General features: G+C 50.8%; 2 protein-coding genes across 5 annotated transcripts; both read left to right on the top strand.

Moving 5' to 3' along the window:
* Positions 1–9,323: 9,323 nt before the first annotated feature.
* Positions 9,324–115,554, top strand: Ccdc57 (coiled-coil domain containing 57). 4 transcript variants are annotated; one of them, XM_013506055.1, is made up of 21 exons: positions 9,326–9,513; positions 20,245–20,653; positions 23,746–23,854; positions 46,771–46,872; positions 48,367–48,524; positions 48,652–48,726; positions 51,759–51,959; positions 54,777–54,935; positions 56,658–56,820; positions 57,275–57,409; positions 62,269–62,479; positions 62,796–62,948; positions 65,080–65,183; positions 70,148–70,324; positions 74,728–74,941; positions 81,771–81,883; positions 87,201–87,332; positions 87,775–87,991; positions 90,483–90,634; positions 91,663–91,837; positions 115,159–115,554. In XM_013506055.1, exons 1-21 carry the CDS (start codon positions 9,495–9,497, stop codon positions 115,365–115,367), a joined length of 3,387 nt encoding a protein of 1,128 aa, XP_013361509.1. In that variant the 5' UTR covers positions 9,326–9,494; the 3' UTR covers positions 115,368–115,554. The 4 variants fall into 4 exon arrangements, with proteins under 4 accessions (XP_013361512.1, XP_013361509.1, XP_013361511.1 ...); XM_013506057.1 differs by lacking the exons at positions 90,483–90,634; positions 115,159–115,554 and having other exon boundaries at positions 9,327–9,513; positions 91,663–91,776; XM_013506056.1 differs by lacking the exons at positions 90,483–90,634; positions 91,663–91,837 and having other exon boundaries at positions 9,329–9,513.
* A 2,298-nt stretch (positions 115,555–117,852) lies between these two features.
* Fasn (fatty acid synthase) lies at positions 117,853–134,790 on the top strand. Its single transcript, XM_005407214.2, has 43 exons — positions 117,853–118,038; positions 119,202–119,337; positions 119,757–119,909; positions 121,129–121,302; positions 121,504–121,704; positions 121,907–122,029; positions 122,112–122,227; positions 122,305–122,439; positions 122,984–123,446; positions 123,555–123,742; positions 123,975–124,164; positions 124,716–124,810; positions 125,040–125,174; positions 125,255–125,458; positions 125,548–125,663; positions 125,850–126,022; positions 126,106–126,297; positions 126,367–126,447; positions 126,535–126,714; positions 126,816–126,995; positions 127,072–127,275; positions 127,495–127,787; positions 128,124–128,510; positions 128,591–128,755; positions 128,836–128,954; positions 129,045–129,199; positions 129,294–129,497; positions 129,605–129,755; positions 129,836–130,014; positions 130,094–130,213; positions 130,314–130,436; positions 130,525–130,748; positions 130,841–131,042; positions 131,158–131,309; positions 131,414–131,505; positions 131,670–131,821; positions 131,907–132,149; positions 132,438–132,626; positions 132,729–132,959; positions 133,038–133,258; positions 133,357–133,455; positions 133,555–133,806; positions 133,889–134,790. The coding sequence occupies exons 2-43, from the start codon at positions 119,211–119,213 to the stop codon at positions 134,024–134,026; spliced, it is 7,521 nt and encodes a 2,506-aa protein (XP_005407271.1). The 5' UTR covers positions 117,853–118,038; positions 119,202–119,210; the 3' UTR covers positions 134,027–134,790.
* Positions 134,791–141,196: the final 6,406 nt, after the last annotated feature.

Here is a 141,196-nt window from a genome sequence, read left to right on the forward strand (position 1 = left end):
GGAGGGGGCGCCCTGGCCGTCGCTCCCGACGGCGCGCACCGCGGCCGACCCTGCTCCGAGCCCAGGGACCCCTGTTCGGCCCCGCTCTGTCAGCGACCCCGCGCGAACCCTGTACGGACCCTGCCACCTCGCATCCTGACTGCCCGCCCCATCTCCCTGGCCGGTTCGCTCCATCCCCTACCCTGGACCGAGGCTTCGGTCTCCGGCCCTGCTCCAGCAAGAGGCGTCTTCGCCTTCGCTGGATGGAGCCCCCAACCCCCAACGCGCTCCGCGGAGTCCCACCGCCTGTCCCGCCTCTGGCCCGCGTGGGACATACATCCTATCTAACACCGCCCCCCCCCCCACCGCCCCACCTCCCTTCAATGCTGGTGCGGGTGCTGGTGTCCGCGGCATCTCGCGGTTAGGGAACGAGGTCTGTGAGCTCTGGGCGGCCTAGGCGATCCCAGACCAGGCCATTGGTCTCTCTCAACTTCCATTTCCCCAAGTGGCTCCGCGTCCCGCAAGCCTGATAAAGCCTCCCATCCCTGCCCTGCTGCCCCACTCCACCCTTCCCGGCCGGGACCTGGAGGTGGAGACACTGTCCAGGGGAGCGAGGAGCAGGGCAGAGGGCTGGGGTGCTCCCCAGCCAGAGGCTTTCCTGCTGGCCCTCTCACCGCTAGAATAACGGAGCACTGTGGGTGCTGAGGCACCAGGGAGAGCTGCCTTCTGCACCGTAGATGTCGCTTGTGCCCGACCACCCAGCCAGCTGTGCCGGCGCACTGCCCCTCACTGGTCTCTAAATGACACCCAGGAGGCTGAGATAGGGAACTGGGCTTTAGTGCCAAGATCCCAGCACAGCCATGACAGGAGCAGAGTGACTTTTCTAGAGGGCAGTGAGCTACCCACTCTTTTGGCCCAGAAGACTATGGGCAGTGAGGCATTGCCTTGGCCCCAGAGTCTGCCAGCTGCAGACCCAAACTTCTGGGATGCCCTGCCTAGGAAGACCTTCATCCCTCGGGGCCTCCATAAGAAGAGCTGGAGCTGGGTCTGATCACTGTACCCGCCAAATGCTGAAGAAACCAAGGGCAGAGAATGCGTGAGAACCAGAGAAAGAGGTGAGCAGGGCCTAGAAAAGCTGCAAAAAGTCCCCCTCAGCTCCAGGGCGGTATTTCCTGCCTCCAGTTATTGAGACTTGACTTGCCAGCCAACCAGGCTGCCTTCCACAACTGCAAGAGGTCTGGGAGCGGGCTGGGGACCAGACTGTGGATTCCTCCTGGACAGAGCTGTGTGGCTCTTGGCCCCTACTTCCCACCCCCACCCCTTTTGGACCAAACAACTGAGAGCCACCAACAGGGAGAGGGAGGTGGAACGAGGGTGGCCCATCTCCCTACCTCCTCCTGCCTCTGGAGGGTGGGAGAGGCACTACCCACAGCCAGGGCTCCTCAGGCTCACTTGGCCACCTTGTCCCCACTGCAGGGTTCCCCACACCCCAGTTTCTGGGAACCTTGCTCCTCCTGGGCATGGACTCTGAGCCTTAGGCATCTAGGAACCATCGATCACGGCCCTCTAGGGCACCTTCATCCTTGGGTGAAGGTGCCTGGAGGTTGGGGGTTCCAAGCCCTTCACTGAGCTCACCAGGCTTTTTGTCAGAAGGAGCAGTGCCAGCCAGCCTCAGTTCCCATTCCAGGGCGGGAGCCCATGCACACAACTCCTCGAGGCATAGGGGGTGGCCAGAGCCCACTAGGCAGTGTGAGAAGGGCCACAGCTTGTCTGCAGCTTAGATCTGGTGGTGCTGGGAGCACCCAGCCCAGGCCTGGCTCCAGTGCCCAGCACCCAGCCCAGGCTGCTGTTTTCTGGAAGGAAGGGAAGGGAGGCCTAAGACAGCATCCGCCCCTGCCCTCCCTCACAGTCTAACCTGGCCCATCCTCTTTCCAGTCCAGGCCAGCCGCAGCTACAGTTCCAGTTGGAATCTGGAATGTGCTCTGAGGAGCCCCGGGGCCTGAGGCCCCTTGGGGGACACAGCTTCACCTTTCCAAGAGCAATGTCCCCAGGAGCAGGTGGATGTGAAGCATCTGCCCAGCTCCTGTCAAACATCCCATCTGGGGACTGGGGATTTAGCTCAGCAGCACAGCACCTGCCTGGTAAGCACAAGGTCGTGAGTTCGATTCCCGGTACCGGGGAAAAAAAGCAAAAAACAAAAAACAGAAAATCCCATCTGGAGATAAGGTAGGAGCCAGGTTCTACCTCTGACTCCACAGATATGGAGAGGATTTCCTGACGGTCTTTCTGACAGCTCCCCTCAGGGTAGAACAGGACTCCACTCCTTTCAGGTGCCAGGGAATTTTGTGGGGTCTAAAGAACCATGCAGACCTCATATTCTGGGCCCTTGGGAATCTCCCATACTCCTCCAGATCCTAGCCCACTGGCCAGACTTGGCTGTACCACCCAGCACCAGCTGCCAGCCCACTGATGGGACTGGGGCCAGGACAGGCCAGGTCAGGCAAAGAAAGCCGAGTCCTGGGAACAGACATTCCAGCCGAGCCACGGCCCCCCTTTCTGGGGTCCCCAGCTGCCTGGCTCTTGACCCTGCTGCCTGAGAGCTCCCTGTCCAGAGGATCTGGTGACACGACTGTTGCAGCCTGTCACTCCACACCTGGGGCTACACACCCAACATGGGTGTAGGCATATACAAACACTGAGGCCCCTGCTGAGGCCAGGACCCTGGCAGGACTTCCCCGACCCAGCTAGATGAAGGTGCAGCTGTGACTGACATCACAAAAGGAAGAGGCTAGAACCCAGACCAAGGGTTTGCACTCAATGCTACTGCTTCCCTCTGTGCACTACCCCCCTAGGGTGTTTTCCTCCCAACCTCTCCAGGCCCCCAGAAAAACAAACATATTCACCTGGCAGCTGCTTGGCCTCCCACTGAGCCAGCAACCCAGGCTGTGCACAAAGGCGGAAACAGGTGGAAGAAGCCAGACCTCAGCCCAGCCCTGCCTGACACACCTGTGGGGCAGTCCAGTGCAGGTGCTATGCATGGGGGGCAGGGTATGGATGTGGGCTATAGAGCATTAGGACATGGGTATACACGAATTTGTGGGTTTGTGCATGGGTTTTAGGTATTTGTGCATAGGTCTTAGGTGTGCATCTTTATTGTGTGTGGTGTTGGGTGTGTGTACATGGGTGTTGGGTGTTAGGTATATTGAGTGTGTGTCCATGGGTACTTAGTGTTCATTGGTTGTGATTATATGGGTGTCTGGTGTATGTGTGTTGGGTATGTGTGCTTAGGTATTGGGTATGTATGCTTTTTATGTGTGTGAGGGTGTTGAGTTTATTTGTGTTTGTTGAGTGAGAGTGGATATTGGGTGTGTGTGCATGTATTTGTTGGTGCTGTGTGCATTTGGGTGTTTTGTGCTTGTTGGGGTTTTGAGTAAATGAGTCGAGTGTGTTGTGTGTTGGTGTATTGAATGTGCATGTGAGCATTGGGTGTGTGGTTGGGTATGTTTGTGTGTGCATGTTGGGTACATGGTGCATGTGGGTTGGGTGTGTTTATATTGGTGTACATGTCTGTTGTGTGGGTGTTGCGTGTGTTGGTTGAATAGGTATGCGTGTGTGTTGGGTGTGTTTGTGTGGGGGTTGGTTGGGTGTAGTGCATAGGTGTGCATGGTCTAATGGGAGTAGCTAATGTGAGGTGACCAAGTCACCTCCTCGGTGGCAGCAGTGACCTCTTTCCCTTTCACTCAGAGGAAGAACTGGGCAGGGACAGTGTAGCATGGGGAAGGGAGCCGTGGAGAGGACAGAGGTGCAAGGGGCCCTCTGGTCGTGTCTGCTGCTCTGTGATATGAGCACAGCACAGCTGGCCCAGTGGCTCTTGGGGTGCTGCACCTTGCCTGTGAAGTGGGCCCCTCCTGGCCACTCTTCCTGCACACCATTGAAAAACCCTGATATCTTTTCACTTTCTACCCCCATCCATCTTTGGGCCACCTGGTTGGGGCCCAGATGGTGACTCTGGTATTGGAGTTTGTCTTAGTAACTTTTCTCATTGCTGAGACAAAATACCTGACACCCAAAGTTAGAAGGTGAAAGCTTTACTTGGCGCACATTTTGTAGAGGTTTCAGTCCATAATCCACTGGCTCCAGGACAGGGAGCACATGGCAAAGGGGCAACTGTTCATGGCGGCAGAAGACAGAAAAAGCAACAAGAGAAAATGAGAGAAGCCTCTTTCTGTCCCTTACATTGTATCCAGTCTGCCCAGATTAGGACAGTGCCTATCCAATCAGTGGAATAATCCAGCAATCTCCAACCCTTCATCCCAGCATTGCACTACAAAATCAATCACACACTCTAGATTCAGCCACCTCTGAAAAAAATTTATGAGTGCATGAGGCTTTTGGGAGACTTCTAGACACAAACCATAACAGAGTTCAAGTTCATCTGTCCACCTACACCCCATCTGCCTGGCTTAATCCCTGGGTTCCATGGGAGCCGTGTTTTTTTTTTTTTTTTTTTTTTTTTTTTTGGTCTTTTTGACCAAAAAAAGGGTCTCCCTATGCAGTTTAGGCTGGCCTTGAGCTCACCTGTAGCCCAGGCTGGTCTTGAACTCTCAAAGATCCTCCTGCCTCAGTCTCCCAAGTGCTGGGATTACAGGCGTGCGCCACCACACCCTGCTCATGAGGCTGTATGCTGGGGCCTCACATGGCCTTCCCCTGCCATCTTCCTGAGGGCTAACAAGTGCTGTCCTCCAGCTGCTCTGACAGCTGTATGTAGGTACCAGCAAAATGAGGACTGCAAGGGCCCAACCTAGGCAACTAGGCTTTGAGGACAGGCAGCCTGTGCCCTGGGTCCCTGCTCCCCTGGGAGTGCTGGACACACTGTGTGACCTCCCTCCAGGAACTAAGTCTCCTTTGCCCTTTAAAAATGCCTGAGGAGCTCAGGAGAGCAGCAGGCTCACTCATGTCCTAGATTAGCTGTGGCTCTCCCTTGGGTAGGAAAGCACTGCAGGATGGGCAGGGAGGAGGCACTGGCCCAGATGGGTGTGGATCACACATCTATGGTCCAGGGGAGTAAGTGACCCCACCCAGGCAGGTCGAGAGGCTCCCAGACTGCTGTGGATCTGACTGTGTTATGCCCTCTTCCTGGGCATCACGGGGACACAGAAGGCTTGACCAGTCAGCCCCAGGCCCCAGGGGAGGCCAGCAGCATGTGCCATGGTTCTGGGGCCCTCTGTGCTGAGAATAACCAGTTAGGACTGGGGCGGCTTGGGACAAGTGCTGTGGATCCTGGACAGGTACGGAGCGAAGGCTGTCCCTTCTGCAAGGACCAGCAAATACATTAGTGTCAAAATGCCCTGCCACCACTATGCCAACCTACAGGGGAACCCTGGGCTTTGGAGCAGGAACTGGGCTGGCAGACTCTATGCTACCCAAGTAGGCAAAGAGAGGTTCCTGGGCTGAATGGTCCCCAGACTGAGGAACTATCTTAGTTACTGAGATAGTAAAGGAGAAGAGGTTTAGCTCACAGTTTGTAGAGGTTTCAGTCCATAATCAGCTGACTCCAAGGCAGGGTGGCATGGCAGGAGGGCATTGCAGGGGAGAAAAGCCCATACCTGTAATCCCAGCACTTGGGAGGCGGAAGCAGGAGGACTTCAGAGAGTTGGAGGCCATCCTGGGCTACAGAGTGAGTTCAAGGCCTGCCTGAACTATAGCGAGACCCTGTCTCAAAAAACAAACTGGACAACTCCCCAAATAAATACATAAAACAAGCGCTTATAGTGTCTGGAGTGGCTGAGCAGGAAAACCAGGGTCTCAGTGGGCTGTGTCACCTTGAGGGTGTGCCAGGCTGAGGGGACAGGAAGCCTTACTTCCTTCCACATTCGCCCCTGTTAGGGGCCACTTGGTATTGTTGTGATATAACCACTACATCCTTCAAGTGGGTGACCCAGGGTCAGCCTGCAGTGGCATCCCTGAAATGCCCCTGCAGCCAGGTACCCTGGGGTCCATTTAGTCATGCTTGGCCTCAGGGAGGCTACCCCCCATCTCAGGCAGCCTTCTGGGTTCCTGTCTTCTCTCAATACCCTGTGTAGGCTGGCATCTGGCCCCATGGCTTCCTGTGCCCAGAAGAGGCTTCCTGCTGCTCTGGTGTCCAGCCCAACCCAGTGCTTGGACCACATAGATCAGATGAGTAATGGACCTGCAGAAAGTGTCCCTGGCCCCAGCCCAGCTGGAGCTTGTCCCTCCCTTGGCCTCTGCTATAGCCCACTCTCTAGCCAGAGGCTGGGTGGAGCCTCCAGCACCTCCCCAGTGGTCAACCTTGGGTCTTATTGCTGCTCAGCTCTGGCCAGGCCTCATCCATGGCTTGGGACATCATTCAGGTGTCCCCTGCTTGGATGGGTGTCCCTGGGGGTCTGCCTGCCCCAGCCTGCCTGTGCATTCTCACCACACCCTGCTGGCCTGTGGTCCCAGAGCTGACACACATGTTCCTGACTCCCCTGCTGCTGTGGCCAAGGCTCCACATACCTCAGCCATCCATCTCTGGTTATCTGCACCCTGTTGTGTCCATGTTGCAGCCCATGTGATTTCAGCCTTGAACACGAGAACCAGGGAGGCAGGGGTCACAACCCTCCTGCCCTTGGCAAGGGCAGTTCTCCTAGAGTGGCCTGGGCCTTCCCCAGGCCAGATCAAGGGTGTGAGGATAGCGGCCAGGCTGTGGTATGTCGGATGGTAGAGTTAGCTGGGCTGTCTGCCAAGTCTCAGTCCGGTGGGGGAAGCAGCTTTGCCCAGTCTTCCTGCTGGCCGGGACCGCAGCCCCCTCTCTGTGACTCAGCACTGACAGTGCAGAGGAACCTGCAGAGGCCAGGGGTGTGCACTTCTGATGGCAGTGACAACAGCGGGCCCAGCCCCAGCTTAGCAAGAGGCCACATAGGCCCCTTAGTTCCCCCAACCTCAATTTCCTCATTTTTTACGCCGAGAGTAGTGGATCTTCTGGTCTCAAGAGGGCTTAGCTACCATGTGAGAAGACCTTCTCTAAACTACTCATTTCATTGTTTTAAAAATCTTTCAGTATATTTGCTACTCAGTTTCATTTATACTATTTTTGGTTTATGTCTTATACTCGGAGTAACTACTTTGAAGATAATGATACACACGGTAATAACTATTGTAATTCGCTAATTATATGACTACAAAATTTTGTTTTATTTTTTCATAAAAACATTTTTTAAAAACAGTGTGATAATGCCACCTGTCCCCCACAGCCCTGCTTCTTCTAGGCTGCCACCTGTGTAGTAGACAGGATAGCAGAGGAAGGTGGACACCAGGATAAGAGGCCTGGGAGGAGCCCACTTCCACCTCGCAGGGAGTGCTCTGTCTTGCTGTGTCCTTGCCCTGGTCTGCCTCTTGTCCTGACCTCCCTGGGAAGTGGCCGAGGCTGTAGCTGCTATTAGGCTCTCTGGCTTCTTCTGGAAAAGACCAGTCCCACCTGTCCTTCCTGGGTGCTGTCTTTTCTACCAGAGTCATATCCTGCATCCCCTTGCCCCTATCTAGCCTGACCCATCCTACTGGCCTGTTCGTAGGCCCACTCGGCTGCCCATCCAGCCTAGCACACGTCAGGGGCAGGTGAGGGACATCTCCTCTGAGCTCCACCTGACCTGCACCTCTATCCCCATCTGTAATGTACAAGTGACATCATCATCCCCTGGGGTACTCTGGCCTGACATCACAGGCCCTGCCTCCAGATCCGCCTTTGCCCAGGACCCAGCAGGGAATTGCCTGTCTATGCCTACCCCACCTTCTTTCCAGAGGGGCCTCAGGCCCCAGAGAGTGGGTGGCACCAGCCTTACAGAGCGTCTTTCATTTCTCAGCTCACCCTCTGCCCAAAGAAGTGTAGGGCAGGGATGTGGCATCTCGGGACAGCACTCTCCAGGCGGTGTTGGAGGGGATCTTGGGATGCAGGGGGTGCCAAATGGGAGGGGGGTTGGGGAAGTGTGGCCTTACTCTGGGCCAGGTTGTTCCCAGCTGAGGGCACTGTGATTAGAACTCTGGTTATGGGGTACCACAGCTTCTGGACCTGGACTGTGCTCTTGTCCCTGGAGCACCAGGGCACATGCCTAGCTGCAGAAATGACCATGGCCACTGTGATGCTGAGGTCTCCTGGCACCCAGCTCCAGGCATGTGGCTGTCACAACTAAATGTCTCTAGCTGGGGCTTAACACGGATACTTCTTTTTCTCAGATCTGAAGTGAGACATCCAAGATCAGGATCCCAGCGGGCTGACTTCTGGGCCTCCCTCCTCAGCTTGCAGGTGGTCCCTTCTTGTGTCCTCACATGGCTTTCTGCATGCCTGGTGTCCCTTTCTTAAGGACACTGGACCTATATAGGTGGGGCCTCACACTTACTACCTCATTTAACTGTAATTACCCCCTTCAAATCCTTATCTCCAAGTACAATTTGATTGGTAGCTAGGGCTTCCACACACGAATTTTGGGAGGACACAATTCAGTCCATAGTACAGGGGTTCTTATACATCCCCACTCTACAGATGAGGGAATTGAGGCATAGGGAGCCAGCATGCAGACATAGCAAGACCCAGTTCCCTTCTGGGTGGTCCAGCTGATGCTCCTCCTTTCAGCACCAAGTCCAGGCAGGGCCCCCTCAAGAGCCCCACCCTATTTTTGTGGCTGTCAGAGGGGCAAACTCCCCTTGCCACCCTCAGAGGTGTGACTGGTACAGGTGTGACTGGAACAGGAGCTGAGGCAGGGGCGTGTACATCTTTGTGGGTGCGTCTGGCCCAGGAGCTGCCCTCTGCGCGGCTCAACCCCTGCAGGGTTTGGCACTGCTGGTGGGTTGGCGAAGCCCGGGCGCCCAGTCCCCAAATACTACCCAGGGTGCCAGCCGCCCCCAGTCCGGAGCCCAGCCCTCGGGTTGTCCCGCGACACAGTGTCGGGGGTGCGGGGGCGCCCTGGGACCGTCTGGGGATCACGTGGCGGCCCCTTCTCCCCTGTCCCTTTTCCCTTGGCAGCTGCGCAAAACATAGGGTGAGCAGAAGCCGGAACCTGGCGTCGGGGCTCCAGTTTCTGGCCGGTGGGACTTGAGCTCCGGGCAGAGTGCACCCGGACAGCCGATGACTAACTGAGATCGCTAGGGCAACGAGGGCCGCCGGAAGCAGCTGGGCTGGTAATAAAGAGAGGCGCGGGTGCACGGCGGGTCCCTAGGGTCGCCCTGGTCGCCATTCCTCGGAAGACTCGAAACCCTCCCCTACCAGACTCCTCTTGCTGTCGGGGCACTTGGGGACGTGGCCGACCCTAGCGAAGCCTGCCCTGAAAGTGGGAGCGGTGAGTGGCGCGGCTACTGGTCGAGTGCGCGTCTGATGTTTACCTTTTCCGTGGCCTGCGGAGAGCTGCGGAAGGAGCATCCTGCGAACTTCCCGGTGCCTTTTCTCGAGCCCACAACGCGTTAGCCTGTTATATAGCTGCCATTTATCCAAACGAGGAATCCACACTAGAATACCACGATCTACGATGCAGGATTTGCTGAAATGTGTGTTGCGCATACTTTTTTTTCCCCCTTTACCAGTGATTGCAGAGGGCTTCGCGCATGGTAGGGAAGCTCTCCACCACTGAGCTACACCCCGAGCCATTTTTATTGTTTTGAGGCAGGGTCTCCGGTTGCCTAGGATGGCTGGTCTCGAAATTGTGATCCTCCTGCGTCAGCCTCCCGAGTAGCTGGGATTATAGAAATGCACCACCATGCTTGGCTTTTATGTGTTCTTATTGTTTCTCAGCGTAGACTAGCACCCCATTTCCTCTTTGACTTTTATGAGGTAGTTAGGATTTGTCTGGTGTTATCCCATGACTAATTTCAAGTTATGCATTTTTGGCAAGACAACTTCCAAAAGGAAATAGTATCTGCAATGCTTCCTAGAAAATACATGATGCCAATTTGTCCCATTACTGGTGAGGATAATTTTGATGGTTTAAGTGACAATCTGCCAAGTATCTATCATAAAGTTACTATTTTCCCCTTTGTAAACAATAAATACCTTTGGGAAGATACTTTGAAACTGTGTAAATATTCTGCTATAGCCATACTTTCTGTCACCAATTTTAGCCCCCTTTCTTTCTTTCTTTTTTAAATTTTTGTTTTTTGAGGTAGGATCTTGTTATGTAGCTCAGGTTGGCCTTGAACTCAAAGTGATCCTGCTGCCTCAGCCTCCCAAGTGCTGGGATTACAGGTGTGTGCCACTACGCCTGGTGCATGTGTTTCTTGAAATTTTTTTTTTTCATTTAATTTCACATTTTTCTCATTACATTGCCCAAGGAAAGGAAGAAGTCATGAGTTACTAAATGCACTATTTTGCCATTCAGGCAGAATTTAGGATCTATTTTACAGTTGTTTTTGTTTCAGAGCTGAATCAGAGTGGAGTAGGTCTGACTGCTGCTGCTGTTGGGGAGGAGGGTGAGAGTTCCTGGCAGAACAGCAGAAAGCTGTCACCACGAGACTTCCTGTCTGGGTGCCTGAGGGTCCTCCAGAAAGATCAAGGTTGGAGGGAACTTCAGCAGCTTCTGTAAGGAAATGGGGATGGCACAGGCCTGGAGCTAGTTCTGGGGAGGCAGGAGGTCTCTGTCCTTCCATCTACATCCCAGGATCCCCTGTTGGGCCACTCATATAGACAAGGCAAGCCTGCTCCTCAACTTTGCAAATTTATCAGAATCTGGAAACATTTTTACCTTTTGGCTTGAGACACTGGAGCTATGCACTAACTATAATTCTTTCTCACCCTAAGAAAGTCACATTGAAGAAATTTCTATTCCTGCTGGGCATGGTGGCACATGCCTGTAATCCCAGCCCTCAGGAGGCTGAGGCAGGAGGATCTCTGTGAGTTTGAGGCCAGCCTAGGGTGTATGGTGAGTTCAAGACCAGCCTGAAATGCATAATGAGATCTGTCTCAAAAGAAAAAAAATTCCATTCCTATGGGAAACTACAGATTTTCTAGTCACTCCATGGTTTAATTAATTGCTCTGAGGGCTTTTCTGTTTGTTTTTTAGTGCTGGGATTTAATCTAGGGCTTACACCTGCTAGGCAAGTGCTCTGCCACTGAACTACATCCTCTGCCCCTTTTCTGACTTCTTTTCCTTCTTTAGAAATTAGATGCTTGAGGAGCCTTCTCCATTTTTATTACTGCATTTTTTCCTTTCACTGAAGCCATGGGGCCTCAGCCAGTGCTGGCACAGGATAGCACTTATGCTGCTCTAATGGAGCCCAGAGAGTCAGGAGATGCCTGAGTGTACAAATATGTTCACTCCTGTCTGCTTCTGGCAGCTTCAGACCTGAAATAATTACCACTGTGGTATTTGCCAAATGGTTTTTCTATTTCTATTATTCCTACATTTATTAGTTGGAACTCTGCTATAAGAGCCTTCCCTTTCAATTTTTCTATTTATTCATTTTTTAAAAATTTATTTAAAGGAGGAAAGGTTTATTTAGCTCACAGTTTGTAGAGGTTTAGTCCATAATCAGCTGGCTCCCAGGCAGGGTGGCACATGGCAGAGGGGCAACAGTTCATGGCAGCAGAACATAGCTGTTGTAATCAGGGTTTGCAAGGGAAACAATTTAATACAGGGCACATAATTTGTAGTATTGTAATTTGGGTAGTCATCCAAAGAGTCAAGTATGAAAGAGTGCAGGAAAGACCCAAAGAATCCAGCTGAAGGCCTAGATCTCATGGCAATGTCCTGCATGAGTCTAGCTGAAGACCTAGAGCCCATAACAATATCCCACATGAGTCCAACTGGAGGCCAAGAGCCCACAACAATGTTTCATGCAAGCCTGTTTCAAGGATCTGTGCTGGGAACACCCCAAGGTCAGTGGTAGAAGCTAGAAAGTCTGTGCCAGCAGGATGAAAGATCTGTGCCAGTAGGCTGAGGAATCTGCAGTGGAACCAGGAAGTAACAGTCAAAATAAGGACCAGAGCTCTCCCAAAGTGAACCACAGCCATTCTCAGCAACAATAAGGTCCCAAGCTCTTTCAAAGATGAGAACAGCTCAGTTCATATCAGGAAAGCCAGTATGACAAGCTCCTCCAGGAGAACCAATAGGCCCCAAACCTCTTCCTCTATAGTTCTCCTTTTTATGTTGTTGGCAACAGTCCTTGGTGGGCCTTTCATACCCAGCACCACACTGATTCAGTTCAGCTAGGTGTTACAAGATGACCACCAGTTGTCAATCCACCACAATAGCAAAAGCAACAAGAGGAAAAAAGGGGGGGAAACAAGCCTCTTTCTGCCCCTTTTATCTTATCTAGGCTGCTGGGATTAGGGTGGTACCAATCCAGTCAGTGGACTGATCTGGCAATCACTCACCCTTAATCCCAGCATACTTAATCCCAACATTGCACTACAAATCAGTCACAACCTCTAGATTCAACCACCGCAGAAAAAGCCTGCCCCCTCATGACTGCATAAGGCTATAGGGGGACATCTAGATACAAACCATAACATTCTGCCCCTGCCCACCCCCTGCAAAGACTCATGTACATTTCTTTACACAAAAGATATTTAGTCCATCTCTAAGAGTTGCCAAAATCCTAACAGTTTAGGCATTGCTGAAAAGTCCAAGTCAAAAAGCTCTGGGGCTGGGGATTTAGCTCAGCGGCAAAGCGCCTGCCTGGCAAGCGCAAGGTCGTGAGTTCGGTTCCCGGTACCGGAGAAAAACCAAAAAAAAAAAAAAAAAAAATGTCAGCTCTGAGGGCCGGGATGTAGCTCAGCAGCACAAGCACCTGCCTGCCAAGCATGAGGTCCTGAGTTTGATTCCTGGTACCAAAAAAAAGTCAACTCTGAGATTTAAGGCAAACTTAGCTGTGAGCCCTATATAAAAGAAAAGAAAGTTAAACACTTCCAACATTCAGTGGCACAGGGTAGACACTTCCATTCCAAATGTTATAAACAGGGATATAAAGGAATGGGACTAAAGTAAGTCAAAAATCCAGGAGGCAAAACATCTGAGGCAGTTTGTGGCAAAATTTAAACTCCAAAGGGCTTGGGTGGCTCCACCCCAAAGGCACTGCTGATTTTTCTCTTGGGCCTGCTTCTCCCTCCTTGTAGTTTTCCTTAGAGAATCCACGTTCCTGGCTTCTCCAAATTTGTAGGGTCTTTGTGCTCCTTTGGCTTCATATAGCTTCACACACTGCCTTTTCAGGGGCACACTGCCTGGCTTCCCAAGCCTGCTGAAATCTGTGGAAGTCTCTCTGACCCCACAACTCTTCCATTCCTCATGTGCCTAAAACCAGTGCCATGTGCATAATCCTAAGGTCTACTGACAGCTGGACAGTGGCCAGGCTTCCCTCTCTCTTGGCTGTAGGGGTTGAGTGCCAGGATCGCTGAGCACTCTGAATCCAGTTCTGAGGAACAAATTCTCTATGCTGCAGTCACTCTGGAACATGGTGCTCCATGGCTTTCTTCTCAAAGTCTTTTACTTTTGTAATTTTGAGGCTGCAAAGGGTGGAGACTTGCTGCTTCTTGTGCTGCTCTCAGGCTGTCTTTTCTAGTCTCCTGTTCCTTCTCAGCAATCACTTTGTCCTATCTTTGCAGTCCACAGCTTTACTGGAGCTTCCTTTCTAGCCAAACTCACTACATTTTAAATCATTCGGCTGAGCTCTTTGCTCTTGATTCATAACATAAATCTGGCTAAAAGTTCCCAACAATAGCCATGCCACTGCCTCAACATTAGACTGGCTTGAAATTTCTTCTACCAGATTAAGGAGTCCACTGCCTTTAATCTCAGTCTCAGGCAAAGTCTCTGGACACGAGCAAAATGCAGAAAAACTTTCTGCCAGTACATAACACACATCCCTTGGAGTCCAACAGCCAATACAGTCCTTCATCCCAGCAGAAACCTCCCAAGCCTGGTCTTTACAGCTTTCTAGTCTTCTGAGCGCTGACCAGAATCTCCCATACAGAACAGCCTAAGCGTTCCAGCTGTACTTTTTCAGCAGCACTGCCAAACTTTTCCAAGCTCTTCCCACTAGCCATTTCCAAAGACTCCTGAACCACATGGTTAGATATAGTCACAGCAATGAGCCCACTTTGCTGGTACCAAATTCTGTTTTAGTTACTTTCCTCATTGCTGGGACAAAATACCCAACACCCAAAGTTAAAGGAGGAAAAGTTTATTTAGCTTATAGTTTGTAGAGGTTTTAGTCCATAATCAGCTGGCTCCAAAGCAGGGTAGAGGAGCATATGGCAGAGAGGCAACAGTTTATGGCAGCAAAAGACAGCAAAAGCAACTAGAGCAAAAAGGGGGCTATTCACTTATTTTTGGTGTTAGTATAGATATTTTTATTTGTTTTTCATGGAGTAATCCATTGCTGCCCTATATTTTGTTGCTTGCGTTGTCCATTATGCTCCCTGTCACAACAGCTTTTGTGAATTTTGGAGCACTCCCTTGCTCTGGCACCACAGCATGTCTTTGATGTGTCTTGTGCTCTCCTTGACAAGCCCAGAACCAGTCACTTCTCAAAGGAACCCTAGCCCTGACCAGTTAGAAGGTGATGTTTAGAAACCAAAGCTCCCATAGTAGGTAGGCTTGTTACTGTTAGGCTGTCATTGCTTCTTGGCTTTCTCAGTCACCATAGGTGGTAAACATGTTTGTATGCAGTATATACATGTGCCTATGTCTGTATCTCTGTGTCTGCACTATGAATTTACTCTCACTATTCTGTCACCACATTCTCTTTCATTCTGTCTTTTCCTGACCTCTTTCAATCGGGCTCCTATTATTCTCAATATCTTTACTGGTTCACTTGGTCCTGGAATAAATGTAAAGTAGTTTGAGAATTGCCAATCCATACTCCTATGAGAAATAAGCCTACTAACTATAGAGCATAATATTTGCATGTAGCTTTTGTTTTATACTTAGGATATATAATCAAAACATTGTTTTTCAGAGTTGTTTCTGTTTGCTACTCTTTTTCTGTTTTTTTGTTTGTTTGTTTGTTTTGTTGTTTTGTTTGTTGTTTTGTTTGTTTTGTTTGTTTGTTTGTTTGTTTTGAGACAAGGTCTTCCTGTGTAGCCCAGGCTGACCTCAAACTCTCAGTGATCCTGCTGCCTTAACCTCCAGAGTGCTGGATTACAGGTATGGGTCACCACGCCCAGCTGAGGTTTTAAAAATAGTTGCAGCTACTTTTGGGCAACCAATGAGGGAAGGAAAAAGAGCTTGGAGACACAGGTCCATATTTTTCCCCCTGTATCCATTTAAGGAGTAGCTGCAGGCTTGAGTTCCTGCTCTAGCATAGAACAAATGTCACCTGATTGCCTTCGGGTCCCTCAGAATGCTTATGAGTGAAGATCATTGTGTGTGTTTTTAGGGCAGCAGCAAGAGAACAGCTTTCCTCATGCAAAGTAGATTTTGGTTCTTCTGCATTGGAGAGGGTGACTTTTTATTGGTGGCTGAGTGGAGAGTCAAGTGAGTATAGCTCTTCAGAGAAAGGATGCGGAAGGAAACTGCTGCTCTGGAAGTCTGCCCAGCTGGTGTGTCCAAACGCTTGTGTATGAGCATTGCATCACTCATTTTTAGCCTTTACAAATTGTCCTTTTGCGTACGTTTTAGAATCTGAAACTGCTTGTATTCTGTTGGGGTCAGACGATGCTTTTTCAATTAAGTACCCATCAAATGTTTATTCTAAAAACAGTTGCTCCACATTTTTATGCATCTGAACAGAAGGGTGATTAATTTCCCTGTGGCTTCTGCAGACCTGATAGCCCCAGGCATATCTTTGGCATATACTCTGGTTCAGTAATCTTACCCAGGCAGGGCCTGATGATGCCACACTCTTCCCACTTATCGGGGATGTGTTAGTTGTAGTGAGCTTGCTAGAGAGGAGAAGACACCTCAGGGCTTGCCAGAGCCTCTCGCCAATGCATTTTGTTCATCTGGGCCGGTGTACGACCCTTCTGTGCCCTGGTACCACTCCTCTGCACAGCCAGCCCTCTTGTGCAGAGGTGCCCAGGTGGACTGCACACCCCCCTCCCTGCCTTTTTGAAAATTGAAACAGGTTCTTGCTATATAGTTCAGGCTGGCCTCAAACTCACTATGCTGAAGTTATGTGCCCACCCTCCCCCTAGACCAGAAGCTTTTGAAGGCCATGCAGCACCCTGTGTACACACAGGGGAGTTCAGAGGGAGCTTTAGACCCCTGCAGGGTTAAGGGATCACTAGGATTAGCTGTGAGGAACTTCCTGTTGTGTCTGTCACATAGTGCTGATGAAAGCCTCCCCATGCAGGGCAGCAGGCCAGCCTGTGGCAGCACAGCCGCACTGTCCACTGTGTGGCTGTTTTCACTGAGGGTGGAGTAGTTGCAACTAGAGTCTAGCAGTGGCTCAGAGCCCCGGTAGTTACTGCCTGGTTCTTCACAGAAAAATCTGCCAAGCCCTGTACATGTGATTCATGCTCTTATAAGAAAGTCTGTTGAACACTCTGAACACTTGTGCGGAAAGATACCTGCAGCCTAAAGCACTGGTTCACTCCTTCTACCTGAAAGACTTGTTACTTTGCATTTGGCCCTCCAGCAGCTCTCTGTGGTCACTGATGGCCTTCACATCTCTTCAGCCATCCCAGTCCTTGGTGTCTTCCGTGTGGGACTTCCTCTTGTCCATGCTCAGTGTTACCACTGTCCATGGGGTACCCGCTTTCCTCCTGTAGAATCTGTGATGCCTCCGTAGTCCTAGTGGGATATTTTGGGGTTCTCCAGATGTTGGACCAGACCATTGACAATTTTTGCTCAATTTTTCTTGTTCTGTTACCAAGATATTATAGTAATAGTTTTGACTGTGCGGCTCATTTTTGTGGTTGATTTTTTTTTATTATAAAACTTGCACCATTTGCTAATTGTTCACTTTTCTGAAAAACAAATATAAGAATTCCTAAAACTAGCCTTGTAGGACAGAAAGATGCCCTGGAAAGAGCTTACAAGTGGTTCCCTTTATACCTAGTCTGAGCTTCTTTATCAGACTAGGGCTCCACCTTCTGTCAACTCTGATATGGTTTGTGGTTTGTGGTAGAAGAAATCGGACAGAAGAGTCACATTCAGGAAGCTTGACAGCTTTAAGGCTGTCTGATGCTAGTGGCTTGCACATTCTACACATTATCAAATAAGCACCATCATGGCTAACTGTACTCTTTATTCTCTGAAGAACCTTTGGGGTTGGCTGTGTTCTTTTATTACAGTTTCTGTTTATCCCCGAGTACAGACTCTGAAACCCATGTACAATCTCCATGTCCAAGTATTATGGTTTGTGTCTAGATGTCCTCCTAAAGCCTCATGTGGTCATATGGTTTTTTCAGAGGTGGCTGTATCTAGAGTGATTGATTTGTAGTGCAGTGCTGGAAATAAGGGTGGGTGATTGCTGGCTCAGTCCACTGATTGGATGGACACCACCCTGGTCCCTGTAGACTGAATACAATATGAGGGACAGGAAGAGGCTGGTCTCCCCCTTCGCTGGCTTGCTTTTGCTGTCTTCTGCTGCCATGAACCATTGCCTCTCTGCCGTGCCCTCCTGCCTTGAAGCCAGCCAACTATGGACTGAAACCTCTACAAACTGTGAACTAAATAAATCCTTCCTCCTTTAACTTTAGGTGTTGGGTATTTTGTCTCAGCAATGAGAAAAGTAAATAAGACAGCAAGTATTGAAGTTTGTTTCAGACCCATGTCAGGTAGCCATCCTAGTGTCTGCTGGGTATCACACCGCTGGGCAAGCTGGCCAAGTGGCAGCACAGTGCAGAGCACAAATTTTTTACTGCCAGGCCTGCTTCCTGTTCAGTCTGGACACTGTCCACAGTCAAGGTAGAAACCTTGAAATCAGTGGCAATCCTGGCCAGCTGGAATGTAACAGCAGTCCATTTCTTCACCATTAAGTGAAGCTTTCAAAAGCTGTCTGGCCTGTTCTAGAAAGTGTCTCACCAGGCGTGATGTGTGGTACGCCTGTAGTCCCAGCACTTGGAAGCCTGAGGCAGGAAGATTGCCGTGAGTTTGAGGCCAGCCTTGGCTGTATAAGTGAGTTCAAGGTCAGCCTACACTACACAGGGAGACCTTGTCTCAAAAGAAAACAAAAACCAAACCAAAACAATAAAGAAAGTGTTCTGGGATAGAGTGGGATCCTGGCCTCCAGGCCTTGGAAGTGGTGTGGATAGCTACTTTTATCTGGCTGCCAAGAACTTGTGGATTGTTCTTGTGTGTCCTGAAGATGTGATTTAGCTTTGGATCTATCACCTGAGAAAGACTCCTGTCCCCTTCCACTTCCTAACATCCCTGAATGAACTGCACTCTGGCCCAGACCATTTCCCAGTTGGCCCTTGTTTGCTATGGGATTTCATTGTGGCTCATCCAGTTGTGTCTGCAGAAATTTGTCCACTTTCTGCCTCAGGATTTGGTGCACTGGCTTGGCACCCATGGTGGCCAAGCAGTCCCAACAGAAGCTGCCACTTAGGCCCCGGCTCTGGAGTTGCCCCAAGGACATGACACTGAGAGCAATGTGCTTTGAGTCATTGAAGGAGCAAGGCTACTGCCAGCCCTGCTGGCAAATCCTGAAGCAGAAAGTAGGTAATTTTATGGCAACACAGGTCTGGACGAGCCGGAATGGAGCCCTACACCAAGAACCAGTTGTGAAATGGTCTGGGGCAGAGCAGTTCAGTTGCAGGTATTGGAAGCAGAGAGGAGCAGAGTTCTCAGGCGTGTGCTGACCTGAGGCAGTGCTTTTCCTGTCTGAAGAAGGTGGGCTCATAGAGAACCAGATGTGGCAGTCTTTGGATAAAACTGTCACTGCCAGATGTCCTCAGGTCTACACGTGGCACTCCTGGGAAAGTGTGCTCGGGGAAGAACCTCCAAAAGCAGCTCTCAAGCCCCTGCCTGCCCACCCCTGGCCATAGTGCCATGGGTCTGCTGGCATGAAGCAAGCTAGGGAGTCCCAGAATGACTCCTTCTGCATGTCAGAAGCCATGCTGGGTGCAGGGATGGGGCCTGACCAGGACAGGTGAGGGTCTCTAGTGTGCCCTGGTAAGGAGTGGGCTCTGGGTATAGTTGTGGTCTATGGCGGGTCCTCAGCAGTACAGATGTAAGAGGTTTTTAGACACTTGTTATCAATATAACAAAGTAGTTTTATGTTGTCGAATCTAATAATAAAATAATCAGACTTTATTGGGTGTGATAGTGCATGCCTATAGTCCCAAGTGTCCAGCGAATCTGAGCCCGGAGGATATTGAGTTTGAGGCTGGCCTAACCAACTTAGTGAGACCTTGTCTCAAAAAGAAAAATGGATTTCCATATTAGTGTGTCTTTGTTTTTTTTAAGTTCACCTTTTCTTGCAAGTTATTGTCTTACTGAAATATGAGTCCATGATTGGAAGTAAAAGAGCAGGGGAGGGCCAGGAATATAGCTCAGTGGCATAAGCACTTGCCTGGCAAGCCTGAGGTCATGAGTTCGATTCCCAGTACAAAAAAAAAAAAAAATTAAAAGAGCAGGGGAACTTGTGTGGGGTGAATCTTTCAGGGGCCTGAGTTCCAGCTCTGGAGCCAAGTGCCGATGGGAATTGGTGCTGGTTCTCAGAACCCTGTGTGGTGCCAGCCCTAGCTCAGCTACTTAGCTGCCTCAGTTTCTCAGTTAAAGTGTATGCACTCCAGGAAACTTTTTTTTTTTTACTTTATATTTCTTATTAGTACGTATTTGTCATACATAGTGACCACATTCATCTGGGAATTTGTACCATGAGGATATGTCTTGATTCTTTTTTTTCCCATTCCCCTCACCTCCCTTCAACCCTTCTTCCAAGGGGTTTACAAAAGCTTTGTTTCCTTTTTTTTCTTCTATTCTTTTTTCCCCCTTCCCTTCCCTCCGCTCCACTCCCCTACCTTTCCCTTCCCATTTGAACATGTTCTTCCTACCTCCCAATACCTACCCTCCACTGTGCTCCAGGAAGCTACTTTATCCATAAAGTAGCTCTTGTCAGTGTGCAAACTCTGTTTCCCACCTGCCTTTCTCCACTCCTTGCTGTAGAGTGAGGTTAGGGTAGAGTAGCCCATGGTCAAGGTGCAGGCAAGCCCTTGAGGGCTGGGCCTGGTAGTTCTGCCCTGCCCACTCCAGAACCATGGTGTGACCAGACAGCTGGTAGCAGGCCCAGAGCTCTGTCCTGTCTCTAGTTGCCCTGGCTGGGGATCTGAGGTGGACACTGGAGAAGAAAGGCCAGAGTAACTGATGGTGCATGCACTCCTTCCTCCTGCTGTAGCTACGGCCATGCTGAGCTCTGAGCAGGCCCTGAGTGAGCTGCTGATGCGCAAGGAGGAGGAGTGGCGGGTACTGCAGGCCCAGCACAGCAGACTACAGGAGGCGGCTCTGCAGGACACTCAGCGACAGCTGGAGGAGGCACAGGGGAAGCTGCGGCGCCTTCAGGAAGACTTCGTCTACAACCTGCAGGTGCTGGAAGAGCGGGACCATGAGCTGGAGCGCTATGATGCTGCATTTGCCCGGGCCAGGGGGCAGGAGGAAGCCAGGCAGGCAGAGATGAGCGAGCTCAAGGTAGAGGTGGCCAAGCTGAAGCAGGAGCTCGCCAGAGAAGTCAGGCATGTGGTGGAGCTGCAGGAGCAGCTGCAGCTCAGGTCACAGGAGCATCGCCTGGAGTTGGACCGCATCCACAGGTGAGACCCTCCACAGTGAATGCCACAGATGCCAAGGGGCCCGCTGCCTCCTGCTTTTGGCTAGCAGCCCATTACTGGCCACATGCACCATGCCCTCACCGTGAGCCCCAGACTCTAGGCAGCAGGGTGTGCAGCCTCAGCATGCCAGGATGATGCAGGCCCAGCAGCCCTGGATGCCTGTTCCCATGTGACAGAAATTATTCAAGGTTCATTTAAACATGTAGAATTTGTTTTACTAATTATAGATATGTTATCTTAATGAAACATGCTTGTTTATTTTAGTGTAGAGTATATATTAATTTTAAAGCTAAGTGAGCTGACTTCACACAAGCTGACATAAGAACCTACAGCGGCCATCTGTAGGTTGTGTTGGCAGGGCCTCCGGCACATGGTCTCTGTCATTCACATGTGTATGCAGAGTTTTGATAAAGTGGTATGGAAGAAAGATAAGACAGGCTTGGCTTAAAAATTTCCAAGTCCCTCCCCTCCCCTGGCTCTTCAGAAGTAGTGCAATTTGCTGTATCACATTCAGAACAGAACAGGTCTTGTAAGGTCTGTCACTGTGTGTGGCAGCAAGAGCAAGCACACTGGGTTCTGGAGGTTTTTCCATGTTGTTACATACTCCTAATTTACATAACATTTGATGTTATTTTCTTGATACAGGTTCTCATTATGTAGCCTAGGCTGGGCTTAAATGTGTGATTCTCCTTCCTCAGCCACCTGAATGCCAGTATTATAGGTGTGTGCCACTGCACCTGGTTTATATAGCCTTTTAACGTACTTAAGCATGATGGCACATACCTGTAATCCCAGCATTCTGGGAGGCTGAAGCAGGAAGATCACAAGATTTGAGAGCAGCCTGCCAAACTTAGTGACTTAGACTCTATTTCAAAAATAAGACAAAAAGGCCGGTCATGTAGCTCAGTGTAAAGGCTCTGGCTTCAACCCCCACTACCACCACCACCAAAAAAAACCACAGACAAAATGTTCTTCCAGAAGATGACAGGGTGAATGGTCAGGGATCCAAGCAAATTCCCAAGTTGTCCATTGCTTGCTTCTGGCCACCCCATGGTGGGGTGTCGAGTTCTGACCTGCCTGGCTCTCTGTTGTGTGCTGCCCAACAGGATGGAGGCTGAGATTCCTGCTCACAGAGGGACTTCCTGTGGTGGACAGGTGCAAGGGGAGGGAACAGCATGGGTGAATGTGGCACCATTATCTCCTATTGAGAACCCACAGGTAGCTTCCAAGGTCCCTGCAGCAGTTGTACCTATCAGGCTGGGCATGATGGCACATACCTGTAATCCCCACACTCGGGAGGCTGATGCAGGAGGATTGCATGAGATCGAGGCCAGCCTGGGCAACATAGTGAATTTAAGGCCACGTGAACTGCATAGTGAGACCCTGTCTTGAAAACCCAAAAAACAAAATGAACCTGTCACAGAGTCACTGACCTCGAGGAAGCTCCATGTATCCATGGTCCCTCAGCAATGTGTTGCAGGACAGATGTGGGGTGTCAGTTCACTTAGTCACTGCAGCACAGCACCACCATCCCTGGAGACCTGGGAGGGGCTGGGCAGTGGACCTGAAGCCAGCTCCCTGTAGGGGGAGGCCACTGGGGCTGGGCTCCCATCCTTGTGTGGCTGTGACCGCTCAGGCTGGTCCTCACCGGCCCTGGAAAGGTCACAGGTGTGTGCACTGGGCGTGGACATTCTTTCTCACAGATGTTTTGAATTTGAGGTGGTTTACTTTTTTTTTTTTTTTTAAAGTGCTTCATAGAGCCAGGGATATAGTTCAGCGGCCCAGCATCTGCTTGGCAAGCACGAGGTCCTGAGTTCGATTCCAGATTCAAAAAAAAAATTCCCATGGTCACATTATCAATCTTGTTAAAATATCCAATTTTTGCAGACTTTCCCATATCTGATTTGAGCTGGGCGCGGTGGCGCATGCCTGTAATTCCAGCACTTGGGAGGCTGAGGCAGGAGGATCATTGAAAGTTTGAGACCAGCCTGGGCTACAAAGTGACCTCAAGGCCAGTCTGAACTGCATAGCAAGACCCTGTCTCAAAAAAAAAAAAAAAAAAGTGCTTACATTATTTTATGACATGTCTCCTCAAATCCTTTGCCTATTCTTTTTCCCCAAATCTGGGCCCGTTCATGTATGTTTAAATCCTCTTTCAGTCCCACACTCTTCCCTTCCATTCTGGGCCCCCAATGCATGAGTGTTAGATATTTTGTTATTACCCTACAAGTCCCTGGGACTGTATTCATTTTTTTTTTTTTAATTTATTTTCTTCCTGTTGTTCAGATAAGGTTATTTCTGTTGTTTGTCTCACTGATTCCATCTTTTTGTCATGGTTGTTCTACCATTGTGTCCATGCAGTGAGTCTTTTATTTTGGTTGTTGTACTTTCTGGTTTTCAGATTTCCGTTTGAGCTGGATGCAGTGGCACACACTTGTAATTACAGCTACTCAGGAGGCTAAAGCAGGAGGATCACAGGTTCAAGGCCAGACTGGCAACATAGCAAGAGTTTGTCTCAAAATAAAATGTTAAAAGAAGGGCCAGAGGTATAGCTCAGTGGTAGAGTGCCCTTAGATTATTTGACCCCTAGTACAAAAAAGAAAGAAAGAAAGAATGAATGAATGAAAGAAAAGAAAAAACGAAAACCCTCTAAGTGCTGGGAATGTAACTGTCTGGTAGAGCACTGGCTGAGCATGCTTGAGGCTGTGGGTTCAATCCCCAGTACTGAAAAAAAATTTTGTTTGATTCTTTGCTCTACTTTTTCTGTGCTGAGATCTTGTTTTTTTCATTTGTTTTTCTAAGTTGCTTATTCATATCAGTGTTGTCTTGGTGTTGGCCTGTGTTAGTGCACTTTTCCTGGTTCTTAGTAGCCAGGCCCATTAGGAGCTGATTTGTGCACAGCCTGGTCAGGTGCAGTAGTCAGGTCTAAGTGGGCAGAAGCCCTGCTCCCTCTGGACCCCACTGCCACCACCCCGGCAAAAGCAAAGCACCACCTCCACATGTAGGGGCCCTGGCAAGTGTCTGTTTTGTGAATATTTCATGTGCTTTATTAGTGCTGTGTCTTATTACCACAGTGACAAGAATGATGAGATGGACCACCAGCGGGAGCAGTATGAGAATCTGAAGTGGAGGCTGGAGAGAAAACTTGAGCAACTCGATGGTGAACTTGCTCTGCAGAGACAGGTAGAGCATCTGGACCTGGTCTCTGCTTGCCTGCTCTGGCTCCTAGATTGCATGGGGTTGTGGAGTGGTTGGCATTCTACCTCCTGGGAAGGTCTCCCTGGACCACTGTCCTTCAGAGGGTCTACGGTGCTGCTGCCATCCATGCTTGGGTGGTGAGTCCATGCCATGCAGGCCACTTGCAAACCAGGAGAGTCTTCCTTTCCTCTGTCGGGAACTCACAGAGGCCACACATGGGTACAGGCTGGGAGAGAAGGCAGTGAAGCAGCAGTGGGGCCAGAGGCATTGGGTCCCTCCTTCAGGCTCTTGCTTGTGCTTGTAGGACCTGCCTGGGCTGACTGTGTAGCTTACATTTCTGTTTAGTGATGGGGTCTTGCTATACATGCCAAACTTTACAGCTTGGAGGGTTGGATGACACAGTTCATGATGGGCAGCTCAGGTCACATGGTACCTTGGTGACTCATGGTCAAGTGTTCAATTTACACCAAAGCCTAGTAGCAGGCCAAGAGCTGTCTTTCAAAAGGAGAGTAGTTGTCTGTGGATGATGTCAGGCCTTACTCCTAAGTCCTACAGGCCTGGATTGCACTTCCCCCATAGAACCTGCCTGCCCTAACACCCCAAGTACCATCAGGTCTGCGGGACCAAGTGACCAAGAGGCAGAGCAGCCTGAATTTGTTGCAGAGCTGCCCCCCCTCAGCATTCTAGGCCCACTGAAAACTTGCAGCTTTTTGGGTTACCCAAGTAAATGGTTGGAGTAAGGGATATGTTGCCTCCAAACTCTGAAGAGTGCTGCTAGCAATTGTGCATCTTCTTAGGTGGGGCCAGATGCAACTTATCCTTCACTTCCAAATGGATATCTCAACATGACTTGTACCAGGTCACAGGAAGCTCATGGAAGTAGAGGCCGCTGAATTTTATCAGATTTGCACATCACCTGCAGATATGCAAATGTCTTGCCTATAAGTTTAAAGCAGTTGCTACCTCTTGCTCACTCAATCCAGTCAGTGTAACAGACAGTGTGATAGCTTTGCGCAGAAAGTCAAGGTGATCATGACCCTTGTGAACTAAACTGTGACATGGGGCTGGAGAGTTTACCCATTGGATGGGGCAGGGAGGTGTATTGCTGGCCTTGCCAGCTGAAAGCAAACTGCTTCTGGTCGGACTGTGAACAGGGATGGAGTAAAAGATTTGCTTGACTGTAGCTATGTTCAGGGATGAGGGAATGCATTTACCTAAGCAGTGAGACTATATCTGGCACAGCATCTGTGGTTGGGGTTGCCTCTTAGTTGGGCTTGCATTCGCCCAACCTCCTTTTCCAAGATCCACCCATCTTCTACACAGGCCAATAGGAGAGTTAAATGGGTTTGTGGCAGGTGCCACCAGGCCTCATCTTTCAGGTCTTTGATAGTGACTAGATCTTTGCAGTCCCTCCAGGGAAACCATGTTGCTTTTGATTTGCCCAGGTAGAGAGCATTCCATTGGCCTCTACATGGCCTTTCCACAGGGATGAGTGGGGGGATTCTGCCTGCTGCTAAGTGTATCTAGTCCAGTTATGTATTTTGGGACCCACCAGTTCCACTATGAGACAGACCTGAGCTAAACCCCCTGCATCGCCTAAAGTCCCTAAGCCCCTTCTCCACTGGAGGTGGACGCCGCTCTAGTGATTCCAAGCTCCTAGAATCATCAGTTCAGGGCCAGTGTCTAGAAGCCCCCAAAATGTCTGATGATTTTCTTTTCTCATTGCACAGTGAGCTTGGTAAAAGGCCCTAAGTTCCTTAGAAGAAGGGTGGGAGAACAGGCTGCACTGTAGCTTTGGTAGTATACCAAGCTCCCTCCTCAGGGAACCGGGCCTCTCCTTCCTTCCTGGGGGTGGTGGGTCCATAGATGGCTCAGGCCTGAGAATGATGGAGGAGCCAAGACTGTTCTTAGGATTCAAGGTAGACTTTTGTTCATTTGTCTTGGAAGTTTTCTGCTTGTTATAGTTTGGGTCTAAAATGCCTCCCTAAGGCCAGCCGAGAGGCTTTGGGTAAGTATTTGGACCATGAAGGTGTCAACTGTATCGATGGATTAATCAGTTATTAATGGATTAATGGCCGAATGGGCTGTTAAGAAATGAAGCCTAGTTGAAGAGAATGGGTCTTGGGAGCATGGCCTTAGAGACTGGATTTTGACCCTGGCCTCTTCCTCTATGACTGTTTCCTGGCTGCCCCAAGGGGATCATTTTTCCTCTGCCACACCCTCTGCCATGTTGTTTCTGTCTCGCCACAGGCCTAAAAGCAATAGAGCCAGCTGACTGTAGACCAAAATCTCTGAAACCATAGGCCAAAATAAATTTCTCCTCCTTTAAATTATTTTTCCCAGGTATTTGGTTCCTCACAGCAAAGAAAAATCTAATACCTATCCAGTAAGACTTTAGGTTTTCTGTTTCACTCCTGGAGTGCCATGATTAACTGTTCTGATTGCTCGTTTGCCTCTGCTGTTTGTGCATCTTGCCTTTGGCAGGTGAGTGCTGCCATTTGTTCCCTGCTGCCCCACGATCCAGGGGGTCTCAGTGCTTTTAGGTGTTCCAGTTGATTGGCTGTGGTTCCTGTGGTAAGGTCTGACCTAGAGAGGAGAGCAATCAAGGAGCTTTTCAGGGTTTCTGGGGCTCCCTCACAAGTCTGTTTCTCAAAGTAGTGGTGAAAGTTGTGTCTTCTGGATCCGTCACTGTAGATAAGTTTTCAGTTACCATCTCTCTAGGCCGTGGTATCCCTTCTTCTACTGTAGTTAAACCAAAGGAGCCTGGGTATTTCTAACTTACTGTGGCCCTTTTTGATATGCATCATGTGGCCAGCAGGTGGAGCTCTTCCTAACTGCCAAGCTGCTGCTTTAATGCAGTCTCTATTGAGGCCCCGTCAATAAATACTTTAGTCAGTTCAGCAGACCCACCTTATGTTCCTTTCCCCATCTTCCCACATCTCTAATGCCTGTCCCCACATGTTTTCCCCAGATTTCTGCTTGTCTCAGGAAACTCAAGTAGTTCTTTTAGAGTGTAGCGCACCTCCTCATGGATCACCTTTGCACTGCACTGTTAGGGACCTGCTGGGACTGGAGTCTAGTAATTGGTCTGGAAACAAGAGCGAGGGTGTCCTAGAGAGACTCAGCTTCATCCCAGCAGATAACTGCCTTGGGGAGGCAGTGCCTTGTCCCCCCAGGGCTGCAGAGTTCCAGACCAGTGGGAGTGGGGAGGCTAATACCACAGGTAGTGGGAGACTACTGGCAACGATGAATAGTAAGAGTATAGGGCAGTGGTGGCAAACCTATGGCACTCATATTATTTGTTTTTAAGACAAAAGATGTTGTTATAGTTGGGGTTTACAAGAAGAACAGTACAGGACACATAATTTATAAGATTATTTTGTAATAGTCACCCAAAGAATCATATGCAAGACAGTGTAAGAAATCTGTCTATACACTAGGACCAAAAGAATCCAGCTGAGGGCCTGGATCCCATGACAATGTCCTGCATGAGTCCAGCTGAAAACCTAGAGCCCATGGCAATACCCTCCACAAGTCCAGCTGGAGGCCTAGAGCCCATGACAATGTCTCATGCAAGCCCGAATCAAGGACCTGTACTGGGAAGGCCAAAGGTTAGTGGTGAAAGCTAGAAAGTCTGTGCCAGTGGGATGAAGGATGTGTTCCAGCAGGCTAGGGGATCTGCACTAGAGCCAGGAAACAATGCTCAAAGTAAGAACCAGAGCTCTCCCAAAAGGTACCACAGCCATCCTCAGTGACAATGAGATCCCAAGCTCCTCTGATGATGAGAATAGCTGAGTCCGTGTCAGGGAAGCCAGCATGACAAGCTTCTCCAGGACACTGAACAGTGCACCATCCTCCCCTCCCAAGCCAGGAAGTGATGCTCAAAGTAAGAACCAGAGATCCCCCAAAGTGAACTGTAGCCATTCTCAGTAACAACAGGGTCCAGAGCTCCTCCAACAATAACAGCCCAGTTTATCAGGAAAGCCAGCATGACAAGCTCCTCCAACAGCTCCCTACAGCTTCTAAATTTCTTCCTTTCCAGTTCTGCCTCTTATGTTGCTGGCAACAGTCCTCAGGTGGGCTGCTGGTTCAGTTCGACTGGGTGCTACAAGTTGACCACTAGTTGTCAGTCTACCACAGATGTTAATGTATGAGTTGTTTCTCTGAATTAAAACCTCAGTATTCAGGTTTAATTTGCAGTGTTGGCACTTGGCAATAAATAAATTGGTTTCAGTTTACAGTTTGCGCATTCATCTCTGAAAGGTTTGCCATCACTGATAACAGGGACTTAAACTGGGCATAGTGGCCCACACCCGTAATCCCAACACTCAGGAGGCTGAGGTAGGAGGATTACCATGAGTTCGAGGCCAGCCTACACTACATAGAGAGACCCTGTCTCAAAAAATCAAAAAAGAAAAAGAATATAGGGACTTGGTGTCCTCAGCTTCGTCAGGGTCCTCCCACATGTTACCATCCCAGTGTACAGAATCCTGTTCCTTCCCAAGCAGGCTCACTCAGCCATCACCCTGGGAGCCTGCAAGTCTATTTGCACTGTGATATAGCCAGTTGCAACTAACTTCGTTACATATTTCTCAGTTCCCCAGAGGTATTTGAAAGTATCATATACAGAGCCCCTCAGCTCCTTGCCCCTTAGAAGTGAGTGGCAGGAATAGCCAGTGTAGTTATTTTGTGTATCTCTATAAATAGGTTCCATCATGGACCATAGTGCTGTCTTTAGAAGTGGAAACTTTAGTGGCTAGGCTGGGTAGCACACTTCTCTGATCCCAGCTACTCATGAGGCTGAGGCAGGAGAATCACAAGTTTGAGGCCAGCATGGGCAGCTTAGCAAGACCCTGTGTCAAAATTTTTAAAGTGTAAAGAGCTCTGGGGACGTAGCAGGTACAAGGCTCTGGATATAATCCCTAGTACTGGCGGGGGGATGTGGAGAAGAATCGTTAGCATTTCTAGGTCTAATCATACTAGAGAATCTATTCCAGAAATCTCAGAAGCAATTACAGAAATTTATCCATAAAATTCTGCTCCTCTGGGAACCACTGTCAGTGCCAACTCTGTATTTCAAAGACTACAGAGAAAGAGAATCAGCTTCATAGGTGTGATGTGTCTCATGTGACTGTGGGAGCTGCTATCTGCTATCTGCAAACTGAAGAACTAAGAACACTGGTAATATAATTCAATTTGAGCCTGAAGGCCAGGGACCAAGGGCTCCATGTCTGAGGGCAAGAAAAGATGGACTTTCCAAGAGAATGAATTCACCCTAGCTCCTCCTTTTTATTTATTTATTTTTGAGATAGGGTTTCACTGTATAGTCCAGGCTGGCCTTGAACTCATGGTGATCCTCCTGCCTCAGCTTCCCAAGTGCTGGGATTACAGGTGTGAACCATCACACCTAGCCTCATTTTTGTTCTGTTGTGACTTGGAGCTATCTGTGTTAGTCCAGGTATGCCTTGGGACTGTGTCCCATAGGGACAGAAGGGGAGCTGGGGTGTGCTGAACAGTCTGGCTCAGATTAAGTCTGACCAAAACCTGCAATCCCAAGTCAGAAACGCAAGCGTGACCTACAACAAGAATGGCTCTCAAGAGGTGTACCAAGTAATCTGATCCAGGCAAGTTTGGATGAAACCTACACCTAAGTTGGAAAGAAACTGAAAATAAGAAGGTGTATGATTGTGTGTGGACGAGCGGAGTGAAGTGTGTGGGGCTGCAGGTCTCTTAGCATAGACTGTACACTCTGAACAAATGTGGGACCAACCAGGACTAGTGGTAATCCACATAAGGCTTATGGAGATGCCCCACAAATGGTAGATAAATTGTGAGGTCTGAGTTAGGGTTCATATAAACCCTTCAGTAGCTAAGTGGTGCCTGACAACTCAAGGGAGACAGTCCAATCAGCTTAGAATGAAAGCTATTGAGAATGAAAGCTATTGAGAGAGTGGTTTGTGCCACAACAGGGAGGGTCGGGGAGGGAGAGTGTCAAAAGTGACCCCACTAGACTGTATGTTAAAGAGCTTTAAGAAAGAGGACTGTGGAATAAGAAAGGGAACTGTGGAATAACCACCCCCCAGAGGTGAAGAACTCTTTATGAAATTCATTAGTCCTCCTTTAATGTTGGGTGGCTGGCCTAGGGAACAATAGATAGGGGAGCAAAGTGGCTGAATATAGTCCAGACCCAACCTGCATGGCCACAGCCCTGTCTCGTGGCATATTGTGAAACACTTGTGGGCTGAGCTGAAACTAAACAAAAGGAAAAGAAGTTGCGAAGGCAAGCAGAAAGTCTGAAATGACACGCAGGATTTGGAGGCATATTTATTTATGTCAACAGGCACTGATTGGAATCATTTCCAGAATATCAGGCCCTGATCCCTGGTGGTTTAGGGCTTATATGGGATAAGCAAGCAGGAAGTACAGAGGCAGAATGGCTTGTCAATTGGGGATTGATTTATACAATGTGTATCATAGTGACCAGCTGTGCATCATAGTGACCAGCTGTTTCTAGGAGACAGAAGCTACTGGAACTGCAACAGTAAATATTACCTGGGCAGCTAACAAACTGAAGTATACTGGTTATGGGGAGCTACAATTACCCACTCTTTTAGTTTTCCCAGCAAATTTTTGCTGGGCCTATTACATGTGATCCTCTGAGACAAGGCCCAACTAGAAGCAGTAACATTAGGGTTGTCAGTGATCCTAGGATGGGCCCTAGCCAAGCTCACCAAGATTATCTTATTACAGAGTTTTTTCCTAAACTGCTTTTAGGAAGAGACAAAATTTAGGCCTGTCTTCTCTATAACATTACTCTGGCAGGGGAGTGAAGGAGTTGATCTAATCTAGGAGTGTCCAATGTGCCTTTGATGCTCATCAAATCTTGGTCAAGTGTTTCATTGATTGTTCTATCCTCTTGGAGCAACCATCCATAGAGTTTAAGGCAAAAAACACAGCTAGAAGAGGGCAGGGAAGCATGGACTGAAGTAAGTAGACTGAAAAGACACAGAAATCAAGGGGAATAGGTATGGAGCAGTCTTGTGAAGGATGTCCTCAGGCTTCAGGTATACATGGACTGCTCAGCATTCTCTTCAGAGTAAGCCTCGGAGGAGCTCTCCAGATAAATTCTCCAGAGGATCTAAGGCTGGATTTCTGAAACTTATGGAGGTAGTTAATATGTACCTGGATTATATGTGTGTGCAGGAATGTCTACAGATATAGCTGGTCTTTTAACTGGTTATAAGCTGTTTTTTTTTTTAGAAAACCTGTCTAGAGCTTTGTGGCCTATATGCCGTACATAGTTTTTATTTCATCTAGTTTTTGAGTTACCTCTGCTACAAATGCAAGCCCATTGTTGCTGCCAGTGATCAAGGGTAGACCATATCTAGGGATGATTTTTTACAGTGGGACCCTACAAACTTTTATTGTCCATTCAGTGTGGATAAGGAATGAGAAGTTAGGGCTAGTGACACAGATACTGAAGGCTGAGCTGGCTGCAGGGGTATGGGTGCCAGCACAGTGGCTTGAGCTCGCAGAACATACGGTTGGGGCAAGTCTGGTGGTTGGGGTTGATGTTTCAGTCAGTCTGATCCCTGGAGGGGGCGTAGGCCTCTGGACTGGATTATTTTGTGTCATTGGTGGCAGGTTTATAAAACAGCAGCAGGAAGCAGTTTACTGTGCGGATTGTCCCTACAGGAGAATTTTGGCCAAAATAGTTTTGCTCAAGGTGATTAACAGTCTAACAGGCTGATGTGTAGCTGGATATCTGTTTGTGCTTTCCGTGACATCCAGCAGCAGTGGGGATCATGATGAGGCGGCATGGTTGATGTCCAGACCCAGAGGTGAGTCTTTGATCTGTACCTCTGGGAGGAGAGTTTTCAGAACTTTAGGATTGCAGTTATCTGTCTCAGGCTGATGCAGGCATCATTTTCCTCTTGGGGAACAGTCAAAGTTGAATGTGCAGGGTTAAACAAGAGCAAGGCTCACTGGCTTTGGTACGGATGTCCTCCCAGGCTATAATTTAGTGCCTGGCAGAAGGGGTGAGAAGCAAGAGTTCCAGTTGCCCTGGTGATGGTCTTTTTGACAGAGGGAATTTTGAAGGCAGCGAGTTCTGTTCCATTGTCTACCAGGAAAGTCACAGGTTTGCCCCCAACTTTTGCAGTGACTGTGGGCTTCTCAGGGGCCCAATTTGATAGAGCTTGGTATATCCTATCTATTAAGGCCTGATAGGGCGCAACTCATTTGTCAGGGCTGACAGCCCAATTTTCCTCAGTCAAAATATGGATCTCAGAAGGAATTATTGACAAGCATCTCGGATGGGCATCAGATGATGCCATCTGACCAGGATAGGCACATCTCAGGGGGCCTGAGTGACCAAATGTAGGCAATGGCTAGCTGGAACCAGTTCAACTGGCTGGAAGTGGATGAGTTGAGAGGCAGGGATGTGAAACTTTTGGCAGCAACTGCAGCAGCCAATCAGAGTACCAAGGCAGGATTCTTAGGAAGAATGGGCCTCTTTTTCCTTTTTTTTTCCTTTGAGATACATGGAGCAATTTGGTTTCATCTTTAACTCCACAAAAGCCCTTTTTCCTGCAGTCAGGGACTATGGATTTTGATTAATTAATTCCCATTTCTGGCTCCTTACTTGTGTGTTGTGTACCCTTGAATGATGGTACAACGGACAAAGGGTGGGTGCCCCTCAGATAGAGACCATTCAGATGCCTGCATGGTCACACCCCTCGTGGGGGCTTGGGTGCGATTTAGCTAAGGAGGGTGCGAGGTCTCTATTATGCTGTATGTCGATCACCACAGAACCATTTGTGGGGGCCCAATCAGCCACCATGACCAGTGCTTCCCAGTCTTGGTGCACAGATGGAGCAATCTGTAGCCTACACTGTCCATTCCACTCACTCACACATTCATTCAGCAGGCACTCAGAGGTTAAACATTCCAACCCCTTTCCCCTGAGGGTGGTCCTGACTAACGTGAGTTGATCAGACTCCCCTTCTGCTCGAATTGAGCAAGACTGACAGACTAATTGGGATGCCCCCAGGGGCCTTATCAGATCAGGCAGACAGACAGACAGATAGACAGATTGCTTCCTCCTCCCTTTGGGGTCCTATGTGAGCTACTCGAGTGGGGAGCCAGGAATCCTTATCCAGACCTCTGAGGGGACTTGCGGAATTTTGAGGGCATGTCTTCCCCTCAGGACCTGGAGAGGTCCTTGCTCTGTCCTTGAGGGCCATGACCAGTGACCAAAGAGGTCAGCACAATCGGTCTTCCTGGCCAACCACCAAATGCAGTGGTAAGCAGAAACACTGAAATGACACCCAGGATTTTGGAGGCAGATTTATTTATGTCAATGGGTCGTTGATCAGGATCATTCTCAGAATATCATGCCCTAAAGTCTGGTGGTCTAGGGCTTATATGGGATAAGCAATCAGGAAGTACAGAGGCAGAATGGCTTGTCAATTGGGGATTGGTTTATACAATATGCATCATAGTGACCAGTTATGCATCACAGTCACCAGCTGTTTCTAAAAGACAGAAACAACTAGAACTGGAACAGGAACTATTACCTGGGCAACTAATAAACTGAAGTATACTAGCTGGGAGGGGCATTTTTTGCTCCAAAATCAGCTCTTTCTGGTGCCTCAGGAGCAAAGGAAAGGCAGCAAAAGAGCAAGAAAATATGGTTCTACAAGAGCTGCCAGAGGGTGCAGAGATCTCCCTACCCTTACCCCCAAATCTATCCTTCCTTACCAAGGCTTGCCTATGAGGAAGCTGGATTGGATGATAACATGTTCCAGGCATCACCCTAGAGGGAAATTTAGAACCATTGCTCCAGGTGGGAAATGAGGAGGGTCCAAGTGATTGAAAGAGCCACCTCTGATCAGGCTGTGCAAGGGCTGCAGATGCTCCTTCAGGAAATTGAAGGGCCCATTTATTATGATACAGATGGCCAAATCCAAGGAGGACAATGGAGCTTTATCTATCAGTCCTTCTCTCTTTTTTTTTTTTTTTTTCCAGTACCGGGAATCAAACTCACGACCTTGCACTTGCCAGGCAGGCGCTGTGCTGCTAAGCTAAATTCCCCAGCCCCTTACCAGTCCTTCTCAACCACTGATCACCTTAACTGGAAACACTGTACTCCCTCCTATATGGAGAGGCCCCAGGCCCTCATAGATCTGACACAATCCATCTTCCAGACACATAATCCAGTGCGGTCAGATTGCAGCGAGTGACCCATGCAGCCTTCCGAGGATTAGAAAACAATGCCCCAGCAGGTGTGATGAATGTTCAGATGTGTGCTCAGGACCAGTTCTCCAAGGCAGACCCCCATTGGGACCCAAAAGATGCAGCTCAGCGGTACCGAGAGGCTGTCTTGCAAGATTTAAAGAAAGGTGCTCTAGGGAACTGATAGAAGACCCAGCCAGTTTTAGGAGAAGCGGTTCTACACTCCATTCAGTCCTGAGGCTGCTGAGAATCGGCACGTGGTAAACACGTTTGTGGGAGAGGCTCAGGGAGACATCAGGTAAAAACCACAGAATGTAGAGGGTTTTGCTGGTTGAATGTGACCCAGCTTTTAGAGATGGCCACCAAGTCATTAACCATGACGAGGAGGCCAAATAGGAACCCAGTCAGAGGCTTAAAAAGAAAGTGGATCTGTTGGCAGTGGCTCTTGCAGGGAAGAGAATGGAAGCCTTGAGAGGGCAGCGCACAGACCCAGTCGAGGAAGGGGCCAAACTGGGCAGGAACCTGAGAATTGGCCAAGGCTAGATTGGGACCAATGTGCGCAATGCAAAAAGAAGGAACACTGGAAAATGAATGCCCAGAAAATGATGGAAGAGATGATGAAAATTATAAAACCAGGAAACCACCTACTAAAGGTTACCATCCCCATAAGGAGCCAGACACCAGCCTCATTGGACTGGCAGGAACTGCATGTTATAAAGATTAGGCAAGACTGGGCTCAAAATCCTTAGGTTCCCAGGAGCCCATGGTCACAAAGAAAATAGGGGGCCAATTGATGGACTTTATGGTAGATAGTGGGGCTGGACACATTGGGCTGTTATCCAAAAAAACATGTGACTATTGTCAGAGCCATTGAGTTCCCAGAGGAGAGGCCATTTTGCCGGCCCAAGGTGTGTCAAGGGGGACAAGAGGTCCAAAATAAATTCTTATATCTCCCAAACTGCGTAGTTCCCCTGTTAGGAAGAGACCTGCTTGAAAAACTATAGGCCCGAATTGCCCTTGGGCCACAGGGAAATAAGACCTTAAGTCTGGCTCACCCAGGACACATGGTTTTAACTCTTAGTATCCCAAGAGCTGAAGAATGTCTGTATTCAGACAGGTCACCAAAACTGAGAATAGAGGACCTGTATGGGTTGACACATGAAGTTCTTGGGGTGTGGGCCAAAGATAACCCACCTAGGCTGGCTGTGAGTCAAACACCAGTGATAGTGGAACTAAAACAGAGCAACTCTGGTTCAAGTCCACCAGTACTTTCTCCCCTGGGAAGCCATACAAGGCATTCAAAGACATTTAAAATGACTCTTAGAACGTGAAATCTTGGCTGGATGCCAGGCATCTTGGACCACTCCACTTCTGCCAGTATGCAAACTGGGAACTAATGAATACAGACCAATACAACAGGACTTATGTACTATGAACCAGGCCAGTGAAACTGTTTACCCACCAGTACCAAATCCATATACATTGATGGATCTCATTCTAGCAAGTGCTGCGTGGTTTATTTGCTTGGACTTGAAAGATGCCTTTTTCTGTCTTCACCTTATACCAGTCAGTCAGCCCATCTTTGCATTTCAATTGGAGGATCCTGTCACAAGCATAAAGGAACAGCTCACCTTGACTAGGCTTCCCCACAGATTCAAGAACTCCCCTATGATCACTGGAGAGGTCTTGGCCACTGACCTCAAAGCCTTCATCAAACCAGAGGATAGCTGTACCTTGCTACAGTATGTAGATGGCCTCCTTATGGCAGCCCCAAATCTTGAGGACTACTGTCAAGGAACTAAATGCCTCCTTCTTCTATGTTGGGAGGCTGGATATAAAGTATCCAAGAAAAAAGGCTCAAATCTGCTGACAAAAGGCCAGATATTTGGGCTTCATGGTGATACAAGGGGAGTGCCAACTGGGCATTAAACAGAAAAAGGCTGTCTGTGCCCACCCAATGCCAACCACCTGATGCCAGATAAAAGTGTTTTGGGGGGCAGCAGGATTCTGTTGTATCTGGATCCTAAGTTTCTCACTTATGGCTAATCCCCTGTATGAAGCCACCAAAGGTGGGGAAAAGGAGTCCCTCCTCTAGAAAGCTGACCAGGAAAGAGGATTTAAACAAATCAAAAAGGCCCTGAGTTAGGCCTAGCCTTAGGATTACTAGATGTAACCAAGCCTTTCTTCCTGTACATTCATGAATATAAGGGAATGACCATAAGAGTCCTAACTCAAAATAAAATAAAATAAAATAAAATAAAATAAAAGAGTCCTAACTCAAGTCGTAAGATCCTGCCATCACCCAGTGGCATACTTATTGAAACAGTTACACTCTGTAGCCCTAGAGTGGCCTCCATGCTTTAAGGCACTTGCTGCCACCACCCTCTGACACAGGAGGCTAACAAGCTGACTTTGGGCCAACACTGACTATTCTAGTACCACACTCAGTTATAACCTTAATGAACCAGAGAAGGCACTATTGGTTATCAAATGAGAATGACTCAGTATTGGGGGCTCCTGTGCAAAAATCCTCACATAATTCTAGAGACAGTGAACACTCTTAAACTGGCTACTTAGCTCCTAATAAAACTGGGAGCCCCACTTCATGACTGTGTGGAAACTAGTGAAGTATTCTGAAGCCAGGAAGATCTCACAGGTCTCTCCCTGCGAGACCCAGATTTAAATACTTCACAGATGGAAACAGTTTCATACTAGAAGGAGTTTGATGGGCAGGAAATGCAGGGTGACACTAGACTCTGTGGTGGAGGCTCAGTGCATATGTTCCAGAAGGCAGAGCTGATAGCACTGACAAAAGACAGAAAGGCTAACATCTATACTGATTTCGAATATGCCTTTCCTATGTTGCATGTTCATGGAGCTATATATAAGGAGAGAGTGCTCCTAACTGCCGGGGGAAAAGAAATAAAGTATACGGAAGAAGTTTTACAGCTCCTAGATGCTGAATGGGCCTGGAAAAAAATGGCTGTTACATACTGCAGGGGACACCAAAGACTGGAACACTGGAAGCCAGAGGAAACCAAAAAGCATACAGGGAAGCAAAACAGGCTGTTATGACAGCTCCACAGCCCAAAAGAGGGGCCTGGCCATGCCCCTCATCCCAGAGCCTCCACTCACAGAAACCCCAAATTACTCCTCAAATGAAAGGGCTTGGTTTGCCTGAGAATCTGGAAATTATATCAAAGGAGGATGGTGGAAATTCTGCAATGGGAGACTGGCCATCCCTGAAATGATGGTCCCCAGGTTTGTAAAATAATTCCATCAAGGGTCTCTTACCTGGGAAAAATGGCATAGGGCCATCTTCCCCCGTACCCGCCCACCCACCCCACCCCCCGGGTCTTTTTGAGACAGTCTTACTATGCAGTTCAGGCTGGCCTCAAACTTACAACGATCCTCCTGCCTCAGCCTCTCAAGTGCCGGGATTACAGATGTGCACCACCACGCCCACAGGGCCTTCATTTCTATGTGCTGAGGCTCACTGCCATCCCCTGAGCTGTTTATGAACAGTGCTTAATCTGTGCTCAAAACAACCCAAGGCAAGGGCGCACTCAGACCCCATGTATTCAACAGATGGGTGTTACCCTTTGTGAGAACTTGCTATGGACTTCACTGAACTGCCTCGAGTGGGAGGATATTGATATATGTTGGTTGTTGTCTGCACCTTTTCAGAATGAGTTGAGGCTTTCCCCACCTGAACAGAAAAGGCACAAGAAGTGACAAAGGTACTGCTAAAGGACATCATCCCAAGATTTGGACTGCCCTTGACCTTCAGGTCAGAGAGTGGCCAAGATAGTCCAGGATGTTAAAGATAAAATGGAAACTCCACATAGCCTAATGGCCACAGAGCTCAGGAAAAGTGGAACATATAAACCACTCAACCAGTTGTTGAAAAAACATTGTCAAGAAACCCACTTGAAAGGGGATTATGTCCTGCCCATGGTCCTCCTCCAAGTCAGATGCACCCCCACCAAAGAGACTGGGTATTCCACTTATGAGATCTTGTTTGGCCAGCCACCCCAATCATAGGTCAAATCAAGGGTGATCATTGTGAACTAGGAGAACTGACCCTAAGAAGTTGGATGCAAGCTTTGGTAATAGCCCTGCAAGATATCCATGGCTGGGTAAAAGAAAATGCACATAAGTCTAACAGATCCACTATACCCCTTAAAGCCCAGGGACTTTGTTTGGGTCAAGAAATGGAATTCAGCCACTCTGAAACCCCTATAGGATGGACTCCATATTGTAATCTTGTCTACCCCCAGTGCTGTGAAATTTTCAGGAACTGTACCTTGGATCTCCACCAAAGATGGAATGTGAGGATGCCACATCCCCTATTTACTGGCCATGCTTGAACTCATTATGAATGACACTGCAAAGACCTTAAATCTGCTCACCCAACAATCCTCAAAAGTGAGAAATGCTATTTATCAAAGTAGACTGGTCTTAGACTACCTCCTAGCTCAGGAAGGAGGGGTACTCAGAAAGTTCAGTCTAACTAACTGCTGCCTAGAGATTGATTACAGTGGAAAAGTCATTGAAGACATTATGCCAGAATTCAGAAATTGGACATGTGTGGCATGACTGTCCCCCTACCTTACCAACAGGCTGGGTGAGGAGGCCATGCTCATGGTATGATGGTACAGGTGCCTCCCACCCTGCTACCTGGACAGGAACCAGCTGTGTTGCTCCTTGCTCTCCCTGGAAGTGTATGTTCCATGATGCTGCCATGCTCAGGACGTCTTTGATATCTCCATCAGAGTTGCCTGCAGTGAACTTTGGTTTGGAATTCTCAGAAAACAAAGGGCTTTGTCCATCATGGGGGTGTTGACTTTTAGAAACAGCCAGAGATCTGAAGCATTAAGCCAAGTCCTACAATGTATGATCAAAAAGCAACCACTTGTAACTTCCAAGTTACAAGGCTTCCTCTGTGCAGCATATGTTGTCTCCAAAAGTCTTAGGAGGGCTATGTCCCAAGGTGCTTCCCAGCCAGGAGGCAGGTGGCACTTGGCCAGCAGTGACATTCCTGCGTCCATCTAGGCTGTCCCAATGAAGCACCAATGCCCTGACTCCCAGAGTATGGGTCCTGTCACCTTATGAGGCAGCCTTGTCCTTGGAAGCAAGGACCAGCTGGGATAGCTGGGGATAGCCCCAGAGGGGCTAGTGGTTCCAGAGTAGGTGCCTGTGGAACCAGGGCCTGGATACCTTTGCTCATATGTAGTCCTACTCCCCACAGCTGTCTTCCTGTTATTAATCCAGGGTCTTGCATGCTGGTCAACCTGTGGTTCCTTGTCTCTGGTTTTAGATTTTTGTGTTGTCATCTACTTGTCAAAGGTAGTATTAATTCAATAGGGATAGTGATTTTCTTTTTTATATTTAATAATCTTTTTGTTAATTTTATTTTGAGACATGTCTGAGTTACATTCATCACTGGTGATACAGGAAAATAAAAACTCCCAACCTGAATGATATCTGGGACGAGTTTGTGTTCTCTAAAATCGAAGAAAGAATTTTAGGAACAACGGAGGTTAAGAGCAGAATATATTTATTGATGGAAAGAAAGCTTCTGTCCGAGAGAGGGACAAAAGGGGTTCCCGAGTGGGTTGCCCAAGACTCTGTCTTTTCTAGGGACTTTTATAGAGCAAAACCACGAGATGAGGTGGGGCCAAGGTAAAAGAAAAATGGACAAAACTATGGTCAGTCAATAAGAATTGTTCAGGTAAAACTGATTAAATTGAGATCAAATGGGGAAGCGAGTCACTTAGCAAGAGTGCATGAATACAGAACAGGGGCTTTTCCTGTAAGGGGTTGAGTCAGTGACTCTTCAAGGTGATCGCTGCCTATTTAGAATATCAGTCCCTGAGGTCTATCCCTTGGGAGGTAAGTGGGTGTGTTTGTTTAACCTTTAGTTTTGAGGTCTGGCCCACAGCAGATATGTATTTTATCTTGTCTTTCATGTTGGCTCCTTCGAGGGCCTGGCCCTGTCTGATTGCCTATAATATTTCTATCTAACTCAGCTGCCTGTGACACTGGGACACAATACCCAACTCTCGAACTGAAAAGAAGAGAGGTCTATTTTGGCTCATGAACATAGTTCATGGTCACCTGGCTGCAAGGCAGGACAGTGTGGCAGTGGGGCCTGGCAGAGGAGAAGCTGCTTTTGTCACGGCAGCTGAGAAGCAGGGAGGATGAAAGGAGGAGCCTGGATGCGAGATATGCCTTTTCAGATCGCGCCCCCAGGGATTATCCAGCCTGATCCCACCTCCCAACTGCAAGGCAGCTATAACACTGCCCTGTCCAGTCACCTTTCAAAAACTCACCTATGATCCCATGAGGCTTGGGGGGACTTATAGATATAAACCATAACAAACAGGATTTTGCTAAATTGTCCAGGCTGGCCCTGAACTTGTTATCTTCCTCTCTCAGCCTCCTGAGTAACTGGGATTATAGGTGTGTACCAGTGTGCCTCACTGATTTTCCTCTCAAAAAGGGAAATATGAGATGATGGTAGCAAAAACAGCCTGTTTAACTTTTACTATGTATTCAAATTGCAGACTGTGGACATAAGTGTTATGGTTTGTGCCTAGATGTCCCCCAAAGCCTCTTGTGGTCATATGGTTTTTTTGGAGGTGGCTGAATCTAGAGCATGTGATTGATTTGTAGTGCAGTGCTGGATTTAAGGGTGCTGGGATTAAGGGTGGATGATTGCTGGATCAGTCCACTAATTGGATTGACACCATTCTAATCCCAGTAGACTGGATAAGGGACAAAAAGAGGTGGCACATGCCTATAATCCCAGCACTTGGGAGGCTGAGACAGGAGGATCACTTTGAGTTCAAGGCCAGCCTGGGTTACATAGTAAGTTTTTTGTTTTTGTTTTTTTTGTGGGCGGGTAGGGGTTGGTAATGGGAATTGAAGACCTCACATTTGCCAGGCAGGTGCTGCACCACTGAGCTATATCCCTGACCCAACGAAGTGAGTTCAAGTCCAGCCTGAACTGCATAGTGAAACCCTGTCTCAAAAAAGACCAAAAAAAAAAAAAAAAAAGGTGCGGTGGGGGGGGCTGGGGGGCAGAGGAAGAGAAAAAGAAAAGAAAAGAAAAGAAAAGAAAAGAAAAGAAAAGAAAAGAGAAGAGAAGAAACTTGTCTTGTGTCTACTTTGTTGCTTTTGCTGTCTTCTACTTCCGTGAACTGTTGCTCCTCTGCCATGTGCCACTCTGCCCTGGACCCAGCTGATTATGGTCTGAAACTTCTACAAACTGTGAGCTAAATAAACCTTTCCCCCTGTAACTTTGGGTGTCAGGTATTTTTGTCTCTGTAACTAAGACAATAAGGAAATCTTTTTCCTTGTTAGTTACAGGGTTTGTTGCATGGACATCCCAGAGAGACCTAGAGAAACATCTGCCTCCAAACTGAGAGGAGCTAAGAGAACAAATAACATCTTGGACAAGTCCAGCTTGGCAAGTCACTGACTCTTATGAGGACTCACAGGAACGAATGACTTGCCAGCTACAGCACCACCAATGTTGCCACCCCCATGCTAGGCTATTGGTTTCTCAGGACACTAATTTAAAAAACAAAAAGTAGGATCAAAATCAAAAGGGTCCTTGGGAGAAGTGTGTCCTCTGCTGCCACCCCCTTCTTATTGGGCAACTCTGTCATCTCAGCAAGTGCTGTCCAGCCACGATGGGGGAGGACCTTGTGCTGCAGTCTGGCATGGCCTCAGCACCTGCTGGAGCCGCTGTGAGATGGAGTTACCTTGGCTAGAGTTTGGAGTGTCACGGGCTGGGCTGAGGGTTCCCGAGGCTGAAATAAGGAACCTAAGCCACCCCTTTAAAATAATTGTGCAAGTTCGCTAACTTTCATCTCAGAAGAAGACTTTTCTGGATGCATCAGTAAAAAGAGGCAGGAGAAAGATTTATTAGAGGAGATGTAGGATACAAGAGCGGAGTGCAGGTGCCCAGAGAATTGAGGTGCAATTGAGTTGGGGTAGGGCACCTTTAGGGCTCTTATCAATAAGGGCGCCCTGGGGAGTGTGTTCTCACTGCCAGTGTAATAGTTCTTTTAATAAGATTTTAATGTTGTTTTTAGATTTATACTTGTAATCAGGTTAATTAGTCAAAAATTTTGTGGTTTTAACCTTGAATTTTGGTCATCCTTTGAATATTTTGCTTTTGATGCAGGAATGAGTATAATAAGAATTGTACATAGGTAATTGTTAAATTAATGTAAATCTGAATTGACCAAGACAGGTTAACTTTTCGTAAATCTGCCACTAGACACTATAGTTTAAGGAAATGTGTATGGTTACTAAGTTAATTAGGGGTGGATTGTGGTGGATTGATAACTGGTGGTCAACTTGTAACACCCAGCTGAACTGAACCAGCATTTTGCTGGGTGTGAGGCCCACCTGAGGACTATTGCCAACAACATAAAAAGACAAACTGGAAAGGAAGAAGTTGAGGTGCTACTGGGGAGCTGTTGGTTCTCCTGGAACTGTTGGTGTTTTTGAAGGAGTTTGTCATGCTGGCTTTCCTGATGAACTCAGCTGTTCTCATTGTCAGAGGAACTCAAGACCTTGTCACTGGGAATGGCTGTGGTTCACTTTGGGGGAGCTCTGATCCTTACTTTGAGCATCACTTCCTGGCTTGGGAGGGGAGGATGGTGCACTGTTCAGTGTCCTAGAGAAGCTTGTCATGCTGGCTTCCCTGACACGGACTCAGCTATTCTCATCATCACAGGAGTTTAGGACCTCGTTGTCACTGAGGATGGCTATGGTACCTTTTGGGAGATCTCTGGTTCTTACTTTGAGCATTGTTTCCTGGCTCTAGTACAGATCCCCCAGCCTGCTGGCAGACATCCTTCATCCCACTGGCACAGACTTTCTAGCTTCCACCACTGACCTTTGGCCTTCCCAGTACAGGTCCTTGATACAGACTTGCATGAGACATTGTGTTGGGCTCTAGGCCTCCAGTTGGACTTGTGGAGGGCATTGCCACGGGCTCTAGGTTTTCAGCTGGACTCATGCAGGACATTGCTATGGGATCCAGGCCCTCAGCTGGATTCTTTTGGTCTTAGTGTGTGGACAAATTTCCTTCACTCTCTTTGTATATGACTCTTTGGGTGACTATTATAAAAAATTCTATAAATTACGTGTCCTGTGTTGTTTCCCTTATAAACCCTGACTACAACTGCCAGGTCACAGTGCAAGCCATCCATGTGGGTTTGAAGTGGCGATGGCACGAGACAGGCTGTCCCCATCACACCTGTGTTCAGGGCAGGAGAAAACAGAAGGAAAAGGTGATTTCTGGGTGAGGGGATAGGTGGACTATGTGCGGCTAAAAGGGACATGCCCAGGTGTGCTGTTTTGGGAGTAAATACATTGGGCTTGTGTTCTGAAGCTGCAGGGTTTTTGTTTTTTTTTTTAAGTACAATTTTAAATTGTCTATTTCCTGCTCTCCTTTGTATCCAGTTTTATTTCTTCTACCTCAGGAGGGCTATTTCCATTCAGGTAAAAATCCATTGGAGAGATACTGAGTGATTATTGATGTATTCATTCATTTAACAAAATTTTTTTTAACACAAACTACATGCCAGCATCTTTGGGGTTGGACATGAACTATAACAGTTGGATGGGCCAATAATAGTTCAGGTTCTTGTATTTGATGAGGAAAGAATTGCCAAGCATAACATATACCCAGTAGTAAGTAGTAAGCAGCTACATTTATTTTTTTGTTTTTTTAATTTCCTTTGCCCTGATGAATATCTTTTTTAAACTTTTTTTTTGAGACAGGGTTTCATTATGCAGTTCAGGCTGGCCTTGAACTCACTTTGTAGCCCAGGCTGACCTTCAATTTGCAGTGATGCTCCTGCCTCAGCCTCCCAAGTGCTGGGATTACAGGTGTGTGCCACCATGCCCAGCACAGCTGCATTTATTGAAGGTCATAGGAAGTTGTGCTCAGGGCCGGTCCGTGCCTGAAAGGTATAACACAGACCAGGGTGACAGAAGGGCACTACACATGGGTCAACATAGCAACAGCACCAGGGAAGAGGGGAAAAGGGGCTGATAACTCATGCTTTCAGAATCTAGAGGCCAGACACCTCTGCTTTAGTGCCTCCCACTGAGGCATTCCCAAGCTGTCAGTGCTCTTGAGGGCACAGGGCAAATTCCTAAGCTTTTGTTATTTTCTCCCTCAGAGCCAGCTGGACATGGAGGGGCACAGCTGATCACCTGGACTATTACAGACAGCTAAGTTAGGTAGAAATATCCTAGGCAGTCAGAGGGTGATGTCCTAAAAGGAGTCAGTACAGAAGATGAGAACACAGTACAGCTGTGGCTGGAGGCACATCTGTTGAAGGGCAAGCCTCAAGATAAAGACAGAATGACCAGGCCTACGTGCCTCCACAAAGGATAAGCAATATGTGAAGATTATACTATAATTGGTATCACCTGGTCCAGTAAGTCTAGATGGACATCAGTCACCCAGGTGGGTGACAAGGACCTCCTGATCCATCCCTTCCTAAGAAAGGCCTTTGTTCTTTCCATGCCCACTTGCTACGTGACCTGCTTCCCCACTGGATCAGTACCACCTAAGCAGCTGTACTTGTAATCTTACTTGGTCAGGCATAGTTTTGATCCAGTTTGTACCCACCTCTTGATTTTGCTCTATAAAACTTTCTTTGAGAAGTTGGCAACCTACTTTCGGGTCCCTTCCTGTTCCTCAGGAGCTGTGTCTCTCAATAAATTTTTCCTACTCTTAACTGCCATTGTTTCTTAGAATTCATTTTTCGATTTTGGGGAACATGAACTCTGTGGATCTGACATGTAACAGGTTGGGAGATATATTATTTCCCCTTTATCAGAAGCATCACGTCCAGCCCTGGCCTCCTGAGGGCATTCTTTGTGAGAGACACAGTGACAGAGCGGGTCAGAACAGGGTGGTCAGAAGGAGCCCTCTGAGGAGAGGACGCAGGTGAGAGCTGGTGTGGGGTGCTCCGCTGGAGGGAGCCAGGTGCCTGCTGTGTGCAGGTTACCAGGTGGGGATACTACCACTGTGGTCAGGCTTTGCTCCAGGTGGCATGAGAAGATAGCTATGGGGGCTAAGCACAACGGAGATGCAAACTGAGCTCCCTCAGATGAGGACAGACTGGGCCGAGAGACCGAAGAGCTAGCTGGCAGGCAGACCGGGCAGGCCCAGAGGACGGGCCTGGATGGCAAGAACTGGTGGAACTGGATCTACCCAAGGGAGAGATCCAGTGAAATATGTATGGGTCAGACGGGGCAAGAGCCAGGCACCCAGGGCCATGCTTATTTCCGCCAGCTGCTTGTTGAGATGGAGTCCCGCGGGGTCCCGCGTGAGCGGGATGGTGGGGAGACAGACAGATGGGGGTATGGTTGGTTAGGCTGAGTAGGTGCTGTACAGCCGAGTGCCAGTGCTGGGCAAGGGCGGACTTCGTAGGAAAGGGTTCTCAGTGGCGAGCCTGCGACGGCCCACAAAGCATTAGTAGAGCTTTGATTGAGAAGACACAAATGCAGGGGCACATCCTGTTGGCCCTGGGACTACAAGGGGTGGACAGCGCTGCTGGAAGCCAGCAGGAGGTGTGGGGAAGGGTGCAGCGGGCCGCCTTTCTGCGCGGGGCCAGGCCGGTCTGCTCACTTTCAGAAGTGAAGCGCGGCACGGCACTCCTGCCCTCTGGTGGCCACAGCCTGCAGTGCTTTCTCCCTGATGGCTCCTGATCTTATTTTAGCGCCAGTGAGTTGGTGATTTTCATGTTCAGAGTGCACTCATGAGACCCCTCTTTTTCAGTTTTGCCTTTGAAAGGATTAAAAGAGCCAAATATGTCTTTTCCATTGTCGGAGGCTCCCAGCCACGCTCAGCTGGAGGTGCAGACCGTGTCCTTTCCTCACCAGGTGTTTCGTGGCTCCTTTTAGCCATGGCCAGGATGTGTGCCTACTGGAGCAAGGCAGCTGTGGCCACGTTCTTGAGGCTCCCTCCAGCCCTTCCTTTAGGTCAGGAGCCTGGCAATGTGAGTAGTCCTGGGAAGGATGCCTCTAGGGAGGGTTGGAGGGTCCTGCGTGCTGCTTGTGAGCCTGCAGCAGTTGGTCCTCAACCTGTCTACAGGCGGCTTCTCCTTATACTAAGGAAGACAGGGCAAAAGGAGGAGTAGACAGAGCCATACTGTCTTGGTGTCCTTCCTGTTGCTCATCTGACACTAGTTAGTGTATAAACAAGGTTTATTTGGTTCATGATTCTGGTGGCTGGAGGGTCCACACAGCATGGCCGTGACACCTGGTGAGGACCCCCTGGCTGGTCACAACTTGCTGGAGGAAAAGAAAGGAAGCAGGAACAGAGGAGCTCATGTGAGCCTGGGCACAGCAGGACCTAACCATCTCCTGGAGCCCACCGGGACCAGCTAGAGCCTTCACTGCTGCCCTCAGACTGTTGGGCCTCAGCTGCTGCTGGGGTCTAATCTCCCTCAGCCCTGTGAGTGGCTTGGGGCTGTTGCTAGTGTCACTGACCCCCAGCCTATCCATGAGTGTGCATGGCAGCCTTTTGCTGGCCACTGCATCCTTCCCCAACTTACTGGCACAGTAGGGGTTCTTTGCTGGTCCCTGCTGTCTTCCCTTCACTCTGAACCTTTTTGTTCCAGGAGCTGCTGCTGGAATTTGAATCCAAAATGCAGAAGCAAGAGCATGAGTTCCGCCTGCAGGCCGACAGTATGAGCAACACAGTCTTAGCCCATGAACTCAAGGTAATAGACACCTTCCACATCAGCAGGAAACACCTGTTTTTTGAGTAGTGGGGTGACTTCTGAGCTGTAAATTACACAGTTCCCAGCAAGGTCTTGGCTGCAGGGGCTCAGATGGGGTGCAGGGGTTTGTGAGGTACAGGGGAAGCTGCAGGACCCACCTCAGAATTTCTCTCCAATCAGAGGAACCCTGGCCAGGCTTCCACAGGCCTTGAGGAAGTACCCACTGCAGACTGCCCCATGAGATCCTCAAGATAGGCAAATGGGAGGTGTCTCCCCTTTCTGTGGTAGAGGACACCAGGCTCTGGGGGTTCAGGGCCTGTCTGAAACTGGCAGATGGTACATAGCACGCTGGAACCAGGGCCCTGCTTCCGACAGGACACTGCTCACTGTGTGCACAGTCTGAGCACCACCACAGATCCAGCCGGGGCATGAGGAGTATATGCTGTGTACCTGGAGGATACAGGACAATGCCCAGCCTGTGAGGGGCCTGCAGTGGGGCAGAAATGTTACTGCTTGTAGACAGGATGTGGAGGGTGACACCTGATCTGGCCTCTGTGGGTCACTGCTGGGCCACATCCTTTGTGGTTAGCACAGAGCCCCTCCCCAAGCCTCCTAACCTCCCCACAGTGTAGCAGTCCAGGTGTAGCACTAGGCCCAAGGAGACGCAAGGACCCTGGAGGGCAGTAGACAGGTGATTGGAGTCCTAGGGCCCAGGCCCATCTTACCTCCTGCACAGATATCAGTGCCCCCACCAGGCAGTGCCAGCCACGTCCACCAGTGCCTTTCCTGGCACTGGAGCCCTGCATGAATACCACAGTGGTGTGCTAGGCCCTCCTTAGGTCCTTGGAGTTAGTGCTGACCCAACCAGACCAAAGCTGTCTGGCCTCAAGGCCAAGGCTGACACCCCCGGGGCCCTCACAGAGCCACTATGGGAACCTTTGAGCACAAAAGTGGGGAGAACAGGTGAGTCACCTGCATGCCCTGTCTGCCTAAGTGGGAGCAGCCAAGGTAACCCCACTGTCACCTTCATCTGCTGGGAGGCAGCAGACCACCCCCAGCCTCGAAGCAGAGTTCTGAGGCACCCTCAAGGGACAGGACCCCTCCTGTGCTGGCTCAGAGTGCCTTCAGAGGGTCCTCAGGCCTTGCTAAGTTTTTCCTGGGGATGGATATGAGCACATCCTGTTACTTTCTGTTTCTTGAATGTTAATTTTTTCCCCCTCTCAGTCCTGGTGAAATGGCAGTGTTCACCTCTGGCATCTTAGCTTATTCCAATTACAGCCTCATTTTGAATTTTAAATGTTTAATTGACATAGTAATCGCACATACTTAAGGGCCGCAGGGTGCTATCCTGTGTAATGAGGAGGCCAGGGTGCTGGGAAGTCTGAAGTACACAGTTGGCTGTCGAGGTGCTGCCCTTCCATGCCACAGGCTGCTGTGAGTCACTCCGCCTGTCCAGCTGCTCCCCTCCAACAGAACTGCCGAAATCTTCCTCAGGTCAAACTACTGAACAAAGAGCTGGAGGCACTGAAGGCAGCCGGAGCCCAGGCCACAGAGTGTCTGCAGAGGGCAGAGACAGCGAATGCCGAGTTAGAGAAGAAGCTTCAGGGCTGCACTTGGGAGCTCCGGGACCTGGAAGCTGTGAAAGACGCCCGGTGCGTGGGGCTTTCTCAAGACAGCATGGCTGTCGTGACTGAGGTCCGGCTGGTCTGCCCTGGGTGGCTTATTTCAGATCAGCCTTCCTTGCTTATCCACTCTTCCACTGCTTCTGTTTGTGTGTAGGATAAAAGACTTAGAGGATACCCTTCACTCCGTGCAGCTGACCAGGAAGAAAGAAGAAGAGATGTTCAACAGGAAGTGAGTGTTGGGGTTACTGCCCCAGGAGCAGAGGTGGCGCTAAGGAGCTACACAGAGGACCCCTGCTGCTGGGATCTGCACTGGTGTGCTGCTCCGCACTTCCTCTGGGATGTTTAGGCTTTTAGAGTTTTAAAAATTTAAAACTTCTAAGGATTTGGGTGATACACCCATAATCCCAGCTAACCCAGAGGCTGAGACAGGAGGATCACAAGTTCAAGGCCAGGTGGGCAATATAGTGAGACTCTGTCTTAAAATAAACTGAAAAGACCTGGAGTGTAGCTCAGTGGTAGAGTGCGTGTCCAGTAGGTGTGAGGCCCTAGGCCACCAAAAATAAAATAAACCCAATGTTTTAAGGGCAAGGGGTGTGGTTTGGTGGTAGAGATGTGCTTTACAGGCCCTGAGTGTGGTCCTCAGCACCAAAGGGAAAAAATTTTTTTAAACTTTAAAAATTTCGGAAATTTTATTAATTTATCAGTTTTACATTGCAGCCAAGAACTTTATTTTTTTTTTATTCCTACCTTTCATTTACCTTTCATATTTTTTTTAAATCGTCATAGCAAAGTACATAGTTTTGTTTTCATGAATCTAAAATTCTCAAGAGTCTGGAGCAGCATGGGTTCTCAGCGTGCCAAGAAGGAGCCCTAAGCCTGCAGGCTGAGGCGGAGTCCGGAGGAGCTGGGGTGGAGCAGGTGCCCCCCTCAAGGGCAGGGCAGTGAGCCAGCTTCCTGGGGGAGCTCAGGCTGCAGGCAGGGTGGGCGCAAGTGGAGTTGAGAGAAGCTCATTTCAGCTGCCGCCACAGGAATCCTTTCCCTTACTTCTCTGAAGACATATTGTAGTGACTGTGAATGAAAAACATGTAGGATGTAAATTAATTCGCTGTGTTCTAAAAATGACAGAGGGGTGGCCCGTGGCTGACTTTTCTTGTATTGTCTCACATTTTTGTTGCCATGATGTTTGTGTGATTCCTACAAACTGAAGGGAACTTTGAAGAAACTGCTTATTGCTCTGGTGCATCATCTGAGCAGCTGTTTTTTGTTTGTTTGTTTGTTTGTTTGTTTGCCTTTGTGGGTTTTTTTTGAGACAGGGTCTCACTATGTAGTCCAGGTTGGCCTTGAACTCACAGCAGTCCTCCTGCCTCAGCCTCCTGAGTGGTAGGGTCATAGGCATGCACCACCATGCCTGGCAGGAGGAGCTGTTAGAAACTGCATCCCTGCCTCCTGTGCCTCAGCAGTGGTGGTGAGAGATGGCCATGCCCTTACCTAGATGAGGACCCAAGGCAGAGGGGTGTGGGGCTCAAGTGGACACAAGCAGGACCCAGGCACAGAGCTGCTTGCCCAGCCTCCCTGTGAGGCTGAGAAAAGGCTGGAGACAGTCCTCTCGTCACGTGGTTAAAGCTACACCTAGAGTCTTTTCAAATCAGAAATAGAAACCAGAGACAATGAGGTCAAATTTCTTGCATTAAAGAGTTGACTGAGTTACTGTTTTGGATGCTCCCAGCATAATCTAAACACACAGTGACTTAATATCCATTGCCGTGACTCAGAACCCTGAAACCACCTTCCTCAGCGTGTTTTCCCCCTTGAACTCCCTACTCTCATTGTGTTTCCCCACAGGATTTTGCCTGAGCTATTGTTTTTATTTTATTATTTTATGTGATGTTATTTATTTGATGACACAGTCTCACTAAGTTGTCTAGATTGGTCTTGCTCCTCCTGCCTCAGCCTTCCAGATAGCTGGAATTACAGGCATGCATTATCACACCTGGACTGAACACATTATAATTTTTATGCTTGAAAAAATTAGAATCAATCATCCATAGCAATTATGTGTAGTCATATAATTAAAAACAATAAAATTTGCTGGATTCAAAAGTGCTAACTGTTCAGAAAGGTTTCTAAAGTAAGATAATTGTCAGTCTATATCTACAAAACAATACCATAGAACTAAGATTCATAATTATTCAGTAGGATACATCCTATCTTTGAGTCAGTGGGTCCCTAACACCAGATGTGGGCTGAGTGGGTCCTGTGGCAGCGTCTCGCTCCCCATGGCCACCTCGAGACTGCCCCATGAGACTGCCCCACGACCATGGCTGTCAGTGGCCTGTGTGCTAGAAATATAATGAGCCCAGCCCAGTAGCACCAGCGACCTGGTGTTGACCTGCTACGGCCAGGGGCCCGCAGAGTCACTCTCTGGTCAGATTTGGGGGCTCAGATCCCACTGCTACACAGCTGTCACATACACCTGCCGCTCCCTCCCAGGCACCTGTGATAGCCAAGTGCAAAAAGGCAAGGACTGCAAAACACTGGGAATCTTGGGCTACACTGACCAGGAGAGTGCTCCTTGTGTGCTGGCCAGAGCGGGCACCAGCATCATACTCTAAGTAAAGTGCTGTTGTCAGAAGCCTCCCCTGCCAGCCAAAGACTGGCAGACTTAGTTTCAGTGTAGGAAGCATTTTTCACCAGGTCGCCTGAGAGGGAAAGGCCATTGTCATTGTGAAGCAGGACCGTCAGGTTTGCGCTGTGAGTCTCTCTACTCCCAAGCGTATTTGCAGTGTTGAAGGGATATTCTGAAAACACTGAGTCACAGAACTACTTCAACAGATGAATTATGAGAAGCAGGCCAACTAAGACAATTTCATGCTGGTGTTCTCAGTGGTTAGTGCATGGAAAGAAGCTCGTGCATTCGACCTGGTGGTCAAAAGGGGGGAGGCAGGCAGCACCTGCACTTTTGCTTTTGTGGCCTGGCCAAGAATGCTGGTGGGGTACAGGCTGTGCGTTATGCACTGTTTGGTGTCTGGTGAGGAATCGTGAGTTCAGGAGGGCACTCAGGGATCCAGGCATCAGTCTGTGCTTATAAGGTAGGAGCAAAGAGCAAACCCGCAGAGAAGAGGGGCAGGTGCTGCACACAGAAATGGGGCTGTCTAGCCCAGGACGAGTGTACCGTCAGCTTCAGTCTGTGAAAGAGCCATGAATGCTTTAGAGGGATCTGGGCCCTGTGTGAGCTGCCATGGCACCCTCCCTCTGTTTCAGACATGAGGAACTTGACCGTCTGGCCAGGGAGAGAGACGCAGTGTTGGTGGCAGTGAAGGGTGCCCACGTGGAACAGCTGCGGGAATCAGAAGCCAGGGTGCAGGAGCTGCAGGCCCACTGTGAGAGCCTTGAGGTGCAGCTGCGCAGGGCTGAGTGGGCTCAGGCCGATGCTGCCAAGGAGAAAGATGCCGTCATTGACAGGTGAGGCTGTGGCACCACCCTGCCCATCCTGGAGGGTCAGGTGCCCTGTTTATCTGCGCTTGTGCTCCTGGCAGCCTCATGCCACAGCAGACCGAGGGAAATGGGCAGCGGGTAGGACTGACCTCTGTAGCGGTCTGGCCTTCTCAACAATCCTTTTATTGCTCATTTTTGAAATTGAGTAGTGTGTATGTGTATATACACATGCTTGTGTATATACACATATACACATACCCTGCTTTGGTTCTTTTGTTATATGCTGGAAACAAACTGCTGGATCATACAGCTCTGTGCTTATATATTGGAGAACTGCCCTCTGGTTTTCATGGTGGCTGTGCCATGTCAAGTTCCTACTAACAGTGCACAAGGTTCTTGTTTCTGCATAAACCCTATTCCTTTCTGTTAGTGAGCCAGGCCACAGCCTGAGCAGCTCCACGGGCAGCAGCAGGCTCCAGAGGACTTGGCCTATACCAGGCTGTGTTCACAGGAGCCACTGAGGCAGGTCAGTCGTGTGCTGGTGCTGACATGCTTAGCAATGTGTTTTGCCCTTTGGGAAATTCTTGTCTTTGTTTTACAGAAAATTGTTCGCCAAATTATATTTCTCATTTGGATGGGGGTTGCTCTTAGAACTGTGAAGTGCCAGGAAGGTCAAGGTCTAGTCAGGATTGTTCCTTTAGACTTCATTTGCCCTTTGTTAGTTTGAGGAGCAAGGTTCTGGCAGTTCTGGCAGTAGAGGCTGGCACAGCCACAATGCCTGGACCCAGGGAGAGTGTGGTTGCACCTTCAGCATATCATAGGCGGGCCAGTCTGAGGCTGTGTCACTCCCATGCAGGCCTTGCCCAGCCTGCCTGCCTGCTCTCAGCCTCCTAAGTAAATGCTGTGCTTAATTCTCCTTTTTTTTTTTTTTTGTCTTTTTGAGACAGGGTCTTGCTGTGCAGTACAGGCTGGCCTTGAGCTCACTTTGTAGCCCAGGCTGATCTCGAACTGGCAACGATCCTCCTGCCTCAGCCTCCTGAGTGCTGGGATTATAGGTGTGTGCCACCACACTCGGCCTCCTTTATTTTCTGTCCATGAGTGGTTTCTGCTTATTGAGGATCCTTACCACACAGATGGGCATTATTCTGTCAGTAGAAAATGGGTTTGTGGGTTCTGAAGCACCTCTGAGGCTTCTCCTTATCCTGTAAGTTAGTGGTAAGTGATGACCCCCACTCTTAGCTTTCCATGTGTGAGCAGACTCATGCTAGCTTAGAGTTCTGAACCCAGGGCACACCCAGAGGGTTAATGGTGGACGGATACAAGTCAGTGGTGACCGTGTTCCCCACCAGTGCCTGTGTCCTTCTGTGTCTCCAGTGAGAGTGCAGTGGCTATGCCCTGCAACCTAAGTTGGGGCCATGTGCCTGGGTAGGCTGGTGGTGTGGACTGGCCTCACCTTGTACAGTTTGTTTTCTCAAGCACCAGATACCAGCATGAAAGGGACAGTGTCCAGTGTTTGAGTCCAGCCAACTTTTCCCAGATGTCCAGAAATGTCAATGCCTTTGATCTGCCTCTCGTCAGCCCTCCTTTTCAAAACACATCCAAAAGGATTGGCAAGGTGGCTTTTTTACTCTATACAAGGCCAGGCTTGAGGCACTCTAAGTGGGGTTGGCCTGGCCCATCTATCCTGGGGATGCCCTAGCCTACAGTTGCCCACCCCACTTGTCAGTGCCCATAAAGCAGCAATACATGGACATGGGAGCCCCCAGAGGTCTGTGTGTGGTGACGGGGTCGCTGCTGGCCAGCTAAATGGCTTTGGAGGCCGAGTGTGAGGACAGCAGAGCACAGTCAGGCCTCAGGCAAGTGACCTCTTGCTTAGGTTAGAACCATGCCTGCCCTATTTAAATTTAATATCTCTGGGTGTCTTCTCTCAGTGTTCTTTTTTTGTTCCAATTCTTTTTTTGTTCCAATTCTTTTTTTGGAATCAGACTCAGGACCTTGCACTTGCCAGGCAGGCTCTTATGCTGCTGAGCTATATCCCCAGCCCCTCTCATGTTTTGTGTGGGAAATTTATCCAGTTTTTGATAATCCTCTACATACAGGCATTGTATCGTTAAGCTGTTTAACCACTTACCAGTCCAATTATTTAATACAGCATAACCAAAAACTATACATTTCTTTTGTTCATTTTTATAAGATAATATAGCAGGAAATATAAAAACAACCTTATCAAATTTATTAAACACAAGTTAGGTATGGTGGTGCACGCCTATAATCCCAGCACTCAGGAGGCTGAGGCAGGCAGATTGCTGCACATTTGAGGCCAGCCTGGGCTACATAGTGAGTTTAAGGCCAGCCTGCACTACACAGTGAGACCCTGTCTTCCCCACACACATAGAAAAATTCAATGCGAGAATCAACTGGTTGAAATGACACCTGCCTGAGTGACACTTGGGACAGTCAGTTCAGAACAAATGTGCTGCCCCAGTTACACTTGGGATAAACTGTTAAGTGGTTAATGGATACCATGGAACCTTATTTTGCTTTCACTTTGGACACGTGTGAGGTGCTGTGCTGGGCATGGCCAGCGGGCTCTGTGGACATTGGAGCTCCTGTTCCTGCCCATGTCCTGGCCCCACACTTGGGTATGTTGCCAGGTCAGGTGGGATTGCAGGATGGGTGGCCATCTCTTCCTGGGTGGAACCATTGTATTATCTAGGGGGATGCTTGAGCTCTACTATAGGGTCCCTTCCAGCCCAGCAAGCGTATGTTTGTTGGAGTACTGTGGAGCAGAGCGCTAGAGGTGCAAGTGGGAAACACCTGATTCACACAGTTCCTTCTGCTTAGGCTCCGGGATGAGGCAGCAGCTCTGAAAGCAGGCTGGGATGCCCAGGTTGCCCAAATGTCCAAGGAGGCAGTCTCCAGAGACCTCCAGACCCAGATGCTGCAGGAAGAGGAGCTGAAACTTAAGGCTCAACTGGTCAGAACCCAGCAGGACATAGACAGGTACTGTTTCCAAGGCCACATTCTGCGAGTACCTCCTAGAGGTAGCCCTGCTGGGTCTGAGGACTCAGGCTTTTGTTCTTTTGGGTTCTGTTTGAAACCATAAACCAGAGACAAACAGAAACAATGCAGTGGAGAGGAGGAGGGTGTGAGTAAGCTTGAGAGGCGTTGGGCTGAGCGGTCTCCCCTCTTTGCAATAGCCAAGAGCCATGCCAGGGTCACCTACCATGTCCTGCATCAGCCTGTCGATGTCCTAGTGTCTGTCTGTCTTATCATTTCATGAACATGTACTTGAGTAAAGATAATCAGTTTTCAGTAATGTACTAAAGTCAGCGTTTTTGAGGAACAATATAAATTTGATAAAACATACCCCATTTTAGCTCTGTGATGATTTTGCTTTAGTTCTCCTTGAGGTTGAACCCAGGGCTAGGCAAGTGCTATACTACTGAGCTCCATTCCTGGCCCTTTCTTTCTATCTACTTATTTATTTATTTATTTATTTATTTATTTAGAGATAGAATCTCTCTATATAGTTCAGGCTGACCTTAAACTCATTATGTAGCCCACGCTGGCCTCAAACTAATGGCGATCTCTTGCCTCAGCTTCCCAAGTGCTGGGATTGCGGGTGTGCACCACCATGCACGGTTCCTCCCTTGACTTTCTTAACTGCTTTCCTGTTTTCAGTTTCATCAATATCTACTCTTTATTCTTTCTTCTATTTCCCTTGACTTTAATTTGTTGTCCTGATGGCTCCTAATATAGAAGTTTGGATGATTAATTCTTCGCTAAGCTGTTTGTGCTATAAGTTTTCTTTCAAGAACAGCTATCTGCATCCCAGATTCTGATATTCAGTTACAGTATTTTCCAATTCCCTTATGATTTCTTCTTTGGGCAATGACTAATCTAGAGAATGGGTGTTATTTCCCATAATTTTGAGTTTTCCAGACTCTGTTCTGTTCTAATTTCTAAATTCTGCTATGGATTGAATACATTTAGCATGGTGTGTTCCTTCCATGTTCCTCCATTCTGTCTCAGCAGCTGGCCACATGGACTCGAAGAGGATGTTCTGTCCATGTTGGGCTCAGGCTCTGGGAATGTCACTTGGGCCACGCTGGCAAAGGGTGGCAGTCTTGTCACCTGTGCGCTCATGGTCTATCTTTTGGCTGTGTCGTTCACTGGCGATGCAGCTGTGGCTTAGCTGTCTGTCAGCTTTCTCATTCTGTACGGGCTATGAAGTTCCCATCAGGCATGGACATTCCGCACTGTCCTGGCTTCTCGAGGAACTAGCCCTTTTTCTCACAGCAATAGTCTCCCCTCTTGTCATGGTGGTTTCTTTGCCCAGAGCCCACTGTCTGGCATCGACAGCCTCTCAAGCCTGCCCCCCACCCTGTTACATGGTGACTGTGCCACCACAGCCACACACACTGCCTCTTGTTCTTACACCCGCCTGCTCCTCAGAGAGTTTCTCGTTTGGTTTTAAGAATGTTTGCTTCACTGCTGGTCTTCTTGCACAGCAGTGCTTCTGCTTCCTTTCATGGCCGGGCTCTTCCCCAGTATTTGGTGCTCTCAGCCTTGGGCCTGGCCTGCCCTGTGTGCATTACAGCAGCTTCCCTCCACCTTCAAGCTTCAGCACAGCTATATGGAGATGAAAGAGCAGTCCGTGCATGCTGCAGCGCCCTGCGGACTCAGGAAACACTAATGTGGGCCATTTGGATTGGTCCCTAGGTACAAACAGCAGCTGTCCCAGGCTGTCGAAAGGGAACGGAACCTGGAGCGTGACCAGGTGCAGCTGGGCCTAGACTGGCAACGGCGCTGTGATGACATTGAGAGAGACCAGATCCAGAGGTCAGAGGCCTTGATCCAGGGGCTGACAAAGGCCAGAGATCAGGTGTGTATGGCCCTGCATCAGGAGACAACCCGGAGCATGCGCAGTGCTGAAGCAAGATGGCTTTGGCTTTTGCTAATGTATTTTGTGCATTTGAAAGCACTAAACCTCACTGACCAGTTGACTTATGGAAGCAAGGTCACAGTAGTAAAACTATGACCCTGCCCTGTCCACCAGCTTCTAGCAGGGGTTTGTTGAGTTAGCTAATATCCCACTGATGAGCAGTGTGGTTCATTGGTGTTGGTATGGTCCCGGCAACAGTAGCCTGGGCACCAGGACTGGGCAGATGGATGTCACTCTCGTCACAGCGGGGACAACCCAGCATCCAAAGCGTGCATGCGCTCTGGTTCTCAAGGCACATCTCACCCCTGCCTGTTGTACACTCACAGGCAGACGGGGGCTGGCACTGTACCCTGGAGGCCAGCACTGCCTCACAACCCCCATGGGTGTTTCCCAGGTTGCTGCCAAGCTTCAGGAGACAGAGCAGGCCCTGCGGGAGCAGGATGTGGTACTGAAGGCTATAACCCTGGAGCGAGACAAGGCCATGGAGGAGCTGCAGACATGTGGGCTCCTCCCCAAACAGGAGCCACAGGTGAGCACACCCTTCCTCCCCTGCTGGCTCTGCAAACCTCAGCTCAGCAGCTGCAGTGGAGATGGTGCCCGTGTGCACAGAGGCTGAGCGGGGCCTTCTCAGTCACGCTTATTTTGATGACGAGTTACACACACACACAGGTGAGTCTGAGGCTGTGAAAGATTAAAACAGGTAAACCCAGGGTTCCTAATCTTTTTTGTATCTTTAGCATTTGAAAACTAAAAAAACTAGGCCCAAATATGACTCAGAGCTGTTACAGTGCAGCATTGGAGCAAATGCTTAGCACAGATGAGACCCTGGGCTCCATGCCCAGCACTGAAGAACATCCCAAAATGGCTCGATACCAGCAGTGAATGCAGATTATTGCTATGGTCTTCTCAGAGCTGCGTGGTGGCCTGTTTGTGCTGCATCTGTCCCTGCAGCATCTAGTGCTTAGCAGGGATGATAGCAGTCAGCAGCTACACACTCAGCCCATGCCACTGTCTTTCTGAGCCTGTAACACCCCTCAGTTTGTTTAGTCCCTGAGGCCCAGGGACCGTGAGGAACTTATCTGAGCTGTCACAGCTGTCAGGTGGCACGAAGCTAGAGGGAGAGGGAACACTTGCTCCAGGTCTGCGGATGGCTTTGGTGTTTTTTTTTCCCTGCTGATCCTTTTGAGATGTACTCACATGCACTAACATGCACAGATCCCAGTGTCCATGGCAAAGTCCACCTCTGACAAGATGTAGAGTGTATCTGTCACCCCTTCCAGTGGTCCCCAGCCACTTTGATTTCCCTCCCATATTGATTAATTCTCGTGTGGCACATCTTGTCCTGGAAGAAGTTGGTGGCCCTAAGCAGTGCTGAGAACATGTGTAGCTTCCCAGCCCTCCCCACCGTTTTCCTGAGGAGCACACAGAACCTGGGAATGGTTGAGCCCAGGCACATAAGGTCAGAGTGCATGTGTGAGGACACTGTCTCTACCAGCTGGGGATCGTTCAGGCTTAGGAGAGCCTTGTAGCCTGGTGCCACCACCTCGTAGAGATGTAGGTTGGTCAGGCTACAGTGGTGCAAAGGAAGGAGCAGGAAGGCTGGAGTGCAGAGGGCCACTGCCAGCACTTGGACCCCGTGGGGACACCCAGCATCCCACCAGGTCATCGCTGCTGGTGAACCCCCGTAACTGTTCCCCTTTCAGTTTTCTGGGGTTTTGTTTTGTTTTGTTTTTGTCTTTTTGAGACAAGGTCTCAACATGCAGTTCAGGATGGCCTTGAGCTCACTTTGTAGCCCAGGCTGGTCTTAAACTTGCAATGATCCTCCTGCCTTAGCCTCCTGAGTGCTGGGATTACAGGTATGCACCACCACACCCAGCTCCCCCTTTCAGTTTTGGAGTACTGCTTCCTACTCTGCTGGGTTCCTTCCTTTGTAGAATACAGTGTGCATTCACATGTCTATGGTGTAATCTCAGTGCAACCATGGAGCTTTTCGTAATCAAAGCCTGGCTAAGAGGTTGAACTTTGTCCGAAAGACACACTTCTTCACACGCAGTGACTGAGCGATCTGAGCTCAAGAAAACAGTGGCTTTCTACAGGCTCAGTTATAGCCCTGAGAAAGGCAGGTTCAAGTCAGAATCTCAGCATGGACCCTCACTGGAATTGGATTGCTGCATATGTAATTAGTTCAGATGAAGTCACAGTCAGGACATGGTGGTGCACACCTATAATCCCAGCACTTGAGAGGCTGAGGCAGGAAGATTGCAAATTCAAGCCCACCGTAGACTACCTAGGGAATACAAGGCCAGACTGGACCACAGAGCAAGAGCCTCAAAAAACACAAAACAAAGAAAAAGAAAAAGGGTGAAGTCCAATGTTTGAGCTCCAATGTGTGCAGTAGGACCAGCCCTAATCCAGAACCGGTCGTCCTAATGAGAGGTAAGGACACAGACAGACAGCATGTGATGGCAGACAGAGATTAGCAACAGTCACAAGCTGCAGATGCTGAGGGTATCCCAGCCACCAGAGGCTGTGAGAGGCCTGGAGCAGATCCTACCGAGAGCCTCTGGGCAGAGAATGGCTTGCCCAATACCCTGATTTCAGGAGAGGATAAATTCCTGTTGACTTAAGCTGCCCAGTGTGTGGTAATTTGTTCTGGGACTGACAGGAACCTCACTCGGATGCCATCTGCCAGAAGTTGGCCTGGGCCTGGTCTCATTGCGGGACACAGTTTGAGATTAAGGCCCAGCAGCTCCCCTTGCATGACACTGTATCAGGACAGTGTTTGAGGGCCCCTTTGTTTTCTCAAAAGTCAGATGTCTGCCCCTTTTTGGAAAGCCTAGGGCACTAGAGTCCTTTGGGGACCTTTCTGGGCGACGCCTGGCCTGCCTTCCCCTCCTTCTGGGCTGTTGGCTGGCACTCAGGGAAGTCAGGTCCAGGCATGAGCCAGAGTCAGCTGTGAAGTGGACTTAGCCAGGCACTCTGATGCCACTGACCCCAGCTGGGTTGTGCTAAGCATGCAGGTGGTCCAGGCATCCTGGGTGGGGGACATCCCTGCAGGGCCTGGAGCTCAGCCTGTGACCCATGCTGCAGGCTGCTGAGGCCTCACCAGCTGAGTGCAAAGAGGCGTCCAGCCTGCCAAGAGTATACACTTGCCGCTGAGCAGATGTTCAGGTGCTGCACAGTGAACAGGGCCAGTCTTGGGGCATCTGTGCTCCTCCCATGCACTGCATAGTGCCAAGGAGCTGAGGGAAACTCGTTTGCAGAAAACTGAGTCATCAGAATCCGGAGCATCAGAGGCAAGGGGGTGAAGCTCAAGGAGCTAGGGGCCAGCAGGCCGCACATCCAGAGTCAGCATGGCTCTGGGAAAGCACCAATGAGCTGGGGCAGAAGATAGCCCTATGCTGGGCGTGAAAGTAACAGGGCTGCTGCAGTAGTGTCCAAGGCAAACCCAGGCCAGGCCAGGCCAGCTCAGGGTGATCTCAGGCCCCACAGCCCCCACAGTCACTGTGAAGGGAGCGGGGCCTACTCGCAACATTGTGCCCAGGGTTCTTAGCGAGTACGTAGAACAGCGAGACATGGAGAGTGGGTCCTGGGGCTGACGGGGAGCTTGACTGGCGGGTTACGTTTCACTTGAGGAATTTTTTTTTTCCCATTTAAAATTTGTCCTTTTCTAAATAAATTTTATTTTTGAGATGAGATCTTACTCTGTTGCCCAGGGTGATCCTGTACTTTCGAGCTTATGTGATCCCCCATCCCCCACCTAGGCTTCCTGTCACTTTTTTCCTGAGGTGTTAGAGATTGAACCTGGGCCTTGTGCATGCTAGGCAAGCACTGTTACTGAGCTACACCTCCAGCCCCTTTTGTAGTAAGTTCTACCATAACTGTCCCATGTGTGTAAATTGAGAAACAATCTGAATGGGTGTGTATGTCATCATGAGGCCATGCCACAACTTACCTAGTCATTCTCTTCCTAGGCCATTGGGTTGCTCACAAGTACTGTCATAACACATTCTATTCGCATATGCTCAGCCTTTTCAGTAGGATCCCTAGTCTCTTTCGAGCCCTAGGTGCGTGGCCCTGCCAAGGACTGAGGAGGAACCGGGACGGGTCAGACTCAGCAGTCTGGACGGGCTCAGGCCCTCCCGTGAGCTGGAGGACAGGGCTGTGAATGGCCTTGTGCCTGTGTGGGACAGGGTGCAAACTGCTCCTTCTACACAAGAGTGGCTGGGCTCATCCAGAGCTGAGACCATAGAGCAGAAAGGGTGTATCACTTGCTCAATCTAGTTCTCAGAGGGAAAGGCTATGGCAGTGATTCCCTCTTGGTCAGAGCAGAGGGCTCTCTGGCCCTCACTAGTGAGGGACACTGCCAAGGACAGTACTGTCAGGGTAGTGGGCTGGACTACACCTGCATCTCCTGACTGCTTGCTATGCACATTGGCTGTGTCTGTCCTCAGCTCGGTAAACACGCTCTTAGAGTTTTTGCATCACTATTGCCTCACAGAAGTTTGACTTTGATATGCTCCTTGGTGTTTTCTTTGTGTTTATCTTGCTTAGTATTCACTGAAGCCCTTAGACCTGTGGTTTTATGATTTTCATCAGACTTGGAGCACTTGGCTGTGTTGCAGAATACCTTTTCTGTTTTTTGGGTTTTTGTTTTGTTTTTTGAGACAGGGTCTTGTTTTGTAGTGCAGGCTGGCCTCGATCTCAGTGACCCTCCTGCCTCAGCCTTCCAAGTGCTAGGATTACAGGCGTGCACCACCATGCCAGCTTAGAATACCTTTTTAGGCCCCTGTTGTTGTTCTGTGTGCCTGTTGCCCCACCCCAGACCACCTCATGTTGTCCCATAGCCTCTGGAGTTCTGCTCACCTTCATTTTTCAGACCCTTCTCTCCACCTGTGCTCTAGTGCTGTGTTTGTGGTCACTGCTCTTCTATGCTTTCTGATCTGCCCTTGGGCCCATTCTAGCTAGTAAATTTTTATGGTGCTAAAATGTGTGTAAAATTTGCCATCTTCACCCTTTTTCAGCATGTAGTTCAGTGGTAGAAGCACATACACACAGTCTATACCCAGAACTTCCCTGTCTCCCCAACTGAGCCTCTGTTCCCTTTCAATGCTGAGTCCCTTCCCTCTGCCCCTGGAAAGTACGTGCGTGTGTGTGCGCGCGCGCGCACACACACACACACACACACATACACACACACATCCACTGCCTATCTCTAGTTTGGTCACTCCGGGGACCCTACACTGGTGTGCCTTCCAGCCACTGAGCTTAGGAGGACAGACAGGTGAGCAGGCAGGCTTGAGGGAGCGGGAGACCAAGCTAGCCTACAGCAAGAAACCTTCCATCTCTTTGTGGCCGTGACAGTTCTTTTCCACATGTGTTTGACAGATATCCCTAAAGCAGCACAGAGAAGAAATAAGTAAAGATTTTCCATCTAGGGAGATCCAGCGGCTGCAAGAGCAGAACACAAGCTTGCGGAATGCTGTCGCACAGATGAGGCGGGAAATGGAAATGCTGAGCGACCGGATGCCTCCTCCTGCGCAGTTAGCAAGGGACAGTGACGGGCCTGATCCAGGAGCCGGAGGAGACGCGGCCCCTCGTGAGTGGGAGAGCCGAGCGATGGTGGCTGTATGGTCAGGCAGGCCCTGCTGTCAGTCTCTCGAGTGAACACCGCATTTAGAAAATCACTTCCAAGTATGACACTGCTTTTCCTCCAAGAGAATCCTGAGTTTCATGCTGAAAGGGAAGAAGGGCAGGGCTTGTACCAGGCACACTGGGCCCAGGCCGACCAGGAGGGCAGGGTGACGCTGCCTGGCCAGGGTACTGGGCCAGGACTTTGGGGAGGAGCACCCTGTGGGAGGGCTGAGATGTAAAGTGTGCAGGGAGGTGGGTGAAAAGTTCGGTGTTTTTGGCAGATTATGTTCTGGCCCTTGAAGCCGAAGTGCAAGACCTAAAGCACAAACTGAAAGGCCTGGAAGAGCAGCTGGGAGGCATGTGGGAGCCTGCGAGGATACCTTCGGGCCCCGATGACCCTCACCCCAGGGTCCGCTTCTCTGCAGAGGCTGCTGGTGAGGACCAGGCTCTGTCCCAGTACACTGTCTCTTTGAAAGCAGAAATGTGGCCTATTTATGCTTCCCTAGAGTCAGCCGCCACCCAGCTTCTCAACCCCCATGGGAATGGAAGTGCGGCTTCCGCTGACTCACACTTTTGTTGTGGTGCGAGCCTGCCTTCCATCAGCAGTTGGTAACACTGCCCCTTACATGCCTGGTGGTCCTCTCGTAGCTCTAATTTACACCTCCTTGTACCTGAGTGAGATCCAACTGCTCTCTATCTGCTCAGCGGGCGTGGCAAGATCTCAGGCTGAGACTCAGGCCCCTTCTGTGCTCCCTGAGTTCAGATCTCTGGGACCTGCCATACTGGCTGTGAGTGGTGTCACATGCAGGTGCCACAGGGGCTCCCTACAGACTCCGGCTGTCCCGTGAGGGTCCCTGCGTGCTCTTCCCAGAGGGGTGCTACCCTGGGCATAGAGCAGACATGCGTAGTGGGTAAGAGCCCTGGAGGGAGGGCAGCCATCTTTCCCTGGTCTGTGGTGAAGACCACAGAAGAGCAGATTTTCTGGTATTTTCTCAAAACTCACTGGTGTTTCTGGGGTGCTGCCTCCTTTGAAAGGGGCTGGGGATTTAGCTCAGCAGCACAGCACCTGCCTAGCAAGCGCAAGGTCATGAGTTCAATTCCTAGTACCGGGGGAAAAAAAAATGAAAGCATCTGAGCCAGAAGGTACAGGAAGTAAGAAGGGACAGGAAGCTCACGCTGGGCTGTGCCCTAGAACCCATGGTCCCTGATGTCAGGGCTGTCATTTTCTCACCTCCCAGATTCTTCCCACAGTGGCTGCTTTTGAGGACAAGTATCTAGTTGTGACTGGTGAGAGGGGCAGGATGCATGCACTTGGTCTGTCTTGCAGCTTTGACCTTGCAGTTCCAGAGTGAAGAGTCATGCTGTGTGCACTCTTCCTCTTCTGCATCGCTAGATTTCATTTGTTGATGCTTTATTGAGAATTTCTACATTTACTGGGCTAGGGATATAGCTCAGTGGCATAAGTGCTTGCCTGGCAAGCCTAAGATCATGAGTTCAATTCCTGGTACCAAAAAAATGTATATTTAAGAAAAAAAAAATAGTATAGTTCTTTGAAACTACCTGAGGCTGGAGTTTTCCTGGTGAGAAGGTTTTAAACTGTGAATGCAGTTTTGTTCATAGTTAAAGGACTTCCAGATTTTTCTGTGTCTCTGTGCCTCCTCCCACCCTACCTCACCCTTTTTCTTGAGATGGGGTCTCACTATGTAGCCAGGGTAGTCTCAAACTTGCAGTGATCTTCCTACCTCAGCCTCCCAAGTGCTAGGATTATAGGAATGCACCACAACACCTATTTTGGGACATAATTTTAGGTGTTGTATTATGCTAAGTAATTGTCCATTTCATCTAGATTTTTAAACTTCTGGCATGAAGTTGTTTATACTATTCTAGGAGCTTTCTAAATGTCCACTGGACCTTTCCCACACATTAGGTTGGTCCTTTGCTTCTGTTCTCCTTCATTCTTTCTTGCTTAGTCTCGCAAGAAATTTATTTATTTTTTAGCTGTTTTAAAGACTCAACTTGGTTTTCTTGATCATCTATTATATTTTCTGTTTCCTGAATATCTCACTTTATTCTCTTTCTTCAATTTTATTTGCTTATCTTTCTTTCTAATTTGTTGAGATGAATGTTTAGCTAATGGATTTTCAGCCTTTCTGTTTCTCTAAAATGTGAACTCAAAGCTATAAATGTTCTCAAAAGGACAGCTTAACATGAATGGATAAATATTTTTCTTACTATTACTCTGTTCACAATAACTTATAATGTCCATTATCATTTTTTCTTTAACCCGTGAGTTATATGGGTATCTTTTTTCTTACTTCAAACAAATGGCCGCATGTGTAAGTGGAGAGATTCCATCAGAGACTGTGTGTCAGGTTGGATTTTGTCCTGCTCTCCTTGTGCAGGATTACATTTCATGTACAGTACATTTTTGATTGTCATAAGGAACTGACCTCTTCAGCCCAGGGAGTGACACCTGCTCCTTGAGACAGCCAGTGGCCCCTGTGGGCCTCTTGGGGGATATTTCTAGTTTCCAAGATCTGAGCCTGACTGATGTCTTCTCTGCAGGAGACTCTGTCTGTGCTGGCCAAGCATCCACTGGACTGGTGCTAAGGAAGCTCGAAGATAGAGTGCATCTCTTGAACTTGCTGGTAATGCAGCTCAAAAAGAAGGTGAGGTTGGCCTATTGACACTCGCTCAGGGTTTCTGGGTCTTCTGGGAGTGGGCATGTGGGCAGGCTCAAAGAGATTCCAGATGTGATCCCATTGACCTTGGATGCTGCCTTAGTTACTTTTCTCATTGCTGAGACACAATACCTGACACCCACAAGTTAAAGGAATAAAGGTGTTATGGTTTATGTCTGTATGTCCCCCCAAAACCTCATGTGGCCATGGGGCAGGCTTTTAGAGTTTGATTATGGGTGTGAGAGCCGCACTCGCCCTGGGGAGGATAGTTTGCATATGTAAGGGAGAGGAAAAGAGTGCTTGAGGCCATTCCTCCCCAATTCCTCGCTGGTGTGTGCTTGTTGCTTTTGCTGTTGTCTGCTGCCATGAGCTGTAGCTCTCTGCCATGTGCCAGTCTGCCTTGTAATCTGCCAAGTACGGACTGAAACCTCCACAAACTATAAGCGAAATAAATCTTTCCTTCCTTAATTTTGGGCGTCAGGTATTTTGTCCCAGCAACAAGAGAAAAGTAACCAAGACAAAAGGTTTATTTTGGCTCACAGATTATAGAGGTTTCACTCCATAGTCAGCTGGCTCCAAGGCAGAGTGGCACGTAGCAGACAGGCATTGCAGAGGAGAAACAGTCCATGGCAGGACAGTCAGGAGGCAGCAGTGGTGGTGGTGGTGGCAGCAGCAGCAAGGCTCCTTTTCCCTTTTATCCCATCCAGGCTACAAGCCTTTGGGTGGTGTTATCCACACCCAGGCTGGGGCTTCCATTATCTATAACCAGATCTATACCAAACCAATCTAGTTATCACACACTCTTAATCCCAGTATCACACACCCATGATCCAGCCACCTGCCAGAAACCCCATCTGTGAGCCCGTGTGGCTTTGGAGGAACATGTAGATACAACCATGACAGATGCCCACTGGGCCTTTCCTTGCCTGAGTGAATGAATACTGTGAGCAGCCACTGGATCATCTTGTGTATGACTGCAGCAAGTGCATGGGGAGAGCCTGGTAAACAAAGAAGAGGTCTCCATAGAAGACAGTGTCAAGGCCAAGCATGCAGAGCCCAGGGGAGATGAAGTCTTACTATGTCTGGTGTTAACTTAGCAGGCGTTTTCAAGGTTCAACTGTGTTATAGCATGTGTCACTGCGAGGCTGGTCTCCATTCTGTTAGCTGCTCCTCCGTAGTAGAGACTTGAACTGCCCCTGCCTGTTCCTGGTTGTGAGTGTGCTGCTGGGAGCATTCCTGCGGTTCACTTTGCAGGTAGATGCCTGAAAGCAACATTGCTGAGTCACATAGAAAGTCTCTAACTCTTTCTGGAGCAACCAGACTGCTTTCCAGAGCAGTGGCACCAGGTCACATGCCCACCAACAGTGTAGAGGCTCTGTTCACATCCTCCCCAACATCACTGTTCCTGGCTTTTTATTCGACCTCTCTCATACCCATGAGAGAGGCATCAAGTGGCATCTCCCTGTGATCCTGACCAGTGTTTTCATGGTGACATATGATGCTGAGCACTTTCCATGGCTGCTTGGCCGTTTGTACACCTCCTTTTGAGAAGTGCCCATCTAGATCTTTTGCCTATTTGTTTGATTGTTTTGGTTTTTTGAGACAGGGTCTCTATGTAATTCAGGGTGGGCTTGAACTCGCTTTGTATACCAGGCTGGCTTCAAACTTGTGGTGATCCCCCAGCCTCAGCCTCCCAAGTGCTGAGACCACAGGTGTGCTCGACCATGCATGGTCCTTTGCCTATTTTTAGTTGGATTATGTGTCATTTTTGTTGGATATAAAAGTTCTTTTTGCCAAGGATATAGCTCAGTGGCACAAGTGCCTGCCTGGCAAGCACAAGGTCCTGAGTTTGAGTCCCGGTACTAAAAAAAGTTCTTTTTATATTCCACATACAAGTCCCTCATCAGATGTATGATTTGCTAAATTTCTTTTCCACCTCAGTGCTTGTCTCTTTTCTTCCTCAATGGTGTCCTTCAAAGCACACTTTTAATTTTGACCAAGTCCAGTTTACCTACTTTTTTGTTGCTTGTGGTTTGAGATCACACTGTCCTGTCACCTTTTGTACACACATTTCTTATGAGGTGGCCTGCAGAGGAATTCTCATAAGTCCTTTTGAGTCCACAAACACATAAATTACATCTTCCCCGGAGACTCTCTTCTCCTAAGCAGAGACTCTGGAGTTCCCATCCCCCACAGGGAGTGAGCCATGCTCCAGAAACTGGGCGCTTTACTTTTTTTAATCTTCCAGGAGATTTTGTTTGTTTGTTTGTAGTTAAATTGCAAATAATAGTTGTATACATTTATGTTGTGTATTGGGATTTTCTTTTTCAAGGTAATGGGGATTCAATCTACTGAGCTACATCCCTAGCCTTTTTTATTTATTTTTTTTTTTTAAGACAGGTTAAAATGGCCAGGCTGGCCTCAGACTTGAGATCTCCCAACCTTAGCCTCCAGGAATACTGGGGTTACAGTCACACACACCACACCAGGCTACAATGTCTTAAAATATTTGCACACTGTGGCTAAGGGGGCTAGTAGCCGATGCATGGCCTCACCCCTTTGTTGTTTCTTCATGATGTCTTGCTCCCTCTATTGACTGGAAGCACATCTTCATCGTTGCAATAGACATGAACTTGACCACTTTTCCATTTCTATTCAAGGAATTGCAGTTCTACATACATAGCCAGGTTCTTATGGGACATCAGTAAGTTAGACCATGTGTTGGACCATAAAGCAGGTCTCAGTGAATTTAAAAGGATTCAGATCACACAGAAAATGTTTCCTAGCCAGATGTAGTGATGTACACCTGTAATCCCAGCACTCAGGAGGCTAAGGCAGGAGGATCCCCTCAAGTTTGAGGCCAGCCTAAGCTACATACATAGTGAGTTTAAGGCCAGCCTGAACTATATAACAAGATGTACCTTAAAAAAAAAAAAGTTTCCTGACCTCAGAAGTTAATTGGAAATCAACAATAAAAATATCCAGAAAAATCTCCAAATATTTTCAAAATAGTATATGTCCAAGTAAACCCTGAGCCAGGCGTGGTGACACACATCTCTGCCTATTTTTTGAGGTCAGCCTGAACTACCTAGTGAGACCCTATCTAAAAAAAAATCCAAAAACAATCCCTGGGTCAAGCTGGGCATCTGTAATCTTAGTATTCTGGAAGGCTGAGGCAGGAAGATCACAAGTTTGAGCCTGTCCTGCAAAATTTAGTGAGACCCTGCCTCAAAATATAAAATGAGAACTGGAGGTATAGCTCAAGATTCAATCCTCAGTACCTCAAAAATAAATAATCCTTAAATCAAAGAAATCCCAAAGCAATGCCAGCCATGGTGGTGCATTCCTGTAATTCCAACACTCAGGAGGCTGAGGAAGGAGGATCACTGCAAATTCTACCATCCTAGGCTACATAGTGAGTTCAAGGCCAGCCTAAACTGTATAGTGAGACCATGTCTCAAAAAAAAAAACAAAAAGAAAGAAAAAAAGGAAGGAAGAAATCCCAAAACAGTGTTTAGAAATGTATGCTTTTAATGCTTATGTTAAGTCAGGCATGGTGGCACACACTCAACACTTGGAAGGCTGAGGCAGAAGGATCACAAGTTCTAGGCCAGCCTTTGTAACAGAGTAAATTTGAGGTCAGCCTGAACTACATAGTGAGACCCTGTCTCAAAAAAGTTCTATGGTACATACCTGTAATGCCAGCACTTGGGAGGCTGAGGCAGGAGGATCACTGTGAGTTCGAGGCCAGCCTGGACTACATAGTGAGTTCAAGACCAGCCTGAAATGAAATACATAAGGAGATCTTGTCTCAAAAAAAAAAGTTTTTTTTTTTAAGAAGAAGGAAAAAAAGTTCCTGGTTCTAACCTACCTGGTTAGAATTTTACACACAAATGCTATAGACAAAAAATATACATTTTGGTAAAAGTTCATAATTTTACCCCTATAGTCAGAGGCAATCCTGGGTAAGACATTACCTTGGAGTGTTTTTGTTTCCTTTTCTACGTAATGGTTCTACTTACCAAATGTTCAGCTCTGTTAGATGTCTATGACAAACTCAAAACAAAATTAGGAATTGGCTGTAGGCCTCTGTGCAGTAGGAGAAGGTGCACAACCCAAAAGCTCAAAGTGTAGAGAGAACTGTGTATCTTTCCTTCCCACCTAGGCTGGCCAGAGGCTACCCGGGGAGTGGCAAGGCCAGGCCAGGGTCAAGGGTGGGAAACACAGCTGTGCTGCTGCCGCCTCTGGAAGGTTCCTATTGGGCCTCTGTCCTCTCTGCCTCTTGTACACTCTGGGTCATCACAGCCTTTGATCCCCTTCCCTCTTAACACCTCCTATCTCTGCTTCTTGCTGGAAAGGGAAGACCCACTCCCCACCCCTACCCCCACCCCCGTGTCTCAGGGGCTTGTTGTGTTTTGTTTTTGTGATGCTGGGCATTGAACCCAGGGCCTCAGTGGTAGGCAAGTGCTCCACCATTGAGCTCCATCTCCAGACCTGTGCTTGTTTGTTTGGTACTGGGGGAGTTGCACCTGGGGCATTTGCAGAGCTACATCCCTAGCCCTAGTGAGACAGTCTCACTAAATTGCTAAGTTTCCCAGGCCAAGCTCAAACTTGCAGTCCTCCTGCCTCAGCCTCCAAGCAGCTGGCCTGAGAGGCACATGCCCCGTACACCTGGCTTCCTTGCTGTTTCCTGGTGGCCTTGTTTCTCCCAGCACCAGGGCCTCTGAGAAGGGCTGTTGTGCACTGCTGCGTATGCACTTTCCCCTTCCAGTCTTGGGGCCCAGCACATGGGCAGTGCACACTTGGAGCATTCAGGGCTTGTGTGCAGATCATGTTTGGTCAGCGGGGGGACACTGGCCATGGATCTCTGCTGCACACCATGCTTCCTTCCCTGCCCCAGGCCCTGGTATCCTTCTGCCTCACCCCTAACTGCCTTTCAAATTGCCTCCCAGGTGAAGCAGCAGCCCCTGGAGCTGGACACTGTGCAGCAGGAGCTTCCCAAGGAGGTACACCAGGTGCACCTGGAGGTCCTGGAGCTGCGGAAGCAGGTGGCTGAGCTGGGGAAGCATCTTGGGACAGCCCGGCAAGACCAAGGGGAGCCTTCAGACAGGAAGTCACTCAGAAAAGAGGTGGGAACCTCGCAGTTGGCTGGCACTGCTGGTTCCTTGCCAAGTTGCCAGTCATTGTGGGCTGCAGAGAGGGTTGTCCCCAGAGGTTAGCCCCTGCTTCTGTTCTCTGTGAGCATCTCCTGCTTTAGGTCTTTCCTGAAGAGCTGCCTCCAGCCTGGTCTTCAGGTGAAGCCCCTTTCAGGGGAAATCCACCGTGCAGGCTGTTGTGCCGTTCACGGCCCAACTGCGTGCTGTTGGCCCAACTGCATGCTGTTGCAGGCGGCCCTGCCTGTGGAATGAGGGCACCCACTGTAGACTCGCGAGCCCAACATGGGCTCCTATCCTGGTCTCCAGCAGCCTCAGCACTTCCTGTTGCCCAGCCTATACCTGGATCTAAACAGGCCTCTCAGCAGGTCTTTCCCTCTACCCAAGCCCACTACTGTCCAGAGGCCCTGCCAGCCACCTGCAGTGCTGACCTGTGGTGACTCAACTGACATGGGATTATGGTGCTGACCTGCAGTGACCCATGGTGACTTACGGTGACCTTTGGTTACCTGTGTTGAGCTACAGTGACTTGTGTGGCCAATGGTTTTAGGAACAAAGAACAGTGCCTGTAAGCACTCAGAGTCCTCTGGCAGGAACTGTCAGAGGCCAAAGACAGTGTTCGTGTCCCTGGGGCACCCGGCTTCTGGAGCAGGTACCCAGGCACACCAGGGGGATGTAGCCCAGGAGCTGCCTAGGAACAGTGGCAGATGAAACAGGCAGGGTAGAGGGGCGGAGAGGTCTGAGACCCAGCTGGTGCTCAGCCATCAGGTACCAGAAGGGCCAAGCTGGCCACTAATGTAGCACTGAGCTGTGTCTGACTGCTGGGCCAGCGCCTAGCTCTCTCTGGACTCTACAGTCCAGTCCCCCCGTTCACTCCTGGCCTGCAGGACATGTGGGACTGCAGAACTGGCCCACGGGGTGGCAGCTATGTCTCTGTCCAGCTTCCTGCACATACAGGTGCAGCTCTTGCCAGATAGGATGGGACAGCCCTACCTGTATTCCTCTTCTCATGTGTGCATAGTGGAGGGGCCAGACTTTGTGCAGATAAACAGGATCTAATCCTGAGCTGCTGAGTCTGAAGTGGCATCAGGCCCTGCCTGGTCCTTCATGGCATAGACAAGTGGGCAGGCAGCTGGGCCTCAGCATCCTCTGTGTCAGGCCCAATGCCATGTCTCTCCTGCTCTTTTGTATCTGAATATCCCTGACTGTAGTGAGGTGTGAGGTCATTCTCAGGGTGAAAGATGGGAAGCTCAGGGAGACCCCTGCCTGGGTCAAGTGCTAGGTCCCAGGTTTCTCACCACCAGGAGAAGGGAGAAGGAAGACCAAAAAGACAGGGCTCTTGGGCTGCAAGTGGTGTCAGCATCATCTATGCCAGTGATGTCCACAGCTATCATTTCAGATACACAGGGAAAGAGAGGGAGACACGCATGCACACATTCCCAGTTCTGTCCTTGGAGGGTCCAGAAACAGGGACTCTGGCAGCCACAAGCACCTGTGCCCTGAGGCTGTTCTGGATTTCCTGCTCTGCGCCTGGGACCGGGGCTCCATGGACAGTGCCAATCCAGTGTAGGGCACATTAGGAGGAGCCACAAGACACTCTGCTGACCAGATCCAGGCCAATGGGTATTGCTGGGGAAGATTGCAATGCACTGGAAACAGGAAATTACAAGTTCACATTGGGACAGATAAGCAGACACATCAGAAGATCAACCAGCAGCCCTCAGGGATGATGCAACCAGCTGGGCAGGTGGGGTGAGTGTAGGCTAGAGGTAGAGAGCTTTCCTGGTCTCCAGTTGGTGTCCCCCACAGATCTCTCAGTTCCCAAGAAGAATGAAGCATGAGCTTGACCACACTTCCCAGCGTCAGGACATTCCATTGTCTCATCCCCCCAGTAGAAAGCACCGCTGACTCGTTTCTGGGCTCCCACCAAAAACAGAGCCTGGGGCTGGCCTTAGATAGGCCCAGTGGAGAGATGTGACATTCCTGGACTCCGGGGCATCAGCAGCACAAAGCAGACAGACACTGGGGAGCTAGAGAGTGCAGCAGGTAAACACATGAATCTCAAGTCCTGCGCAGGACACCTAGGCTGGAACAGACACAGTCCAGACCTGAGTTAAAATTCAGTGTGGCCTGGGACCAGGCTATGTATCCATATAACCCATGTTAGAAGCACAGACTAAGTATCTGAGTATAAAGCAGCAGTGCGTCTCCTGTTTATTCTTAGACACTTCTAGAGGAATTTTGCATCAGGGGTGGCAGTGCTGAGAGGGTGGACATCTTCAGACTGGGAGTCTAGGGAAGCTCATGCTCCCCTTTCAGGCTCTCTGTCAAAGCCTGGCCCCTCCCCCTGTCCAGCCAGCCATGCTTCTCTGCACTGCCCCACAGGCCCCTGTGCAGGACGGGTAGCTGGGTGGGGTATCCTGCTCCCCTAGCCGTACTACCAACATCTCCTTGCTTCTGGCCTCGGGCCTTTCTGCCCTCTGCCTGGTCTCGCCAGCATTGGGTGGAGGGTTCCCTCATCAGTGAGGGGCACAGTACTGTCCTGGCTGCTAAGCAGCCTCTGCCTCCCGTGGACCCGCTGGCTCTCACCACAGCCTCCCGTGGATAGCATTCCTCCTGATTTCTTGCTGTCCAGGTTCCCTCCCTCACCCCACTACTGGCATCTGCACCCTGGCAGCAGAGGTGGGATCATCCCAGCCCTGGGCCCTTCACAGGGATGGATGGCTGCTGTGTCCGCTCAGACAGCCTGTGGTTCAGAAGATGTCTCTGAATATATCTCCAGTTGTGCCCTCTTTATTTGGAGGAAAGACTTGAGATTCATCAAAATAAACTTTTAACGAACACCACTGTACCAGGAACCCAGTCCTCAGAGGGTCACTCCCTGACCTGGGTCATGTGTGCACAGTGGGGGCCACACCTCCTCCTGTGCCTTCTCAACCAAGGACAGGAAGGCCTCAGGCTCCTCCAAGCTGGGTATCCTGCCAGGGCCACTGCTGTGGTGAGGGTTGTTTGGAGGGTAGGTTTCCCTTAGAACAGGGGTAGGAACCTATGGCATGTGTGCTGGGGCAGGCTGTTACCACTGAAAGCTCTAAAAGGTTCACCATCCCTGCAGAATCTCCAGGCATCTGAGGTTTGGCAATTCCCTTGCAAGCCTGTTCTGTCCTTACCTCCAGCACCTTGAGAAGCACCGAGTCCTGCAGTCTCCGGTCGGCCCTGAGGGTGTAGGGAGGCTCAGGCCACCCTCCTCCAGGTGTGCCTGCCTCTCTCAGGCCCTCACCCTGAGTCCTTTGTCTTCTGAAGACCACACCTACAGAGAGGGCAGAGGCACTAAGGACAGACACTGGGAATGTATTAAGTTTGGGGCACCCAGGCCTGCCTGAGACTTCCATGGGGCCAGCGGCACCTGCCCTAGCCTGCTCCTGCTACACATGAGAGGAGGGGGGCCGCCTGCTGTGTCATCCCACGCTCCTCCATCCCCCAGAGCCATAGCACATTGCCTGAGGCACTGGCATGCAGTCATCCAGCTCCCAACACCACCTGGGGACAGATCCCCGCCAGAGGCAAGGGCCCCTGCCAGCCCCAAGAGGACTCCAGGCAGCTGGCCAGGACAGGATGTGCAGTTCTGTTCCAGTTGCTCTCACTCAAGCCTGAGGTGGGGGCAGCCTGACTTCTCACAGGTGCCGGGGGCCTGGGTGTCACTAGTCCCTCAGCGCCCCTGTTACTGTCCCAAACATCTTGTGTGCGACTATGCGTCTGCATCGCTGTGTGTACAGTCCAGGTGGGGCTGAGCCAGGACCATATAGGGTCCTCTGCCTTTGCCTTTCCCTGCAATTTCTCAGGGCTGCAGGCTGTGGGAAGCTACAGCTGCCATGGAGGGGGAGGGGCACTCGGTGGCTGAGAGAGCCAGTGGGTGGCCTCGAGGGTGGGCATCATGGGGACCACAGTGCGGGGGTTTGGGGGTGTCTTCTGCTCCTGGAACAGGGCCCAGCTCAGGCCCAGGAGCAGCTGGGCCAGCTGATGTGAGAGGGTCTCATTGTCCTCTCTGGAAAGTCACAAAGACCCAGACTCCTCATGTCGCAGGGTAAGTTGGTTGCCAGTACCCATGACCAAGGGAGAGGACTGAGGAACCAATTTAGGCTGTGGCCCTACAACTGGGAGGCCAGTGCACCCCCTGCTGCACATCATGGGAAAGGAGAGGCCCACCCAAACGTCTATGCTCTCCCACCCTGACACCAGAGCACGGAGACAGTCACCATTGTGTCTTCCCTGTGGAGGACTTCTGGGGCCGGAGTGATGTGACCCGGGGGGAACACCCTCTTTCCCACACAGGGCACATTGGTGGGGTCTCACAGGACTGTCTGCTGTGTGATTTTGTGTAGGGCCTCGCAGCGGGGGTGCCCGTGGGAACTGAGGACCAGGAGTCGCTCTCCAGGCACCCACAGCCCAGAGCACAGCCCCCACAATCTGCATCTGTGCCCCACCTGCAGCGGAAACTCAAGGAAGCCACCAGGAAGATCCTCAGCCTCCACCTGCAGAGGGAGCAGCTCATCGAGATGGGGAACCGGTTGCGTGCTGAGCTGGGCCACTCCAAAGGTGAGTGAGTCCCTTGGAATGGAACAGGATGAGACCACATGAGGCCGAGGGACATGTGCAGGAAGGAAGAAGAGTCTGGCGTGTGTGCTGTGTGCCTAGAGGCAGAAATCTGTTGCTAGTGCTTCAGGGAGAGGGCATGGCAGCTATGCACTAAAGCAGAGCCAGCCAGCCTCCACCCGAGGGTGGGCGCACTCCGTCCTGTTTCTGGGGCCACATCTATGAGAATGTGGTAGGGGTCAGCAGAGCAAAGCATTTCAGAGGGCTGCTCCCCAGTGCTCAGGCTGTGGCCTCCCAGATAGTGGTAGCTTTGTCTCCTGATGGAGGTGAACTCAGAGATTTCCTAAGAAAGGCAAGTGACAAGTACTTGAGCCCCAGGTTCCTGAAGAAAAGATGCTCATGTTCTGAGCCTACAAGACAGGCCACACCCAGCAATACCTAGGGCCCCCAGGGAGTAGCAGCACCCAGGCCTGATGGGCCAGGGGCAATACCAGAACCCCAGACCTGTGCACAGTCTCTCAAGCAGAGGCCTGCCCTGTGTGGCTCTTGTCCTTGTCCCAAGTGAACACTGGAGACACCAGAATCCATCTGGATTGGCAAGAGTGTTCACTCAGGTGCTAAAGTGCACACCTGTTCTCACTGCCACCTCCCTTTACCCAGACACCCTCTGTCTTTGCTTGCACTTCAGCAAGCTTCTGAGTTACAGGTGATGACCTCAGAGGCTGTGCTGTAGGGGCCCAGTCGGGCCTCCACTCCTGTCTGCTGAACACCAAGGAAGGCCATGGCTATGTAGACATGAGCCTGAGCCACTGTCTCTCAAGGTGGAGTCCTGTGCACCCCTGAAAAGCCAAGGGCCCTGCAGGGGCTCAGCATTGTTAGCACTTCTACCATGGACCATCAGAGCTTTTTGACAACAAAAGAAAGGGAAAGGTCAGGGCCCCGTGTGTCATTCCCTAGCTTCTGCCTCAGCAGCTGTGGCTTAACACTCTGACGTTTGTATCCTATGGCTTCTGAGGAAAGCTCCCAGTGGGGAAGGACACTGACCTTGGGCATGGGGCCCAAGTTTCAGAGTGCTGTGCTCCCTGGAAAGGGTGTGGGGCCCTGAGGAGACTGGGAACACAGCCTCATGGAACCCTAGCATGTGAATGGGTGCGGAGGTGAGCCACACCTCATCATAAAATTAACCCATTGTTCTGAGCAAGCACAGTCAGGGATATTTAGTGGCTTTCAGAACACAGCCCTGCAAGGAAAGGCTGCCAATGGCCCTTGGAGGCAGGTGTTCCTCAGTGTTGCCCAGGACTGCCCTGCCAGTTGGGCCCTGCCGCAGCTCAGTTCTGAGGACCAGTGAGTGGACACTGTTCCCATTTCTCTTTCTGATTCTCAGCCTACAGGAGAGGGGGCTGCTCCTCATTCCTGAGAGGCACCTCTGGCTGGACCTTGTGCATGTCTCCTAAGAAGCTGCAGCCTCTGCATGCTCACGTGCACGAGCGGTCTCTGGCACCTCACTGGTGGCAACCATGGTGACTTCAAAAATTATGACTCTGTTTCCTCTCCCTTAATTCTACCCTGTTCTGTCATCTAAACCAAAACACCCTTCCCTATCCTAACCTTGCTGCTCTTTGATCTTGGCCTTCATACCACACTCTGCCCACACCACCACATGTTTGCTCCAATGGTGACCGGGCCTCCCTTCCCTCTGACTTTTCTTTTCTTTTTTTTTTTTTTTTAATTTTAAAGAGAGTAGTAAATGAGAAACAAGTAAACAAAACAATAGAACAGTAGCAGCATATGAGTACCATGAACATAAACAAATCAGAGCAAGAACATTCAAAGTGATAGACAAAATAATACGAATCAATAGTGGTTGTTACATTACATATTGCTGTCCTCAACTACATTGCTCAGATTCCCATATGTAAGAATGAACGATTGCTCAAACCATTAAAGAGAATAAGAAAAATAATTCGTCGATAAAACATTAGAGATAATACAGAGTTTCACTAGACAAGATGGTAGGAGTTCACCATTGTAATTTCATTGCATATTGTTACCTTCAAATCAGTTGCTCAGACCACCAGACACAAGCATGCAAAGTCAATCAGAACATAAAAAATTGTAAGCATTAACTGTTCATTTCAATATACCATCAAACATCAGCAATACAGTTATCACAGCTATTCATATATATATATTTATATTTTGCCTTTCTTCTTTTGTCTTCTTTCCCTCATCCCAGTCATTCCTTCCTTTGAGCAATTTCTTTCCCTTTCATATCATCTATTGTATGTTTTGAGTTTTACCTAGTCTTTCAGGTAAAAATACAGAACGCTTCACGAATTTACGTGTCATCCTTGCGCAGGGGCCATGCTAATCTTCTCTGTATGGTTTCAATTTTAGTATATGTGCTGCCAAAGCGAGCACCTCCCTCTGACTTTTCATGCCGGTGAATTTGTCTTTTCTGCCTGGGCCAGCCTGGCTGTGTGGCCAGATGTTTCAGGGACTCACCCACCCACCCCTCACTCATCCATCTCCCCATCCACACATCCACCCACTGTGCGTCCATTCAGTCCTGGAGTCCCTCTGGGAGCAGATACACCCACCTTCCTCAGTTTCCATAGAGCAGTGGGTCCGCATTGGGTTAAACCCTGCTGCCCGTCTCCAGGCTGCTCAGAGCAGCTGAGAGCCCGGGATCCTGCTGGGTTCTAGGATCCAGAAAGCAGACTTAGCAGCCCTCTCTGAAGGCCAAAGAGACCTCAGCAACGAAATGAAACATTCTACAAACTGGCACTTTTAATTACCTTTGTTTCTTCTTTTGTCATTCATATTTTGGGCTGCCACCTTTTTCTGGCAGCCCAGGCCCATAGCACCTCCTTTGTGAGTATCGTTATGGCTCCTAGTTCACTGTACCTGCAGTCTCTGTGTCAGAGGCGGGGCTCTCAGAGGGCTCTGACTTCGTCAAGGGGTCAGTCCATTGACGCAGTCACAATTTGATGGCGTTATTGAGTGGTGAGGAAGCAGGAGGTGGGGTCTCATTGGAAGTAGGTCTTGGGGGCGTACCCTTGGGGACTGTATGTCATCCCTGGCCCCTTCCTCTCTGGCTCCCCAACCTCTCTGCTTCCTAGCTGCCACAAAGTGAGCAGCTTCCCTCTGCCGCACCCTTGCACCAGGCTATTTTTGCCTTGCCACAGGCCTAAAGTAATGGAGCCAGCTGCCTGTGGACTAAAACCCCTGAAACTGAGCCAAGATAAGTACCCTGCCCTTAGCCCTATGCTGGGGATTGAACCCAGGGCCTCATACTGAGCTACTTCTCTAGCTTTTTTTTTTGATGGGGGCGGGCAGAGTTGTTGGGTACTGGGAATTGAACTCAAGACTTGCCAGGTAGGGGCTTGTGCTGCTGAGCTATACCCTTGGCTTTCATTTTATTTTTTATTTTGAGAGTCTCACTGAGTTGCCTTGGCAGGGCTCAAACACCATTTTTCCTGCTGCAGCCACCCAGAGTGCTGGCATCAAACCCATTCCTTTCCTCTTTTAGGTTGTTTTTCTCAGGTATTTGTTCACAATACATGGTAAGGAAAATCTGCCAAACACCTCTTCATTTGAAAGGCTTTCGGCACTTTCACATTTGATGTTCGACTGAACTAGGATTGACCTCTAAGTGTGGTGACCAGAAGCAGCTCACACTGCTGCCTTTGGGCCCTGAGCACCTGCACTCAGGTCTCTTCCCCACCTGGACAAGACCAGGTGCCTGGATACTGCCCTCAGGGCAGACACCAGCAAATCCTGAGCATCTCTGAGGAAAGGGCATCAAAGATAAGAGGGGACAGACAGGAAAGTTCTTAGATACCTGACAAAGAGTTGCTGCCTTCCAAGGCAGCTGACCAGGGCTGGGCTGAGCAGGGAGAGGCCCTAGGAAATCTGTGGGCTGAGGGGGGGCCAGGAGTGCAAGGCTAAGTCCACAGCTGGGTTCTTTGGCTTCTTAGAAGTTTCAAAGTTGGGAAGGCGTGGTGGTGCAGGCCTGCAATCCCAGCCACTGGGAGACTGAGACAGGAGGATTGCTGTGAATTTGAGGCCAGCCTGGGCTACAGAACAAGAGCCTGTCTCCAAACAAACAAACAAACAAAAGGTAAAAATGTTTCACTGCTGTCAGTACTTCACATTTCTTTAAATTTTGGTGTTTCATTATCATATTATTCCCCTGCTGAACTGGTTCATCTAGAAATAACTTGGTATTTGTTTTGTTTTGTTTTGTTTTTCTGTCTTTTTGAGACAAGATCTCCCTATGCAGTTCAGGCTGGCCTTGAGCTCACTTTGTAGCCCAGGCTGGTCTCGAACCCTCAACAATTCTCCTGCCTCAGCCTCCTGGGTGCTGGGATTTCAGGTGTGCGCCACCATGCCCCGCTAGAAATAACTTGGTTTTTTTTAAAAAAAAAAGTATTTAAAAAAAAAAACTTATTAGGGATCTAGCTCAATTTTTTTCCCAGTGTTTAAATGGTTAGCCAGTTGTACTAATTCTGTTCATTGGATATGTGTATGTGAATGCTAAAATGTCTGTGTATATTTAATTTGTGAATTATAATGATACATACTATTATAATCCTCTTGTTAGTGTAGAAGTAACATTAGCATAAAATCAGCTTTATGAACTAGTTGAACAGAACTGTCCCCAGGTTTGCTCTTTGACCTTAGTAGCCTGCCACCACCACAGCATCCTCTCAGGGCTGGGACAGCAAGCTGCCAGCAAGAGGCTTTGTTCTAAAAGCAGCTCCTGCTTCCCTGAGGCAACTTGGAGGCCACAGCTTTCATCTAGGCCTCTGCCTCCCTCGGCAGAGAAGAGCCTGTAGGCAGAGAACTTGTCCTGCATCTTCCTGTGCCTGAGATGATTTTGTTTTGAGCACTGCCTAGAGAGCCGCCCAGCTGCATTTCTGCTATGGTGGCAGACATCTGCATTTTCTGACAGCTGCTCTGGAAGAAATTCCTAGCCCTGGGCATGGTCTGGCCCTGGCCTTGGTGGACAGTCTGCCCTCTGTGGCCACCTGCTCACCTTCTTTCTCCCTTGCCTGTATCCTGGGTCTGTGTAGCAGGGCCCTGCCCAGTCATGCAGGTCTGGTCTCAGGGCACTTGGGGGTGGGGAGCAGAAGGGATGTTAGTTTTTCCATTCTTGAAAAATGGAAGCTGGGTATGGTGGCACACACCTGTAATCCCAGCACTTAGGAGCTGAGGCAGGAGGATCTCCGTGTTTGAGGCCAGCCTGGACTGCATAGTGAGTTTAAGGCTAGCCTGCTCTACATAGTGAGACCCTGTCTCAAAGAAAGAAAGAAAGAAAGAAAGAAAGAAAGAAAGAAAGAAAGAAAGAAAGAAAGAAAGAGAGAAAGAGAGAAAGAGAGAAAGAGAGAAAGAGAGAAAGAGAGAAAGAGAGAAAGAGAGAAAGAGAGAAAGAGAGAAAGAGAGAGAGAGAGAGAGAGAGAAAGAAAGAGAAAGAAAGAAAAGAAAAGAAAAGAAAGAAAGAAAGAAAGAAAGAAAGAAATCAAAAGAGAGAGAGAGAGAGAGAGAGAGAACAAAAAAGAAAGAAAGAAAGAGAGAGAAAGCAATCTCAGCCATTGTGTCTTCCAACACGGCTTCTTTGTGTCTTGTTCTAGTCTAAGCTGGATCGTTTAGAGCCCACAGTGGGCTGCTGGTGCACAGTTTCCCTCTTGGCTACTTTCCAGGGCCCCTCAGGTGACAGCTGAGAACCACTGGACAGGTCCGTGGGTGGCCAGCAGTTTCCATTTCATCTTTCTGATCCTTTTTCTTGACTTTATCAGTTTTCCTAATTTCTTGATTTAAATGTTTAATGTGTATTGCTTGTTTAGTAATTTCATTTCTGTCCTCTATCTTTTCTTTCCCTCTTCCCTTTTTCTTCTTTCTTTTCTTTTCTCTCTGCTGTGCTAGGGATTGTCCCCCAGGCCTCATGCATGCTAAGCAAGCATCACCACTGAGCTACATCTCAGCCATTTTTATTTTGAGACAAAGCCTTGCTATATTGCCCTTTTATGAGGCGGGGCTCAAACTCATGATCCTCCTATCTCAACCTCTCAAGTAACTGGGGGTTCAGGTATGTTGACACACCCAGCTACTGATTAGGTAACATTTAAATTCAGGTATTAAAAACTAAGGAAAATAAGTTGAGTTCCAAATTTTGTCTTTAACCACGTGGAAAAAACTGACACTTGAGGGCCCAAGGGCAGAACCAGATCCTGAAGCTCTTCTGATGCTCCCAGCCTGCACAGTGCCTGCTGGCCACTCCCCAGGGAGCTTTGAGGAGCCCTAGAAAGTTCTCTTCTGCAGTTTGCAGTCTGCCAAATGACAGTAGTTATCAGCTACCCCAAAAAACTCACTGGGGTCCTCAATAGTTTAACCAAATTGATTCACAATCCTGGGGTGTGGTATTGTAACAATAATTATGTCTCTTTGGTGATTTTTTCTTTTGGCAGGATCTCACTATGTTGCCCAGGCAAGGCCTGAACTCCTGGGCTCAAGTGATCCTCCTGCTTCAGCCTGTGAGCAGTGGTGAATCACAGGTGGGCACCACACAGCCCAATGGCTCCATGCTCTCCCAAGTGCGAGGAAGGTGGACCTTCAGTCCTCTAACAAACTGTTCATGTCCACCACTCTGACAGCTGTCGGTGTCTGTGTGGCTGGGGGAAGGAAACTGTCCCTCCAGGTCACATTTGACCTTTCCCAGCCTCTCTGGAGAAGAACATGCTGTTCCTCCTGAGTGTTTGTGTTCTGCACAAGGTAAATCCAGAAGCGACATATACTCGGGAGAATAGCCCTTTCCTGATCTCGTTTCCAGGGAGACTGCCTCGATGTTCCCTACCTCCTGGCCCTGAGACCCTGGACCCAGGTGATGCACCCACGGAGCCCTGGGAACCTCTGGGACAGTTACCACCCCACCTAGCAGCCCAGGTAACTGCTGCCACCTGACAGATACATTTCAAATAACTCTTTACTGACAGTGTTACATTTTCATAAGAGAAACTTCAAACTACAGCAGTTCTTTGTTTGTTTGTTGTTTGTTTTTGAGACAGGGTCTCACAGTGTAGCCAAGGCTGGCTTCAAACTCAAAAAAGAGAAATAAATTAAATTTTAAAAATTAAGAAGAAAAGTGATCTTTTTGCTTCAGCCTCTTAAGTGCTAGGATTACAGGCATGCATCACCAAACCTGGCCCTCAACAGCTTCAATATAAAACATCCCTGGTTTGCAGTATCCAGCAAAGTAACCAGTAACATCCCAGTGTGTTTTCTGCTGTTTTTTTTTAAGTCATTACTTTACTATACTTTTGCTTACAGGGGGAATATTTTTAAATGTTTATCAATATAATATGTAAAAAGATTGGCATCTTTAATAAAAATGTGTCTATATTAGCTGGGCATGGTGGTGCACTGAGTTCGAGGCCAGCCTAGACCCTGTCTCAACCCTTCCCCTAAAACATAAAAAATAAATAAATAAATAAAATAAACTAGTTTTAGCTCATGGGCTATACAAAAAATAAAATAAAATAAAAATGATGATGGGCCAGATTTGGTCTATGAACTATTGTTGGAACCCAGGGAGTACTGAGTTACATCCCCAGCCCATTTTTTAAAATTTTATTTTGAGACAGGGTCTGACTAAATTGCCTAGATGGTACTTGACCTTAACCTCCTAAATAAGGATTATTTTGTGTATGTTTTTCAGTACTAAGGACTGAGCCCAGGGCCTGTGCACTGAGCTATATATCCCCAGCTCTCTTTAAAATTTTATGACATAGGGTCTGTCTGTATCACTGAGTTGCCCAGGCAGGGTTTAGACTTGCAATCTTTCTGCCTCAGCCTCCCAGAGTGCTTCTGGGATATAGGTGTGCATTGAAATGCCCAGCTCTGTGCATTTTTTCTACCGTGTGAACATAGCAAACTCTTGTCCATTGTCTTACAGATGGGTGATTCACGCTGCATTGTTCTGCTATGACCCTTGTTGGAAGCATCTTTGTGCATCCGTGTGCAGTGTTTCTAAAACCAGGTCTTAGGGTGTATGTATTTCAGCTTTCCTTAGACATTGTCAAATAACAGTCTGAACCTACCAGTTTATGCCCTCAAAATAACACAGAGACCCTTTACAATTTGTGACATAGAGGTTATTTCAAAGGTCAACAGAACAATCACCTGTATCACTATTACATAATAGTGATGTTTACCTGTAACCCCAGTGCTCTGGGAGACTGAGGCAGGAAGATGGCAAGTTCAAACCCAGCTGGGGCAACTTAGTGACCTAGTAAGATTTATGTCTCAAAATTTTAACACTTGATAAAATGGGCTGAGGATATAGCTCAATGAGAAGACCCTGGGTTCAAACCCACCCCCAGTACTAGAAAAAAAGAGAAATAAATTAAATTTTAAAAATTAAGAAGAAAAAAATTAAGAAATATTACTTAAATATTAAATAATTTTTAAAAGAATTAATAGAATTTTTAAAGAATAGATTTCTTTTTAGTTTTACAGAAACATTTAGTGCAAAGTACAGGCTCGTTGTCCTTTCCTAGTCCTATAGCTCACATACTGTGTTGTGGGATTCCTATGACAGCTGGTAAAATGGTTCCTGAAGGGGCCCAGGCATGCATGCATTCTGTGGGTAGGCAGGACAAAGTGTGTCTGTGGGACATTGCCCACCCTGTGGCTCTCCTCCCCCAACCCTGGCCACTGCTCATCTTCTGTGTGTCCCAAGTCTGTGCTGTCATAGATGGAATCATAGCATAGCAGCTTCTCAGACAGGCTCCTCTGCCTTTGTAGCATCTATCTAGGCTTCTTCCATGTCTTCTTATGGTGTGGTAGCTCTTGTTTGTTTAGTTTTTTTGAGACAGGATCTTACTATGCAGTTTAGGAGGCTGGCCTTAAACTCACTGTGTAACCCAGGCTGGCTTCAAACTCACAGCAGGCAATCCTCCTGCCTCAACCTCCTGAGTACTGGGATTGCAACTGTGTGCCGCCACACCTGGCTTCTCATTTCTTTTTATCGTTGAATTACATTCCAATGCTCCACAATTTATTTGAAGATTTATCTTTTCAAAGTTACATTTTCAAGCTGTTCAGGGTCTTTAGGAACAGAATGGATTTTTATCCAAGAATTACGGCCAACAACTCTGCTGAACAAGTTAACGCCAATAAATGTGCCGGCTGTTTCTCATGGACAGGCTTCACAGGTGGGCATCAGTGTGGCTGGGGTGGTGCCCATATTGCGCCCTGGCCAGGCCCCTCCTCTCCATGTAAAGAGCTGACTCTCACTGCATTTGGAGGGATGGGTCCCACATTTTACTATCAAGTACATGGTTTAGAGTAGGTTTGGTTATGTTGCACCATACAAAATTGCCATTTTTGTCATTTAAAAATGGCCAGTGGCTGGGGTGTAACTCAGTGGTAAAGTTCGTGCTTAGCATGCATGAACCCTACATTCCAACCTGCCATGGCAAAAAAAAAAAGGTGAAATATCAGTGGTTTTATGTCCTCCGACCTCGCGTGGGCCTTTTGTCAGCATGGAGAAGTTCCTCCTCCAGCCCAACTGAGTTTGTACCCAGAGCAGGTCAGTTCTGCCCCAGGTGATGACTGTTCATCAGCAGCATCCCTGGGAGGTCTGATGCAGAGCCATCTTCTACTTGGAGGTGGCCTTGTGATTGTCAGCTGTGGTGCACCTGGGCCTGCCATGCAGGGAGAGGGGGCTGCTGCTGTTGCTGTGGGGAGAGCTCCCACTGCTGTGGCGTGTATGTGTGTGTGTGCGTGTGTGTGTGTGTATGTGTGTGTGTGGTTTTTAAACTGCTAATAATCAGGGCTGGGAGTATAGCTTAGTAGTAAAACTGGGCTCAGTTTCATACATCCATAATCTAAGCTACACAGGAGCTTGGGCAGGATTTCAGGTTTGAGCCCTGTCTCAGAATAAAAAGGCCCAGCAACATAGCTTGCCTGGCATGTATGAGGCTCTGGGCATGAGTCCCCACTGATCAGCTTCTTAAGGGCAGTAGTGATCTGTATCTGTTGGACATGCTGCAAGTGTAGTCTCCCAGTGTATTTGTCTTTTCCGTTTATAAACTAGAAGAAAAGAAAGCCAATGGAGCTGGTATCTTGTTTGCCCGGGTGATATGGGCTAGGTTTGCTCTGAGGCTGGTGGAACAGCAAGGTCTCAGCCATGGCAGGAGCAACACGGGAATGCTGAGCAGTACTAGCTGGGACTCCCTGATGTGCAGGATATGGAATATGAGGGAAGAGAGAGCAGGAACATGGAGAAAAGACATCCAGACCTGGGCCTGGGCAGCTGTAGAGGGAGAGGGCAGGAGGGCAGCCAGATGAGGCCCAGCCGGCAGCCACATGGACAGCAGGGGCCAGCAGGGGCCCAAGGGAGCCAGAGTCTTTGGCACAGGATGGATCTGATCTGCTGTATAGAACAGTATCACCCAGTAATACCCTGGTGGGAAGAGCAGAGGCCCATGGAGGTCGGTTGTTGGCGAAGAAAGTGAGAAGTGATGGCCCAAGAAAGTAGCCCAGGACCCAGACATGTCCCACCACAGGCCTCACTCCCTACCGAGGGACCTCAGAAGAGGCATCTGGGAAGGAGGATGATAGCCACAGAGCTAAGGTCAGAGCAGTGCCATGGGGCGGCAGCACCACAGCACACGAGGCCACCGCAGGAGGCTCGGAAACTAGGTGCACACACAGCACACAGGGGTCTCTGCACCTCTGCTGCCAAGTCCCTGAGGAGCTGCTTCTCTACCCTCACCCCCAGGCCTCAACATTAACTCTGCTTTAGGCTGGGCCACAGCTCAGTGAAAGAGTTTCTGCCCAGTGTAAATGAGGCCATGCACAGTCACTACCTAAACTCCTAAAGTGTCCCCAAATCATCAAATAAGTGTACGTCTTCTCCACTGTGGCAAAACATGTAGACGGGATGATCAACAGATACAGTGGATGTTTAAAACATTTAAGTTTATTACAGAAAAAGATGCCATTGATGCTTCTAAAAATACAGGACTTTCCCTGGCTTCAAACAAACACATTCCACCATCCTTGCCACTTTCTGTTTGTTTTTTGAGGCAGGGTCTTACTGGGTATCTCAGGCTGGCCTTGAACTCGCTATGTAGCTCAGAGTGGCCTGGAACTCATGGTGTCCTACTTCCTCAGCCTCTCGTTTGCTCGGACCACAAATATGTGTCACTGTGCCTGACCTTGCCACTTTCTGAAGCAGTGCTGGAGGTCTAGTTTTGTGATTGTCTTTATGAGGTGTGATCAAAACTACAATGAATGCTACGCCGAGTGCCATCCAACAGAAAGGCAGGCTTGTGAAAACGTTGCAGTGTGTCCTCTTCCATCTTATTCACCACATCTGCCAGTGTGACTTCTGGCTCTTCCCCAAAGACAAGATGATTGTGAGAGGTAAACATTTTGAATCAACTTAGGACATCAAGGCAGCCATGGAGAAGGACTTCTGAAACTGCTTCAGAAAGCGGCAAGAACAGTGACAGTATTCTGAGGGAGTTTCATGGCAATGTGTGTTAACTGTAGTCAGTTTTGTAAAATATAAACATCGTGTTTTTTATCATAGCACATCCATTATCTGGACCTCTACTTCTTTGTTATTAAGCATCTTATTAAACCTTATTAATCTCTTCCAAGCTGCAAAACCATCATGTTCATTATATCCAATGAAATAACTTAAAACTGGAGAAGACATCCAGGGAGCCCTCCATTGGTTCCTATGTATTTCTAATAGTAAATGGTGCCACATATGAAGTGGGCAAGGTATGCAGAGATGAACTCCTACAAACTGGTAAGAAAAAGATAAGCAGGAGAAAAATAGGCAAAGGTTGTTCAGATACCCAAGGGTGTGAGGAGGAACTAAGGAAGTGAGAGGAAACTACCTCATGGCCTCTCCCACTCAGGGCACTGTGGCAGGAGCCTGAGACCATGTGTGTCAGTAGGAGACCTGCAGCTCCCAGTGGGTACAGGGGGCTGGGCCTGCGACTTGGATGCTTCCTCCTGCTCTCTGCAGGAGGCTCTGGGAGATGCTTAAGTCAACAGGAGGACACTGCTGAGTGCACCCTGGCTGATGGAGCAGACCTGTTGCGCCTTGGGACCTGTCACCAGAGTCCCTAGTCCTGGAAATGCAGGAATGTATTCCTTCTTGCTCTATGGAAAGCTTACTGACAGATGCCATCAAGGATGCGAGAGTACTGAACTCCCCTCCTATGAATTCCCACAACAGGACCTGAAACTCCCCACGACAGAGTGGGTTCCTGGCCATGGGAGAAGGAGCCCGCCTAGCTCAGCACAGCCCATCAGCAGAAACCCTGCCCTAAGAGGCTCCACAGCAGGCCCCACGGCGGGGCCCAAGCAGGTAGAGCTTGGGTATGGCCCGGTGTGTCAGGGTGCACTTGGGTGCAGTGGGGTACCTGTCAGTGCTTGGCATGGTACACGCTTGAGCATGAGAAGCATGGGAAACTGAGCATGACACATGCTGCTGCTCTGAATAACTGTCACTGAGGTGTCACTGGTGCCTCATTTAGAGTGGTAGCATAGGCATCAAAATCGAGGGCATCTGGGTCAGTGGAAGGGCACAAGACAGCAGCATCACATATCGCTAATAGCAGCCCTTGCGCTCTGCCAGGACTCACTTCACCCTTGGATGTTCAGCCTGGGCCAGGACCTGCTCTCCTGGACACACTCCTGTCCCCTGCAGCCTGGCCTGTCTCTGAGCCATGTCATAGGAGGGTGGGGTAGGAGGGGAAGGGGAAGGGGATGGCTTTCAAGGGTAACTCTGTCCTTTATACCTCTCACAGAGGCAACACAGAATCCCCATGGTGATCTGCAAATCAAGCCATCAGAAAGAAAATAGGGCCCCAAAGCCACCCCAGGTGCAAGCAGCCCCAGAGAAAAATGGCCATGAGAGCCTCGGATCATCCTCGCTGACCAACCATTCCCTCCAGGATACCTGGAGGTTGCTGGACCTGAGCTCTAGCCCTTCCGGCCTACCCTCCCAGGATGAGTCGACTCCAGGTAGGAGAGGGTGGCCTGTCCTGGCAGCTGCCCACAGCAAGTGACGGTACAGGGGTGCGTGGTCACTGCACTCGAGGCTGATGCCATCAACCCCGGTGTCTTTTCTGCCCCTCGCTTTCCAGAGCTATGGTTTTAGCTATATGCAGATCGAGTAGGTATCTGCAAGCCTGTGTATGTTCTGTACCATGCAGCACACAGCCTGCAGGACAGAAACCAGGCCCAGCACCACGTCTTGCGGGTATACATTAGAATAGAGTCAGCTTCCTGTCCAATAGAGCATGCGTTGTGGATTGGCCTGCTTCACTGGCTGAGGCTCCACTCTATCCCCTGAGGCACATGCCAGGACACCACCAGGCTATAGCTCTGCCTGTACCAGGAGGCAGTTTTCAGGAAAATCTATTTGAAGGACCCATTCAGGGGAGCCCCCAGGAAATGATGTGCAGCAAGGGTGGACAAAGGAAAAGGTTGTTTCAAAAACAACAGCCAAAGACACGGCATGTGGGCCTGGAGTCCACCCTGCGTCCTCCCCAGAGTGTGTCCTCTTTGGCACGTTTTGTGGCACACCCTCATGTCTAATTGTTCTCCTCAGCGGGCATGTCGGGTTCTTCCTAGTCTTTTCCATGGCAGATAACATGGTAGTGAATGAACTGCACATACACTGGAGTGCACACATGGAATGCATACACACAAAAATTCTCAGTCGGGAGCGGGCATGGTGGCACTCGCCTGTAAGCCCAGCACTTGGAAAGCTGAGACAGGAGGATCACTGAGTTCAAGCCCAGCCTGAATAATATAGCGAGACTATCTCAAAGGAAAAGATTTCCAAGGAGGGTCTGCTTTGTCAAAGAATATTGCTAGGTGGGGATGTAGCCTCTTGCCCAGCATACTAAGCCCTGGGTCTGATCCCCAGCACTGCACAAAAACAAAACAAAACAAAACAAACCCCCAACCCAGGGTATTACATTCTAAATTTAGCGGCTATTGTCAAATTGGTCTCCATTGAACCTGCCCTGGTCATATTCCCACAGCCACTTTCTCCAAACCCTCTCCAGCAGGGTTTGAAACATTGCTCTCTGCCAGTCTGACAGATGTCATTATAATGATTATTTCTATTAGCAGATTGTATATCTTTTCATCTTTTTTTTTAGGGCCGGGGACATGGCTCAGCGGCACAAGTGCCTGCTTGGCAAGTGCAAGGTCCTGAGTTCGATTTCCGGTACCAAAAATAAATAAATAAATAAAATGTGCGAATTCATCTTTTTTTATCTGCCCACTTGTGTACTGGGTTACCGTGCTTCTTCTTCATTTCCAGGGGCTCATTCTATATAACGGAAATTAAGTCTTTTATAAGACAAAAATTGCAGATGTTTCCCCCCAGTTCTGCTTTTGCTTCTTCTCAGTACTGGGGATTGAACACAGGGCCTGATGCACAGTAGGCAAGCACTGTCACAGAGAGTTATATCACCAGCCCATTTTTTTGTTTGTTTGTTTGTTTTGGTTTTTGGTTTTTGAGACAGGGTCTCGCTATATAGTTCAGGCTGGGATTACAGGCATGAGCAACCACGCTCAGTACACCAGCCCATTTTTTAATCAGTTTATTTTGAGACCTGAGACATGGTCTTGCTAAATTACTAGGTTGGACTCAAAATTGTGTTCCTCCTGCCTCAGCCTCTTGAGTAGCTGGAATTACAAATGTGCACCTCCACACTGGCTTCTCATGTGTATTCTTAATTTTATGTAATTAATGTCCTTGTTTTTATCCTTTCTCAGTTTTTCACATATTTAGGCCATGCCCATCTTTTTTGTTTTTTGACAGGGTCTCACTGTGTAGCCCAGGCTGGCCTTGAACTCAGGGCAGTCCTCTTGCCTTAGCCTCCTGAGTGCTGGGATTACAGGTGTGCGTCACCTCGCCCCACTAGGAACTAAACTTTTTTTTTTTAACCCTGGGTAGCTATTAAGATGTTCCAGCACCTGACTGAAGACCCCACATGTCCCATTTGTCTGAAAGCTTGCTCTCCTTGTCATGCTGCTTTCCAGATTGTGTGGGTCTGGACTTTATTCTGCCCCATTCACCTCTTGGTCTATCCACGCGCAGAACTGTAGTATGTAAATTATTATGCTTCATGACCTCTTTCATGTTGGCTGATCTAGGATCTCCTCTGTACATTTCTTCCTCAGAATTTTCCTAAGTCTCATTACCTATTGTAGTTTTGTTTTTTGAGATAGGATCTCGTGTTGTTCAAGAAGGCCTCAAACTCCCAGCAGTTCCTTCTGCTTCAGCCTCCTGAGTGCTGAGATTACAGGCACACCACACCCACCTGGCAATCTTTTTTTCTTTTTCTATGGTCTTTAGACTCAGCTTGTCTGGTACCCCAACCCCTCCCACCAAAACCCTATTGTTAGTTTTCTTAGGATTATTACATTTACCTTCTGTCAAAGGACAAAATTACAAAAATTTAAAGATCTTAATTGGTTTTACTTTCAACCCTAGAAGGAGGCCACACATCATTACATAAAAGAGTAAGCTCCAGTGACTGGAACAGAGAGGTTGGTTTCACAAAGAACCTGAAGAAAGAAAACCAAAGCGCACCCCGCGTGGGGGTTCCAGAGTTACTTTCCTTTAAGACAGAACAGGAAGACAGGGTAGGAAAATAACTCCCTGATTATCATGGGCCAGGTTGCTTCTTCCCGAGGGAAGCTGTCGAGGCCCGGAGCTTTGTCACCGCTGTACAGATCGGGGCCGGCCCCCGCGGCCAATTGGCTGTTGCCTCTCTGGAGGCCCGATGGACAGCTGTGGTCAGCGTGGGGACGCGGGATGGCATGAGGGATGCCATCCTGGTGTTCAGCGGGCCAGGACAGGCGCCAGTTCCCAGGGGTCGCCTCCGCTGAGCCCCCGGGCATGTGCTGGGAGCGCTCAGAGGCTGTGCTCCCCTCCAGTGCGTCTGGGCGCGGGTCCACAGTCCTGCTCCCCGGTCCGTGCAGCCCACACTGTCCCCCTCTGTGGGGAGTTGCTTTGGCGAAGTTCATTTTCATTTGCTCTGCTCGTTTCTTTTTCGTTTTTTGTTGCAGCATTTTCATTCTCCGTTTCCCCTTCTTGATCCCCTATGTGTGGAAAGTTAGGGTAGGAGGCGAGGCCAGAGCACCATAACTGTCTTTAACTCGTGGAGCTGGAGTCTCCGCCCACCCATGCAGTGCCCTTGCCTCCTTCTGCGCAGGAGCACAGGAGGTCCCCGCCCCGCCCCATCCTCTCCGCCTCTTCCTGGAAGCGTACACAGCCTTTAAGAGAAAGATTTGAGGACTGGTGGGGCAGTGGGTCGTGTTGTCCGAGCTCCTTGAGAAGCCGAGGCAGGAGGACCCAAGTTCCAGGCCAGCCTGGGCAACTTATGAGCCCATGTCTCAAAACTTAAAAGTAAAAGGGGGTAGGGAAGTGCCTCCATGGTAAAGCACCCCTGGGTTCAGCCACAAACACCAAAGCCCAGGGCCTCCAGATCAGCTGGCGCGGGGATGTAGCTGAGCTCCCGGCCCACCTGTCCTCATGGGCACTGCCTGAAGCTGCTGCTTACTCTGGAATTTTAGCTGTTTGTCTCCATGAAGATGAAGTCTGCAATCTTTTTTTTTTTTTTTTTTTTTCCTTCTCTTCTTTATTCCTCTTTTCTTTTGGATAATTACAGGAAGAACAAGAGAGGCATGATGACTTCTCAGGACAGAAATCTGCCTTGTGTTCTGATAAATGTGACCTAAGAAATGCCCACAGCATGCTGGGCATGGTGGTGCACTCCTGTGATCCCAGCTCTCAGAAGGCTGAGGCAGGAGGATCCAGAGCCCAAGTCCTGCCTGGACAACTTAGTGAGTGAGACCCTGTATCAAGGTAAAAAAATTTAATAGTGCTGAGGATATAGCTAAGGGCAAACACCCTGGGTTCAACTCAAGACAGAGAAAGGAAGGAAGAAAGGGGGAGAGAAAGAGAGAGTCAGCATGAGAGAGAAATAAAGAGAAAAAGGAACTCCAGTGCAACAACACAATGTCCGGCTGAGCTGCCCAGTCTGGAAGACTGCTTTTCTTCAATAGTTTGATATAGTCTCATCATTGTGAGGCCTCTCATATTAGTGGTGTTTTTCTAACATCTTACTTATTAAAATTTTAAGTCCCATACTGCTTCTCATTTGTCCCACCAATTTTTTGTTTGGTTGGTTTTTTGTTTTTGAGAGGGTCTCACAGTGTAGCCCAGGCTGACCTTGAACTTGTGATCCTCCTGCGTCTACCTCCCAAGTGCTGAGATTATAGGCATGTGCCACCACATTGGTTTATCCTCCACCAATTTCTCTTTTTTTTGAGACAGGGTCTTACTGTGTAGCCCAGGCTGACCTTGCACTCACAGTGATCATCCTGCCTCAGCCTCCCAAGTGCTGGGATTGCAGGCATGTGCCACCATAACCAGCTATACCACTAGTCTCTTCAATAAATAACATCAGTATTTTTCTTTATTTCCCACTGCTAACTTTGGAGTCTGAGCTATTGGGGACTGGTAGTCTGTAAACCGCAGTAAATCTGACTAAGTTTGTGTTCATTTATCTTTTTTATTTTCCAAAGTTCTCGTTGTAGTCTCTTGGATAATTTTTTTCTTCCAAGCTGATTTTTAACAGATGTTTTTGTGTAGGAAACTTTTCAAGGCCTCAGCTGCTCACATTGAAAACACGTTAGCCTGAGTATAAACTCCGGCCCCGTGTTTCTGAGGAGCCACCAGCTGAGCACTTAGATTGTCACTGACAGAGCCCAAGTCCCCGGCGGGTGAGTGATGCATCTCCAGTGTGCTTGTGGGATGGCAGGACGGTGGCATTTCTCAACTGGGAGCTTTGGAGCCTGGCCGCACACTGGCACTGACCCCACAGGACCCCTTGGGCTCCATCAAACTGGGTAAAGTTAAAATTTGGAGTCACAGACTCACAGAGCTCCAAAAACCGGTGATAAAACCCAGGACCCACCTAGAGTGAACGTGTGGTGGGTGATCCCCAGCCTCAAAGTCTGCCAGTACCCAGGGTATGAAGGGCACACGCAGGCACCACACGCTGCCACCCATGTCACCCCAGCCTCCTCCTGGCCACTAGCTGTGTCTCTGGAGCAGAAAGGGTGAGGAATGTGGGCAGCTCAGCAACAAGACACTAGGAGGCCAGAGGGCTGGCCCAGGGCTGCGCAGCACAGGAGCAGCAGGTGCAGTGCAGGCAGGCCAGGTGGGAGAAGAACTTCCTGCCTAGAAGAGGTGCTCCTCAGTTGGAACACAGGAGTTGGTTTTTTTTTTGTTGTTGTTTTTTAATTTTAAAGAGTAAAAGAAGGATAACAATAATGGGGGGGCTTACCAAATTACAGACAAAGTGGTAGGAAATTATCAATGGTTATTGTTTTACATATTGTTATCTACAAGATAGTTTCTCAGGAAAACAAATAGACAAATAATAGTGAGTGACAGACAAAAGAGGTAGGAGATTATCAGTAGTTGTTGTACTATACTTTGGTATCTTCAAAGTGGCTTCTAAAGAATATAAATAGAGCTATACATGAGTGACCTGTTGAATAATCATTAACTATTCTCAATGGTTGTTGTAGGAAACACATAATAATAAACATGGATTCATTTACGAAATAAGATAGGAACAATACAAACATTACAGAGTTATGGATAGATTAGTAGGAAAATATCAATGCTGTAATACATGGTGATATCTTCGAAGTGGTTTCTCAGGAAGACAGAGATACACAAGAAGGATCTAACAAGTAGTTACAGCCTAAGGGTTGTCAAAAATCAAGTGAGCCATCTGGGGTGAAAACCATTTTTTGTAGCATTTTCTCTCCAGCCTCCCATCGCATTGGGACCCCACAACCAGTTAGTGTCCTCTCCCCAACTGTCAGCACAGGCAGAAGGAATCCTGCTGCAGACTTCTCTGGAGCTCCACCACAGCCTGTACTGACAGGGGAAGAATGGCTTCCAGGGAGTCTCTCCCAGGTATTGTGCAAGGTCCTCCTGGTTTACAGCTTCCGAGTGGCTCTCGTGACCCCAGTCCACAGGACCTCTGACTCCTTGGGCTTAGTCTGCATTCTCATGTTCTCCGACTCCTTGTTCAGCAGCTGCTCCTCCACTGACTCTGGACCTTTCTGATACTCAATGGCAGGAGCAACAGTGGCCCATTGTATGGCATGTATTCCCAGGGGTTTTTCCATGTTTGAATGATTCACACACGTCCGTGGGTGGGCATCTGCAGCCGGTGCATGGTAGGCCAATCGTGTCACTGTTTCTCTGTGTCATGATAGTTCTCAGTTGAGCGGCGACGGCCGGCCTAAGGGCCAGCGTGCAACAGCGCTTGCTGCCACATGGCTCCCCATGCACCAGGGGCCCTCCCTCCGGGGGCCTATGAGGCAGGGAGTGAGCCACTGGTCAGAAGACCGGCACTCCCTGCCCGTGGCTCCCCATGCGCCAGGGGCCCTCCCTCCGGGGGCCTATGAGGCAGGGAGTGAGCCACTGGTCAGAAGACCGGCACTCCCTGCCCGTGGCTCCCCATGCGCCAGGGGCCCTCCCTCCGGGGGCCTACAAGGCAGGAAGTTAGCCAGCCGGAAGGAGTTGGTTTTATTGTTTAAATTACTTATTTTTATTGGTTTTTAAGTTGTCTGTGTGATACATATGTTCTATGTACTTTGGGTATATTTTATAACAAAGTTGTAAAGAGGGAAAGAGTGATCAACTGTGTGGAATTCTGCAGGGAAATAAGTGCCTTAGTCTCCTTCTCATCACTGGGACAAATAATACTTGGTACTGGGACAAATACCTGGCACCTGCATCCTCCTTTTTTTTTTTTCCCAGTTTTTTGAAACAGGGTCTTGCTGACCTTGAACTCACTTGTAGCCCAGATTGGCCTCAAACTGGCAGAGATTCTCCTGCCTCAGCCTCCTGAGTACTGGGATGGCCCCTGCATCTTGACAGAGGAGTTTACTCTGGCTCTCAGTTTGTAGAGGTTTCCATCTGTGGTCAGTTGGCCCCAAGGCAGTGGACTGTAGCAGAGAAGAGCTGCTCATCTAAGGACAGCCAGGAAGCAGAGAGAGAAGGGAGGAGACAGAAAGAGAGATATAACATTCCACATCACAGGTCTCACCACCAAGGACCCCTGTTCCCTCCAGTGCCCACTCCTGACAGCAGGCCAGCTGTGAGCCTTCCAGATACAGGAGGCTTCAGGGGCCATTTTAGAGTAAATCATAGCAGGTCAGGACAGAGACATGATGAGTTGTTTTGGTTTATTGAAACAGGGTCTCACTCTGTAACTCAGGCTGGCCTTGAACTCAAAGTGGTCCTTCTGCCTCAGCCTACTAGAATAACCCCTGGTTTTACCATGGTGGAGGTCCCTGGTATCAGTGGAGTGGCAGGGGTTGTCATGCCAGGCTTCTGGTGGAGTGGCCCAAGCTGAGAGTGGGATGGGTGACCTATTCAGCAAGCTCTGCTCAGAAAGCAGCAGTCAGGAGACAGGGTCCGATGGGGCAGGGGTGGCAGGAGACCTCCTCGTGCAGGAGAAAGACAGGGAGACTAGGACTGCTACAGAGCAGGGGCGGAGGCAGGCTGAGGCGGAGCCGGGACTGTGAACGTGCCACACTTGTGCAGGCATGCGAGCCTGTGACAGCCACATACACACTGGCAAGACTCCTGGGTCACAGAGAGAGGCCTGTGTCCTGGTGGAGTGGGACTCAGGGTGACCCAGGGACAGTCTTATACATGGCCTTGAGCCCCCCCACCATACAGACACCCTTGAAAAGAGCTGGTTGTGGTGTTACACACCTGTAAGCCCAGTACTCTAGGAGACTGAGGCAGGAGAATCTCAAGTCAGAGTTAGCTTGGGCAACTCAGAGACATAATGAGACCCTGTCTCAAAATGAAATGTAAAAAAGCCAGGTTTGGTGGTACAGGTCTATAATCCCAGCACTAAGGAAGCTGAGGCAGGAAAATCACTGTGAGTTTTGTCCAGCCCAGGCTATAAAGTGAGGGAGTTCAAGGTCAGCCTGAACTATGTAGTGAGATCCTGTCTCAAAAAACCAAAAGTAGGGGCTGTATACTGGATTCAGTCCCCAGTACTGGAAGAGACAGAGACATCAGGCAGGAGCACATAGAACCAGGTGACAGGTCCAGCATGATCGGATAGTAGAAACAAGGTCCTGGCACACTCCCTTCATTGCCTCATCTTACACAGCACACAAAGCCACAGGCTCTGGGAGGAGGAGGGTTGCAGAAAGGGTTGTGAATGCCTTTGGCGAGGGGCAGAGCTGCAGGGAGTGAAGTGGGGCTGACCTGTAGGAAGCATAGCAGTGAGCAGACAAGGCAAGCAGTAGGGCGCTCCTCTGCGGCCACTTGCAGTGACGTGCAAGGCAGTTGTGGCAGCAAGGCTGTATGTGGGTCTGGCTGTAGCAGGGCAGGGCACAGTGTCTGGGCTTCAAGTCCCAGGACAGCCAGCGGGGTGGGGTCAGGCAGCACTTCCTAGACCTGAGCTCATGGTGGCACCACACAGAGCAGAGTGAAGGGGTCAGTGCCCCTGCCAGGCCACACTCACATGGCCACATAGATGTAGGAGAGTCAGCCCTCAGGACAGAGGGAGGAATTGCAAGGAAGAAGTCGGGCTGGGCAACCTGTTGAGACCCGGTCTCAAAATGTTAAAAACAGCTAGGAATGCAGCTTTGTGGTACAGTACCTCTGGCCCAGTCCTTCCTACTGAAAATAAAAAAAAATAAAAGCTAAAAGATGCATTTCAGCAGTGAGGCTTTTTGTTCTCCCTGTAAAAGATCTCACCATCTCAATGACAATGATCAGTGCAACCTAGTGGTTTGAATTCTAGTTTCTTGAGAGTGTGTGACCACTAGGGATTGATCCTAAGGCCTTCGTACTGAGCTATACCGGAGCCCCTTTGAATTTTTTTTCCTTTCTTCTTTGGTATTTTGAGACGGGATCTTGCTGAGTAATTCAGTCTGGACTTGAACTCATTGTTGTAGCCCAGGCTGGACTTAAACTTGTGGTGATCTTCCTGTCTCAGCCTCCAGAGTGCTGGGATTAGAGGCATGTGTCATCACACCCAGCTTTTTTTTTTTTTTTTTTTTAAATTTAGACAGGGTCTTACCAAGGTGCTATTGCCCTGGCTGGGCTCAAAATTGCAGTCCACCTGCCTCAACCTCCAAGGGTGCTGAGATTGCAAGCCTGTTACTCTGCAACCAGCTCATAGGAATACTGGGGGACAAAGAAGACAGAATTTTGGGGTGAGAGGGTGGGAAAAAAAAGGACAGAATCTCTGGTAAGGAGGAGGCATGTGGCCTCATCACACTCCGACACTGTGGGCAATGTACAGCATAAGGACAGCCCCTAGTCAGTCGATCTGCAGGTTGCACTCCAGACACTTGGATGAAGTCTCCTTTGCTTTTTTTTTAACTTTCAAGTGCTGAGATTATAGCTGTGCACCACCGTGCCCAGCCCTGTTTTTTCTATCTTTTATTTTTAAACATTCAATGCATTCTGAGTAGCGAACTGAGTACAGCACAGTTGTGGACAGTTAACAGTGTGCTGAAATAATGCTGACATGGTCAGAGCTCACTGGTGCCCACCTTTGGTGACAGCTGAAGAGCGTAGCACCTGGCCTGGAAGTTGCTGTGCTGATTCTGAGGTGTCCCAGAGCCAGGGCCTGACTGTCCTGAGATCAGCATTGCCTCATGCACCCCCAGGTGCAGTTCCTCCAGGAGGACGAAAACCATGGGTCAGCACAGGGCACCCGATCCCCAAACACACACGCAGGGAAAGCCCCTGCCCCACCAGCCCCACAGGCCACCCACCCACCTTCCTCCTTCCAGGCACCTGCCTCCATTCAACCTGTGCAAGGAGATGACTGAAGAACGGGGATCACTGCAATTTTGAGGCCAGCCTAGACTAGATAGTGAATTTAAGGCCAACATGTCAAGACTGTGTCTTTTAAAAAAAAGGGTTGGGGATGTACCTCAGTGTGAAGGCCCTAGGTTCAATCCTCAGGACTGCAAAAATAATAATTAATTAATTAATTAATTAAAAGGGCCAGAGACGTAGCTCAAAGTGAAAGGATGATCTTCGGCAAAGGACACTTGCGTCTGAACAGCTCATGCACCTGAGGGCCACAAGCCCCAGCCAGAGCTGCAGGACCTCATTCACCAAGAAACCAGCCATAGGCTGAGCTGTTTTGCCTTCTGTGGGTGTAAGTTGTTGGTACTCAGTCATCTATAGCAGGAGTCAGGACCCCAGACACCAGGACTGCCTCCTTGGAACAAGGGGCTCCACACCCGCCCTGGTCATACCTGATACCTCCTGGGAGCCTGAGACAAAACCTGTGCAGGCCTTAGGTGACAGCAAGCCTTTCCTCCTGGTCTCCCTCTTGCCTGTCGGCTGTAGTACCTGCCCGCCTCACCAGGTGCCCCATGAGTACAGCTCATGTCTGCACTTCTGCACACGTGACCTCTCTCATTTGCACATTGCCGTGGGAGGCCTGCTTCTACATATGTGTGTGGACCCACAGGGCTGACTGGTCTTCTCAGCAGTTCACGAGCACCATGCACCTCGTCTTGACTATCCCCAGGTTGCGCTTCCACATACATGCGCTGCTGGTCACTTGTGTTCCTGGCGGTATTGCCGTGGACAGCCACTGTGCGTGTGGTGTGCTCGTGGGAATCTGCGGTGGATAACTATCTAGAAGGGAAATAGCTAGGTCAAAGTGTGGGTAGTCTGTGTTACAGAAATGTTACCAAATTGTCCTCAGAGTTGGCCAGGCGCCTGCAGCTGGCTACGAGTGGAGGGCACCTTTCTTCACCCAGTGCTGGCAGGCAGACTTCCCAAATGTTTTCTGACTTTTTGCTTTTGGTCAATCTGCTCCTTTCACCGGTGACCAAGAGAGCTAGAAAGATAGGAAAGTGGGTTCTCTGTGACTTCTAAAGCTGAGCCAAGGGAGGAAAGCTCCATTCTGAAAGGGAGGGGGAAGTGCTGGAGGGCCCTGTGCTATTCTCCCAGGAGGGGCCCCAGGGGCCCTGAGAGGATCACCGAAGTCCAGATATGGGAGGGGCCCATCTCAGTCCCAGGTCCACAGAGTCCCAGGTTTCTGCTTTCTCCAGGAATAGAAAGACCTGCTTGCTTCTCCCGTATGATCAGGAAGGAGCAGCCCCGTGGGTCAAAGCCTCTTGTGGCTGGCCACCCACCTGCCTGGAAAGTGTTTCAATCCACTTCCAAGTAGAAACTGAGGGCAGGACCCCAGGCCCAACCTGCATTCCGCTCCCTGGAGCTCCAGAAGGAACAGGTGGGACAGAGTGGTTATGGGCAGGAGGGCACAGGTCCTGGGGCCAGAGGTCCCGGGAACCTCTGAGGGAGGAACGCTGGTCTGTGTTGAGACCAGGCAGCGGGAGAGGGCCCCAGCCTGGGACTGCCCAAGGGCTGCTTGCTCCTGGGCTGCTACCAGCCTGAGCGCTGGCAGGACAGGAAGGGAGCATGGCTTTTCCCCCAGATGTTTTTCCCGAATCAGCCAACTGAGGCCTGGGCTTAGGAAGAAAAGTGGGTCGCAGTGTGAATGTTGGATTTTTAAAAATTTGTTCTTTCAAAAATTACATTAGCTTTTCCCTAAAATTTTGAAATTTTTTTCTTTGAAAAGTTTGCTCAAAGCCAGACATGGTGGAAATGCCTATAATCACAGCACTCTGGAAGCTGAGGCAGACAAATCCCAACTTCAAGCCAGCCTGGGCAGCATCTGAGACTCTGTCTCACTCAAAGCAAAAGTACAAATGCCCTGGGTTCCACCACCAGTCCTGGGGGGAAGTTTGCATACAGTGTGAAGATAAAGCCCTGTCTGCTGCTGGTCTAAAGTCTCTGTAAGAACCTGCTTACACAATGAGAACCTTCCTGTGCAGATTTGTGTGGCCACTCTGCTGCCGGCCTTCCCTTATCTGATGATCTACGGGTTAAAGCAGAACAGAACAACCACCTCCCATCGGACAGCCAGACCGAGTCCCCCTGCGTAGGGTCACACGGCCCAGCTGCTGGCGTCCCTGGGCTCCTGCTGGCTCTGTGCTTAGGCCATTTCTCGGGGAGTCAGGGTCTGAGTCAGCCCTGTCCCCAGACCCAAGCCCCTACCACAGCAGCAGAGGACATGGTGGCCCGCAGTGGTAGGTGGGTGGCCGGCCACAAGAGGCTTTCACACCAAAGGGGCTGCTCCTTCCTGACCATGTGGGAGGAGCAAGCAGATCTTTCTGTTCCTAGAGAAAACAGAGGCCTCTTTATAAAATGTTTCCCTTTTAAATATCAGTAGCTAATTAAATCAAGCCAAGATGTGGGTCAGCAAAGCTGTGTGCAGGCTGCAGGTGCTGGTACTGCATGGAGTCCTAGGACAGCTTTAAATAGCTGGCAGCACCTGGTGGCCCTGTGGGCAGCTCCTGGCAAAAAAGCGGTGGTGAGCAGGAGGTTCTCACCTCAGTAGAGTCTGGCAGCAGGGGATGGCCAGCACAGGTGCACTAGAACTGGGGCCTAGAGGCCAGCCTGGAGCCATGGCCTCTTCCCCGACATGGGTGCTGCACTCTAAGCAGATCTAGAGGCCCAAGTGACAGACTATACAGGGACCTTGAAACACAACATGCACCATGCAAAAGCTTTAACTGGAGCCAGGCACAATGGTACACGCCTGTCATCCCAGCACTCAGGGAGCTGAGGCAGGAGCATTAAGGCCAGCCTGAACTACATAGCAAGACCCTGTCTCAGAACAAAAAAAGCTTTTAAATGTGAAGGAAGAGAACATGGGAAGGGATTTGAGCACAAGGAGAAGAGTGGAGTGGGAGATGAGACAGGCCTGTTAGCACAAGAGCAGGACAGGAGGTGGACTTGAGCAGGACTTTGGGAGGTTGCTGGCCAGCTGGAGTCTATAGTTCTTCTACAGAATGGGAGCCATGAGTGTAGTAGTTTCTGAGACTTTTCCCCTTATGCTGAGAGGATTTCCTCCCTGTACAGGATATAGATTCGAGGCTGTCTTCACTGAGACATCACAGTGGCCCCTGATGTTGTGGTACCTACTGTAAGACTAGGGGGAGGATCATACATTTGAGCCCAGCCTGAACAACTTAGTGACTTAGACACAGTAACGCCCTGTCTCGTAATTTTTTTTAAAAAAGGGCTGGGGATGTAGCTCAGTACAAAAGCCTTAGGTTAGTGTCCAGTACTGCTATTAAAAAAAAAAAAAAAAAAAAAACACTAGTGAAAAGGGAAAGACACATTCTATACATCCCACAGTGTCTGTGACCAGCCACTCAGGTCCTACTGCCTAAGAAACACTGGAGGCACCCAGGCATGGTGGCGCACACCCAGTAATCTCTGTACTCTGAGAGGCTGAGGCAGGAGGATCGCAAGTTCAAGAAAGCCCAGCCTAGGCAAGTTAGCGAGACACTGTCTCAAAATAAAAAATATAGCTAGGTGTGATATCACTAGCCCTCAGCTAGCTCTCAGGGGATGAGGCAGGAGGATCACTATGAGTTCAAGACCAGCCTAGGCTACATAGTTGAATTCAAGGCCAGTCAGAACTACAAAATGAGACCCTGTCTCCAAAGAAAAGAACTGCAGGTACAGGTCACTTCAGAGGCCCTAGGTTCAATCCCAAATACTGGGGTGGGGAACGCCAGAATCCCCATCTCTTGTCCCTATTTCATGAGGACCCCAGCTCATCCATCTAGTTCTGGTGTCAGGTGTCACAGTGGGGTCTCCTAGCCCTTTCCTAAGGGGCTGCTTTGGACCAGTTGCATTCAACACAGTCCTCTGAGACCAGGTCTGGGGCCATACTGGGCCCCAGAGAGATAAAAACAGCCCACAGGGGCCTCAGCCCCATTTTCTCCACTCACAGGCTGAGTCAACACTCTCCCAACCAGCATCAAAGGACAAAATCACAAAGATCTAGGGTAAAGATCTTGATTGGAGCTGGATATGTGCCTCAGGCCTGTCCTCCCAGCATGCAGATGGGGAGGGAATCTCAGGGGTGGGTAAAAAGGAGCAAGATGTGATGAAAGTAAGGGTCCTAGAAGGCCAGTTTCATAGATGGAAGGGCTGAGGAAAGCAGGAAGGAGAACAAAGGGCAACTGGTCTTTCAGTGACCGTCCCTGTCGGGGATAGAGATAGGGAGAGTCAGTTCCTTCTTCCCTGACAGGATTGAGGCTTGGAGAGCTTCGTCACCGTGCAGATGGGGGCCAGCCTCTGTGGTCGTTTGGCTGTTGCCTCTCTGACCCTGGTTCCTGGAGGCCCGATGGACAGCTGTGGTCAGCATGGGGATGCGGAGGGTGTGAGGGCTGCCGTTCTGGTGTTCAGCCCGGGATGCAGGGCCGGGGCAGGAGCCTTGTCCACAACAGTGGCCTCCTGTGATCTGGCTGAACACCAGGAAGTCCCTGCCACCACCACCTGGCCTCTGGGGACACTTGTGAAACCCTGGGCTGAGCTCAAGAGAGCAGGGTAGTTGGTAATGAGTGAGTGGTGACGCATTTTGTGACTAGGAGCAGGTGAAAATCACACCAGAAAATCATACCGGATAAGTGGCCTCAAAGAGCAGCTTGTGCCTCTGCTGTAAGCAGACCTGGAACATCGCGTCCTGTGCTGCTTTTGCAGAGGGCTCCCTTCAGGTCAGGAGCCTGTGCTGGAAGGTGACACGGAGTCCTGGTGGCCTCACTGACACGGACAGGTAGTGAAAAGCCTCGGGACAACCTCAGGGAGGGGGAGAGCTAGCTGCACTCGGGAGCCAGGCACAGAGACCCCCTGGCAGCAGGCTTGCATGGGCCAGGACACCCCATACCCCTGTGGGCACCTGTGTCCTGACTGTGCCCAGAGAAAGGCCTTCTTGAGGCTGCCATGCCCAGCCCATGGCAGCTCCTGTGACCACAGCCAAAGCCATCTGAGAGCCAAGTGCTGGGCCCAGAGGGCATGCTGTGCCCTGTGCAGGTGAGCTCGCCTCTGCCACATGAGACCTCCTAGGTCTGCAGCCCCACGCTTTTGGGAAGGGGATGTTCAAGTGGGTCCCCACTAGCTCTTGCAAGCTACTTAGCTCTTATAGCCACTCAGGAAAATAACTTCTGTTGAAGTGACTTTTAAAGCAAAACAAATACTTTAAGAAATAATCCAGTCAGTTAGCTTTTCAGTAGTGTTTATTCTAGGGCCACAGAGTGGCTGGCACCCACTTCTGCCTCTGCCAAGGTGTGGTAATAAGGATCAGGCTTCAGTGTTCCCCATAAACAAGCAGAAAACTGGACCACAGGGTCTAGCATCACCCACCTCTGCCTGCAGGCTGGCTACTTGAAAAAGAATGCCAAGAGTCTACATGAGGCTTCTCCTAGGTTCCTTTTTAGGATTCTTTGTTTGCAGTACCAGAGATGGAACCCACAGCCTTTGCTCTGAACTATGTCCCCAATCCTTTTTTTAAATAATTGCCCAGTTTGGGCTCAAACGTGTGATCCTCCTGCCTCAGCCTCCCAGTGTGCTGGATTACAGGCGTGTGCCAGGACTGATAGCTGAGGAGCTTTTGGAGTTCTTCTTTCTCTCCTGAATACCAGCCCACTCTTGTACAGAATAAAACCACAATGGACAGAGCCTGGCAGCATATACCTGTGACCTCAGCAGTTGAGAGGCTGAGTCACAAGGATCACAAGTTCAAGCCCAACCTGGGCAACTTAGCAAGACCCTCTCTCAAAAATAAAAAGAAAAGTACTGGGGATGCAGCTCTATGCAAAAGCTCTAGGTTCAAACCCCAGTACCACCACCATCAAAAGAAAACAAAATTTACAAGTGGCCATTTGGGGGCTTTTTTGTTTATTTGTGTAAGTTAGGTTGACCTTAAACTTGAGTTCCTTCTGCCGCAGCCTCCCAGTTGCTGGAATCACAGGTGTGTGTCCTAATGTACGTGAGGCCACTTATGGACTGAGCTCCTGTACTGGCCCTAGCCGACCAGGTGACAGGACACATCAAAATGGAGCCACTAAGCAGGAGTCCTGCACTGAATCTAAACTTTACCTGCCCTACCTGCAGTCAGGATTAGCAAGATAACAGCTGCATGTCCCAAACAGGCCAGTTTCCCTTGGCAGATAATGAAGTTACCTCTGTCCTAATCCTTTCAGAAGAGTTAACCTAAAGTAACCCCCTGTTAACCAATCAGTTCTTTTTTTCTGTTTTTGGTTTTTGGGGTTTTTTTTTAACTCCCTGTCCCCACCTTACAGGGAAAGTAACTTTGAAATGACTTTTGTTGTTTTATTTCTGTTGTTTTTTTTTTTTTTTTGGGGGGGGGGGCTCTTCTGTCTGTAAAACCAACTCATCTGCTAGGCCCATAGCAACACTCAGCCTATTTTATAGGATGGCAGGTGTCCAGTTAGGATGGGCAATCCACGTGGTGGCCTCATCCTGGGCCATGCTGAGCCACGCAGACCTAACCAGCCATGCTTTCCTCCCATGCCTATGAGCTTCCCTAAGAAACACCATGTGCTGGCCAGGACACAGATCTCAGTCAATTTTTGTTGTTGTTGTTCTTGAGACAGGGTCTTGCTATGCAGTTCAGGCTGTCTTGAACTTACTAGGTACCCCAGGCTGGCCTCGAACTCACAGCCATCCTCCTGTCTCAGCCTCCTTCTCCCACCCCCAGTACCAGGGCTACAGGTATGCGCCACCAGGCCTGGATCAATCAATTTAAAGGATGGAAATATGTTTCCTAAATACAGAGGAATTTAATTAGATAGCAGTACAAAGATTCTAGAAAAAGCTCCAAATATTTTCTAAATAAAATGCTTCTAAATGGGCCGGGTATGGTAGGCTGAGGCGGGAAGATCACTGTGAGTTTGAAGCCAGCCGGTGTTACATAATAAATTCAAGGCCAACCCGAACTACACAGGAAGACCCTGACTCAAAATAAATACATAAAATCAATAATCCATACTTCCACTTAAGGAGTCAGAAAAATAAGAACAAATTAAACCTAAAGATTTAAGAATTAAATAAGAAAAATAATACAGGAGAACAATGGAATTGGAATCTGATTCACTGAAAAAAAAAAGTCAGGGCCAGGGATATAGCTTAGCAGCACAAGCGCCTGCCTGGCAAGCGTAAGGTCCTGAGTTCAATCCCCGGTACAAAAAAAAAGTCAGAAAGACTGACACATCCAGCTAGTTCAAGATAAACATCAAATTGAAAACCTGAGAAGATAAACATCAGAATAACAGTTTATCTGCCACATTTGGTGGCCCATCTATAACTGCAGCATTTTATGAGGCTGAAGCAGACTGTCCCAGTGAAACCCTGGCTCAAAAATTAGAAGAGGGTTAAGGATATAGCTCAGTGTGACAGCACGGGGTTCAGTTCCCGGTACTACAAAATAACAAATAATCCAAAACAAAGCTGACCCATGGCAAAGTAGATGCACTACGTTACCATTACTCCACGTACCAGGCTCAAGGTCCTGCACACCTGGGATGAAGCCGTGAGCAGAAGCAGAGGGTCAGGGAGTTGAGGGAAAGGAGGAGAACAGCTCCTGGTCTCCCCGCAAGCCCAAGCGGGTGGCACCGGCCCTTAGGTCAGCGCTCCTCACAGATAAGCATGCACGGGAATTGCTCAGTTGTTTTGTGGCCACTGTAACTGGTGGCTCTGTGGACCCATCGAGACTCAGGCTTTCAACCCACTTCTTTAGGTGTAGAGTTTACTAGAAACTGAGGCTTTAGGGGAAAAAAAACCTAAATATTTTGGATTTTAAGTTTCTCAGAACTCAGGACTAGGGAGGGGCTGCATTCCCTGTTGGGGAGAAGTCCTAGTTCAACACTGTTCTAATTTTAATTCTTACCCATGTGGCCAGTCACCCACCCTATCTCAGGCCCTTCTCATTCATAAACTAAGAAAATAAACTGTTCTGCACTTGAACATCAGAAACTAAAGGGAGGCCTTTGCTAAGGGTCCTATGCAAAAAGATGATAGGCACCGGGCATGGTGGCGCACATCTGTAATCCCAGGACTCAGAAGGCTGAGGCAGGAGGATCTCCTCAAGTTTAAAGCCAGCCTAGGTAGGCTACATAGTGAGTTCAAAGCCAGCCTGCACTGCATAGTGAAACCCTGTCTCAAAAACCCAGTGAGTCAGACTGCCGATGGTCAGAAACAGGGCCAGTGTCTGGGTAAAATGGCTACATTGTTCAGGCTGGGTTGGAGTTTGCAATCCTCCTGCCTCAACCTCCCAGAATACTAGAATTACAGGTGTGTGCCACCACACCCAGTGTAAAAATGGCTGGGGGTGGGAGGATAAAAAAGCAGATTGTTGGCAATACCCAAACACTAGCAAGAGCAACAGAGCTCAGAAACTTTCCTGGCAGAAGACAGACCCACAGGGGCCCAAACTCACCCTTGTGTTCACAGTCTCTAGAGCAATGATAGCAAACCTTTTAGAGCTTTCAATGATAACAAACAGGGCACTAGGGCAGAGTGCCTTAGGTTCACCACCAGCGCTCTAGAAGGAGGCCCGGGTTTGTCACAGCAAAATCAAGAGGAGCCAACACAGAGAAGGCAGTGGCCATGGGCAGTGCACGAGTGCCACGGATTCTTGCAGACGCTTGGGATTCCTGTCAAGTCGCTGGAGGCTTCTTAATTATTCTCCTTGGTGGCACTTAGGAACACCTGGGAGGTCATTATAACAGTGCCCATCTCCCCAGGAACCCTAGCAGCTGGGGAGCCAGCTGCTGCCATGCTCTCCTGTCCAGGCCTACTCAGTTTCATGTTGTTGCTGTTTTTTCTGTGCTACTGAGGATCAAACTCAGGGGTGCTCTCCCACTGGGCTATACTCCCAGCCTCTTTTTTCACTTTTTTAAATTTTGAGACCATCTCAGCTTGAACTTGCAGTTCTCCTGCCTCAGCTTCTAAAAGTGCAGGAATTACAGGCTGGCACCACCTCACCCAGTATTTTGTTGATACAGGGTTTCCATATGTAACCCCTACTGGCCTCAAACCCTACATCCTCCTGCTTCAGCCTCTCAAGTAGCTGAGGTTACAGGCATAGTTCACCATGCCCTGCTGAGGTTTTGTTTGAAGATACAGTCCCTCAGCTTAAAAAGAAAAAGTATGTAGAATAACCCACTTGTTTTCTGGATTCATGAGGCTGTTTGGTGTCTGGAGGACTTGGCTAATGCCACACCCTCTGTGAGGAGCAGACTGGGCCATCCTCTGCTGAGGGACTGGTTGGTGGCAGAAGCAGCAGCAGAAACCAGATGTCCCCAACTTGGCCTAGACAGTCTGCAGGGTGGGGCGGGGGTTGGAAGGGCTTTGTTCCTTTAAATAAAACTTTATTTATGGAATGGGCAGTGGGCCGGCTTAGAGTTGTCTGGATGTTTCCAAAATCTTTAAGGTATTGACTAGAGCATCACAGCTTCTATAGAGAAATGCAGTGCTCTGGAGTTTACAGAAGATCTGCCCACCGTGCAGAGTCCTGCATTCATTGTAACTGCGATTCTCTCCCGCACTAAGTGGATGATCACACGGTCTCCCATCGCTTCTCATCACACTCCCATCTCTCACAGAACTGGCCTGTACCCCTAGCACCATGGCAACAGGAGAGGAGACAGTGGTCGTCCTGTCTCGTTCCCTGCCTTACAGGGGATTAGGCTGGACTTCCTCCACTCCCTGGGATGATTACTTTGTGATCACTCAATGGAACCTTTATCAAGTGAAGAAATCCTCTTGGCTGGGGTGCAGAACAGCAGTAGAGCATGTGTTTTGCATGCACAAGCCCTGGGCCCATCCTCTGTATCAAAAAGAAAAAAGAAAATTTTATAGTGAGTTTTCCTCATAGGCAGGTATTCTCTGTATTGAAATGATCACACACTATTTCTTCTTTTCATGAGACAATAGGTGGGAGGCATGGGGGAAGACCCACTGCCGGACCAGGGCACAGTGCCAGGTGAATGTCACATGATAAGGGTGTGTTTTTTTGTATACTAATTGTATTTGATTCGCTTATGTTTCACATACAGGCAGCTATAAGTTGAATATCCCTATAATTCTTTTCTTGTGTTGTTACCTGGCTTGGAAAGAAAGACAGCTTCATAAAATGAACTGGGAAGCTTTAACTTTTTCTACTTTGCTGAGTCATTTAAATAAGATTGGAAGTGACTGTTGCTTAGAAACGTAGTTTGCTTGAAGATTCAGGAGAAGCCTCTGCGTGAGCACTTGGCCTGTGTTTTCTCGGGGATTCTATGTTTGATTGCCATTCAAGTTTGCTGTGTCATTACATGAGGGCAGGCGTGGTGGCACAGGCCTGTAATGTTAGTACCTGGGAGGCTGAGGCAGGATGGATCTCTGGGACGTCAAGGCCAGCCTGGACTATATACTGAGCTTAAGGACAGCTTGAACTACACCGTGAGACCCTGTCTCCAAAAACAACAAAAAAGATTTTCACTACATAGCCCAGGCCTGCCTCAAACTTATCATCCTCCTGCCTCAGCCTTCCAAGTAGCTGTGATTACAGGCTTCTGCCAGGGCACCCAGCTTGAATGGCTCTTTATCGCGCTCACTTTGCTGTCTTCTGATGCCCAGTTCTCTCTCCTGGAGCACCTATTTGCCATCCCTTTCTCCTGAAGGTTTTAGCAGAGGCCAGACCTCCTTGTTTCCTCAGCAGCTGTCTGGGTTTCACACATCTTGTGCATGCTTGTTCTTGAGGCTCCCTTTCTTGGACCTCAGCTCTAGCTCTGCAACTTTTCCAGTTCTGCTTCCTTCACTTTGTCTTGTTGCTTTTCTGCAACTTCCCACACTGGAGCTGTCCAAACCTTTCACCGCTAGTGTTTCCGGATTTAACCAAGAAGTATTCAGAACTCAGGGCAACTCTAATCCAAAGGACAATTCCAAAGCAGAGGGGCTCTGGGTGCCATGCTGGTGACCCTGTGTTCACTGTGAGTGGACGCCTGTTCCAGGCCTGACCTGCGGCATCTGGTGCTGGGCAAGGTAGTGTCCGACCTCCTCCTGCAGGTCAGATGGCTCAAGGGATTCGTCTCAGAGGCTCTGTGCCCTCTGCCTGTGGCCCGGCTGGACAGTGGTCAGCAGGAGAGTCAGGCCCTTCAACTCTGGCCACACATCAACCACTCCTTCCCCAGCCTGAACCAAAATGGGGAGACCTTGTCTCAATAATAATGACAGTATTAATAATAATAAAATAAGAGTAAAAAATTAATTGCCCAGGCTGGCCTTGAATTTGAGATCCTCCTGCCTCTACTGGCTTCACTCTTAGGAGTAGCTGGAGTTGTAAACAGCTGCCCTGACCAGCTAAGTGTTCTGCTCTTCTGTTCTTAAATTTTTCATTAGCGAGTTTAACTCTTTTCCATTGAATTATTGGGTATTAGAACTTAACTCTCCTGCACTGTTTCCCATTTGTTTCATTTTACTACATTCTTGACTTTCCCTGGCAGAAATAAGTTTTCTCCTACTCTTTCACAATATTTTAACTTTGTCCTGTTGTCACATCCCCAGGCTCAGGCCAAGTCCACAGAGGCTCACCACCCTCCCCACCCTCCTCACACTCCTGCCCACTCCACCACCTCCCCGGCATGGGGCAGTATCTGGAGCCCCGTGGTGGCTGTCGGGGCCTGTGCACTTTTCACCCCCTCCCAATTCTGTCTCTCTCCCAATTTCAGAACTTGCTGCACAAGGCTTTTTTGAAACAGAGTCTTACTGTGTAGTCCTGGCTAGCCTTTCCTGGACCTCAGCTTTAGCTGCCCCAGGAGCCCCTCTCCAGGCAGCTTGTCTGTGTCTCACTATGTAGCCCAGGCTGGCCTCAAATGCACAGAAATCCTCCTGCCTCGGCCTCCCAAGTGCTGGGATTACAGGTATGCATCACCACACCCAGCTGCATGACGGTTTTTAGCATGGCCCAGAAGCCCTGTGCAGTGTATCCTGGGTATCTGGAGACTCGTCTTTGATGTAGCTCAGTGGGAAGATATACATAGAAGGACTCTGGGTGGAGTTCAGCCTTGCCCAAACCCTGCCCTCATCATTGCCCTCTAAACCTGCCATCTACCTAAAGGAGCACAGCAGCCACAGCAGAGTGTCACACTCACTTACACATCCATACATGCCTGCTAAGCAGGCCTAGGCCTCCCCTCCCATCAGAAGTGGGAGCTGACTCCCGTGGGGTTGCTCTTGAGAACGTGGGAGTCATTCTTCAGTAACACATCATACCCCCTGGTGACAGAATGAGGAGATGCTGGCTGTCCTGAGTACATCTCAGGATGGGTGAGTCAGGCTGCTGCCCTGAGAGAGCTAATGCTCAGTGAGGCAGGAGGGTTTGGTTTGGGAGCTTGGGAAGGACAGTAGGCAATGTTTCTAGACATTGTGTTTAGCTCTTATGGACTGAAGGTTCTGCGATGCATACCTGTGGCCACATTGACACTAGTGAAAAATAGCCCATCCAGGCACAGTGGCACATGCCTGTAATCCCAGCCTGTGTAATTTAGCAATTTAGCGGGACTCTGTCTCAAATAAAGAGGTTGGGAATGTAACTCAGTTCAATCCCTAAGACCACAAAAAAAGGAGGGAAGGAAGGAAAGGAGGGACGGAGGGAGAAAGAAGGGAAGAAGGGAGGGAGCCAGTAACTATCCACCTACAAGTGAAAGATACCATGCCAGGGGGCACTGAACCACCTCGCAGAGGACCAGGGGACCCTGCAGACACGCAAGAACAGCCCAGATGCCCATGTAGGGCGCCTGTGTCCACAGGGTGGGAGAGATATCATGTGCCCCCATGTCGTGTGGACAGGAGCCAGGGAGGAGGGTAGGGATGGAGACCGGGCCTTGCCCAAGAACAGCCCAGCCACCCTGGGGAAATGATGTGTTTTCCACCATGAACTTCGTCTGTGTAGAAGAACCTACTCTGCCTGTCCTGAGCATAGTGGGGCTGAGAGCAGCCAGGGCAGGAGGGTGGCCTCCCCCAGGAGCCCCTCTCCAGGCAGCCTATCTGTGTCTCACCAAGCCAGGGAAAGTGTGGCCTTGGGCATGTGCACTCCCATCAGGCCCGTGTCAGGCCTCCCCGCTTCCAGGCAGGCCCCCTCCTCCCTGCAGGCCCACACTGCCCCCATGCCTGGCTGGGCTAGAGCAGGTCTCAGCACACCACGCCCTCTTGTCTGCCTGGGCTCCTCCATACCTCGAGTCCCTGTGGTCCCCTGCCGCTCCTCGCCTGAGGCTGATGCTGGACCAGAGGTGGCAGACAGGCATGGAGAGTTGTGAGTTCTACTCCCAGCTGATGGCCTTTTCCCAGTCCTCCAGCACAGGCCACATTCCCTGGCTACATTCCCTGGCCTCGCCGACCCAGGCGTGCTGCCTAGTTGCAGTCTGCAACCACCCTGCATGTGCCACAGGCATGCTGTCCTGCCTGATACTCCCTCCAGGGCAGCAGGGCCAGCCTGTGGGGTCCAAAGGGTCAGCAGCCAGACCTCTGAAGAGTGATCTCAGAGGGGGGCAGTGGCCTGGCCATGGCAAGTTGGGCAGCCCAGGGGAACGTGTGTCACCTCTGTCACAGCTGTCCTCAGCCAAGAGGCCACAGGCCAGGTATCCCCAAGTCCTGACCACCCCAGCGAGCCCAGGCCTGCTCCTCTGTGGGCCTCAATACTTGGTGAACTCTGGCAGCCACTGTGGCAGGCCCTCATTTATGGGTGGTGTCAAGAAGCGACCAGGGCTCTCTGTGGCCACCCTAGATGCTGTCTGACACCCCTGCACACACTCGGTACAGAGTCCGACATTAGGAGACCAGCTCCCAGCTTGGCTGTTGTCTTTGCTCTCCACGAGGGCCTAGGGGCTGGCTGCTGCCCAGGCTGAGGCCCCCATACTCTCCCCACGGCTCAGGTCCTGCCGCCACCCAGCCATCCTGGGCAGAGGGAGTCAGGTGAGGTCATCGCAAGCTGGGGATGGAGGCATTTTCTGCCCTTGACACCCTCAGGTGCTCCTGCTATAGCTACCCAGCCCCAGGCTGTCACATGCTCGCCACCCATGAGGTTGGTACAATGGGCCTGGGAATGCAGCCCAGCGCCCTCCACCAGGGGCTGCTTCCGGAGGCAGTGTTGGGCAGGGGGTGTTGATGCAGGGATGGGGGCGCAGGCCATCACTGTGTGAATATCTCAGGCATGGGGTCCCAGGGACCTTGCAACTTTTGGAGACTCAGGGCCAGGACTGTAGGACAAAATCATGTCCACTGTCCACATTGACCATTTGAGCCAGGCTAAGGCTTGGGCTACACTCCAATAGGAGAAGGAAACTTTGCAAGGTTTGAAGGGTGGAGAGTGTAATATAACTGAATTTATAAGCACTAATAAAAAGATGATTCAAAGCTGAGCATGATGGTGCATGCCTGTAATCCCACCACTCAGGAGGCTGAGGCAAGAGGATCGTTGTGAGTTCAAGGGCAGCCTGGCCCACACAGCAAGAACCTGTCTTTCTCAAAAAACCTGAATGACTGAAAAAAGTGGTTCTTACCACATGGAGTGGCCTATGCCTGTAATCCCAGCACTCTGAGAGGCTGAGTCAGGAGGATCATAAATTCAAATCCAGTCTGGACAATTTAGCAATTTAGTAATACCCCATCTCAAAAGTTTAAAAATGGAAAAAAGGGCTGGGGGCATATTTCAGTGCAAAGGCCCTGTTTTCAATTCCCAGAACTGCTAATATTAAAAAAAAAATTTTTTTAAGGCCAGGATGATCTGGAAGAAGACCTCCTACTGGAGGAGTGCTAAACTTGGGTGTGAATGAGGAGGGTCCCAGGGAGCAGGCTGTCTGGGAAGAGGGGACAGCTGTCCTAGAGAAACAGGCAAGGTTGGACCAGCTAAGGCCACAGTGAGCTCAACAGGCCTTTGTCACTTGTGCCCAGGGCCACAGCTTAAACTGAGTCCTGCCCTGCCCTGCCCCCCAGCCCTGAGGCAGGCAACACTGCTATCAGTCCTTCCTGGAGCTCTCACAGCCCAGGCAGCCTTTACCCAGTGTTACCCAACTGGCACTCATGCTACTCCCTGGAGGCAGGAGGCTTGGGCAACAGCCCTGGGGCCCAGGCACAGCTCCGAGGCAGGAGATACCACTGAGGGCCAGAAAGCTGGACCCTGGCACTGCCTGTCAGCAAGCAGAGAGCCCTTAGCATCCCAAAGGGAGACTGGGAGTCAGGCCCACTTCTAACCAGATGTGACCAGCTCTTCTCCAAGGGCCCATGAGATGTTCAGCCCAAGGAATAGGCAGGGACCATCTCATCACAGATGTACCTAACATGAGAGACCCTGGAGGAGCTCCAGCTAAGAGGGACCAACAAGTTCTGTCCCTTTCCCTCAATCTGGAGCCCCACAGCCTTAAATATCTCCCTGGCCCAGAGACCAAGCAGACAGCAGGAGGTAGTGTGCAGGCCCTGTCATCAGCAAGGTGTGCATCCACATCATTTCCCTGAGGCCTGGGCAGCGGGCAGCACAGGTGGGTGAGGGGAGACAAGCCAGCTGGCCAAGGCAGAGCTAGCCCTGACACCGGCACCAGGAGGGCACCCCGGGCGTGGGGTCAGGCCTGCACGCGAGCCCAGTGTAAAGCTCTGTGCCTCGAGGCCACCCTGCACTGCAACCCAGCAGCTCAGTCCACGGTGCTGCAGGGAAAGGCCTGAAAGAAACCAGAGGCTACAAAGCAGAGTGTTCTGTGTTCCTGCCAGAGCCGCTTGCAGCCCAGCTATACTGTGCCTGCCCTGGACAAGGTATGAGTTAGCTCAGCTCTGAGGGCTGCTCAGAAGCCACTCTGAGGGCTGCTTAGAAGCTCAGAAGCCACCCTGGTCTTCCTTGCCCCTGTCCCAGATGGGTAGCACAAGGCCCCAATCTCCTTCAGTGTCAGCTGGCCCCCAACAGAGAATCTTGTGGGCCTGGCTGGCCCTTCTCCCTAAACCTTATTTTTTCAAAAACCCCCAGGCCTTATATCATAAGGATCAGAGTAGGTAAAGCCTATGGGGTCCCTGTGTCATGCAGAGGACAGCCAAGGCCTTGTGTTTGAGACAGTCCCCAATGTGGTGACATCAGGACCTGATCAAAGAAGAACCCCCAGCTCAGGACACCCTGACCAGAGGGCAGGGCAGGGCAAGAGACTGCCTGGGGCAGTGGGCTGAGGTATCCAAGGCCCCCCTACACCTACCGCAGTAGGCAACTGAGGCAGAGAAGCACAGGGTCTGAGTGTGACCCCTGCCAGCCTGCAGGGTGAAGAAGGCCAGTGCTTAGTGCCCATGAGGTCCCCACAAGACAGCAAAGCAGCAGCACCCCAGGATGGGAAGAGGGGTGTAAGCAGGGTATCTCAGAGCATGGAGCCCAACACCCAATGGGTTCTTCCCATTCTGGGCCAGACTTCATCCCCAAATATGGGCCCAGGCAGCTTAGGGCTGGGTGGCTGCTACTGACCACTGCCTGTCCAGTACCCATCTTGGCCACCCTCAGCACATCCCAGGGCCTCCAGATCCTCCCCTGGGTGGCAGCACTAGCCCATAAGGAGAGGTAGACTCAGTAGACACTGGACAGACCGCACATGTCATCCTCAAGCATGCCTCATGTGTGACAGCCAAGTGGAGCAGTTTTGTGCAAGTTCAAACACCCTCTGCAAGCCAGTTCTGAACTACATCTTCCCATGGGTTGATTGATTGATTGATTGATTGATTGGATTGATTTTTAACACTGGGGGTTGAAATCAGGGTCTGCATCCTCTGGGTGAAGGGATAAGCTACATCCCTAGCCATTTTGTCTTTTATTTTTTATTTTGAGACAGGATCTCTCCTATGTCCTAGTTTGCCCAGACTGGGTTGGAACTTGCCATCCTCCTGCCTCAGCTGCATTTTTTCAGACCACAGGGAGGCAAGAAGCAGGGCAGTTTCAGAGCCAGAGGTCCAAATGTCCAGGAGAGGCATGGGGCATCTGTGGACCTCACATCTACAGAGATGGGTTGTACCCACCCCTGGCCAGGATCCCAACATAGCAGCTGCTTTTGAGCAAGGCCATGCAGTAGCTCCCATGAAGAAAGGCAGGGCAAGCGGTCCAGGTCTGAGCCATCCACACCTAGGACCCCAGCTGTGTGAGCCCATGATCACTCTTTCCTGCACTCCTGACAGTGCCGTCTGTTCTTTTCTCCTGCAGAGTCCCCAGCACCTCCAACAGCCCACAGCCACCAGGAAGCTGAAGGGAGCCCTGTTAGGATGCCATTTCTGGAGACCTTGGCCATTGAGGGGATGAAGATGGCAGCACAGTCAAGGAGCAGACCCACCAGATCCTCCACCTCTCATTCTGCAAGACCTAAAAGCTGCCAGCTGCATCCCCGGATCCGCAACTACAACATGAAGGACTGACTTCTTTGGCTCCTTGACACAGTGGACCCACAAGGGCCAGGAATTGGGACTGTGCTTTTCCCTCCACATCAAGGGTGGGTGCACACGTGGCATGTAGTGGGGCTCGAGAGCTGCAAGGCAGGCTCCCAGATACTGCTGAGACGGCCTCCTTAGAGGATCACAGAGCTATTAAAACCTCTCTGCCACATCTGCTGGCCATGTTGTTTATTTGTCCTGCTTGGGAATGTTAGTTCTGCGTGCCAGATCCTGGCCTGGTCTCTGCCACCTGCCTGTGTCACTGCCCACAGCCACCCATACAGTGTGTCATGACACTGGCCCTCCCCAGAGCCTGGTGGCACATACAGCAGCACAGCTGCAAAGTGTGTCCCAGACAGTGCCTCATGAGGGACCCCACTGAGAACCAGGACGCCAGGTGGCCCTGCCCAGGTGCCTTTGGCATGTTGGGGTGTTTGCTGAGTGCTGGTAGATGAAAGTCACCCAAGGAGAGCAGTGCCTTCCACGCTCACTCCCCACAAAGGACAACAGTAAAGCATTTTGCCACCTGGGTGCCCAGGGCAGGACACCTGCCAGGATGAAACACACAGGCACACTGTCACTTCAAGTGTCACAAGAATGCACTCACACTGCCCTACTAGAAAACTACATCATGAAGCTCACCCTGCCCCACTCCACACTTCCACAGATGTGCTCCCTTGGCCGTAAGGACGCTGTCTTGTGGGCCTGTCCAACACCTACTTTCCCAGAGCCCTTGCTTGGCCTTTTCTTCCCCAACATCCAAACCACAGCAGAGCCTAGGGAGAGTTTTGATCTCAGCTTCACTAAGTGCCCTCCCTCCAGCAGCATTTCCCCTTTCTGAACCCAAGAGACAACTGTTCTGGGAGGACCCTGGGGTACGGGCTGCCCCAGACCCCAACCTGCAATCCAGGTAAAATGTGGATGGTGACATCTGCCTGCCAGCTCACAGGTGTGTGGGCCAGACAGATATCACAGGGAGACCCCACACCAGCAGCAAGGCCCCTGAGGTAGGCTGACAAATCACAGGCCTAGGTCTCATTGCTTTGTAAATCTCTCTTGCACCAACCTGTGTGCTCCTATAACTGGTTTCATCCACTTATTCCAGGTGAATATACAAAGGGCTACCACAATGTCCTTAACATGCTCCACCTAGGCACACAGGCAATGGCAGGCCTTCCTGACGCTCCTGGAAGCAAGATGCTGCCCTCTTAGATGCCTTGCAGGGTAGGGGCCCCAATGCTATCCTTTAGGGCACATGTTCCTGAAGTGAGGCCTGGCCCTGGGGCTGAAAAAGCATAGAAACGCTCCCCTCCAGGGCCTCAGACTGAGCCCCAAGCTGCCATCCTGTGGACAGGTCCAGATTTTGAATTCAGCCCATCACCTGAGCCCAAGGGTGCAGCGGGCAGAACCCCACTGATCACCAACCATCCACCGGCTACACTGCCTTAAGAAGTGTGCAGGGGTCTGGAATGCCTGTCAAACCCAAGAGACCCATGGGAATGGATCAGCCAGCCAGGCTTAGAATGGCCCTGGGACACTGGGTGGTTGGAGCAGGAAATGCAGTCAGCCAAGACGGCTGTGCCTCCCAGGTCTGCTCGCTTCGTGAGAAGAGGCTCTTCCTAAGTGACCCGGGCCTGCAGGTAGGGGACAAGGACCTGAGGACGGCCTTTCTGGACTCGCAGGTGAACTCCAATACTGGGGCCCATCTGGTTCTTTGGGTTGCCAGTTTTATTTTGGATTTTTCCCCCGAAAGTTTAGTAACCATTTGAGCAGATGAATCATGAGGGAGGAAGAGAGAAAGGGCACTGAAAGCGCGGGGCCTCCGTAAGAGGCGGCCGTGGCTTCTTTGTTCTCATCTCCCTGGCCTCTGGTCCGGCACACCGCAGCGTCCCGCTCCTACCCCGGCTCTGGGATGCGCGGTTCGCATCCCCCCGTCCCCCGGGTGGCCGCACCCAGGAGCAGCGGCGGCGGTGCAGCGATGACCGGTAGTAACCTGGCCCTCTGCGCCCTCAGCCAGGGTCAACGACCGCGCTCTTCCGCGGCCTGCGCAGCGCCGCGCTGCAAGCCGCCGGCCATCACCCTATCGCCTAGCAACGCCCACTCGCGCGCCGCCATTGGCCCAATGCGTAGAACTCCGAAGTTCGATTGGCCGCGTCCGCAAAGCAAGCCACGCCTTCAGCTCCCCGCGCGCCCCGACGGCCGCGCGAGTGCGGGAACGCGGGCTCGTACCCGAGGCTAGCGCCCGAGTTGTCCCCCGCGTGACCCCACATGGTCCCTGCACAGTCCCCAGTGTGGCCCAAGCACGCCCATCTCGCACCGCCGGCGTGCGGCGCCCACGTGGTCCGCGGACACCAGGACTTCGGAGTTGTGCTCTGAGCTCCGGCTAGCGCGGGAGCGGAAGCGGACGCGGACGGGGGGCGGCGCGCGCGGGCATCACCCCACGGCGGCGGCGCGCCGGGTCCTGGGGCGCAGCCCCGACGCTCATTGGCCTGGGCGGCGCAGCCAAGCTGTCAGCCCATGTGGCGTGGCCGCGCGGGGATGGCCGCGGTTTAAATAGCGCCAGCGCGGCCTAGAGGGAGCCAGAGAGACGCAGCGGCGCCCCTCGCTCCTCCAGCCGCGCTCCGTGCTCTTCGTCACTGCCAGCCGCCTGGTCCAGGTACGCGGCGCCGCGGGGCCTTAGGGCTCTCGGGCGGGCCCCAGCCCCGGCCGGAGCGCACCGGCGGGCGGCCTTCTCGGGCTTGGCGGGTGGGCGCCGACTTCCGGCCCCGCGCCCACAAAGCGGCCCCCTCTGGGCCCCGTGGTCTCGGCGCCGACTGCCGGGATCGGTGCGCGGGGGGAGGCCCCAGCACGTGGGCGCCAGGCCGCGGAGGGGCGGGCGCCGCGACTCTGTGCCAGCCCTCGTGGATATCCGGGGCCTTCCTCGTACGGGGGCTTCACTGCGGGGCGCCAGCGCTGGCTGGGGAGGACCCGGGTGCGGCGCTGGGCGCGCACGAGGCCTTGAGCTCGGCGGAAATGGCTGGGCTGGCCCAGCCTCTCCCCTCGCTCTGGGGCGGCGCGGAATCCGCCACGCAGCATCGTGGCCGCGCGGCCTGAGTTCTGTGGGCCTGTTCAGGACTCCTGGGCAGGTGCCTCGGGGACGTGGGCCCCGAGCCCGCTGCCTTCTCAGCCTGGGCACGGCCTCACCTGTGCGCATCTGGCAGGACCGGTGCCCCAGGTTGCTGGAAGAGTCCTACCGGCCGGGGCCACCTTTCCCCTACCCCTGCCAGGCTTTGGCACCCGCAGTGCTCAGGCCTGTCGCCTAGGTCTCTTCCCGCCGCAGCATCTAGGCCCGCTTGGGTGGGAGCGGCCTCCACCCTCAGCACAGAGGGCAGCACAGCTCCTCAGTGGCCTGAGGTGGCGCCTCTGCTCCCCCTCTGTGCTGGGACCAGGGGTGGCTCTGCACCTTGCCGGCTTCTTAGAGCCCCGCTCCATTCTGTTCCTGGGATGGGGCACCCAGCAGCAAGAGATTGTTCAGCAGCCGGCACTGTAGGGTCACCCCGGTTCAAGGCCTCAGAGATGCCAGGCCAGTGCTAAGGCCCCCAGCACCTAGCCCTCTCAGTGAGAGCTGGGGGCAGGACCGGGAGCTCCTGGCTTCCAGTCCCTACCCTCGGGAGCCCCAAAGCAAACTTGGGGCCTGCCCAGAGCCTCCAGCCAGCCCCTGAACACCCTAATTACTTTGCTGGATCTGTGAGGGTAGCCACTTTATGGGTGCTGAGACTGTGGATAGGGTGTGTTGGGGTGGTTCTGACTGCATGTGCGGCCTGTGCTGCCTCCCTGCAGAGAGGAGCCATGGAGGAGGTAGTGATTGCTGGTATGTCCGGGAAGCTGCCTGAGTCAGAGAATTTACATGAGTTCTGGGCCAACCTCATTGGTGGTGTGGACATGGTCACAGATGATGACCGGCGGTGGAAGGCAGGTGAGTACCACAGAGGGCCTGAGGGCCAGCTTTGCCCTTTCCCTTGCTGAGGTCTTGTAGCCAGGCCAAGAACCCTTTGGGCAGCACTGTTCCTGCTTGTGCCTGGAGCCAACAGGGTGTCAGGTGCTCAGAGAGGCTGGTTTGACTCTCAAGCCCCATAGACCAGCTCTACCTGATGGACAGGTGAGAGTCAGCATGGTGGGCCCCAGCCAGCCTCTGGCCCTTAGAGGGTCTTCCAGCTGGGTTCTGGGTGTTTTGTCAGGAGATCCTTCTTGGAGATCATGCTAGGGTCACCAGTCCTATGCAAGAGCTACTATGTACCCTTCCCAGGGAACCTCCTGGATTCTACCCTGGCTGCAGGGGCCTATGATGCCCATGGGTGCTTCTGTCAGGAGGAAGACACCTGCTTTGTCCCACAGGGCTGTATGGCCTGCCCCGGCGGTGTGGCAAGCTGAAGGACCTATCCAAGTTCGATGCCTCCTTCTTTGGAGTCCACCCCAAGCAGGCCCACACAATGGACCCCCAGCTCCGGCTGCTGTTGGAAGTCACCTATGAGGCCATTGTGGACGCAGGTGAGTTGTAGCAGAACTGTTGGTCACCCGCCGGCTCTTTTCCAAGGTCTCAGTGACAGGACAGGGGCCAGCCTAGTGGCACAGCTCTTGCCTAGTGTGCTTGAGGCCCTAGGTTCCATCCCGTGTTGCAAAAGAAAGAAAAGTAGGCAACGTCCACAACATGTTTTAGGCTCTAAGGGCCTCACAAGTGGAATGTGGCCTGGCCCTGCCTTCTTGGTCTTGTCCTCATTCTGGCCTGACCTGGGGCCACTGGCTGGGAGGCAGGGGCTCCTGGCATCAGTGTCACAACTTCACATTGGTGTTGTCCCAGTTTCCTCACTCCCCATGTTTGGTCTTGGAGTAAAGGCAGGACTGCCAGTAGAGCAGGTGGCCAGGGCAGGGTGGCTCAGCTGCCTCCCACACTGTGGCCACTGTACATCCACCCTCCACTCTAGGCCTCAGTGCAGCCGTGATCTGGGTCCCTGCTTGGAGAGGGCCAAATTACTGCCCCCATGGCTTCTCCACTTTCATTCCTGATAACCCACCCCTCTGCCACCCTGTCTCTCCCCTAGGCCTCTGGTCAGTAGATCCTGGCTGGCCCAGAGTTGCCATTAAGGCAGATGGGGTTCCCTTGCACATACCTTCAGGTCCAGTGCCAACCTGGTGGGGCAAGACTGAGGTGCCTCCATGATGGTAGAGCAGGCCTTTGCCTCAGGCTTTTCCTGTTGCCCAGGCCCCACCCACAGGCCTTGGGCACAACTCCCGGGGGGCTGTCCACTGCCATCTCCTTTCCTAGCCCAGACACTCAGCCTTTGTCTCCTTGTATCTACTTATCTGGGCCTGTGCCGGGGCAGGCTGCCCTTGGAGCTGGGGTGCTCATTGGACAACAGGCTCGTCAGACCCGCCAGTGACACCAAGGGCCAAGGGATTTGCCTGGGGACAATGGTGTCCTCTGTCCTTCCTCTGGCTGCCACCCGACCTAGACCTGTGGACCCACTTGATCCCTGATGCCCCATCTCCTCTGTGTCCTGGTTCTTCTCAGCCCTATCTAGACTGGCTGCTCTAAGCTACCCCCATCCCTCTGCCTCAGTGCCCTGGTAGAACCCACACACACACACTGCCCAGGCCCTTTGGGGCCTGCTGGGCCAGAGCCCTTCCTGCCCAATCCTGCCAAGCCCAGGGCTGAGGCCTCCACCTGCAGAGCCACGTGGGAACTTAGTTCTGACTCCTGCTTCTGCAGGTATCAACCCAGCCTCACTCCGAGGGACGAACACCGGTGTCTGGGTGGGTGTGAGTGGCTCAGAAGCTTCGGAGGCCCTGAGCCGAGACCCAGAGATGCTCCTGGGCTACAGCATGGTGGGCTGCCAGCGTGCAATGATGGCCAACCGCATTTCCTTCTTCTTTGACTTTAAAGGTGGGTTTTTTTTCCCAGTACTCTGAGAACCAGGGTTGCTGAGCCTGGCCCTAGGTCTTCAAGGCCCCCCACACAGTAGCAGAGGCCCCAGGGGTGTGGGCCCACCATTCATGCATGTGTCTGACCCACCGGGATCAGAGCAGGGCCAGTGAGGTACTCAGGACCTGGCATACTCACACCTTTTTGTGCCCCTGCCCACAGGGCCCAGCATCGCCCTGGACACAGCCTGCTCCTCTAGCCTGATGGCACTACAGAATGCCTACCAGGCCATCCGCAGCGGGATGTGCCCAGCTGCCATCGTGGGTGGCATCAACGTGTTGCTCAAGCCCAACACCTCTGTGCAGTTCATGAAGCTGGGCATGCTCAGCCCCGAGGGCATGTGCAAGGCCTTTGATGAAACAGGTGAGGGCAGCAAAAAGCCTGAGCAAGGCTCCCCTCCCCACTGCTTGCCCGTTGCAGCTCCACCTGACACCCAACAGGGCCCCAGCAGCCCTGGGGTCCCCTCCCCAGAGCAGGCAGCATCTTTGCAGTGCTGAGCAGGGGACCCCACCCACACCTGTGCTCCTGGGTGGGCTGAGCCCCACCGAGGTGTGCTCTGGCCCAGGGAGTGGATACTGCCGTGCGGAGGCTGTGGTGGCCGTCTTGCTGACCAAGAAGTCCCTGGCCCGGCGGATGTACGCTACTATCCTGAGTGCTGGTACCAACACAGATGGTTCCAAGGAACAAGGTGGGCATAGTGGGGTGGCAACAGCCTGCTGCAGGTGGAGTAGCAGGGGCTGTGAGGCCTGATACATCCCCAACTCCTGTAGGTGTGACCTTCCCCTCTGGAGAAGCCCAGGAGCAGCTCATCCGTTCCCTGTACCTGCCAGGCGGGCCAGCACCTGAATCCCTTGAGTACATTGAAGCCCATGGCACAGGCACCAAGGTGAAGGCCCTGTGCTCCCCACCCCACCCACATTGAAGAGGCCCCTGACTGGAGCCCTGACTCCACATCCTCTACAGGTAGGCGACCCCCAGGAGCTGAACAGCATCGCTCGAGCCCTGTGTGCCACCCGCCAGGACCCGCTGCTGATTGGGTCCACCAAGTCCAACATGGGGCACCCAGAGCCTGCCTCAGGGCTTGCAGCTCTGGCCAAGGTAAGTAGCAGAGCAGCACTCCTGTGCTCTGGAGAGCCATGCAGAGTGGCCAACACACACCCATCTTGCCTAGCGGAAGATGGGGAAGCAGGGAGCAGAGACAGGGAAGTAGCTGGCCAGGCAGGTGAGTGCTTAGTTAGCTACCTTCTTGGTTCAGCAGTGAAGATTTTGCGGTCAGGGCAGACCATTGTCCATTTTGGGGCCCTCTCTCCACCTGTACACATCCCTACTTCCTGACTGGTTAGCTGGTCCTGCATGGGGACTGGTCAGGTGGCCTAGAGGACTTAACATCATTTGGCTTGAGGCCTGGTTGACTGTCTTGTGTCCAAGCCTGCAGCCCATAGATCTGGTGTCCACACACAGCTGGAAAGTGACAGGGACCCTGGTGAGCCAAAAGGCCCAGCAGGGAGAATCTGTGCCTAGCACCATAGCGCCTGGTGCTAGACTGAGGACAGCCACAAGACCCCTGTGTGGTGGTAGGCATAGGCTAAGGGTGGCTGAGCCCTGCAGGTCAGCTGCCTACCAGCATGTCCTCTGGCTACAGGTTCTACTGTGCCTGGAGCATGGGCTCTGGGCCCCCAACCTGCACTACCACATCCCTAACTCTGAGATCCCAGCTCTGACTGATGGGCGGCTGCAGGTGGTAGATCGGCCCCTGCCTGTTCGTGGTGGCAATGTGAGCATCAACTCCTTTGGCTTCGGAGGCGCCAATGTGCACGTCATCCTCCAGCCCAACACAAAGCTACCCCCTGCACCTGCCCCCCATGCTGCCCTGCCTCGCCTGCTGCGGGCCAGCGGGCGGACCCTAGAGGCTGTGCAGAGCCTGCTGGAGCAGGGTTGCCAGCACAGCCAGGACCTAGCCTTTGTCAGCATGCTCAACGACATCGCAGCCACCCCACTGTCAGCCATGCCCTTCAGGGGTTACACTGTGCTGGGTGTGGAGGATGGTGGCCAGGAAGTGCAGCAGGTGTCTTCGAGCAAGCGCCCACTCTGGTTCATTTGCTCAGGTAAGCCCGCCCACCATGACCTCAGTAGTTCCTTGAGGTCAAGCCTCTCTATTGGAAGGGTGAGGAGCAGGTTGGCACTGGTCAAGCCACTGACACTCTTTGGCACAGGGATGGGCACACAGTGGTATGGAATGGGAGTGAGCCTCATGCGTCTGAGTGGCTTCCATGACTCCATCCTGCGCTCTGATGAGGCCCTGAAGCCAGTTGGACTGAAGGTGTCCAACCTGCTGCTGAGCACAGACGAAAACACCTTTGATGACGTTGTTCACGCCCTTGTGAGCCTCACAGCCATTCAGGTGGGCACGTGCCTGGTGCTAGGCCCTGGGGCACTCCTGTCATCAGAGCCTCTGGGGCTGCAGTGGTCCTGGTCTGTCCAACTCATGGGCATGGGGCCTGAGGGAGGAGAGGGCTTCTCATGCCTAGCAGAGGACCTCAGACAGGCTGGCATGATGGCAGGTGGCCTGGGAGACCAATAGGACTGGGTGAGGTAGCCCAAGCCAGTATGATGTGTCCTGTTCCTGTCCACAGATTGCTCTTTTAGACCTGCTAACCTCCGTGGGCCTTAGACCTGATGGGATCATCGGGCACTCCCTGGGGGAAGTGGCCTGTGCCTACGCCGATGGCTGTGTCTCCCAGGAGGAGGCTGTGCTTGCAGCCTACTGGAGAGGCCAATGTGTCAAGGAGGCCAGCCTCCCATCAGGCACCATGGCTGCCGTGGGTAGGCATCAACCTGTGCCCCCAACTCCTCCACAGACCCCTGGAACCCTTGGAAGAAGGGTTCTTTCCTGGCACCTCCAGGGGATGTAATGCCCGCTGCCTCCCACCCCCAACCCACCCCTCCCCACCCCACCAGGCCATGCTGCCCAGACAGCTGTGTGGAAGTTCCCAGGATGCACATCCCCAGCCCAGGCCAGTAGGCTTTCTGATAGTGCACTTATGGGACACTGGCTGACCTCATCTTGTTCCTTTGCCACCCACATGTGAGGCCCTGAGACAGCCCATCAGGGCAAGGTGGTGAGGCCCAGGCCCCTGTGGTCTCTGGGATCACTGTCAGGGACTGGCCTTAGGTGTCACTCCCATAATGACACCTCTGCCTGGAAGTAGACAAGGTAGGGGTGAAAGTGGCTTGGGAAGGCCTTTGGAGGCTGTCATTAGGCCCTCCCTGTTATTAAGGCCAATGCCCCTGGCTCCAGGCTGTGCCCACAATTGCATCCTCTCTGGTCAGAAAGAGCAGTGGGTAGGGCCTCAGGCTGCCCTCTCTGCTCACAGGCTTGTCCTGGGAGGAGTGTAAACAGCGCTGCCCCCCTGGCATTGTGCCTGCCTGCCACAACTCCGAGGACACAGTGACCATCTCAGGACCTCAGGTGGGCCCGCAGTCAGCAGGGATGAGCTGGCCCTGTGAGGCCTCCATCTACCCATCAGGTTCTGAGGGGCCCATGCCTGAGCCACACTTTCCCTGTACCCTTCCCTGCCCTCTCGGGTGGGCTCTTCTCCCTGCCCTGCCCCACGACCTGAGCTTGGTGGACAGAACTGGGTGTGTGCTCGACCAGGAGAGCCAGGCCAGGGCTCCTCTCACCTCCTCTGATGCCTTAGGCTGCAGTGAGCAAGTTTGTGGAGCAGCTGAAGCAGGAAGGAGTGTTTGCCAAGGAGGTACAGACAGGCGGCATAGCCTTCCACTCCTACTTTATGGAGGCCATCGCGCCCACCTTGCTGCAGGCTCTCAAGCAGGTGGGTCCCCATGGTGTACACAAGATCCCATGGGAGCTGAGGAGCTGCACCTCCTGTGCTGACTCTGCTCCTGTGTGCAGGTAATCCGGGACCCGCAGCCACGCTCTGCCCGCTGGCTCAGCACTTCCATCCCTGAGGCCCAGTGGCAGAGCACCCTGGCCCGCACCTTCTCTGCTGAGTACAACGTCAACAACCTGGTGAGCCCGGTGCTATTCCAGGAGGCTCTGCGCCATATCCCTGAGAATGCCGTGGTGGTGGAGATTGCACCTCACGCCCTGCTGCAGGTACCCACCGGGCTATAGGTGGGCTGGCACTGGTGGGGAGCAGCAAGGCAGAGGTTGGAGGAAAGCCAACAATCTCTGCCTACATACAGGCTGTCCTGAAGCGGGGCCTGAAGCCCAGCTGCTCCATTGTGCCCCTGATGAAGAGGGACCATAAGAACAACCTTGAGTTCTTCCTTACCAACATTGGCAAGCTCCACCTTGCAGGGTGAGCCCCACTTTATGCTGAGTCCCAGGAGTTGCAGTGGTGTGGGTAGGTGGCCTCTGGGAATGAGGTAGCTGAACCAAGTACCTTGGTGACACCCTGGCTATGGGCCTCCCTGCCCTTCACCTCTGGATCATACTCCTAGGCCAGATAGCTGCTGCTACTCACCCCTCCCTCTCCCCACACCAGCATCGATGTCAACCCTAATGCCTTACTACCACCTGTGGAGTTCCCAGCACCCCGAGGAACCCCCCTAATCTCCCCTCACATCAAGTGGGACCACAGCCAGACCTGGGATGTTCCAGCTGCAGAGGATTTCCCAAATGGCTCAGGCTCCTCCTCCGCCACCGTCTACAACATTGGTGAGGGCCCAGAGGTGGATGGACCCTTCCTTACTGGACATGTGGGTGGGCAGCTGGGCACTGAAGCTTGTTTTTGTATGCAGACGCCAGTCCCGAGTCCCCTGACCACTACCTGATAGACCACAGCATCGACGGCCGCGTGCTCTTTCCTGCCACCGGCTACCTGTTCCTTGTCTGGAAGACACTGGCTCGCAGTCTTAGCCTGCCCTTAGAGCAGACACCTGTGGTGTTTGAGGGTGTGACACTGCACCAGGCCACCATCCTGCCCAGGACAGGTGAGGGCACTGTGAGGTGGGGGCAGCTGGAATGGGCCATAGCCAGGCTCTGACCCTGCTGCTTCACAGGAACTGTGCCCCTGGAGGTGCGGCTTTTGGAGGCTGCCCACAATTTTGAAGTGTCTCACAGCGGCAGCCTGATAGTGAGCGGTGAGTGGAGCTGCCTACCAGGGGCTGGGAGACGTTAGTTCAGCCAGCTGCCCTGTGCTCAGGCCCTCCTGCCACCCCTGTCCACAGGGAAAGTGTACCAGTGGGATGACCCCGACCCCAAGCTCTTCAACCACCTAGAAGACCCAGGTCCCATGGAGCCTGTGCCCACTTCCTGTCTGTCCGCAGTGGACGTGTATAAGGAGCTACGGCTGCGTGGCTATGACTATGGCCCCCACTTCCAGGGCATCTTCGAGGCTGACCTCACAGGTGGGCATGCATAGCTGCCAGGGGCCTGACTCCATGGCTGTGGCTGGCAGTGTGAGGCGTAGTGGGGAGTCCAGGGCCCTCTGACCAAGATCCTCCCTCAGGTAAGCAGGGCAAGCTGCTCTGGAGAGACAACTGGGTGACTTTCCTGGACACCATGCTACAGATGACCATCCTGGGCACAAGCCAGCGCAGCCTGCGCGTGCCTACCCGTATCACTGACATGCGCATCGACCCCACCATCCACTTGCAAAAGGTGTATGCACTGCAGGATGAGACCCAAGGTAGTCTACCACACCCCTGCTCCAGCACCCACATCTTACCCAGCACTGCCCTTGCTCACCAGCCTGTCCCCCACAGTGGTCGACATTGTGGTGAGCTCCACTCTGAGCAGAATAGTGGCCGGTGGTGTCCACATCTTGCAACTCCACACGACATCGGCCCCACGGCGGCAGCAGGAGAATATGATGCCCACCCTAGAGAAGTTCTGCTTCACACCCCATATGGAGGCAGGGTGCCTGTCTGAGAGCATGGCCCTGCAGGAGGAGTTGCAGCTATGCAAGGGTAAGATAGATGTCCAGGCCTCCCGAGATGCCAGCGCCGGGCTGCCTCTCCATGCAGACCCCAAACCTGTCTTTCTTCCCCACTCCTCAGACCACATGACTGTCAACTGTCCCAGTCTCAGCAAGGGGCTTCAAGGCCCCATCTGCCGCAATGGGGCCACACCCTAGTCGAGGGGTTGGGGTGGCTGGGCAACTCAGGCAGTCTGTCTCCCTTCCTCAGGGTTGGCACAGGCACTGCAGACCAAGGCAGCCCAGCAGGGACTGAAGATGGTAGTGCCCGAGCTGGATGGGACCCTGACACCCCCGGAAGCCCCACAGCAAGGGCTGCCCCGACTTCTGGCAGCTGCCTGTCAGCTGCAGCTAAACGGGAACCTACAGCAGGCACTGGCCCAAGAGAGAGCTCTGCTGCCTGAGGACCCCCTCCTCAGTGGTCTCCTTAACTCCCCGGCACTCAAGGCCTGCTTGGACACAGCCCTGGAGAACCTTCCTAGCCTGAAGATGAAGGTGGTAGAGGTGGGTGCCAGACAGAGCCACGGGACCCAGGGAGGCTGCACTCACAGTGCTTGGGCTGCCATGCATCTCTCTTAGTGGTTGTGAGAAAATCTACCCAGCTGCCAGGCAGGAAAAAGTGGCATCTGCAGGAGGGGCAGGCTGAGGAAGGGCCCTGGCTGTGTGTGTAATCTGCCCAGTCCTTCCGTACAGCCATCCTGGGAGGCCCTGGGATCTGGGGTCAGGGGAGCCGCAGGTAGACGAGTTGGTGACCACCCTGCCCCAGGGAGTTTTACAAAGCCCCAGATATAGACCCTTGCCCAGTGGCAGCTGATCCAAGAACCTGCTCCTCTGCTACAGGTGCTCGCTGGTGATGGTCACCTGTATTCCCACATCCCAGCCCTGCTCAACACCCACCCCATGCTACAGCTGGACTACACGGCCACTGACCGCCATCCTCAGGCCCTGGAGGCCGCCCAGGACAAGCTACACCAACATAAGGTTGCCCAGGGCCAGTGGGATCCTGCGGACCCTGCCCCCAGCAGCCTGGGTGCAGCAGACCTCCTGGTGTGCAACAGTGCTGTGGCCACCCTGGGGGACCCGGACCTGGCCTTGGGTAACATGGCAGCTGCCCTCAAGGAGGGCGGCTTTCTGCTGCTGCACACCGTGCTCAGAGGGCACACCCTCGGGGAGACTCTGGCCTTCCTCACCTCGGAGCCACAGAGCGGGCCCAGCCTCCTGAGCCAGGTCCCACTGCTGGACACGGGGCTGGGTGGGGCTGGTGGGGGCCTGAACTGGCAGATGCTGACTCCCTGCTCTGCCCTCAGGGTGAGTGGGAGAGTCTGTTCTCCAAGACAGCACTGCGCCTGGTGGGCCTGAAGACATCGTTCTACGGCTCTGCAATCTTTTTGTGCCGCCGGTGCACCCCACAGAACAGCCCTATCTTCCTGCCCGTAGAGGACACCAGCTTCCAATGGGTGGACTCTCTGAAGGTCTGGCCCTGGAACTGGCTGCCCTGCCCTAGCACAACCTGGAGCCCTCCCAGCAGCTGACACCCCCCCTTGCCCTGCAGGATATTCTGGCTGAAGCATCTCCCCGGCCCGTATGGCTGACAGCCCTAGGCTGTCCCACCTCAGGTGTGGTGGGCATGGTGAACTGTCTCCGCAAAGAGCCCGGTGGGCACCGGATCCGGTAGGAGGGATGCCCATTGAGCTGTGCCACTTCCCGTCCCTACCCACCCCTTCCCTCCTCCAGCTGCTCACTGCCTCTGGCTTCTCTCAGGTGCATCCTGCTATCCAACCTCAGCAGCATGTCTCGTGTCCCCAAGATGGACCCTGGCTCTGCAGAGCTGCAGAAGGTGCTGGAGGGGGACCTGGTGATGAATGTGTACCGTGATGGGGCCTGGGGTGCCTTCCGTCATTTCCTCCTGGAACGGGGTGAGCCCACAGCACTGCTTGTCTTTGCCAGGCTGAGGCGGGTGGGAACCTTGGCCAGCTAGACCCTGTGGCAGCCCCGCTTCTGTTCCTGCAGACAAGCCCAAGGAACAGACGACACACGCCTTCGTGAATGTCCTCACTCGTGGGGACCTCTCCTCCATCCGTTGGGTCTGCTCCCCACTGAAGTATGTCCTGCCCACCAGCCCAGAAATGCAGCTCTGTACTGTGTACTATGCCTCACTCAACTTCCGGGACATCATGCTGGCCACGGGCAAGCTGTCCCCTGATGCCATTCCAGGTGCCAGCCAAGATGCCTTGGGGGGTTAGGGCATGGGCAGGGCAGCCTCTCCTGAGAAAGGAAGGGAAATGTGTGCCACCAGCAGGCTCACTTTTATCTGCTCCCAGGGAAATCGCTTAACCGGGACTGCTTGCTGGGCATGGAGTTCTCAGGTCGTGACGCCCTAGGCCGGCGTGTGATGGGGCTGGTGTCCTCTGAAGGTCTGGCCACCTCTGTCCTCCTGCCATCAACCTTCCTCTGGGATGTGCCCTCCAGTTGGTGAGTGGGCTGGGCTGCAGGTAGAGACCCTGCAGGATGTTTGGTGGTCAGGCCTGGCTAACCCTGCACTATGTCCTCAGGACACTAGAGGAGGCAGCCTCAGTGCCTGTCGTCTACAGTACTGCCTACTATGCCCTCGTGGCCCGGGGGCGCATAAAGCACGGAGAGACGGTGCTCATCCACTCGGGCTCAGGAGGGGTGGGCCAGGCCTCAATCGCCATTGCCCTCAGCCTAGGCTGCCGCGTCTTCACCACCGTAGGTAAGGTCCCACTCTTCCCTGTGTACCCTGGCCCTGAGGCCTACCTGGCCCACAGCCTACCCAGCACCTTGCCCTGCAGGCTCAGCTGAGAAGCGGGCCTACCTCCAGGCCAGATTTCCCCAGCTTGATGACACCAGCTTTGCCAACTCAAGGGACACATCTTTTGAACAGCATGTGCTGCTGCACACAGGCGGGAGAGGTGAGTGCTGCCCGAGCCTCCAACCCCAGGAGTTTTGTCCCACTGGATGGGGACTCTAGGGAACAGCAGTGTGACCCTGAGGCCCTGTCTCCCGGCCTAGGTGTTGACTTGGTCCTCAACTCCCTGGCGGAAGAGAAGCTGCAGGCCAGTGTGAGGTGCTTGGCTCAGCATGGCCGCTTCCTGGAAATTGGCAAATTTGACCTTTCCAACAACCACCCACTTGGTGAGGCAGGCAGCACCTGGGGTGGGCAGTGGCTGGCAGGCCACCAGTGTTAGGCAGCTGCGCTGATGAATATTCCCCTCCCTGCCAGGCATGGCCATCTTCCTGAAGAATGTCACCTTCCACGGGATCCTGCTGGATGCACTCCTGGAGGACAACGACTCCCAGTGGCAAGAGGTGTCCACCCTCCTGCAGGCTGGCATCCGTGATGGGGTGGTACAGCCCCTTAAGTGCACTGTGTTCCCCAAGGCCAAGGTGGAGGATGCCTTCCGCTACATGGCCCAGGGGAAGCACATTGGCAAAGTCCTTGTCCAGGTGAGGGGAGCACCCACACAGATGCCCTGGCTCCAGCTGCCCAGCAGCTCTGGCCCTCATGGGGCATCTGAGTGGCTCCTGCTTGGCCATAGGTACACAAGGAAGAGGAAGAGTCCAGGGTGCAGGGAGCACAGCCAGCCCCCATGGTTGCCATCTCTAAGACTTTCTGTGCCCCTCACAAGACCTACATCATCACGGGTGGCCTGGGCGGCTTTGGCCTCGAGCTGGCTGAGTGGCTGCTGCTTCGAGGGGCCCGGAAGCTTGTGTTGACCTCTCGCTCTGGGATCCGCACAGGTGGGCAGGCGAGGGCAGGAGAGGGGCTAACCTGGGTGAGAGGCACAGGCCTGTCCTTCCTAGAGGCTGCTCCCCTCTCCTTGCCCTTCCTAGCCCCAAGCTGTATGTCCCACAGGCTACCAGGCCAAGCAGGTCAGCGAATGGAGAACCCGGGGTGTCCAGGTACTGGTGTCCACCCGAGATGCCAGCTTATTGGAGGGGGCTCGTGCCCTCATTGCCGAGGCCTCACAGCTCGGGCCAATTGGAGGCATCTTTAACCTGGCTGTGGTAAGGAAAGAATTCTTGTGCCAGTGCCCTCCAAAGCCAAGACCAAGGTCGCATCAGTGGGCTTGGATGAAGGCACAGCAGGTGCTGAGGATGCCTCTCCCCAGGTCTTGAGGGATGCCATGCTGGAGAACCAGACCCCAGAACAGTTCCAGGATGTGAACAGACCCAAGTACAGTGTCACCCTGAACCTGGACAGGTGGGTCAGGTTCCCACCTGCACTGGCCTCTACGGGGGGTCTTAGGAGATCCAGGGAACCTGGACTGCACACCAGCGGCCTTCCCTGGCTCATCCCCGGGGAGGTGTGGGCAAGAGGGGGTCTTGGACATGACAGCTGTCAGAGAGTGACGGAAGCACCCACAGGGTGACACGGGAAGCCTGCCCTGAGCTTGACTACTTCGTGGCCTTCTCCTCGGTGAGCTGCGGGCGTGGCAATATGGGCCAGAGCAACTACGGCTTCGCCAATTCCACCATGGAGCGCATCTGTGAGCAGCGCCGGCACGATGGCCTCCCAGGTGGGCCCTGGTGCTGCCACCACCATCCCACTCAGGCCACCCTGTACCCACAGCCCTCACTCACCACCCCATACCCTTGCCACAGGCCTTGCCGTGCAGTGGGGCGCCATTGGCGACGTGGGCGTTTTGCTGGACATGATGGGCAGCAGCGACATAGTCGTGGGTGGCACGCTGCCCCAGCGCATTGCCTCTTGCCTGGAGGTGCTGGACCTCTTCCTGCAGCAGCCCCACGCAGTCCTGAGCAGCTTCGTGCTTGCTGAAAAGGCTGCAGCCCACAAGGACAACAAAGGACAGCAGGACCTGGTACAGGCAGTGGCACACATCCTGGGTGAGCACTGTCTCTGGGCCTTCCCCCGGAGATCCTGCGCTAAGGTGGCCCCTGCCAGAGCCTCAATTTCCTCAACTGCAGGAGGGATGAGTCATTTTTAGATATAGTAGTCTATATCTTGTGGGGCTGGGCAAGATACTGGGTGTGCTGAGTGGCAGTTACACTCCAGTTTGGGAAGATGCACAGACCTGCCCCTGAACCACAGCACTCCCAGCCTCAGCCTGATACCCACCCAGACCGGCCCCACCCCAACTCCCCTGGAATGGCGCCCCGCACTTCCCTCCCCAGGCATCCGCGATCTGTCTGGAATCAACTTGGACACTTCACTGGCGGACCTGGGCCTGGACTCACTCATGGGCGTGGAGGTGCGCCAGACCCTGGAGCGCGAGTACGACCTGGTGCTGTCTATGCGTGAGGTGCGGCAGCTCACGCTGCAGAAGCTGCAGAAGCTATCCTCCAAGCCCAGCCCAGCCAGTGGTGCGTGTGGGGCAGCGGTAGGGGGAGGGGGCAACAGCAGGGCATAGAGCACCCACGTACACATGTATGGGAGCCAGCCTGTCATCTGCTCTGTCCTTGCAGAGCTGGTATCCCCCAACGCCAAAGAGGGCAGCCAGGCCCGGCCACAGGCCCAGCTGAACCTGAGTACGCTCCTGGTAAACCCCGAGGGCCCCACCCTGACACAGCTAAACTCGGTGCAGAGTGCTGAACGGCCACTCTTCCTGGTGCACCCCATTGAGGGCTCTACCACTGTGTTCCACAACCTTGCCGCCAAGCTCAGCGTGCCCACCTATGGCCTACAGTGCACCCAAGGTACGTGCCCGGTCCTCCTGGGGCAACCCCAGCCAGAGGCTCCCCCTCCCCACTGAGCGCCTGGTGCTGCCATTGCAGCTGCCCCACTGGACAGCATCCAGAGCCTGGCCGCCTACTACATTGACTGCATCAAGCAGGTACAGCCTGAGGGGCCCTACCGCGTGGCTGGCTACTCCTATGGGGCCTGTGTTGCCTTCGAGATGTGCTCCCAGCTGCAAGCTCAGCAGGGGCCAACCCCCGCCCACAACAGCCTCTTCCTGTTTGATGGTTCGCACACCTATGTGCTGGCCTACACCCAGGTAAGCCAGCTGGTGGGATCTCCCCACATTCCAGCTCTGGAAGGGCCACCCCTGCGCCCCACCCCCTGTACTGCAGCCACTGCCCTCCTCCTCTACAGAGCTACCGAGCAAAGATGACCCCTGGCTGTGAGGCAGAGGCCGAGGCGGAGGCCATATGCTTCTTCGTGCAGCAGTTCACTGATGCGGAGCACAACAGGGTGGGTCAGGGTAGGACAGGCTGAGGTCAAGGTCTCTCCCCCTGTGACAGGGTTGGGGTAGGGCAAGCTTTGCTCCTATACTCAGAGCCTCCCTTGTAGGTGCTGGAGGCACTGCTACCCCTGAAGGGCCTGGAGGAGCGTGTGGCTGCTGCTGTGGACCTCATCACCCAGAGCCACCAGGGCCTGAACCGCCGGGAGTTGAGCTTTGCCGCCCTGTCCTTCTACCACAAGCTGCGCGCAATCGAGCAGTACACACCCAAGGCCAAGTACCATGGCAATGTGACACTGCTCCGGGCCAAGACCGGAGGTGCCTATGGCGAGGACCTGGGTGCTGACTACAACCTCTCACAGGTGAGCACTCGAGCAGCACCCAGGGCAGGTGGCTAGCCATGGTCCTAGGGCAAGGCCTGACTCACACAGTCATTGCCCACAGGTGTGTGACGGGAAGGTGTCTGTGCACGTCATCGAGGGTGATCACCGCACACTGCTAGAGGGCAGTGGCCTGGAGTCCATCATCAGCATAATCCACAGCTCCCTGGCTGAGCCACGTGTGAGTGTGCGGGAAGGCTAGGCTTCTAGCCACCACCAGGCCCATCACCAGGGACCAGGCCGACACCCATACCCACACCTGGCGTGCAGGGGCTGGGGAAGGTCCTGCCGGAGGAACCTGCCCAAGGTCCAGAACCACCGCTTTCCCTGGCGGCTGCTAAAGTAGAACTGTGACACACGTCCCATCCACCTGCCACCTCCCAGTGGGCACCAGGGAACCCCAGAGCTGCTGACTCAGAGACACTTTGGTCTGTGACGAGCCAGTGGGGCCGGCAGAGCCGGGCTGAGCCTTTTGTACCATGTGGGGTTGGCCACGCTGGTTGGTTGGTGTTTCTCCATTTAGATTCTCATATTTATTACATTCCTGGGAGAGACCCCCAGGGCTGGTCCCCATCCTGTGAAGGTGGCAGGCTCCTGGGGGGAGCACTACACTCTCTTTCTACTGGGCATATGCGCTGCCCAGGCCTGCCAGCTGGAGTCCCACCAACCAGACCCTACTCCTTCTGCCTACTTCGGGGAGGGCTGGTCACTGGGTCCCCAGCACCCGGCTGCACCCATGATGTAGGGCCAACCTGGCCCCACGGACCGCACCGGGTACCAACCTGCATTTGTGTTTGTTTTGCAAGAAACAATTCAAATTGCTGCTTTGATTTTGAACTTGACTGTAACTGTCAGTGTAAAAAACCATGTCTGGATCTTGTTTCATTTTTACACCAACTTGATAAAAATGCTGCTCTTGACCCCATCCCCCGTGCCTCCCCACAATTAAAGCGCACGTGACCTCCAGCTCTGGCTAAGTTCCTTTCTTTCTCCCTGACCTGCAATGCAGGGTGCAGCCCTGTCCTGCCAGGGATCCCCACTGTGGCTCGCACATGAGCTCCTCAGTATGTGTCTGGGCTTGCGAGCTTGATGGGCACCCTGGGAGCACGGGGCCAGAGTGGCCCCATATAAGGGGCAGAGCATCCTCACAGATGGGTACCAAGGCCTCAGCCACCGTGTGTATGGGACTGAGAGGCAGGAAGTCTATGGCAGTCACCGACTCACCAGCAGGGCAGGGTTGTCTCCCTGGGGATTGTTCTGAGGGCTTTGGTGGGATGGGGCTCCAGAGGGGGAAACGCTTGCCTTTCCTCAGTCAGGCAGAGGGTGCCACCTACCAGCACCTGGCTAATATGGGAAGGAAGTCCTTAAAAAAGAAAGATGTGACAACACAGGGCTCCAGTGCCCTGGCCAAGTGAGATGCTCTGTGGAGGGAGCTGGGTGGAGCTTAGGTGGGAAGAAGTGGGGTTAGGGGGCCCTGAACACCTGAACCCCAAGAGTCAAGGGTCAGAGGTGGCTGGAGACTTGGAGGGGGCAGAGAGCTGCTACCTGTGCATGTGTAGTCGAAGCACCAAGGCTGGGCAAGAACCATGAGGATTCACAGGAAAGTGCAGGGCTTCCATGACCCTGAGAATTGTGCCTGCAGGACAAGAAGCCTCATGGTTCACCAGGCACTGATATCCGAAAAGGTCTTGTTTCATTCTTTTTTTTTTTTTGAGACAGGGTCTTGCTCTGCAGTTCAGGCTGGCCTTGAGCTCACTTTGTAGCCCAGGCTGGCCTCAAACTCGCAAGGATCCTCCTGACTCAGCCTCCGAGTGCTGGGATTGCAGGAGTGCACCACCACGCCCAGCAGTCTTGTTTCATTCATGGGAAATAACTAGCCCAAAACTAGCTAACTAGTTACTAGTAACCTCTGGTCCCACCTTAAAAAAAAAAAATGTCTTGCCAGGGATGATAGTATACCCCTATAATCCCAATGCTCAAGAGGATGAAGTAGGCTGGGAATTTAGCTCAGCAGCAAAGCGCCTGCCTGGCAAGTGCAAGGTTGTTAGTTCAATTCCTGGTACTGGAAGAAAAACAAAAAGCAAAAAAAAAAATTGGGGGGCTGGGGATTTAGCTCAGCGGCACAGCGCCTGCCTGGCAAGCACAAGGTTGTGAGTTCGATCCCCAGTACCAGAAAAAAACAAACAAACAAAAACAAAAAATGGCTGGGGATATAGCTCAGTGATGTAAGCACCTCCCTGGCAAGCGCAAGGTCTTGAGTTTGATGCCCAGTACCGCAAAAAAAAAAAAAAGCTGAAGTAGTTGGATTGCCATGAGTTCAAGACCAGCCTGAACTGCCTCAAAAAACAAAAGCAAAACAAACCTCTCAAGCCTAGAATTCTGTCCAGCAAAAGTATTTGGGAATGAAGGGGAAATCAAGACATTCTTAGATAACGAGAATTTGTTACCAGTAGACCTACCCTGAAAGGGCAGTTGAAGTTCTCAAATAAAATAATAAAAGAAGGAATCTCAGAACATCAGGAAAGAAAGTCAAAAACTACAACACCGTCTATACAATTCTAAATGTACACAGAGGAGTATTTAGGATTATGCTCTGGTCTAGGTGGCCCATACCTGTAACATAGCTCCTCCAGAGGCTGAGGCAGGAGGATTACAAGTTTGAACTCAGACTGGGCAACTTAGATTCTATCTCAAAAAATAAAGGGGGATGGGAATATGGCTCAGTTCTTGTCTTGAAGCACAAGGCCCTGGGTTTGATCCCCTGCAACACAAAAAAATAAAAAGGGCTGAGGCTGTAGCTCCAGTGTGCCAAGTGTGAGCAAGGATGTGGAGCTATCAGAGTTGTTCATTAGTGATGATAACTCTTTGACAGAGGGTACTTTTGAAGGCAGAGAGTTCTAGTCCACTGTCTACCAGAAAAGTCACAGGCCATATGGGATAAGCAAGCAGGAAGCATAGAAGCAGAATGGCTTGTCAGTTGGGGACTGGTTCTTAGAATATGCATCATAGTGACCAGCTATGCATCACAGTGACCAGCTATTTCTAAAAACAAAAGTCACAGGAACTAACCAGAACTATTAACCTGGGCAACTACTGAAAGTATACTGGCTTGGAGGGTATCTTCTGCTATAATGGTACTACCATTCTGGAAAAGAACTTTTTTAAAGTTTAACGGGACTTCTAGAAAAATGGTGGAGTGATGAACAGCAGAGAAAGAGCTTCTGCAAGATTTGGTGTCCAGATGCTGGACAATAGCGTGAGGAAGAGGGGCGAAGGGTATCTTCAGGACCCAGCAAAGATCTGAAGTGAGAATTGAAGCCCACAGGGAGAGTGAAGAGAGATACCTCAATGCAGAAGGAGGTAGCAAGTGGCACTTTCTCCAAGCCCTGACTCACTGTCTCACTGAGTCATCTGCACCTCAAACCTACAGATGTATGGTGGCTACTGGTGACCTTAGAGGCCTCTACAGAGAAACAGACCAGTGGAACAGAGCAGTGGGGTGAGTTATTCAGGTTTAGCCATCCCACAGGAGAGGGCAACTGGCTGGTTGCTATCTTGGAGAGAAGCCAAATGAGCTCAGAATTCAGAGTGGCTGGGGGCTGACTCCATCTATCAGCTCCCAGTATCAGGGAGAGGCTGCCGAGTTCAAGTCAGCAGGAGGTCAAGGAGCTGACTTCAAACTGGCAGAAGGCACATGAAGTGTTCCAGGCTGAACAAAATGAGTTCCAGCCTCAACCAGAGACCAGCTTGAACTGCAGTGGAACTAAAGGTACAGGCCTGCTGGGATTATCCACTACCCTCCCATAAATCTACTGCTGGCTTGCTGGGATTAATTAACATGGATCTGGATTCTGTCTGCCCAAGCTGTCTACCAGTGACAGTGGGGACACACCTTGAAGTGGACTTTTTTTTCTTCTTTTTTTTTTTTTCATGGTTATTTGTTCTTATTTTTATATTAGTGTGGACATTGTTTCTAGTTTTTTTTGTTGTTCTGTCCTTGTTTTTATTTCTTCCTTCTCTCTTTCCCTCCTGTCTCTTCACCAGTTTCCCAAAATTCACATACTCTTCCCTTTGTCCTTCAGCCTTGCTTCTAATCTCTTTCTCTTGTTCTATTTCTCTATTTTACCCCAACCCTTTTTAAATTTTCTCCCCTGAAGATAAAATTGCCAAATTGAGAGCATATTTACTCTATATAATTTTCTAGTTTGTTTTAGAATTTGTTATATAACCACAAGTCTAATTCATATGGTTAAAAGTGCCAAACTGTTACCACAGTTTGTCATTTTCTAGGCTGTTTAATGCTATTGTTGTTGTTAATTGTACTACTTTAATCAACATGACATAATTGTTCTAATCAGTTGTTCTTCCTGGTATGCCAAGACTGAGATTGCCTAAGGGTCATAAACTATACTATAGTCCAGTGCCAAAGAACCAGAGTCTAGGCCAAATAGCAACAACTTCTTATCCCCAGTAAACTGAAGAGGTAGGATCCTGCAACAAAACCAAAAAGCCAGTTACACCTAGAAAACATCTCTGAGAAGTAAGAGATTCTTATACCAGCAATAAAGCTACCTGCCATAAGCAATTTATAAGCATCAACCTAGAAGTTAAGCTAAAAAAATAAAAAATGAGAAGGCACTTTTTTTTCTGGTACCAGGAATCGAACTCAGGACCTTGCATTTGCCAGGCAGGTGCTTGTGCCACTAAGCTATATCCCCAGCCGGAGAAGACACTTAAACAAGATACAACCCCACACTTCTAGCTTATCAAAGGCAAAACCAGGAGGCAATGGGGTGGAATAATTCAAAATCCACCCACCTGAACTCTCCAGAATTCTATCCAGCAAAAGTATTCAGGAATGAAGAAGAAATCAAGACATTCTCAGAAAGACCAGGCATGCTATTGCATGCCTATAATCCTATGACTCAGGAGGATGAGGCAAGAGAATTATTGCAAACTCAAGGCCATCTTGGGCTACAAAATGAGTTCAGGACCAGCCTGAACTACATAGAAAGACCCTGTCTTAGGAAAAAAAAAAAAAAAAAACCACTGTGAGACAAAAGAAACAAATCACCTATAAAGAAAATCCCATCAGAATCACAGTGGCTTTCTCAAGACAAACTCTCAGGTCAAGGAGAGTTTGGAGTGAAGTATCTCAAACCCTAAAAGAAAACAACCTAGAGGGCCAGGGATATAGCCTGCCTGGTAAGTGCTAGGTCCTGAGTTTCATTCCCTGTACCATGAAAAAAAAGAAAAGAAAAGAAAAGAAAAGAAGAAAAGGAAGAGGAGGGAGAGGAAAGGGGAGGGGGAGGAAGAGGAAGAAGGAAGAAGGAAGAAAGAAGAAGAAAAGAAAACAACCTAGACTGATGTACCCTACAAAACTTATCTTTCAGAAACGATGGAGATATAAGATACTTTCAGGTCAAAGAACACCTGAAGAAATTCACGACCACCAAACCATCACCCTGAAATGTTCTGAAGGACATTCTAGAGAAAGATAATGAGGACTACAACTCCATGAACCCCAACAGAATGAATCCACTAGGCAAAACAAGTAATTGAATGGGGGGGGGACCAACAGTAGGAAAATAACATGACAAGGATAAGTCAATACATATTAGTTATAACCATCAATGTAAATGGTCATAATTCATCAATCAGAAGAAACAGACTGGAAGAATGGATCAAGAAAAAAGATCCAGTAATCCCAGAATTCAAGGGGCTGAGGCAGAAGGATTGCTGCAAGTTAGAGGCCAGCCTGGGCAACAAAGTGAGTTCAAGGCCAACCTTAACTGCATAGTGGAGCCGTGTCTCAAAAAGCCAAACAAAAAAAAAAAAGAAAGAAAAGGAAAGAAAACAAGGAAAGAAAAAGAAACAAGATCCAACAATATGCTATGTACAAGAAACACATTTAATTTAAAAAAATTCATAGACTTTCCATTCAAGCCAAAGATGGAAAAACAATACTCCATAGAACAGGAACCCAGAAAAAAGCAGGGATAGCTATTCTATTTGCAGACAAAGTGGATTTCAAGCCAAGAATGATTAAGAGAGATAAAAAAATTTGCTACATCCTTGCAAAGGCAGCAACCCAAGAGGAAGAGATAACAATCATAAATATATATGCACCAAATATTAGCACACCCAACTATATAAAACAAATATTAAGACATAAAAATTGAAATAAGCACTAATACAATTGTAATGAGGGACCTCAATACCCCATTGTCACAAATAGATCAACTAGGTGGCTGGGGATTTAGCTCAGAGGCCCAGTGCCTGCTTGGCAAGCACAAGGTAGTGAGTTTGATTCCCAGTACTGGAAAAAAAACAAAACAAAACAAAACAACAAAAAAAACCAAATAGATCAACTAGACAAAAAGTCAGGTCAAAGAACCAACAAACAACCAAACTTTTGAACAAATGGACTTAGTAGATATCTACAGAGTATTCTACCCCCACAACATCAAAATACACATTCTTCTCAGCTGCACATGGAAATTTCTCCAAAATAGACCACATACTAACCCATAGAACATGCTTAGGGTAGGCACCAGTGGCACATGCCTGTAATCCCAACACCCAGGAAGCTGAGGCAGGGGATCACCATGAGTTCAAAGCCAGCTTGGACTACATACTGAACTCAAGGCCAGCCTGAACTACACAGTGAGAACTTGTCTCAAAAAGAAAAACAAACAAACAAAAAAAGAACATCCTTAAGTAAATCCAAAGTAACTGAAATTATCCCATGCATATTATCAGACCATAGTGTAATGAAACTGGAAATTAATGGCAAAAGATACCACAAGAACTTCATAAACAAATCGAAATTAAATAGCACCATCCTAAACAACCAATAGGTGATGAAATTAAAGAAGCAACTAGACAATTTCTACAATTAGACAATAATGCCAATACAACATACTGAAAATTATGGCATAGAGTGAAAGCAGGAAATTTTTCTAGAAGAAAACATATAGTGGTGAATTTTCATATCCGAAAAACAGGAAGATCAAATAAACAACATAATGTTGAACCTTGAGCTTCTAGTAAAAGAAGAGCAAGTCATGCCCAAGGCTTATATGAGGGAAGAAATTACAAAGATCAGCGCAGAAATTAATGCTATGGAAGGAAGAAAACAATACAAAGAATCAACAAATTGAAGAGTTGGTTCTTTGAAGATTAAGTAAAATTGACAAAGCTTAAGCTAACCTTACCCAAAAAAAGGAATGAAAAGATCAAATCCATGCAATTAGGAATAAAAAGGGTGAAATCACAACAGATTCTGCAGAAATCTAGAAGATCAATACTTACTTTGAGAACCTGTATTCTTTTTTTTTTTTTTTTTTTTTTTTTTTTTTTTTGGTACTGG

This window comes from Chinchilla lanigera, unplaced genomic scaffold (assembly GCF_000276665.1).
Source record: "Chinchilla lanigera isolate Chin_1 unplaced genomic scaffold, ChiLan1.0 scaffold00105, whole genome shotgun sequence".
NCBI lineage: Eukaryota > Metazoa > Chordata > Mammalia > Rodentia > Chinchillidae > Chinchilla > Chinchilla lanigera.

Excerpts from the sequence above, each read along its gene's own strand:
- Ccdc57 (XM_013506055.1), top strand. Across the intron at positions 51,960-54,776 it reads AAAGATGCCGTCATTGACAG|GCTCCGGGATGAGGCAGCAG; the intron begins GTGAGGCTGTGG and ends CCTTCTGCTTAG. Across the intron at positions 56,821-57,274 it reads TGACAAAGGCCAGAGATCAG|GTTGCTGCCAAGCTTCAGGA; the intron begins GTGTGTATGGCC and ends GGTGTTTCCCAG.
- Fasn (XM_005407214.2), top strand. The coding sequence starts at position 119,211 with ATGGAGGAGGTAGTGATTGCTGGTATGTCCGGGAAGCTGCCTGAGTCA. Across the intron at positions 125,664-125,849 it reads GGCAAGCTCCACCTTGCAGG|CATCGATGTCAACCCTAATG; the intron begins GTGAGCCCCACT and ends TCCCCACACCAG. Across the intron at positions 129,756-129,835 it reads TGGGATGTGCCCTCCAGTTG|GACACTAGAGGAGGCAGCCT; the intron begins GTGAGTGGGCTG and ends CTATGTCCTCAG.